The sequence below is a fragment of the Sus scrofa genome, chromosome 4 (genome assembly GCF_054392235.1).
Source record: "Sus scrofa isolate SSC_HxYL_T2T_F1_AM1 chromosome 4, Sscrofa_HxYL_maternal_Yorkshire_Landrace_v2.0, whole genome shotgun sequence".
Classification (NCBI taxonomy): domain Eukaryota; kingdom Metazoa; phylum Chordata; class Mammalia; order Artiodactyla; family Suidae; genus Sus; species Sus scrofa.
Genome location: NC_139386.1, coordinates 131071364 through 131215542, shown reverse-complemented (window position 1 = coordinate 131215542; position 144179 = coordinate 131071364). Strand labels below are relative to the sequence as shown.

General features: G+C 40.1%; 1 protein-coding gene and 1 long non-coding RNA gene across 51 annotated transcripts; both read right to left on the bottom strand.

The window, feature by feature from the left end:
- Positions 1-25190: 25190 nt before the first annotated feature.
- On the bottom strand, positions 25191-141461 carry ZNF644 (zinc finger protein 644). 50 transcript variants are annotated; one of them, XM_085024072.1, is made up of 13 exons: positions 141335-141461; positions 140523-140579; positions 139958-140034; positions 134642-134724; positions 132640-132691; positions 132119-132233; positions 97487-97547; positions 54334-54410; positions 46929-49966; positions 46140-46745; positions 44135-44257; positions 27637-27739; positions 25191-26893 (listed from the first exon to the last, which is right to left on the bottom strand). In XM_085024072.1, the coding sequence occupies exons 9-13, from the start codon at positions 49933-49935 to the stop codon at positions 26701-26703; spliced, it is 4032 nt and encodes a 1343-aa protein (XP_084880198.1). In that variant the 5' UTR covers positions 49936-49966; positions 54334-54410; positions 97487-97547; positions 132119-132233; positions 132640-132691; positions 134642-134724; positions 139958-140034; positions 140523-140579; positions 141335-141461; the 3' UTR covers positions 25191-26700. The 50 variants fall into 50 exon arrangements, with proteins under 50 accessions (XP_084880198.1, XP_084880194.1, XP_084880211.1 ...); XM_085024068.1 differs by lacking the exon at positions 54334-54410 and having other exon boundaries at positions 132628-132691; XM_085024085.1 differs by lacking the exons at positions 44135-44257; positions 54334-54410 and having other exon boundaries at positions 132628-132691.
- LOC146404272 (uncharacterized) lies at positions 125662-131021 on the bottom strand. The gene is made up of 2 exons (XR_014844835.1): positions 127181-131021; positions 125662-126787 (listed from the first exon to the last, which is right to left on the bottom strand). It is a non-coding gene; the product is annotated as an uncharacterized LOC146404272 (long non-coding RNA).
- Positions 141462-144179: the final 2718 nt, after the last annotated feature.

Sequence of the window (144179 nt, the reverse complement as noted above, 5' to 3'; positions counted from 1 at the left end):
CAAGGAATCTACACAGCTGCATCACCAACCATTTCTTATGTGCAAGGAAGGATTACTCTTATATTCAAGAAAATGCAAAACAAAACAAAGCCTGAAAAGCCAACAACTGGAGAATCGTTCCTAGGTAGTAGGACTAAGCTCTAATCAAGGAAACAGCAACATGTGCCCTGCTGTATTTCAAAATGGCCATGGAGCAGTAACTTTTGTGTGCCTTCCATTTTCACTTTCTTTTTAAACAGGAGGGTCCATAGCAGTTATCCTGCCCCATCATTATATGTTGATGGAAGCAGTAGAAGTTCACTTTCCTTTTCAGTCCACAGGTCTTCAGATTAAGAACTGTCCTCAAGGAGATGTATTAAAGGAACCACATCCAAGGAATCTCATCTGCCTCTGGATCTGGCTTAGATGATGAAATCCTGACCCTGAACCTGATCCTGATGTTGCAGTCAGATGAGAGTTTTGGGAAGGTCTGGGGAATGATGAAGGTGTTTTGTAAGTGGTAGGAATGTGAGTAATTTGTGACATATTGTGGTGGCTTAAACGTATTTCCAAATCCTTTGACACTTTTCCTCTTCCCTTGAATATGGGTCTTTAGTGACTCACTTCTAATGAACAGAAGACGAGAGAGTGCTGATGTACGACTTCAACTTCTGAGGCTAGGTTAGAAAAGACAGCACAATTTCTACTTGGGCCTCTCTTTGATGACACCTGCTCTTGCAATCTAGCCACACCATAAGGAATTCGAGGCTTATATGGAGAGGCTTTGTGCAAGTATTTGGCCAGTAGTCTTAGCAGTGATCCCAGCTTACAGTTAGCATTAACTGCCAGACAAGTGAATAAGAGGTAATTTGTATGTAGTGGCTTCTGCCATTAAAGAAGACACTGTTGCAAGTACTGAAAATAACCTGGTGGTGATTGGGGGGAGGAGTAGACAGGAATATTGAACTGAACATATTAGGAGGCCTGACTTCTTCACCTGGAAATGAAGGGTTTACATTCTAGATTTGGGTTACTTAGTGTGATGAAGAACTTTTTTTTTTTTTCCTTTTTGGCTGCCCTACAGCATATGGAGTTCCTGGAGCCAGGGAACAGATCTGAGCCAGCGTCGACCGAAGCCGTAACTGTGGTAATGCCAGATCCTTAACCCACTGTGCCGGAATGAGGGCTGGAACTGCATCCCAATGCTCCAAAGATGCTGCTGATCCCGTTGCACCACAGCAGGATTCTTGAAGAACCAACTTTTAACTTTTGATTTTAGGTTAAATTTAAATTATCATGTGTGGCTGATGGCTGTTATACTGGGTCCAAAACACTGTGTTTTTTTAAAGCAGTTTAGAAGTTCCTGCTGTGGTGCAGCAGAAATGAATCCGACTAGCAACCATGAGGTTGTGGGTTCAATCCCTGGCCTTGATCTGTGGGTTAAGGATCTGGTGTTGCCGTGAGCTGTGGTGTAGCTCACAGATGTGGCTTGGATCCTGCATTGCTATGACTGTGGTGTAGGCCAGCAGCTGTAGCTCTGCTTCGACCCCTAGCCTGGGAATCTTCATATGCCACAGGTGCGGCCCTAAAAAAAAAGGCAAAAAAAATAAAGTAGTTTAATTCTGTTATTATTAACAAGCTTTATGCTATTAAATTATGTTTCCGTCATTCCTTTTATTAATTTTGAAGCTCTACTAAAGAGGAAGAGTTTGCAGAATTTTATGATCATATTAGTGGGATGCCAAGAAAGCAGTTACCATTTTTTGAGTACCTGAAATAGTCTATGCACTTTTCTAGTTATTATCTTTAATCTTCACAATGCCTTTCTAAAGGATGGGTTATTATTGCCATTTTACAGATAATGAAACTGAAGGAGTTAACTTGAAAATAAGGTTAAGAAATGAGGTAACAGAAACAGTACTAGGGAGTTCCCACTGTGGTGCAGTGGGATAAGAATCCAACTGCAGCAGCTCAGGTCGCTGCAGAGGTGTGGGTTCAATTCCTGACCTGGAGCAGTGGTATAGGTCCCAGCTGTGGCTCAGATTCAACCCTCTGGCCTGGGAACTTCCATATGCCATAGGTATGGCCATAAAACTAAAAAAAACGCAAAAACCCAAAACCAAACAAACAAAGAAAGAAATGAAACAGTACCAGGGATGAAACCTGGTGGGTATGATGCCAAAGCACAGACTGCTTCCTGTCATCATGCACTAAACTTTGTTGAAACCTGCTTATCTGACATACTAATTATGACAGTGAAGTTACTAAACCTTTAGGAATATGCCTCCATTTCTGACTCTGTAGAATTAGGAGAACGATTCTGCGTCAGAAGAGCACCGTGAAGATAGTATTGTATGAAAGGGCACCATAGCGTGTTATGGATCTTATAAATACATATTTTAAATGAAACTCTTCTAAGGAACTGGTGTGTTTTCATAGTACTTTCTCATGATTTTGGAAAAATTTGTTTGTTTTTTTTTTTGCTTTTAACCCCGTAAAAATGTTATCAAAGTACTATTTTGCCTCTTCATTTATCATGAGATTATTCTCAATTTAATAAATACAGAAAATAGTATATTTTAATTTGATATTCCTTTCAAATACTAATAAGTCTACTTTCCTTCTGCGTTTACAACCAAAAAGTACTCTTCATTATTTTCTATGGCCTTTAAGATCTGTTAACAAACACAGAAAGCTGGTCTCAAATGACCCAGAAACCAGGGATGAGACATGGCAGGAGAAACATGCTAATGGCCCTGCTCAGACAGAACCCACACCCACACCCGTGCCCAGAGGCGGGTCAGGGCAAGGCTGGCGCAGCCAAGCCCAATACTGTTTTTTTTCTGTAGACACACGTGGACTCCCTTGCTGTCACGTGGCGGAGGACCTGAGAATGGCCCCTCAGGTCAAGGTCACATCATGGCCGGGAGGAGGTCTTGTACCACCCGTGCAGAAAGACTAATACTCACCTGCACGTGACCACTCGAGCTTTTCTACAGCCAGCCTCCTCCAGGTTCTTAAAAGTGAAAACACTGCTTGGTGTCCTATTTCTTTGGGGCTAATGGAAAATGCCTGCCTACCTAGACTTATTTTCATTTTCTCTCAAAAAAAAAAAAAAAAATCCTTGCACTTGCAGTTTTCTCAAATCATCCTAGGCACATAGAAAATATTTTCAATTAAAAGTATCTGATGTTAGAGGTTAGGGGACTACAGTGGGTTTTTAAAGAACTTTATTTTGGATTATTGTTTATCTACCATCCTGATTAGATCATGGAATAATTTAGTATGCTTTTACATATTTTACAAATTTACCGTTTCCAATAGTTTCTAGTTTTATTTAAGCTGAACCACATGCCATGATCATTTCTAGGTCAACGATGCTGAATATCAGCAATTTCATATGGCTCCATCTGGTTACACTGTGATTAAGACATAATGTTCTTGGAGTTCCCGTCATGGCTCAGTGGTTAACCAACCTGACCAGGATCCATGAGGATGCAGGACTGATCCCTGGCCTCGCTCAGTGGGTTAAGGATTTGGAGTTGCCCTGAGCTGTGGTGTAGGCTGCAGACACGTAGGTTGCTATGGCTGTGGCATAGGCCAGCGGCTACAGCTCCAATTCAACCCCTAGCCTGGGAACCTCCATATGCTGCGGGTGTGGCCCTAAAATAGCAGAAAAAAAGAAAAAATAAGAAAAAAGAACTCATGTTCTTTCCTTTGATGAATGGGTTAGGCTAGCATTTGGTTAAAACATCCACTGTACCTTTCTTATCTTCTGATGCTCTCCCTGGTCCCGTTCCAACTTAATATTTAATTTTTACTAAGATCTCCCTGCCTCTTTCTCCTTCTCATGCCGTATAATTCAACAATTATTTCAATCTCTCCTGAAAATACAGTTTATAAATAAATGGGTTTCAGGTAGCTTCAGAAACATTACCAAATCACAGTACTACAAGCTTGAAAAGGCTAGATCCGCCATTGGAAGTAAGCAGGTGTTTTGCCTTTTCCTTCCTGATCACTGAGCTTACAGGTTAAAGAAAGTCCTTTACAGACGAGAACAGTTTAAACCAGCATCCCTCTCCCAGGAGACAGAAACGCTCTCTCGTTCTCCACACTGCCACCTGGTGGTTCTCCACACGAACCACGCCTCTTGCTCTGGCTTCCATTCATAACCCACGAGAGAGAAACAGAGCCTGGGTCTTGGCTTTGGCTCGCCCGGCCTTTGGAAATCATGAGCCTACACCGGCACACCCTGCAGAAGCCCAGCCCTGACCACGCCTTCTGGAATTTGGGGGGGTCTGTCTTCCAAAAACTCCAGTGAGGGTGTTCTGGGCTGTGACACTATTCCATGGGGCAGATTTCTGTGGATATGTGATTCTTTGAAGAGCTTTTCACTTGCTAACAACATATCCTCTAGGGACCTGCAGGGGACAGGTCTCCCAGAGGAACAGCTAAGCTGTCAACGTATCCCTTGCCACCAAGGAGAGCCACTGCTTCACTGTGTTTCAAATGCAAAGTTTGTGGGTAACACCGTGATGGGAGTCAGGGAGCCCCAAGAGTGAAGCAACAAGATTTCTTCAACACATTTTCATCCATATGTGGAGCTTACAACTCTAGGTGTCAAAGGTAACTTAGCTGTTTTCTAGAACCGCCCAGTGGACTGGGCTGGAGGTCTGACTGTAAGATTGACAAAAAGCCTCTTTGCTGTGACGCTTCAGAACGTCACTCACACCTCACTTTCTGCCATCGATTTTTTTTAATAGTCGAGGATTACAAATCATAATATTAGGGCAAATGACCCAGAGGTGCTCTGTATGTTCTCATCACTGGGCCCATTTTCCTGGGACAAAGGCTGGGATGTTACGTTCGTGTGTCTTAGCGTGCTGACAAAAGTTTACGTCCCTCTTCATTCTTCCCTCTCCTTCCTGTCCTTCTCTACACTGTCACCTTGTCATGGACACGCTATGTCAGCCACGTAAGAATCTAATTCATTAGCCAAGAGCGATGCAGAAGAGCTGTGCAAACTTATAGCAATTAAGATGACTGGGTCACACTGTCACTAACTGCTACTGTCAGGGAAAAACTCGGGGAAGAAATAAGTCTTGAGAATGACCTCAGGCATGTGGTATATAAAACTCATTTACTTAGAGATGTGTTCATCAACTGGGATTATTATATACATTAAACCAACCAGCCAAGACAAGTTCCCGGGTGGCACAGCGGGTTAAGGATCTGGCATTGCTGCAGCTGTGGCACAGGCTGCAACCGTGGTGTGGGTTCGATCACTGGCCAGGGAACTTCTACATGGCTGCGAGTGCGGCCAAGAACCAACCAACCAACCAACCAACCAATAAAACTAGCCAAAAAGGAAAACCAACCAACCAGCCAACCAAACTTAACAAGAAAAAATTTTACTAGCACCATGGTGATGGCTTATTTGAACTTAAGTTCTCTTCCAGTGATAAAATGAAACTAAAAATTTCTTACAGTTTAAACATGTGTGAGCATCTCCAACCCCTAACCAGCTACAGTCAGATGATACTGGCTTCATCTTAATTCATGTGGACAGACTCCATCCATGATGCCTCATCGCAGAAAGCCCATCACCTACTTACTGAGTAAACACACACGACTCACTGGCAGAGGCGCTGAGAGCGGACGACGACGCTTCCATTGCCAGTGTTATTTGGTACCGTGCAGAGGGCAGCGCATCCACCAGGAGTGACACTGTTCCTGTGAACGTTACCCGTGACTCAGAACAAAAATGAGCCGTGTCATGACTGGAATGACGAGGGATCCGTCTGCTTTCTTCCCTGAGGTTCAGGGGAGGGACAAAGCAGGCGGTCCTCAGTTAATGCGAAAGGAACTGGTTTTTCCAAGCCTCGCCCATGGCATTGGTTCTATGTGCAGGAACCAAGCCACTTGGGCATTTTGGCATCGAGAACGGAATGCCCTTTTGCTTTACAAACAACCTTCTCCCCAGAGACTGAAGACAGGAGAAACGTGTATACCCAGGGGTTCAAAAGGCACGCACAGGTCTGGGCTACAGACAGGAGGTGGGCCGGGAGCTGACTTGTGAATATACTAGAGTTCTACTATCGCCACAAATAGGCAAGTGGAGACATTCTGGAACTGCCATGAGACCTTCGTTTCCACCAGGCTTTTATCTAACGGTAAGGAGTGTTTCTTGGCGTGTTTTCAGTTTTTGGAACAGCTCCAATACTAAAGTCCAAGACAAAACACGCCTCCAAACAACTTTCTACGCTGAAGGTTGTGCTTCCACTCCTACAAGTGAGTTCTGTTGACCCGTAACCATTTCATTTTCTGCTGAGAGCAACCAGGACATACAAGGGACTGGGTGATCTTTACTACAGAGAGTGGTATCGTGGGCGACTCTTCTTTTAAATAACAAAGTCTTTAGGATTTAAAAGTCAGAGCTCGCAGATGGAGGAGAAGCCACGTGTTAGGTCTGCTTCTAAAGCAGTTGTCACATGGTGGGAGGGAGAAGTTCCACTTGTAATGACAGTGGTGACTGTCATTAAATGACACAGACTGATGCTTCTGAACTTCGGCACGGGTGTGATGGAACAACGACAGGTGACTGGGTGCATCTCCGCCCAACTTGGTGGCTGGCAACTGGTCACTCTGTGGGCATGAAGATCATGGAAATGGGCAAAGGCTACAAATTAAGTACCCGTGCCTCTGGCAACACACACACACACACACACACACACACACACACACACACACACACACGCCCTGCATGGAAAGCCAGATATGAAACATTTACACACACCATCTGCAGGAGACTAAAACTTCTTGAACAAGGAGCTCCCATCGTGGCACAGTGGAAACAACTCCAACTAGGAACCATGAGGTTGCAGGTTCGATCCCTGGCCTTGCTCAGTGGGTTAAGGATTCAGCGTTGCTGTGAGCTGTGGTGTAGGTCGCAGACGTGGCTCAGATCCCGTGTTGCTGTGGCTCTGGTGTAGGCCGGTGGCTACAGCTCTGATTCGACCCCTAGCCTGGGAACCTCCATATGCCGCGGGTTCCCAAGAAACGACAAAAAGACAAAAAACAAACAAACAACAAAAAAACAAACAAACAACAAACCGAAAAAACCTTCTTGAACAGGTTATTCCTCCTTACACTGAATCTGTGACTCCACAGGTACAAGCCGGTGTATTGTTTTCAATGAGTTGGTTCAATGAAGTCTAACAATTCTAACCTCAAATTGCACAGATACCTGCCTGTGTCTATACCGGCAGAAACAGTTCCTTCTCAGTCATACATCCTGGTTCTCAGGGTTCTAGGTCTACAGGATCCAATCCACCTGGCGTTGGTCTAATGCCCTGGGAGTCTCAGAGTCTCTAAGACAGCTGGAATCTTCCAGAAGTCAATGGCCGTACTATGAAAAACATTGACAGTTGGGTTTAAAACATTCCAATGATGCCAAATGTTGGTTTGAAAATGTTCTCCAGGAGAAGACTGTTCCAGAAACTGGGTACAGATCATAGATGCCAATGAGAATCTGACTCAATTCAAATTGTGTTAACTGACAAAGCTAAAAACACTAACAGCAGTTAGAACATTTACAGAGTTTAAGCAGTTAAATGCTGTCATTATGTTTGATGGGTACCTATCTTGCTCTCATTTTTGTGGTTATGCACCTCCGTTCTTCTGTCTTAGGTTAGCCAGTGTTTTGCTCATTATCCCCCAGCTCAGGGATGTTCTAATTCTTGCGTAAGGCATCCCATCTCCTACGTCTACAGACGGACAGTAAAGGCTCTGGGTGAGAGCAGTAATTTTTTCAAAGTCTTCCACAGAAGAAGAGTCCATCAGCAACTCACCTCAATTGACAATACTCTTGCTCATTCTTTGCCCAAATCCTTTGCGATGAAGCTGGCGCCCGTTCCGTATTCTCTGGGACTCGGGGGAGAAAGGGAACGGTTGGTCAGCATCTTCCATGTCCTGGCCCTTCATGTTCAGCTGTGCTCCACATTCAGGGCAGAAGCTCAGGGCCTAGTACAAGGCTGTCTGAATAGACTTTATTTTTTAAAAAAATGTTAGAACTACTATTACCCAAGCCTACTGCTCTTTGAAGGTTTTTGTTTTCGTAGACTCGTTTCATCCGTTTTCCAGGCTAGAAAATCCAAGTGACTAGACATCTGCGATGCCGGCCCCACGAGGCTCTTCTCCAGGTTTTGGTCATCTGACCACCCTTCCCGACAGCAGCTACTTGGTACTTCGGGTCACCTCTTGAAACACGAAGTTTAAGAAGTCCAGCTAAAGCAGGCTTTCCCCAGGATTCAATTTCTTATCCTTTTAGTCACGTGCTCAATTTCCCCCGTAGTCCTAATTAACAGTTCCCACTAACTTCGCACGAACGGTACTATTTCCTGTGTCTTACGTCACTTTGAACTTTTTGCGTCTCATTTATGAGACTTTTCCTTCCTCTTTGAATTCGCTGTCTCAAGAATGCTCTATTTCCTTTTACTCCTATTCATTACAGCTCAGTGCTTAATAAGGTTTTCTCCTATTATTCCAACAAAGGGTTATCATTTTATATAACTTTGCAAAGAAAAATGGTTTTTAGTTTTAGTTACTTTAATAGTTTTAGTTCCAATTTCCTTGTAATGCTCTTGCTTTAGCATTTATCTTTATTAGAAAGGGCAACAAAGGCCCTCAAAAAGTCTTGCAAATTAACTAGGGATCTGTAGACGTGGGGTGCTTCTTAAATAATCGAAGAGGCTACTATGTATAGTCTCCTTCCCTCTCCAAAGCCAATAAAATCGTTGGCAGTCTGAGGAATGCCAAAGAGGTACTTAAAGGAAAAATGCTTTCTGTTTTGGCAAATCACACTATCCCTCCTGAAAAGTAAAACACTTCGGGAGTGACAGAGACTAAAAGAGGCCCCCGAAGCCACCTCAGAGACGGAAAAGGCTGCGTGGGAGTGCATGTCTTTCAGAACATGCCTCAAATCAGTGCTTAAGATAGAAACAAAAAAGTCAAAGTCTTCGAGTAATTTCTCTCGAGCAGCACTCATTTGGCACAGCTCCCAGGAGCCTGGGACAGAGGAGGGAGATGCTCGCTTTTGGAACTCTCTGCTCAAACTCCTGTATTCGGAGGCTCAGATTACTGAGTCACAGTTTGCTTCTTTTTTTGCTTGAGCTTTTACCACGTAGAGAATGACTTTGAAAAGCACGTCCAATTGGCTTCTCAGTTTAGGCTGAAATGTATACTACTTTTTGAAACTGTGGCTTTGACAAAGGAAACAAAAAAATCAGTAAATGTTGACAGGCCTACCCAGAAGACTTGTTTTAATAATTTCCACAACAGAGTTTACAGGATATAAAATTCGGGTCATCTCCAGCCCCTGTCACGAGGAGAGGATTGCTCATGTTTAAGCAAATTTGGTGCATCCCACTGGGTTACGTGTCATTCAGCAAGATGTGCTCCCTGAGTCCGGGGCCAGATGGCGGATGCAGAAGTCTTTTGCTGGAATACATCTCTATAGAGGATGGTGTCACAGACTTGGTGACCAGGCTGACACTGAATGCCACTCAGTCACGGTATTTAAATCACATTAAGACTCTCTTTTATTTATGGCTGTCCTTGTGGTCTTGTCTGGCTTCATGTCTAATTGCCAGCCTCCATGTGGCGATATGATGTGTTACCAGCTCTGCCTTTTATCTTTGCCAAGATGGGCTCTGTGACCCCTTCCGAGGTACAGGGGTTCCAGGGGGAACACTGTTACACGAACAGAGTATAATTAAGCATAAACTTAATTAAAAGGACACTTTATACACTATTTTTCACATTCAGGCCGTTAGTGTTAGGGTGGATGTGTTGTTATAATTACAGAATTTTAGAGGTAGAAGAACAAAACATCATAGAATCCACTCTGGTGACTAAAAACAATAGGAATTCAGGGTCTTGTGTTTGGCTAAAGCAGGGAACAACCCAGGCCTAGGAGACAAGTTGTCACACTTGGTGTAGCGTTTTTCCCACGGCTGCCAACTTCCCCCCGCGACAGCCACGCAGACGTCAGATAGGCCTTCATCATCTCATTTTCACCAAGGTCATCTTTTCACCACTGTCAGCTGACCCCAGGGGGGAAACATCACCCATTTCCTTCTTTTAAAACCACGGGAGAAGGCCCTCTCTCTGCATACTATTTTTCTTTATTATGGTCCGGGGACAACTGTATTCACTCCCTAGAGGAAAAGGTCAGCTGAAGTTACACTTGTCGTTTGGGTGTCTCTGATAGTGTCCCGTACCAAAGAATTGGGTGACAATCAGTGGCCGTGCGGAGCAGCAGAGCCGCTCTCGAAACAGAAGACCTCTTCCTTCTTGCATCAGTTTTAACACCCCCGCCCCCAGAACTGTTCCCTTTTCCTCAGTCTAGTCCCCAAGGAAGCAGTTGGTATTTTTCGCTTGTTGTTGTCTTTCTGGTTGGCTGAGTCTGAAACTGCTCTGAACACGTCTCTTTCCGAATACTCCCCAGTGCTAGTTTTATGCTCTGATCTTTATTTTCAGAAATTAAAACTCTTTGACCTGTTCAGCCTTCTCAAACCTCTCGTCATTTTTTTCTCCAGGTTCTAAATACATAATCCCTCTGGAGTATTTCTTAGTATAAATATGATTTTGTCCTCATGCACAGTATTGGCATCAACCTGAAGGATTAGTATTTTCATTGAACACACATAAAAAAAGCCCTTTCCTGCAGTAGGAAGTGGCAACATCCAACACAGACAAACTGATTCATCACAGTCAAAGCCTGGGCCAAAATAACTTTACTGAAAGTAATTAAGATAAAGCCCTAAGACAGATGTCTAGTAAAAAAGATAAACTCACCACAAAGTATACCGAATTTAAAACTCTAAGTCAAATCTTTACCAAATTATCTATTTTTTTTTTTTTTTTGAATTAAAGAGAGAAATGTTTCAGCTATTATTCTCAAAGGACCAAGGATGTTGGTTCATTAGGTCTGGGCCAGTTTGGCAAAATGATTCAGCTTTATGTTTTCTAAGAAGTAAAACTTCCGCAGTGAAAAGTAGGCCCTCGAGAAATGGTTGGGTTTTCCTCACTAGGGACTGTGGTTGAGTCCTCAGCTGCTTCATCCAGGAAAGGAAAAGGCTGATTGTGAGACTCCCTTCCCTCTGCCAGTAACTGTGTGTGAAGGGGCATGACGCCTCTGCCATGTGTGCCAGCAAGAATGGGATTAGTCAGCTGCAGTGATGCAGACGTTTCCTCGCTCTTAACTTAAAAACTTAACTCGTCTTGAGGACTTAGTATTTAAAAATTTCTAAATCAGTAATTATTTTCCAAATATTCATACTAAATACGCAACTAAATTCCTCCCTCCCCAAAGATGACATAAGATGACAAATGAATCACAGGTTAGAGGCAATTATCGGGGTGTGAAGTTCTGCAGCGGGCGGGGGCAATTCAGATGAAGAAATCAGGATCGGACCGTCTTTCCTAGAACTCTTTTTCCCCAGGCCTGACTCTGGTGGCTCTTTGGCACACTATGGGCTTCTACCAGAAAGAGGCAGCCTTGAGCCCTTACCAATGAACTTAGGTGATGACTCAGCGAGGAAGGCAAAACATTCCTAGAGTCTAAAGATTACGAGAGAGTCCTCAGCCGAGAAGCAGTTACCCTTCACCTTCAGGTTACAGGACAGGCTCCACAGACAATACGGCCGCCCAGCAGCCAGACCTATTCGCATCACGTGCTCTGAGTACTGGGGGAGGCTGGACACTGGCGTGTGCTAATATCTCTAAGATCTGAGATTTAGAACACACTTCGGTTTGGTCTTAAAAGTCAAGAGCATAGGCACTGGTCCCAGACTGCCTCGATGTGAATTCCAGCCTGCGATTTGCCAGCTGGAGGGCAAGGAAGCTCTCCGTGCCTTTTGCTCATTGTTAAAAGCTGGTATGTTCCACTTTCCTATGGTAATAAGATCAATGGATGTGAAACACCTGGAACAGTGCCTGGCACAGAGCAAGTGATCAATAAATGTTACCTACCGTCAGGAGTGTCAGCAAGATTAGTCTACCTGGCTCTGACAAAGAGTTTTGCTTTAAGAGGAAAAGCAGAAATGGGGTGGTAGCTGGAAGTGGGGGGGCGCCCAAAGGAGGTGTCTTGCTTTTTAAGGTAGGAGCGGAAACACCCTAAGTGTGGAGAGTTGGTTTAACGCGGTCTGGGACTTTGCCGAGAGAGCCCAGAAGGTGAGGGGGGCAGGGGTGGGGGTGACAACAGCGTGGTCTTGATAAAGGGCTGCTGCGTGCAATGTGGGCGCGTGGTCAGGGATGCCGACAGGGTGGATGGAGAGGCTGAGCGTCAAACAAAGAGATGGGAGAATCAACAGATTCTAGGCCCTGGCGGGGGTGAGCAATTACAGGAGATGGCGTAAGAAAGAATGAAATTGGAAGGACAAGAAAAACGGGAATTCAGAGCGGCGACATTACCACTGAGGGCAAACAAGAGGGCTGCCGTCGGGGACACGGGGTTCAGGGCATGGCCTTGGGCGCTGCGTGAGCGACTGCAACAGGCGAGCAGGGAGGTGTCACCGCGAGCCCGCGATCTCCAAGCCCTCCGGTGGCGGAGAGCGGCCAGATGTGACCCGGCCTTCCCGCGGCTTCGCTGCCACCACGGTGGCCTCCGTGCGCCCGTGCCCGCCGCCCGGGTCTCCCGGCCCGGCTCACCCTCCCCCGCCCCACCGTCCCCGGCAGCTTCCGCTCTCGGCGCTGTCGTCTTCCAGGTCTAGGACGCGGGAGTGTCCTCGAGACGGACCTGCAGCTCCCCGTGATCGAGGCTGGGACACGCAGGGGGACCGACAGATAACGCCGGAGAGGAGGCGTGAGCACAGCCTCAGAGTAGGAGGACTCTCAGGGAGGTGAGGGGGAAAAGTCTGGAGTAGCTATGAAGGAGGAGGAGGAGGAGGACAGCTTGCTTTCCGCTGGAGAGTTGGATAAAATAGGAAACTTATTAAGGTTATTGGGAGATCTTACATCCGGTGAGTCCTGGCTGCCTCTACTCACTTCCAGGTGCACATACGCTGTTTGGTTTGTGGTTTTAGTTCAGTGGACCATCCAGAAAGTGGGACCTGTGGTGCCGACGTGACCGTCTAGCACCTCTGACGTCCCCATGTGCGGAGCGGACTCGGGTACCGCCTGCCGCCCTGTGAGCTGTGTCCTCTACCAGGGCCCTGGTCGTCGACTCCAAGGCCACAGCAGCGTTAGTCCAGGGGGAAGGCGTCTGCCTGCTGTGTCAGGAGGCGAAATACCACAGCAGGTGACGTCTAGGAGGAAACAGCCGATGCTTAGAATTAATATGTAAGAGAAATAAATGTCTTCCGTCTTCCCGAATGGCCTCGAGTCCTTTTCTGTTGGCCTTCTGGGCGAGAAGAGGTCTCGTGAAGCCATGATCCGTGATCTATGGATCTCCAAAAAGGGCTGGGAAGAAGACACTGTATAAAATAATGGCCGGGGTTTTGAAAAGCCATGTTCCCATAATACCATTCACCTTTGCTAAGTAATGTTTCAGTTCTGAAATGGCACCAAGAGACATTTCAAATTAGTAGCTTGGTCACTTTTGAGCAAAGAGCAATGAATAATAAATAGTACATTCTAATACCAAATAACAAATAAGAAGAACACAAAATGTTAATCACAGGAAAAACCCTGTGCTCATTTGAGGTGGCGGGAAGTGTGCCCACAACATGTGGAAATTCCCAGGCCAGGGATCAAACCCGAACCACAGCAGGGACAACATCAAGCTGCTGCAGTGACAATGTCAGACCTTTAACCTGCCTGTGCCACAAGGGAACTCCACACTTTACTCATTTTAATCATCTGTGTTTTAATTTCTAAAAAAAAAAATCAAATACTTTCATCCCTTATTTCCATGAAATATCGTGTCTAGTGACTGCAGTGAGTAGAAAGCACTGTTCTGCTACTCATTTTTTTTTTTTTTTTTGTCTTTTTAGGGCTGCACCCTCAGCATAGGGAGGTTCCCAGACTAGCGGTCCAACTGGAGCTTTAGCCGCCAGCCTACGACACAGCCACAGCAACTCTGGATCCAAGCCACATCTGTGACCTACACCACAGCACACGACAATGCTGGATCCTTACTCCACTGAGCAAGGCCAGGGATTGAACCTGGAACCTCATGGATCCTAGTTGGGTTTGGTAACTGCTGAGCCATGACAGGAGTTCTGCTGTTCTAAAAGGACTGACTTATAAGTTACATGCCAAAAAAAGGGGAGACTTTAGGCAGCTAAAAAGAACAGTTTTTTGAAGCAGAAGTACCATATCTTATAACGTGATTTCATAATGGTTTGGGGGAGTAACATATTGGGTCAACTTGCATGAGCTGCTCCGTCAATCAAAAAAAAGGGTTTCAGGGAGTTCCCACTGTGGCCCAGTCGGTTAAGAACCCAAATAGTATACACAAGGATGCAGGTTCAGTCCTTGGCCCCGTTCAGGGGTTAAAGGATCCAGTGTTGCTACAAGCCGTGGCACAGGCTGGCGACTTCATCTCTGATTCGACCCCTAGCCTGGGAACCTCCATATGCTGTGGGTGTGGCCCCAAAAAGATAAAAAAAAAAAAAAAAAAAAAGGCTTTCATGTAAAACTCTCTCTTACAGACTGTGCAATATACTGAAAAGTTTACCAGTGATTAAGAAATTCCTGAGCAAGGTATCTAGGGCAATTAGGAAAGATATACACTCACAATCATTTATGGATTAACTTCTCAAGTTTAGATCAAACGTATTGCAGGATCCTGTCACCCCTAAAAACTGACATAATGAAAAAAATTAGAAGTCTGTGTCAGTGGCGTCAAAGAAGAAAGTATATTTTATTTAATCAGAAGTTACACGAAACCCCTGGGGGGGGGACCCAAAAAACAGAGGATAAATGGAATCCGACAGAAGAAATCTTAACCCAAACAATGCATGGGAATACAGTTACAAAAGGCGGGAAGGGGTCCGGGCGTTGGGTTGCTTTTAGTTCAGCCACGGCAGAGGCATGCTACAGCTCTACAAGACCAAGGGCGAAACCAAGTCCACACACTTCCGGTCTTGACATCAGTTGCATTCGTTCTCCTTAATCACCAGAAACAGGGTGAACTTCAGGACATTTGTGGAAAGGCCAACGAGATGTATGAAACACGAGACACGCAAACAAGCAAGAATCACCAAATACTTGAGAGAAACCAACAACATGAAAGGGCATCAAACTCAAGCAACACAACGAATTCCTGAGAAAACAATTAATAAGGCAAAAGGAGTCTTAAAAATATATACAATTAATACCTTCAGAAAGCCAGGAGGAAATCACATCTTTGAGACAAATAGGCCTTAAGAAGAACCATTAAAGACCTTAGAAAGAAAAAGTGAGTATACAAACAAATGCACCAAAATACCAAACCTCCCAACAACTCAAAAGACCGGCTGATTAGCTGAATTAACAATAGCTTTCGAGTTAATTTGTGTGTTGGAAGATCAAGCTGAGCAATTCTCCTAGGGCACGGGGAAAAAGACAAGGCTATAAAAAATGCTAAAGGAAAAGCAAGAGACATGAAATGCAGGAATTGTAACTCGCCCTAAAAAAGTTGAATCATTCAAAAAAATGTTCATGGCAGCTTTACTTACCACAGTCAAGGTCTCCATCAGCAGGGGAGTAAGTAAACGAACTGGGCACAGTTATGCGACAAAACACTCACCAGAAACAAAAAGGAACAGGCTGGAGACACACGCCACCTGAAGGGGTGTCAGACCTGCGAGCAAGGCCATCTGCGAGAGGGCTCACGGCATGCGCCTGCTTACACGAGATTCTAGTGTGACAGAAACCAGAGCAGTGCTTGGCTCGGTGGAAAAAGGCAGGAGGGAACTCAGTGAGATAATGGAATTAACAAGTTAGAGCGTAATAAAAAAAAATCTATGATAGACACACAAAAATTCTGTACCTCCAAACCCAGAGATTAGATACTGTTTTCAAACACATGCGGAGACGCTGTCAACTAGGAACTGTATTTTGGATTACATGGAAATTTCCAAAAATTCCCCAAAGGCAGAAAATAATTACAAAGAAATTCATAGTTGAAATGTAAGATCATAAATAAACAACAATAACAGCTCTCTATATCTAAATCCATAGGATACGGTCAAAGTGGTATGCACAGAAAAACACGTAGCCTTACAACTGCTTATTAACCAACCAAGTGGACTGAAATAAGCTTTAAGTTTGGGAAAGCAGAAAAGCAGGTGATGAATACCAAAAGAGCAGGTTCTCCAAAAGAGTAACAAGGTAAGACCTTCAGTAAGTCGAATTGAGGAAAAAAGACAAACTAGAAGTAAACATTAGCAATGTGAGTAAATGAAGACAGACATGGAGATCAAATAACTTGCACAAGTTATTCAAAATTTTCAGAAAATTTAGAAGAAATGGATACTCCTCTATCTAAAAACATAGCTAAAATTGGCTCAAAGGGAGGGAAAAAACTTATAAACCCAAGATTACAAAAGCAATAGTAAAAGTAGTCAAAAGATCTCTCTCTCAAAAGTTAACAGTTCAAGATCCTGCCGTACAGCACAGGGAACTGTATCTAGTCACTTGTGATGGAACATGATGGAGGATAATGTGAGAAAAAGAATACACAGGGGTGTGGGTGTGTGTGTGTGTGTGTGTGTGTGTGTGTGTGTGTGTGTGTGACTGGGTCACGTTGCTGTCCAGGAGAAACTTGACAGAACACTGTAAACCAACTATAATGGAAAGAATAAAGATCATTAAAAAAAAGTTAACAGTTCACATGGTTTTATAAATAAGTACTATCAAATTTAAGAAACCAACACTGTCTATGTTATAAAAACTCTTTCAGAGCATAGGCAAATTTAGACTCCCTAACCCATCTATCTCATGGGGACGCCAACTTGGATACCAAATCCAGACACACATCGCAGAAGAGAGTAAAGGCCAATGTCACTAATAGATACATATGAAAATAGTTTCAATGAAACAGAAGCAAATCAACTTCCTAGTATTAAGAAGCACATCATGATTAAAGAGAAATTTAAGGATGGTTCGATGTGTAAAATTCCTTTAATAGATCTTATTAACGTCAACAGATTAAAGGAGTCACATGACAATCTCAACAGAGGCAGGAGAAACATTCTGCTAAGATCAAGAATATTTTTTACTAAAAAAACTTATAACAACTCTTATCCAATAAGAAATAAACTGTTTCTATAAGAAACTTCCAGCAAAACTATATTTAATGATCAAATAAAAGTATCCCCGAATACAGTCAGGAGCAAGAGAGAAATGCCAACTATCACCACTAATGTTCAAGATTGAGCCGGAGATCTTGGACAACGTAAGAACGCAAGAAAAAGACTGGGATAAATACTTGAAAGCAAGAGATAAATTTCACAATTTGCAGATGCTACTGACTGGCTACTGAGAAATGTCAAGAGAACTGACAGAAGAACGTATTGGACGTCTATGATAGAGTTCAGCAATGCGAGAAGATGAAGGAGACTGCCGCACAGAGAGTCAGCACCCCTTTCTATCTGCCACGTGCACTGAGAAAAGCTGGCAAAACTCCATTCACAGTAGCAACCAAAACAAGCACACAGAAATTAAATTTTAAACGCCTAATTCTTTATAAAGAAACAGTAAGACTCTCCTGCAAGACATAAAAGATACATGGAAAACATACCGTGTTTCTAAAAAAGACTCATATTTTCCAACTTCCACAAATTACTTTCCTTTTTTTCTCCTTCTTTTGTCTTTTTAGGGCCACACCCATGGCATATGGAGGTTCCCACGCTAGGGGTCTAATCAGAGCTGTAGCTGTCAGCCTACGCCACAGCCACAGCAACGCCGGATCCTTAACCCACTGAGCGAGGCCAGGGATCGAACCCGCAGCCTCACGGTTCCTAGTCAGATTCGTTTCCACTGTGCCATGACGGGAACTCCCACAAATTACTTTCTAAATTCAGTGCAATTCTAAGTCAAATCTCAGGGTTCATATGGACTTTGGCAAACTAATTCTAAAATACATATGGAAGAGAAAAATGCTTAAGAACTGCCAAATTTTATTTTTAAGAACAAAAAGGGGACTGCACCCCATAAGGAAGTTAAATTTCCTTTAAAATACTAGCTTATTCACTGAGCCATTCAGTGAATACTGACTTGATGCTGTATCCCACAACTCTTCTAGGAAAACAAGGTGAACAAAACAAAATCCCTGCTCTCAGAAATTTACATAAGGACCTCTGATCTCGATAAGGGTAGACTAAACGAGCTGGATAAATTCTCCCTTGTGTCAGCTAAAAAAGCTGGATTAATAAAAACAAAAATATCATATAAACATCAAAGAAGTGACAGAGATAGTAAAGAATTACCAAGTCAAAGTCTAAGAGAAGACAAGAAACTCAGGAGGGCCACCCGATAAATGGAACCTTTTATTTTTGCCCTGAGGACACACCCTACCTGGAAGAAATAGTTATGAAACTAAGTCACACATGCGATGGCCTACTTGGGCTAGGAGAATAAAACTCCATTCACAGGGGAAAAGGCAAACCAGAGGGACAGGAGCCTTCCCACGCTATAGCTCCTTTCTTTGGTTGTGCCCGCAGTTATATGGAAACTACTGCTATGTGCAGTTCAAACCTGCACCCCTGGGCCACTGCAGTGACACCACTGGACCCTTAACCCACGGCGCTACATGGGAACTGTAACACAGCTCTTATAATCTGACTTTGGGTCGCCTGAACAGTCCAGGAAGTGCAAATCCTGAACTTGGATTAAGGTGTTCTACACTGGCAGTGCCCCCGAGGCATCGGACAGAAGTAAGTGAAAACCCTATGGGGGAAGATCCCATCCTAGGCCTCAACACAGTCCTATAATACTTTCCAAATACAATGCTCAGCATTATTGTGAAACATACAGGCACACAAGAAAACAAGACACCATGACGAAGAAACAGAAAAAGCAACTGTCAATAAACTCAGATCCACAATTATTTTAAATTCTGAAATGATCAGAGGCAGAATATAAAATTATGTAGACCATATTCAAAGAAATAACAATCAAGCAGGATACTAGAAACAATAAAAAGCATACCTGAAAAGAACAAACAGAAATCCTAGATCTGGAAAATATCATAACCCAAATTAAGATCTCAGTGGGAGTTCCCGTCGTGGCGCAGTAGTTAACGAATCCGACTAGGAACCATGAGCTTGCGGGTTCGGTCCCTGCCCTTGCTCAGTGGGTTAACGATCCGGCGTTGCCGTGAGCTGTGGTGTAGGTTGCAGACGCGGCTCGGATCCCGCGTTGCTGTGGCTACAGCTCCAATTGGACCCCTAGCCTGGGAACCTCCATGTGCTGCGGGAGCAGCCCAAGAAATGGCAAAAAGACAAAAAAAAAAAAAAAAAAAAAAAGAAAAAGAAAAAGAAAAAGATCTCAGTGGACCAGATTTAACAGTAACCAAGAAAATTACTAAACTGGAAGACGGGCCAAAAGACACTACCTAGAATACAACATCAAGAGACAAAGAGAGAGAAAACAGTGGTTGTGGTGAGGATTTATCACATATTTAACTGGAGTTCCAAGAGAACCAGGAGAGAGAAAACGAGACAGAAGAGGAGTTTACAGATAAAGGCTCCGAGAATTCCAGAAGCCCAGCAGAGATTCCAAACCTGACAATGACAAAAAAGACATCCCCATCAAGACATTTTATAGTAAAACTTCAGAAGACCAGAGATAAAGATAAATACCTTGAAAGCAGCCAGAAAACATCGGACAGCTTATTTTAAAATGAGCAACAGCTGAACTTGCGAAATGAGGCAGAACATGGTGGACAATAACTTCAATACGCAGGAGGAAAACAACCGCCAACTTAGAGAGACTTCCACGCCCAATGAAAACATCCTCCAAGAGTTACACGAATACAGGCATCTTTAGACAAAGCGCATTTGGGAAATTTAGAAGGAGGAATTGGGTTACATTTAAGAACTGTTCATCAACAGTCACTGTAGCATAAGCAGGAGAGCAGAATGACGAAGCCGAAGTTAACTTACAGCACCCTGGCCTAAGGATCAGTGGCATTCAGAAGAGGGAATATGAAAGACAGACACCCCGACAGAAAAAGATGGGCAACCGGTCAAGGCATTTCTCAAGACGGGAAATTTAAGTGGCCAAGAAACAAACGTAAGAAAAGACCACCAGCCTCACCAGGATCAGGGAAACAGGAAGTAAATTCACAGCGACACAGCATCAACACTCGCCAGCCAGCAAAAGTTTTCGGGTCCGATGATAGAATCAGTGAAGACAGGGAGGGAAAACTTCATGAACCACCTCCTTGTGGGAGTATCAGTGTACAGTCATCTTGGAAAACAGCTGGGCCTTGTCTGAGAAGCACACACTCTGGGACCAAGATATTCCATTCCTTGGCATGTACCCTGGAGAAACTTGCAGATGTTTTTTAAAAAGACACAGACAAGAATTGTTATAGATTCACAGCTCTTAAAATAACCCAAATGTTTATCAATAATAAAGATGAATAATTAAACAGTGTCATGTATAGACATATAACACTATACGAGGAAAATGAATCACCTATAGCTATACCCAAAATAGAGATGAAATTCAAAGACAACATTAACCCAAAGTGGCAAGTCACAAAAGAATACATGTGGTATAATTCCACTTCCGTAAAATACAAAACAGGCAAAACTAAGCTACATGCGTGCAGACGAGGTCAAGCTGTTAAAAAGAACAAACAAACGATTATTACAAAAGTCAGAATAGTGGTAATGGGAGAGAGCGAATTTAATTGGGGTGGAAAACCTGGAGCTTTCTGGGGGTGCCGGCAATGTTCTACATCTTATTCTTATAGTAATTAAAATATTTCTTTAAATGGCAATATGTTTATATACTTTATCTCAAAAAATAATCTGGCAGGAGGCAATTTGTGCAAACTTTAAAAACTGGGGGTATTTACAATACTTAAAGAAATCTGGCCTATTAGACTAACAATTCAGCTTTCTAAATTCATTTTAAAATGCATAGTTGAGTAATCAACTTTGACGTAATTTTTAAGTAAAATGTTACTAAGTTATAGGAGGCACTGAAATACTCAAGTGAACTCAAGGTTCTACATATTTATTAAGAGCTTAAGTTATTATATTTTTAGGAGAGATATTTAGTACTTGAGAAGGTTTTAAATCAGGGTACTTAGATTCTTGAAATGGTAACAATATATTGACTTTATAAATGAAGTCTAAAATATTTCTTGGTTTTAAGCTGTAAATGGGATTACTTATTATCTAAAAGCTTCTTACTTAAGGTATTTGCTAAAATTTGCCAAATTCATCAGTAGAAAAATAAAATTCCAGAGGTTGACTTGAATAGTTTAAGAAAGAACTAACTCTTTGGGTTTCTATCTTTAAGTCAAATACTAATTTTTAAAAGCTAATAATCTTTTTCTACCAACTTGTTTGTAAGATGCAAAACAATTCACACTATCTCTTTTCCCTACCATATAAAAACAACAACCAAAAAACCTATGCCGGAAGATTTTGGGGGTACGTTTCAATTAGAATTTGTCTAGGATTATAATAAAAAGTATAAACCACCTGATAGCTGATATAACAAAGAATACTCTCAAAGTAGGTATTCTTTACTTTGGGGGGTGGGGAAGTCACAGCCCAACCTGAGTACCTGACAAGTGCTATGGAACTCACAGAAGGATGCATCTTGATACACAAAGAAACTTCTGGAATAAATAAAATATTCAAAGATGTCTTGAAAAGACTACAAGAGTGTAAGGACCCACTCTCTCTCATACCACTGGCCAATTACAAAATCACAGTTGAAGTTATTTTAGGAACAGCATCTAGTAAAACGTTCATATGTGTTTTTATGTTTTCAAGTCAGACAGTTAATGCCTTTGTGGTAAAAAGTTTACTTATTTTGTTTTCATTTGTCACTTAGAGATGGATAAAGTATTACTTTTTACCTATTAAATAAGCAAAGTTTTTAAAAAATATATTGGCAGGGGTGAGAGGAATTGTAAGACATTATCATACACCACAGGCAGGAATACATAGTTCCATGGCCTTCCTGTGAAACAATCTGGAAGTTCATATAAAAACTACAACTAAAAACTTATCTTAACACCATCACCTTGGATGTGTACAATATATTGCAAGAATGTTCATCAAAAGTGTTTCTTCTAATACCTAATTAAAATGACCAGCAAATGGAGGGGTAAATAACACGTACTGCAATGGAACATGATGCCAGAAGTTAAAGTATATTTAAGAACAGTATTTAGTGGTATGAAAATGCTCGTGGATCTACTGCTAAGAGAATAAAGGATTACTTTCTCCATTGCGTGATCTCATTTTTTTTTAAGAAGGAAAAGCCTCTATACAACACAAAAAAGACTAGAATGGGTCTATGACAAATTTTTAATGTGGCGGAAGTCCATGTATTTCTCTTTTTCTAGTCTTAAAGTGTAATAACAAGGAAAAAACTCAGTAATTTATTAGATTACATCCCCTGTTTATCTTGACTTCTGACTTACTGTAAGAATGAAGTATCAATTCTCTGAGTTTTACTTATTACTGTTGTTACCTAAGCACTTAAAAGCATTATTCAGTTATGTGTGGTAATTAAGAAAAACCAAGATGTACCACGTCTATAATGTAGGGTAAAGAACCAAGAAACTCTAAGTTATGAGCTATCGACTGAACCTGACTGACTCTCAAAATAAGAAAACAAGTTCCCATGGCTGAAATAAATTTGACAGCTACTTTCTATACCAGGGGCGAATGCTGATTACAGCCCATGATTTGAAATATCACTGATGCTGACTAGTTTTGGTCACGTTAGAGGTGGTCTATCCAGTGGGAGATAATACAAAATAAATAGTTGGTCTTTGTCCCTGGTTCCTGGCACGCATCTCCTAAAACCCTTGAAATCTCCAAAGTGATGAGGAGATGACTGGGGCTGGGGGCCCTCGAAGCGTCAGGATGGGAGTGGCTCACCATAGAGACCAAGGCATGATTACAGGGTTCGAGCTTTCCGTCCCACCGACCTCACAAAACCTCCAGGGAGAGGAAAGGAGCTAGAGTTAATCACCAATGGCCAATTACTTAATCAGTTGTGCCTCCGTAACGAAAGCTCCAGAGTAACCCCCTACGGGTTGGGCTTCTGGGTGGGTGAGCACATCAAGCTGCTGGGAGGCTGGTGTACCCCGAGAGGGCACCAAAGCTCCGTGCCACCCCCTTTCCAGCATACCCTGCCCTAGGCATCTCTTCTATTTTCCTGAGTTAGAGGCTTTATAAACCTGGTGACGGCAAGTACTTTTTTGAGTTCTGTGAGCCATTCTAGCAAACTGCGGAACCTGAAGAGGAGGTCATGGGAGCCTCTGACTTACAGCCAGTTGGTCACAAGCAGGGGTGACCTGAGAGGTGTAACTGGCATCCGACGTGCCGGCAATCGTGTGGGACTGAGCCCTTTAACCTGCGGAGTCTGATGCTAACTCCTGGGAGTGAGTGTCAGAACTGAACTCAACTGTGCAACACCCAGTTAGTGTCTGGAGAATCAGAGAACTGCTTGGTTGTTGGTGAGGGAAAGTGCTTGAGATCGAGTATTCAAAGGTTAGTTTATACAATGCAGCATTTACACTGAAAATAAACGCGGGAAAATGGGATATGTTATAATACATTACATTCATAACCACATTGGAACAGTAAGATAAAGAAATGTAACAAGCTACTAAAAGCCTTTAAGTGTTGATAAACAACAAAGGGGATTCCCCCCATTTTCTACTTTTTCATTTTCTTAGCATGTTTAAAATAAGCATACATTACATTTTCGTAGTGAGGAAGAGAACATCAAAACTATGTTTTGGACTAGTATATGGTTGAACTTCTACAGTCCCTGAGAGGTTATGTGTATGTCCTTAAAAAAAAGTTTTCCCAGCTAAATTACTACTGAAAACACCTCATCTCCCTTACCCATAATGTATGTGAACTCTACAATGGAGACACTAGCTACGCCATGGTTCCCATATATTTTAAAGAAGGAGAGTGGAAAATACTATTTTTGAAGTCAACTTTTTGGTCTTGATGCTATTAAACAAAACCAATACTTACAACAAGATTTTTTTTTTTAATATAAAAAGTTTTCATACTAAAGAAGCTCAACTATCTCTGGCCAGGATAAAGGAACCATAGAGAAAAGGAAGCAATACTGAACACTGAATGAGCCTGTGTTTGGACATGAAAACCCATCATGCGACTTAAGACAACATTTTATAATTTTCTTCCAGTGGAAGCCAAATGAAAATACACCATCAACTTTCTCGTTGCCAAATCAAAGGCAAACTTTGCTCCCTAAGACGTCTTAAAAAGACGTTGTACCCTAAATAGCTCTGTGACGAACGGTGCTCTTTAGTTTACTCTTTAGGAATCCCTTGAGTTTACCGTTTCTCATTCCAATGACTGTATTTCGATGAATTAATTCTTTTTACATCTAGAAGGACAAATACGGTTTTAAAAAGAGGTGAACATAAAGAATTCCATGTAGCTTTGCTTGTGAAACGTGTGGCCACACTACCCCTTCTTCGCATACTCCTCCATCTTGACAGTTGGCTCAACAAAATCAAAGAGCTATAGCAGTTACAGCTGAAAGGAGCTCTAGCGACTGTGAGTCTTCCCGCCGGGACTCCCTTTTTCAAAAATTTCTGAACTCTAATTGCTATGTAGCAGTATGATTTCCAATGGGGAAAAAAAATATTCCATTTCAAAATAGAATATATTTGTATCAATGAAATTTAGTAAGAGACTACCAGTATACACAGATTTGGTACATTTTCCGTCAAAAGTAAAGACATTTGATGTTTTAGTTAGACTCATCTACTAGAGAGAAATACACAGTTTCTATTAGGCCTTTGGCAAAATGAAATTAACTTACAAGGACGCTCCCTTATCTAAGTACCCCAGGGATCAGGAGACCTTTGGTTGGGAACGATCCGTCCAGTCTCATTTCCTAGTTTTTCACCTAAGGTGTGCGCCTCAAGCAGCCTGCTAAGGATAAACAACAGAGATCCAAGGAAACACGACCTGGAGCGGGCCATTTCCACCAGCAATAAAAATAAGAAATGTTTCACACTATAGACATTATAATTTTCTTTAAGTCTTTTTTTTTATTTAGAGATTTTTCCGGTAAGGAGATATACCATAGGAAAGCAATTTCACTGGCAGTGAGGTATGTATATACTCTACCAAAATACTCCTTATTTTAACTGCTTTTAACTTTATTTACATACGAGAAAAGTATCAATGCATTATCCTTGTTTCAACTATATTATTAGCCATACTACATGAAATAAAATGAAATGGTGCTTGCATACAAAACTGTTATTTGTAAAGGAATCTGATTTCCGATTAATAAAAGAACGAATTTGCTTTTGGAAAACGTTCAAAAGAAGAATCACAATTTTTCATGACCAAGACATCTGCACCATGTTTTCCATTCCTCACAGCACATTTATTTCAGTAATTCCATTATGTCGGTTCCTAGCATGAGCATAGTGTTAACACGATTTTTGTACATATAGTCACATCCAAAACAAGTTCTAAAAATTTAAATTGTAAACATTCTCATCATATGTAGAAATTGGTGTATGAAGTTTTGCTAACTGATCGAATTTGGAAGAGAATATAAATGAGAAAGCCTATTCTAAACTGTGTAGTGAGCACTGCTTAATTATTAGTTACATTTCTACAATGTTAAATAAAGTAAGAGGCAAACGTGTCCTGTAAGCATGTCCAATTTTAGGTAAAACATTAAAAAGAAACAAATCTGTTAACAAAAGGATGTCTTGCAAGAAAGAACATTAGATTTTTTTAAAATCTATTATGGTACAAAAATGTAAAGGGTTACCAGCATCTTTGTTGACAAAGTAGGAGGTAGCATGGATGCACCACTTTATTGTCTGAGAAATGCAACTGGAGTAAAGAGTAGGTCCTTACCGCAAATAATTTCCAGGACTATGTACATATTTCTTTTAGAAATACTTGTTTAAACAAATCTCCCTCCACTTTTTAGTATAAAAAAAACCGTTCCGTGTGATCTTTAAAAAAACACTTACACATCTAGATAGAATAGTACTCTGCCCTATTTGAGTGAACAGTCTCCAACTATGAAGTACATGATATTTAATGCCCTAAGTTGAGTAAATTTAGTTAGCAGTTCCTGGTATTATACAAAACACTAAATATATACAAACAAAATATAATATCTTATTTTTCAATGCAAGTCTTGTGGGGAATAAACAGAACCTTGATTCTGGTAACACTGCAGAAAACATCATTTTCCAATAAGTCTGTCTTTAAATACCCACGTGCCACAGGTTATTAGCGACTGTGTACACGGACTGAGCTTTCGGTGAGTCAACAGCGAACCGACACAACTGAGTAAACCTTAAAGACACATCGCCCTCCTACACAAAATACAGAGGCTACTTACTGTTTGCAGCACTCAGTTTGCTCTGATGTCACTGTAATTCTCTTTCCCCCATTTTCCTGTTTTAGTAGTTACAAACGGATAATTTAACGTGGCTTTAAAAAAAACACAAAAGAATTTCAAATGTACATCCAATTCAAATTCGCTATTTAAAAGGTTTCCTTGTTTCTAGGAAGCTGCTTCTGCCATTAGTAGAGAAAATGAAGTTTCTGTAATGGAGGCAGGCTTTTTGAGTAGTGACGTGACTTCCACCATGCCAGCTCCAGTCCGTGGAAGATTAGCGTTTACAATGTGTCGTTGTAAGTGCTTAATCCAGTCTTCCTGAACAGACAATGGTCCACGAAAGACTAGGCCACAAAACCTACAGAAGTATAACAGTTCTCTTAACATGACCAATTCCCTTTGTGAAAAACCAACTCACATAAAACCCATAGATACAAGGAGTCATCCTGGAGACAGGACTTGACAATAGCTTCTAAAGACCTATAAAGTCCAAACGATTTCACACCATCTCCAGACTGCCCAATTCCTAACAACTCCAGTGATATTTGCAGAGGTGGGAACATTCTTATTAGATTAAAATTAATTAAGAGATCCTAACACCTGCACATCTTTCTTAATGGTTATAAAACCACCGTAATTCCAAAAGGCACTGTTCTTTTGGAAAGGCCCTTCCCCGATTCAGAATTCCTTAAACTGTGTGAGGGTGGATGTGGAAGGAAGTCTGAATGGGTTTGTCCAGCTACACTCAGAAGCATGAGCAGGGAGAGAACTGTTCCCAATAAGCAGGAACGCAAGACAATTAAAAAATGTCCAATTAAAGCAAACCAAGCACGTAAATAAAACACGACAAAAAGCTACTTCTGTACATCGAGTATCACAGAGGCTCTCCGTTAATATAAAATCCGTGATTCATGAGTTGCTGAAGGATATAGCGTATTAGGAGCCACATGAAATTTTAGGTCTGTCTCCCGAAGTTCACTTACAAACTCGGTTTTTGAGAACGCACCCTCTGCCACAAACTAAAGAGCCCAACACAGCAGCTAGAACGCCTTAGAGCAAAGCTGAGGAAGGAAGACCATCTGGCAACATAGGCACATATACCTGCATCGGAGAATGTAGACCTCGTCAGCACCGTGAGGTAACGTTAGCATTTTCTTCTTGCTTCCGGATCTTGACCTTGATTTCTTTTGCTTACAATCTAAGGCTAAAAAAGGGAAGAGAGAGACTTAACATTTCTCATATATCCCCAAACGCACAGACACACATTTCTTTCTAGGGAGGCCAGAGCGTCTAAGTCAAGTTCGACATGGCAAGCCTGCATGCGTCTGCACTCCCTTCGGCATGCACTGACCTGCAGCGGGCTGGCTAACAGCATCATCAGCATCATCAGCATCCATTCTCCCTATGCTGCCGTTTCAAATAATGCTTTACCGAACCACGCTACAACTGAGGAAAAACGTAACTCGCTAACTTGAAATGACTACATTTTCCAATTATTGCAGCGATGGTAGTCTTTCCTGATCCCATATACATTATTTTAATATCTGGTTAAATCTTCCTGATTTCCAGGAAAACTGTACCATTTGATGTAAAATCATTACGTGTGCACTGGATTTCTACTCCATTCATCAGGTCTCAAACGCTCAAAACCAGCAAAGGAACATCAGCAATGTAATCGAAGAGTTCAATGAAGAACCAATTCTATGGCAATTCACTCTGAATTCTATAATGACAAATAGCTCTTAAACGTGTAAGTTGGTCTTACATTTCAAAGGGCAAAGAAGGCCCAACTTTCTTTTTTTAAAGCTCAACCTGTATTGCACACACAAGCTTATCTTTTATTTTACTAGAAAATAAATATAAATCCAGATTATCTTACATTAGGTTTACAAATGGACCAGACGTTAAATGCTAGCTACTCTGTACATTTTAATATTTTAGATTTTGTCGAGCCTATTTTAGAAGTGTGATTAAAAAGGGAGAAATATTGTTTATATTAAAGTGGATCAATATTTTAGTGCTAACTGTTCCTGAAATTTTTCTGTTCCTTGACTTTTCCTTCCATTATTTATTATAAAAACCTTATTAATAAAGACAAAAAGACACTTTGTATAGGTAGGAATAGACAGGATACAACATTTTATTCTTTGGGTACAAGCACACCATTCCTCTGGACAAAGGGATGATAGCATTGCAGGGTGCTGCTGGTCGTGAGCAGGAAGAGATGGTTAAGAATTATCTCTAGGGATCCAAGTGGGAGGGGAACAATGTAACAGAAGTTACCAAAGTGGCTTTTCTTCTGCTATTCTGCCACGTGAAATCCCCTGGAAAAATTCTAGGTAAGAGAGAACAGGAACTGGCTATTCAATGATTGTGTGAAATGAACTGTTCAAAGTCCAGATTCCAAAAGAATAGATGCTATTATTACAAAACCAGTAAACACAGTTTTTCACAGTAGTCAAGTGGCAATGCTGACGGAAATGTCACATGGAAAATATAAAACCACGAGAAGCCTAAATCTCATTCAAGCCACAGTTTTTCTGCTTCTGGTCACCCGTCTCTTTAAAAGTAAAATCTAGGACTCACAGTCTCTGCTTATCCTCAGAAGAAGAATCTAATAAGAACTACAGGAAGTCAAGCCAAGTATTAAAGAATGGCTACTTCAAAGCTAAACAATCAAAATCTGGAATAGAAAAATCTCGTAAGGTGCTTCATTGGTTATCTCATTCAAGAGCCTGGCACATAGCAGGAATCAACAAATACTGTGGGAGTGAAAAATAAAGAAAACCCCAGCGATTTAACCTCTGACATTTAAACAACATCTGAATGGAAATTCATTCTACCACCACGTAATACACACTCTAGCTCCCGTGGAACACTTCGGCGTCATCTGTTTGAACAAATATGCTGTTAACACACTGAAATTCTTCCCTGGCTTACGTGTTGAAACTATGTTCTGGGCAACCAGTAGGAAGAAGGGGGCAACTACTCTGCAATCAGCACCTTCTTTTTCCTAGTTGCTCTGGAGAGGAATCCGAATGTAAGTGAACTTCAAAGCAATTGGTCCACCAGCAGTAAAGAGTTTAGGGAAGTCAAAGGGCTAAGTGCTACAAGATGTCAGCTCGCCTTTACCTCTAGGGTAAACCAGACACCATCTCTGCCTCTGTTAAATGGACCTGAGCATGTGTTTGCTGTATCATGAATTACAGAATCTTACTTTAATGAGCTTACCACACTCTACTGAAATTCCTTTTAAGATGTAAATAAACTCCTGCGAGATGCAAATAAAATACATTACAACAACCCTTTAAATCTCCATTCACAGCATGCTAAGGTTAGGTGTATAATGCAAACTGAGGGAGAAGGGCAGAGGGTGATGTAGAGATATGCAAAAGAACATTCCACCAGGAGTCCCCATCGTGGCTCAGTAGACAGGAACCGGACCAGTATCCTTGAAGATGCCAGTTCAATCCCTGGCCTCGCTCAGTGGGTTAAGGATTGCATGTTGCTGTGGCTGTGGCATAGGCCAGCAGCTGTGGCTCCGATTCAACCCCTAGCCTGGAACCTTCCGTATGTGCGGGTACAGCCCTAAAAAGCAAAAGAAGAATATTCTATCAGTTACAAAGCATTTAAGTTACATTTAGATGCCGTGATAGCCTAAAAAAGTGGAACTGGAAATGTTTATTCAGAGATGTAGTAATGTTTTTGGCTTTAGTAGAGGGGAAAAAGGAATTTTGCAGATACTTGATGCTCTATGAATTCTAGAAACTCTGAAGTTTAGGCTGTTTTATGAATGATCAAATCTAAATTTTAAAGCACAATGTCACAGTTTGGGTAGTAATTAATATGGGAAAGTATTATGACTTTGGAAAGTGGAACAACTCTGTCAGCATTTGATTGGGAATTTCTAGCACCCAGAGTTCCAAGTAAATTTAGGGAATTGCATATATTAGGAATCCTTGGAAGCCTGCCCACAAAGTGAAGACAATACAAACCAGGAACCTATGGTAATTATATCTAAATACATTTCAGTGTCTTAATAGCTTCATCATCACTTCAAAATTTCTTATCTCCTGCAACGTCACTTATTTATTTCAGAAAGTAAAATGTGAATATTTTACAGGAATAGTTTTTCTAATAGCAACATCCAACAACCAACCTGGCAATACTGCCCAAACATTTAAGAAGAAAAAAAAAATCTGTTAAAAAAAAACTTAATTATTAATATGCACACAAAGAGAACATCTATATGGTAATCTTTACATGAAAAAGATGATTTACACAAAATGTTCCACTAAATGAAAAAGATCACGTACAAACAGGTCCATTATACAAATGTTCTCATTCAACAGATTCTACCACATCTAGAGGGAAAGCAGTTTAATTCCAAACTGTACCAGGAATCATTAGAACATTAAAAGCAACATCACTAACACAATCGGTTTAGTATAAAAGGACTCATCAATATTTGCGATTAATAGCCTAAGGTTTAACGAAGTTGTTTATATGAATAATCTGCCAAAAATAGATAACTTTATACAAAACCTTTCTTTGTAACAGGATTTTATTCCCACTTATTTGTTACTGTCAAAAAACAAAACACACACAATTCTTTCCCAAAATATTTAAAATCTAACACTGTTGCTGTACTTGAAATGTATAAAACATACTAGATTAGTTTCAGAAATTCTTAATTTTCTTCTCCTTGAGCATATCTGATTCTTTGGAAAGGAATAAACTCAGTCACTCAAAGCTTTCTAAGCTTCCTATTTAGAGTGGCAGAAAATATTTAAAGTAATCAATTTTCATCAGAAGACTAAAAAACCCCAAACTGATCTATAAAGGTTCTAAGTTATTCCTGGTAGTAATACTGTAATACTGTACTTGCAAGAAGAATGAACTTAAGCTAAGCTATAAGGTCTTACTTTCTAAATTTTTTAGAATATAACTTTCAGTAAGACAGCTGTTTTGATCACATAGGAATGAAAAATACACCACACTTGTGAGCCCTCAAAAAAGGACACCACCATACTGCAGTGCTACCGAACACAGCAACACCAACCAACAACAACCATGACAACATACACGACTCAAGAACTAAACTGGGTCAGTGAAAACCAAACCAATAAAGAATACAACATACACAAATTCAAGTCTGTTTTCTGAGACATTATTTAGTTTTATACACAGAAGTATAATAATTTACTCTGGACTCTAACATTATTAAATAAGTCCTTTTGCCATGGGCACATTTTCTGCCCATTATACACAATAATTGCTTCAATAAATTTGATTTTCTTTTTAATTCACTACGCAAATGACCTCAAAGAATGAGGATTTATTTCCTAAAAGCACCTGAAGCCTCTACGGCAAAAGAACCAACAACGTGACAATTCACCACCAAGATACTGTTCCTGGCCATTTAGTCACTAGCCCTCTTTCAAGCCCTGTTTCGTTTCCCATTTGCTTGGTGGCATCTCTAAGGTAAAGTGCAACTGAACGTAACAGCCAGGCTACAGAAGGAGGTTTCTTCTCCATCCAGGCGGCCTGGGTGGGGCGGGCAGGCAACTGCTGGTAGCTGTGCCCTCGTTCAGGGAAACCATGGGGATACGAATGACACCAACAGACAAGCCAACCTTCCCATCGCCATTGACACGCCGGTGATGGACACGGTAGTGGCACCGGTGACGTGGGAAGAAGATGCTTACGTGTGAGATGGAGAAACAAACTCAATTCCACTTGCTGTCATTAATCCCTCCGGGTTCATGAGCCCCACGCATATAAAGACTGTGCAAACACCATTTTCTTTCCCTCAGCCCCAACTAAAGAGGCAGAGAGAAACACGTCGGCTTGTATGAAAACAGGGATGTGGGGTTGGGGAAGCCATTAGTTGAGAAGCTAAGTTCTGCTCCTCCAGTACACTCTTCTCTTTGCAAAAAGTGCCTATAAGGTGGACTTGACGGGGGTGTGACCTGTGCGATCACACGGCACCCCACACGTGGTTCAGTGCTCTCTCTGCTGCTGCAGTTCAAATGCTTCATGTTTAAACATGAGGTGCTATTGTTTTTATTTTGCACTGGAGCCTGAAAATTAAGTAGCCAGTTCCGGGTCCTGAGTAAGCGCTCCCCTAAAGGAGAAAGACGGCCCTCAGTTCCACCTCTTAATCTCTTGGCCCATAAAAACAGTAGCTATTAGGAGAAAAGTGGCTAAATCCCACTCTCTCCAGCCCACTCACAATGGAAGGACCTGGGCATTCCCTTGTGGTCCAGTGAGTTAAGCATCCAACACTGCCGATGCAGTGGCTCAGGCTGCTGCAGTGGCGTGGGTTTGATCCCTGGCCAGGGGACCTGCCACAGGCCTCACGCACAGCCATTAAAAAATAAAAAAATTCATGGAAGGACTTCTCGACTCCCAGCACGGATCCTTGGCTCCTAACTACACTGCTGTAACCAAACTAGTCATCACGCCCCAGGCAGCTGAGGGAGTGCACTGTTAGGAGAGCAAGAGTCCCTTCCGACCAGAATTAAACACACAGACACACACACAATTAGCAACCTCAGAAGCACATTTTCACCACCGTTTTCCCATGGCATTTTCACTCTAAAATTGGATTTTTTTTAGCACTCTACGTTACCTTCATCAGTTTTTAGAGTTTCCATTCTCAGTAACTAAAAACAATAACTAACCCAGAATCACAGAGCAAACGTGGCAAAGTTAATTAGCTACCACATGATTTAATATTTTATTTGAGAGAGGATGAGATACAAAATGTTTGAAAAGTAGGTTTCCTTGGCTTTAAGTGAGAGGTTTACGGCTTAACAATATTAGTTCAGAGGAGATGGGCCCGGGGCTCGCGTCTCCCCTACAAAGCAGGAGGCTGTGTTAAGAATAACAACAGCCTGTGAACTGGGATCAGAGAAAGAGCAAAAGCAAAGGAAGGCAGCTTTTTATTCTGAATTTAGGTCTACTTGGAATAAGAAAAAGTACACACACTACATGTGTAGAAACCTCTGCTATTTCAAAGCAGAGGGGATGAATAGTAAAAGAATATTTTGAGCAAGGTATTTTTAATGTGAAGGGAAAAGCTAAACATAAAAATGAAACTTTATCGCACATTTTTATAAACAGAGAAAGTGGAGGCAGGCTAGTTTTGCTAGGTTGCCAAAAGCTAAAAGCTAACAATACCTCAGCTACAAGGTGTTTGCTATTCAGTTAAGAGTTAATAGGACAGCAAATGTATTGCCTCTCTATGGTGACAGATAAGAAAAAAACACTTAAAATTTCTCCTTAAGCAAGGTTAGCACTGCATGTTCATTTACCAAGGACAACAGGCACTTAATAATACCCACTTTTCTAAGACCGAGACATATCTAAAATTAGAATAAACATTAAAACATCTAACAAATCTGCTTTCAATCACTTTTGTTGAGAAGTCCCTGAATAGTCATACTCTATGACCTCTAAACGTGTCAGTATTTCCAAATTCTCATTTCATATTTAGTTGAAGTAACAAAATCATAGTTCCTATACAAAATTAGTTAAGGAAGTAAGGAAATGATGTTACTTAAAATTCGTTAAATTAACTTGAGTATAATCACGGTCGATTTAAATTAGACAGGGGGAGTTCCCGTCGTGGCACAGTGGAAACGAATCCGACTAGGAACCATGAGGTTGCGGGTTCGATCTCTGGCCTTGTTCAGTGGGCTAAGGATCCCGCGTTGCCGTGAGCTGTGGTGTGGGTCACAGACGCGGCGCGGATCTGGCGCTGCTGTGGCTCTGGCGCTGGCCGGCAGCTACAGCTCTGATTAGACCCCTAGCCTGGGAACCTCCATATGCCACAGGGGCGGCCCTAAAAAGACAAAAAGACAATAAATAAATAAATAAATAAGACAGCACGCACAATAATTATAATAGCAAATAAAATGTCACAGATCTACACTCTCAAAAGATCTGATTTGGCTTTTTATCATTTTGAAGTGCTTTATACGTTCTAGCCAAAATCGGAACTATAATCAAACATGGCATTGACTAGGTAATTTCTGGTTTAGGTACTTCCAGGTAAGGCCACAATTAAAAACATATTTCCAACATGGACAGCAAGATTTAACCTTGTTCCTCAAACTCCAGACACAACAAAGAAATAATAAATCCTATGTTTCTACTTCTTACTTAAGTGAGGGACCGCCAGTTTCCAACAAGCCATCCTCCTGCACTCACCTCCAAGAGAGAAAATATACTATTTCTATAATGTCGCTTGAGGCAGATTATGTACAGTTTAAGTCTGGCCAGGAATACACCTTGCTATTGCAAAATCTATTAAATCTTAATCCAGATTATAAACAGGAGTCAATAAATTCCTCTTAGAACAGACATCACAGCAAACATAACACCACAACTGGGGATATAAAGATTTAGACAAGTTAAAAAAATCCAAACATAAAAATCCAAGTTAAGTCAATTGCTAAAAAAAAAATCAAGGAGTTCCCATCGTGGCTCAGTGGTTAACGAATCTGACTAGGAACCATGAGGTTGCGGGTTCGATCCGTGGCCTTGCTCAGTGGGTTCAGGATCCGGTGTTGCCGTGAGCTGTGGTGTAGGTTACAGACGCGGCTCAGATCCCGAGTTGCTGTGGCTGTGGCATAGGCCGGCGGCTACAGCTCCAATTGAACCCCTAGCCTGGGAACGTTCCATATGCCGAGGGAGCGGCCCAAGAAACGGCAAAAAGAAAAAAAAAAAAAGAAAAAAAATCAAAACAAGCAAACTTCAGAAAATTGGTAACAGAACCAATAGGAATGCTAGGGGTAGTAATTGCTAGGCTAAGTATGAATGAGCTAGGCTAAGCTAGGCTAAGTAGGTAGGAATGCTAGTCTAAGTAGTTAAGACTTCTATGAAAAATAAGATATTGGTCGAATATCAACCAAACAGAATTCCTAAATTTTATAACCAGTGATCATTATAAAATGTAAACATGTTATGCAATAATAGTACAGAACTCTTCTTTTTTTTTTTTTTTTTTTTTGTCTTTTTGCCTTTTTTAGGGCCGCTCCTGCGGCACATGGCGGTTCCCAGGCTAGGGGTTGAATCGGAGCTGTAGCCACCGGCCTACGCCAGAGCCACAGCAACTCGGGATTCGAGCCGCGTCTGCAACCTACACCCCAGCTCACGGCAATGCCGGATCCTGAACCCACTGAGCAAGGCCACGGATCGAACCCGAAACCTCATGGTTCCTAGTCGGATTCGTTAACCACTGCGCCACGACGGGAACTCCAGAACTCTTTTCCTTTTTAGGGTGCACCTTCGGCATATGGAAGTTCCCTGGCTAGGGGTCAGATCAGAGCTACAGCTGCCGGCCTTACGCCGCAGCCACAGCAACGCCGGATCCCAGTGACATCCAAGACCTGTGCTGCAGTTGGCAGCAATGCTGGATCTTTAACCCACTGAGTGAGGCCGTGGATCAAACCCGAATCCTCAGAGACACTATGCTGGGTTCTTAACCCGCTGAGCCACAGTGGGAGCTCCAAGAGTCCAAAACTCTTACATTCCAGTCTGCTAAAAACACACAGATTCTGTAAGTATGACTGTTTGTTAACAGCAGACAGATGGATGATGTGTTGCTAAATAAACGACAGCCAAAGAATGAATGAAGCCCACTCTTCTCTTACCAGACCACTTGGTGGCAGGTGTGTTAACTGGACCGGTATAACCATCCTCCCAACATCAAGGTTTGAAACCTTGCGCCACCATCTCTTTCCTTTTACTCTGCTCCCTCCAATGAACCTGCCAAGTTCCGCTCACTTTGCTCCCATGATATAATCTACACGCCTGCGACTCCGCCTCTACATCCCTCCTGCCACTGAAGCAGGACATCGACGTCTAAAACGACCTCACCTCCAACTGCTCTACCTCCCCATCAAATCCCTTAACTTTTATTTAACAGGCAGCTTTAAACGCGCCACGCAAATCCTTTTTTTTTTTTTTTTTTTTGTCTTTTTTTGCTATTTCTTGGGCCGCTCCTGCGGCATATGGAGGTTCCCAGGCTAGGGGTTGAATCGGAGCTGTAGCCGCCAGCCCAGGCCAGAGCCACAGCAACGAGGGATCCAAGCCGCGTCTGCCACCTACACCACAGCTCACGGCAACGCCGGATCGTTAACCCACTGAGCAAGGGCAGGGACCGAACCCGCCACCTCATGGTTCCTAGTCGGATTCGTTAACCACTGCGCCACGACGGGAACTCCGCAAATCCTTTTTTAAAACATTTTTACTGGCTCCTCTCTACAGAACTGATGCCGACATCGTGGGCTAGCATTCTAGCACTTTATGTCCTCTACCCGTCCAACCGCGCCCCTTCTCCTCCTAGTATTTCCAAGAAACTTCTCACATCCCCCCAGACCGCTCCTTCCTACCGGTACACTCCTTCCCCACCTGACCCCCACGTCCATTTCAAATAACTATCCCGCCAGGTCCAAATCAGATGCTACGCCCCAAAGCCTTGCTGGGTCCTGGTCTAAGTGAAAGCACCTACCTCTGCCTTGCAGCTTCCACTGCCATTTCATGCACTCTTACAACTCGGCACTTAAATCTGCTGTTTTACATTTATGCACAGATGCGCTTCTCCTACACTGTAAGATCCAACTGCTCTCTGAAGTACTTAGCACAATACATAAACCACCTAGAATCTGGAAAGGTTGCTGAATTAGTGAATGAATCAGCCAATCATGTTTTAGCGTCATGGGCAAACAGCCCAAATTTTGCTGGCATCATAAAACAATTTGCATCCGTAAGGGTGACTCTAAATACTCAAGCAATTAAATTATATCCAGTCTACTGTGTCACAAGGCAGAAGGAAGAATAACATTCCAGAAACACTACCATCAAAATGGTTAGGATGAAATCGGCTTTGACACTAGTCTTCCATGACCTAGAAAATTTACTCCGCTTGAACAATTCACTGGCTTGCTAATCCTGAATAAACTATAGGTAACTGTGCTGGTAAGTACATACAGACATACATTCTTAACAAAGAACACTACCGCATCAATTAAAAAAAAAAAAAGAACAGAACCACAGAGATAACTACAGAAACCCATCCCTCAGTGTATCCGAAACGCTGGGATAACATTCTCCCAACGACACGGTTTAAAACCTCGAGCCAGCTCCTTCTTTCCCCCTATTCTGCTACCTCCAATTATTTTTTTAAAATAAAATTTGACCATGTTACTTACTTTAAAAATTCTTCGGTGACTTCTTAAATTCTTTGGCAAGCCCTCAAGGCATCGGCCTGACCTTTCCAGCATCATCATCTTCCCAAACACCTAAGACTGATTCTCCCAACACCTCTGGACTCCCGACTCCATCCCTTTACCCCACCTTCTGCTGTTCTCTCTACTTGGAATGTCCTCCCTCACCGCTTCTTCCTGAAACTGCTCCACTGTCAAGGTCAGGGTCTAGCTGAAACCTTTCGGAGCTTTCTCTCACAGCACATTTGTACCTGTCCCGCCAGACTCCCGCCGTTAAGTGTATACAGCGCGAGGGCAAGGTCTCTACAGCCTCAGAGCGGGCACAGTCCCGGCCCAACTACTGATAACTAAACTAGTTGAATGAATGGAAATTCTCTGTGACTACTCTTTTTATTTTTCTCTCCCATTTTAAACATGACAAGAAACACAGCAGCATGAACTTTCTTTTTTCTTCCTTCTTTTTAAGGCTCTACTTAAGAATGAAACGAATAGTCAAGGCAGCAGGAAAAAAAGAAGCCCAATTTAATTCCTAGCTCCCCTAGAACGGAGGCCTGGACTAAACAAACACCTTGGTCTCCTACACTACCTATGGTCAAGTTGCATACTACCTTGCACAGTTCTCCAATTTTGACAGTTTTGTACGGGTCGTCAATAACGCCTTCCTAAGGTCTTTGATACAGGGTCACGTCTCATACTTCCTATGTCTCCCTCGACGACCGAGTCTGGAGAATTATCCAGGTATTTGGTTTAATTAGAAGCTGGTCTGCTCCTTTAGACCTTAATCAAAATAAGATCAAAACCCTCTTGTACTTTTTCAGGCTAAATAAATCACTATAAAAGGGTGTAGTTTCTTGAAGAGGCGGTATCATGATAATATTTAAAAAGACACCACAGAAGACACTCGTGAGAGGACAGGTGATTTATTCCACCCTGAAAGGCTTTCGCGGTATCATCGTTTTTCTTTCCTTCACAGAGGAGAGTATTCCTACAGCACGTTCTACAGCAAGAGAATCCCTTTTCTGGTGGCTGTACACCCACTCAGCACCTGGCGTGTGCTGTGTGTTCATCAGCACTTGTTGCTGCAGGGCCCTATGGCCAGTTACATCATCAAAGCTGAAAACAGGCAAAGAACCTACAAGGTAACACGCAATCCACTACTGGGCCACTTAAAAGTGGACGGTGTGGAAAACAAAACGACTTCACTAAAAAACAAGGTAGATTATACTGCACGAGAGGTGTCGACGGAAAGAATCCAGCACCAATTTTTTAAGTCTTTTTTTCCTCATTGGAAAGTCCTTCTTTAATTATAAGGGTGAGTCTGTCATTGCAGAATAGCAACAGTTGTGCTTTCCTTCCAAAATGTTATCATGGGTGTGTTCTGAATATAACGAAATGAAGCCCCTCATATGTTTGCATGTGTAAAATATTTTCACACATTAAGTAACTAGAAATTTCCAAATTACTTTAAATACCAAGGAAGGGCATTTGATTAAAATCGAGACCCGCAGACAAGCCTGAGAACCCAGTACGTAAAGCAAGGGCACCTGCTGCCACAGTGTTATGGTTTCTAAACTATCCCTTTGGTTGATTCCGGGCATGAACAGTTTTTAAGAGTCCCTTCAACCTGTGGAGAGTGCCTTCTCAGTGGGCAGTACCTCATGTTACTCGGTCAGGACCAGTGTTGATTTTCAATGAGAAAGAATACAACAGAAAATATTAGACGCATCACACTCAATTCAGGTGAGTGAATGAGTGAACAAGTGAGTGTGTATAGTATGAATGTGAGTTTGAATATGGGGTCAGGATGTAAAACGGGCTTCTACTAAAACTGCCGGATCCCTTTTTTATTTTTCCATCTTTTCGAAGATAACGGACTGCTCCATCACCACAGAAAAGCGCTGTGCAAATACGAGCTTCCATCGCTCTGATGTTACTTCCACAACATTCTCTCTACTTGAACTTCAATCATTCCCCTTCTTTACCTGTGAATTCACTGTTACTCTGACCTCAAAATAGTTTTTTTTGTTCCTGATTGCAGATTGAGCTGATGGAATGCACTTTGCCTTGAGCAATCTTATTTTAAAAATTTTAACATTTGGGGTGGCCCTGTAATTTACTGCACAACCCAAGACACGTACCCAGGCACTAACACATGGTCGCTCTATATTTAAAAACACAAAATAAAAGCCAGTAGTTAAAAAGCTCCCAACATTTCATGTAAATTATATGCAATTTCTGATTTTTAATGTATGCAATTTCTGATTTTTAATGGAGATTAAGGCTGTTCTTATTAGACTCTATAAAGAATCAACTGGGGCAGGGGACGGGGGGTGGGGGTGGGTGGGGGGCATGAACATGCAAAACAACCTAGAGAACAAAACCTGGAAGAGAAGTCTGCCAATACTGCAGTCTTGATTAACTGGAAAAAGTTCTTCAGTAAGAGGTATGCCTTGGATTTACAACGTAGGATAGAAAGTAAACCCTTTGGAACTAATCTCTTCAGATAAAAAGCCATTAAAAATTGCAGTTAAACAGCTTCATATATGATTATGCACAAATGAAGGCACACGGAAATTATTAAACAATTTATTTAAATTTACATCTGTGACATGGATTCTTTTTCGACAATTTAACTCGATTCCAAGAATGGCTACCTTTTCCATGTCTTTAATTCCAAAGCTTCCCTACTTTCTTCATAATCTCCTTTTACTTAAATGAGAATTTATATTTGCGACCATACAAATTAGTTGGGTGTTGCACAGTTCTGGTATTTTAAGCATCTTCTAACTCTTTAGAAAAAAAAAAAAAAAAGACGCCTTGGAGCTCCAGCTTTCCAGCTGGGTTTTTTCCACGTCACTCTTGTTTGGCATCCCACTTAGCTTTCCCCCACAGGAAGGGTCCATGGGTGACAGCGTTCACAGGGTGTGTACAGCGTGCACAGAGAAACATTTTAATCTATGGACAAATAAGTGCATGTTTCTAGCTTTTGTGAAAGTTTCGAAAAGGTCAATAACCCCCCAGAAGACTGAGAGCCATCACATCAGAAGTATCTGAGGCATTAGTAAATAAATATTTGGGAAGCAGGGAGCATCCTTTCATTCTGTCCAGGCTCCCCGGATTACTTCTCTCCTTCAAAAACCCCCGTTTCCCGAAAAGAAGGCAGGAGCTGGTAGCTTCTAAGGAGCCGTGGGAGTTTATTCTATCACAGGTAAGCAAGCAGGTCTTTAGCATTTGATTTAGGGCTTTCTAAGCTCTTTCCTCCAGAGGGGGCCACATAATTAAAAATTCACATGAATCAAGTCTGTTTGAACGGAGGAGCACAAATGTTAGACATTCTTATGGAGGCTTTAGTTCTACTCATTTTTTCTTTATATTGTTTCAGTTTTATGATATACTTGAGTTAAGGCAAGTTTTTAAAAAATGATTTTGCATTTTCTTCATCAAAACAGCATCTACACATTGCTGAAAAATAATGCCTTTTACTCATGTGAATTGAGGCATCCCTTACAATAACTCAGCGGAAGCCTCCAGGACCACAGGGTGGGACCATGGCTTTGCACCAGTGAAACTGACATGGGGAAGGGAATGGGTGTGTGCAGTTTGCAAATAGAGAATTACCCACCTGGAAAACAAATCATTAATAAAGCTGATTAAAAGAAACATTTCTTACTGGTGTGAGTAAGCAGCAAAGACATCTTCCAGCTCTACTGGTCAAAAAGATTTTTAAAATCAGGAAAAGTTTCAGAATTTCCAAGGGAACATGTGACTTTTATGTTTCTTAAAGGCGGGCAGGGGCTGCGCACGATGCCACCCTGGCCTTTCGTCAGCCTTCTGGTTCCCTTCTCTTGGCCTGAAGACCGCCTAACACACACCTTTTATTTTCTAACATTTCCGACATTTTGTTAGTATTTAATATTTTAAACATAGTAGCCCTTTTTTTGGATGCCCATAAAAATGTATCCCCATTTATCCTATACTACTTTTTTCTCAAATAATGAAACTTTTTTTACGTGATAAAGTGTTCATTAGAAAGCACCCTTGGTCAATGGAGTGTTACTATCAGCTATTTATAAGCAACTAATTCTATATTTTGAAGGCTTTTCAGATGGTAAAAGCATTTTTTAATGCACTTCAAAATCAGAGCGAGCCCCGCCTCGGGGTACGTAATGTGCCTGAAGAGTCAGAGTGGAACATTTTCTACAGTCCTCTGAAATCTACTCCAGGCCTAACCGGTTCTCGGGTGCCTGCTTTTTCCAATTAGACTCTTCGCCAGAACGCTCATCAGCTCGAGACCAACTTCACCTAACGATTTTCAACTGCTTTCATTCTGTATGTGGTGGATAACAGTGACTAAAAATAAAGGTCTAGGGAGTTCCCGTTGTGGCTCAGCGGAAACGAACCCGACGAGTACCCATGAGGTTGTGGGTTCGATCCCTGGCCTCGATCAGTGGGTTAAGGATCTGGCATTGCCCTGAGCTGTGGTGCAGGTTGCAGATGCGACTCGGATCCCGTGCTGCTGTGGCTCTGGTGGAGGCCTGAAGCTGTAGCTCCGATTAGACCCCTGGCCCGGGAACTTCCATGTGCTGAGGGTGCGGCCCTGAAAAGCAAAACACACAAACGAACAGACAAACAGAAAAGGTCTTGGGGTAGGACGGCCTTGATCTGAATGTCGAGTTTGCCATTATTAACTGAGTCAGTGTGGGCGACTTGCTTTAGCTCTCTAAGCCGCCAGCGTCCTGTGGACGGGAGAGAGCCACCGCGCCACCGCGCCAGGGGTGGCTGTGATGAAAAGGCACCGCGTGCAGGCTGCCCAGCTCGGCGCAGGGACCCTGTGCTCAGCGCACGGAGAGGCTGCGCTAACCGCAGGGACGCTCTCCTGCTTCGACCGTCTCTCCGTTTCACTGCCTCGCACCCCCCACGTCTGCAGCAGCCCCCGCGAGACTGATGAGGTAGGAGTAACACCCCAGAGCCTGAACCGGCCCGGTGGGAGGGCCGAGGTCATCGCAGTGGACCGCCCTCCTTTTTTTTTTTTTTGTCTTTTTGCTATTTCTTGGGCCGCTCCCGCGGCATATGGAGGTTCCCAGGCCAGGGGTCGAATCGGAGCTGTAGCCACAGGCCTACGCCAGAGCCACAGCAACGCGGGATCCGAGCCGCGTCTGCAACCTACACCACAGCTCACGGCAATGCCAGATCCTTAACCCACTGAGCAAGGGCAGGGACTGAACCCGCAACCTCAAGGTTCCTAGTCGGATTCGTTAACCACTGCGCCGCGACGGGAACTCCCGCCCTCCTTTTAATACACACGGTCAGGAGGCATCTCCGGTCATCTACATATTAGGTCAAAGGACAAAGCAAAGAAGCAGAAGAAGGAAAGACGCCGGTGTGAATAAAAGTGTTTCTTTGGTGGCAAGAACATCCTGGATGTGAGCCATAGGAGGACATGAGGAAGAGCAAAACAGCTGGATAAACAACGACTGGAAGAAAGCAGAAGGCAGCGACCTGCAAGAGCGAGAGAGAAAGGAAGACTCGGGGGAGAACTTCAGGCAAAAGGAGATCTATTTGGAAAAGAGAGACGACTTCAAGATGCGAGAGCAATGGGATTTGCTAAAGCAGGGTAGCTTGAAAGGCTACAAACAAAAAGAGCCAGGCATTTCGTAGGGGTAAGAAGCGGTGTCACGTCTCAGTAAGCTAATGAAGTTTTCACAAGCTAGCGCGATGAAAAGGTATCTGCAAGGCTGGGCTAACCAGCCAACAATAACACAGAAATGTGCATGTAACCATTTATGGGCACAGCTGCATTTATTAATCCTACATATAGTTTAGGGGCATTAAAAGAAAAATCTATTCCGTCATCGACACGGGCCACTGTGAAGGCTCTGCCCCTTCAAAGAGCTGATCTAGAGACTGTTAGGAAGACTCATTTGTTTGCTTGGTTTACTAATCTAGCGACGTATTTGATCTTTCACAATGATTGCTTTTCTCAATAAAGCACATCCCTAAGCTACAACTACAATCTTTTTTTTTTTTTTTAATCTAAAGAGAGGCATCTTACTGGAATCTACTAACAAAAATTTAAAAACCAAAAATTGTCTATTTTAAAAATTAATAGGAATAATGGAGACTCGAAAGTTCCACATCTCTACCGGGTTACCTTTCCCCCCCAGTCAAGAGCCAAATGAAAAAAATAGCTTGCTTAAAATTACATCCAACAGTTTACGAGTTGCTGAAATTTAATGTGTATTCAGACTCAACTGCCGTGTACCAAAGAAAGCTATAAATACCATCTGAACTAGCACCAGCCTGGGTGAGAAAAAAAGTGTATCGTATCAAACAGACTTGCTGTGTTATCTGTTCAAACATACCTGTACCAGTCAAAAGTCCAGCACTCTTCTTTCGTGCATAAGCGCGTAAGTGGTTGGACAGGCTAACAGCGCTTGTAAACGTCGTATTGCAATGCACACATGTTCTAAGCTTCACAGGCATACCTAGCATTCAAAAGAAAACTATAATCCGGTTCTCACTTCAAAAAGTGAAATTTTCTTAGCTGAAAGCGTGAAGAAAAGTACCACAATAAAGATGGCTTTAAAAAACGTTCAATGAATTAGCTTAAGCTACAGCGGAGAAATTCAGTTAATTGTTAGTAGGTTGGAGTTAGTATTTGGAGCCACACCATGCTCTCTGGAAAGGTGCGAGAGGGTGACGTGAACCCCGGAGCCCCTCGGGATTTAACACCTATTGTCGCTTTCCTGCAGATTTCTGTGTTGCGCAGATCACTTCCTAAACCTAGAGTGCGATCCTGTGACTTGGAGAGCACAGTTCTGTTGAGAAGTTTCAAAGTGTACAACATTACCAATTAAAAAAAAAAAATCCGAAAGTCTAGTTGACAAAGTGGTAATTAAGGTGTTTTGCCCACAAAACCGTAAGCGGCTCAATACTAAATCAGGCTTTCTGAGGAAGGCTTGGAGAAAACACACCACTGCACAGCTGTGAGACACAACATTTTATTCAGGGCATCTTACGTTCACTACTCTGAAAGCGCAATCAATAATGAAAGTTAATGATTTCAAGTTTTTTGCTCAAATCTTCGTGCTAAATAAATGATCCACAAGCTAACATCTTAGTCATCACGGTAAAGAAAACACAGGGAGACAATAAGAAACTCCTACCTTCTCAGACAACCCTCGTGCCCGCGACACGTTTCAATTGCTTTCCACACCACTGTCGTGAGAGCCACACCTACGGTTTCCCTCTCCGAGGCTTCCTGCACCTCGGCCAACACTGCTAACACATCGCCCCTGCGTTTCATCCCTCTGAAAGACGGTGAAAAGTCAGCTTTGAAAGACTCTTCGTACAAAAGAAGGAGCCCTATTAGCCAGAAGCCCGTACAAGAGAAATGGTTTTTCAGACCACTGAAGCGCAGTCATCTCTCCTCAAATCGAGAGTGCATTCATTACCAATACCTGCAACATCCCAATGACTGCCCACAGAAAACAAGCCAACATTACAGGAATTTTACTCATTACGAATCCACTGACCGGTTACACATTCACCCCGGGGCTAAACTTACGAGATCCTCTTAACGGATCCTCAACATTCTCTAACCTCCAAAAGACATCTGTCCAGACACAGCGTTTTTCCAGCCTAAAGTATAAACCGGACTTAGCTACACCAAATAAAGTTTGGTGACTTTATCTGCCACAACATTTGCCAATACATACAAAATATCCTTTTGCAAAGGAAAAACAACCGGTGCACAACCACTAAGCGAAACCATCTGTTCTGTTCCATGAGAACATGACAGTAAAACCTAAGATCTCGAACAAATGTCTTTAGAACTCACAACAGTTCTCCAAAATCAACTACCCCATGGTATCGCGAGGGACTGGAGAGGGCGAAGTTTCTTCAGGGTAGTCACGACACACAACAGAAGCAATCCCTTCCGTTTCAAGAGTCTGTCTTCTTTTCCCTAAGCAGTGGGAAAACCGACCACTAAAATCTGGGTAACAGGATCACTCTGGAGCACTGGCGAGCATACGACAGCTTCTCCAGTAACACTACGCCTCCGAACAACATCAACCTCCCAGCCAAAGAACCAGGCCCCGGCCACAGCAAATTTTATTTTTACAGATCAGCTTTTTGTCTGTCTGTTTTCGCTCTTGTCCTCACCTTGCACTGTGACCAGGAGACGAGGCAGAGAACTCAGAGCTGATGCACATCAACTGATGATTTATACAAGACATAACAGTGTAACCAATCTCTCAGCAGCTTAAATAAAAAGATTCTGAGGAAGTATCTTCTACAAAGATTCCACTAAGGTCAACATCGTTGTGTTTCAATTACGTAAGAGAGTCATAAATGTCCTCTTACCTGAGTGCATAGTGAAGTCCATTTTCTGTGGCTGATACATCAATGGACTATCTTCGTTCAATGGAAGAACACACTTCTGAACAAATCTCTTTCTTGCAGTCTGACTATGGATCTTTTGAGGAGAAACAGAAGTATTCCTCTCTTCTCCCATCCTTTTATTTTTAAGCAGTTCTATCAGTGTAAGAGACTGATTCTTTTTTCCACTGGGCAGTTCTGGTTTTGTTTCATCATATTCATTTAAGAAACTCAACCCTTCTTCCTCTGATGCAGACACTGATAAAGCTTCCGTCTTTAGGCCATTACGGTATGCTTCAAGAGGTATAACATTTTGAGACAGAAAGTCATCATTTGACGCGAGTTTTTGAGCTACAAATGGTCTAGGAATAATACGACGACTGTTCAATGCCTTTAAGATTTTTTCGTATTTTTCCTCATTTTGCATCATCTCATTCAGAACACAGATTGGAGATTTGTGAGCATCCCATTTGGTCTTCCCAAGTCTTTTCAGGTGGCCTCTAACATGATTTGATAATCCAATTTTAGTATCAAACCAACCACCACAGAGCTGACAAGTGTGTTCAGAAGTGGTTTCAGACTTCTCTATAGCTAAAAAAAATTTTTTAAGAGTAGGTGTCAGAATTTTTAATAAATTGACCACCTGAAAACAAATTAACTCTGAGATGTGAAATTATATGTGATTCTAGTAAAGATCAAATTTGAGCAAAGCCTTCAAATCCTTTGATTTCCAATACCGATACATGAGCTCAAATGAGCCATACGAAAACTTACCTTTTCTAACTCGCTTAACGGGTGTTCCTGTGCCGGTTCTTTTGAAATGCTGCATTTTGTCACTGGTGGCTATCTGCTCTGGCGATACGACGTGCCGGGCCTCATAGCTCAGGCCCGCTCGGTGAAGATGCCCTCGGACATGATTTGACAGCCCAACGCCTGTTTCAAATGTTGCTGGGCAGTAAGGACATGACTTCTTCTCCAGCGACAAATCCGTCCAATGAAAAACAGAGCTATGCTTGGACAGTGAAGTTTCTGCATTTTCTAAATGCTGAGGATCATGGATCTCATGCAAAAAGTTATTCGCTCCAGCGTCTTCGTAATATTCGAAATAAAAGCCATCATTCTGATCATAACTAAGGGTCGCATTTTCTCCAGGCTCCTGACCTTCCACCTTGTTTTTAAACAGAGGGAATAAGCTGACGTGTTCCCGATTGATATCATGGTAGGTTTCATCTTCTATAGTCTGTGTAGTGTAGTCGCCGAGCTCAACATTATCCCAGGAACTTTCATCTTCGGTTTCATAGCTGTCTTTCTTCTCAGCAGAATTGAGTTTTTGCAAAACAACCACGGTCATTTTGTGCAAGAAATCTGGATAGCTATCCAAGTCTTCTCCTCCAACAGAACTTTCCTTCTTAGATTCCTTAGCTACTCTCTTTACAGCTACACGTCTGTGGTCTTTGAAGCCTTCTGGCCTTTTGGTGTCAGAGTTATGAGGGTCTGAAATAAAACTATTGCGAGAATTATTTGATGATGAAAACAGATGTAGAGAATTCAATGAACTAGAGTCTTCTTTTTTGAAATGCAGAGGATATGATTCACCTGATTTTTTGATCATCCTGTAGTTTTCATATTTATGTCTGTATAAATAGTTGCTATTTGCCTTGGCATTAGATTTTTCCTTTGCTGCCTGATGGAAATACTTAGGTTTTTGGTCGATGCTGTTTCTAATCCTAACAGTCTCACGAGGAGAACTGTTCGGACTGCATACATTTACACCTGACTGGGCAATGCTTTTCCGAGCTTTCTGCACTCTGTGGGGCCGCTTATGGAATTTTGAAAAATTACTCGCCTGGGAGGATGTTCCGAATGTTGGCTTTACATCTTGTTTTAAAGCAGAATTCTTTGGAAAGGTTGTTGACTGGTGTTTAGTTAATGGTTTAGGACTATCAATATCTATCGGCTCTTCCAGGATGTCACTTTTTCTCTTATCAAGTCCAAGCGGGCTGCCCAATGAGTCACTGCATGATGACGAATGCAAGTACTCCGTGTGTTTTTTTAAAATACTTCTGGCTGAAGTAGTGAAAGGACACATCTTACACACGTAGGCAGCTGATTTTTTGGAGGATCCTATGACGGAGTCTTTCATGAAAGTCTTTTTTTGCGTCTTCCTCTGGGCTGCATCGGAGCTGACGATGGGGCATTTTACCACGGCTCCATGGGCGATTCCGCGATGGCATTCCAATTCATTTTCCGTCACTGCCATGAAGTTGCACTCCTCACAGCAGTAGTACCTTTTGTCTTTTTCGTGGGTTTTAGCATGCTGCACAAACGTTTTAGGGCAATTGGTACCAAACACACACTGCGGGCATTGCAACCGGGCACTTCTGCCTTCGTCCTGAAGTTCTTTCAGTTCACGAATTTCCTCCATCAGCTTCTGTCTTCTCTCTTGGTGAATAATCATATGCTTTAGTAGTGAGTTACGATCTCGAAACGTCCGCCCACATTCTCTACAAGCATATGGTCTCGGGACATTAAGGTGGCGAAAGTGACTATTCCCATCTAAATGATACATCATATGCCTGTGGAGGTGCTTTTTCTCCCTAAAATTCACATTGCACTTGGTACAGGGGTAGAACGATGGCTCTTCGGTGCTGAAAGTAGCAGGTGACTCAGAATCACTTTCTTCACATTTCTTCTTTAAGGAATTTGAAAGGAAAGTGCTAGTATGAACGGGTGAACTGTCTTCTCCACACTTATCTGGGCTATACATTAGATGTTGAAAAGCCTCCACGGATTCCAAGTCTTCATCAGCTGATTCGGGTTTCACTTTTGAGAACGCGTATTTCTGGGAGTCTATTGCTTGAAGCTCTTCATTCTGCTCCATGAAGTCTACTTCCGGCAGCTTTGATTTACCGGGGACACAGTTGGAATCACTAAAGCAGTCCTCAGTGTAACGAGTTATCTTACTCACATCCATTTTCCGTTTTCTCTTCTTTTCTAGACCTGCCTTAGAGTGAACCGGAGCTGTATCCACTGTGTCTTCATTAGTTATAAGAAACTGAATGAACTCTTTCTGGGGATCCCAGTTGGCATCATTTTCTGACCTAAATTCATCGGTACCTGAGGAAATGCCTGTTAACGCACTGACACAGTCATCTTTTACCAGTCCGTCTTCTCTGTCCTCACCGACCTCTACGTGATGCATTAAAGTGCTCTCCGACTTGACACTACTTCCTACTGAATTCTGAATGTCACAACCAACTGAGGCAGAGGTAGGTAGTTTTTTAATGGAATGGGTTGGATTCTTAGCATGTGCTACATCTGATAACAAAAACAGAACTTGGTGTTGACTTGCTTTCTGTGGTGGAGACAGCGGAAGATCAGCTGCCACCTTCAGAGTTGAACACGATTCTGTCGCTGGCTGATCCACAGGCTGTCCAGTGGTTAAGGAAACACTGCCTTTATTCACATGAGCAGTCTTAGTTAAGGAGGCATGGGAAACGGGTCCATTCACGGCAGCTCCTTTAGGCAAGACACAGTTTTCACTCGCAACAGTAGGAGCACCAGCGTGTATAAATCGAGTAGACGGGCCCCCACCTGAGGCCTTTTCAGATTTGCCCTTGGAGAGCTCTTCAGGCAGAGGGCGCGCGCTGCTCTTCTGAAATGACGCCTGGCAGTCTCTCGGTGCATGAGCTCCACTCTCCCCGTCGGAGAGGACACCGTCGTCACCTAGGAGTTCGTCCTTAGCACCAGGAACACCGGTGTCTGTCTTCAAGTCATCCATATTGTTGGCAAGCCCATTTAACACATCTAGTCTAGAAAATGGAAAGAGAAATTTAGGTTTGTATGAAAGAAAAAAATGAGACTGTACGGAGAGCTGAAAGTTTCATTCTACTCTTTATATTAAGATCCCAATAATGTTTCGAGAATGAGGAAATACTTTGAAAACTGGAAGACTTTAAAAGGGCAGCAGAGGTAAGTTTTCCCTTGGGGCTAGACAACCACCACCCAGTACTGCAGAGATACAAAATGTCTACAGAAAAGCAACACAAACACACACAGAGAGACACATATGATATAAATGAATATGCTACAGACTGAAAAAACAAGCCCCTAATCTCCCATATATAGACTGCCAATAAAAAAGAGTTATCTCAAGTAGATTTACTACGGAAATGCCACACCAGAGAAGAAGGTAAACTGTTAAATATTACAGAAAAGTGACAGTTTGGTCGCTTACAAGTCCCTTCTCAGAGGAGGGACAAGTGCCAATCGGTAAAATGTACATGGGGCCACCGACACCAATGGCTAGGGTACGGGGCAGTATTTTCTTATTTACAGTAAGGCTGCTCTCTCATTTCACATCCTCTACAATTCTATTAACTTAAAAAATGTCTCATCCACTGGGTTTCATTCATTCCTTATGCATATCATCCTTCATTCTAAATTAGTCAAGGTAAAATTAAGGGAGTTTTATGTTTCCTTAAACTCTCATAACCTGAGTCCCCACATTCTAGGCATTCCCTGAGGGCATTATCCCATTTACAATCTGACAGTCCACTGCAATGACCTAACCATTCTGACTCTACTCTCAAACCCCGTAAATATGCTTTTAGTTTACTTCATATAAAATGTAGATAATAGCTCTCTAGGCCTTTCTGATTATATAGTTAATCCTTATGAGAAGAGAATATTTTATCTTTAAAAGCTTATTACAGTTGATCTACTCAATGTCTACAGAATATTTTAAAAGAAAAGGAGACACACATACCATGGCTATAATTATTGCCCCTACTGAGAGTTTGTTTCCTTGTACCCTATTCTTATTTTGCTTTTAGAAACGGCCACACCGTACAGGAACTGCCCATCTTCTTGGAGGAACACAAGCTCTCTGAGGGCAAGGCCGGTTCCTGGTCACCTTCGTCTCTCTAGAACCCAGCACAATGCTTGGCATACGTGCTCAGGCAGGATTTGTGCTGAATGAGTAAAAACATAATTGCAGTATCAAAACAAAAGTTCCTAAAACATAAGAAGAAAAACGGTTTTCGTCCTATGAAATTTGGATAGCCCATTCAAGAAACGCAAATACCACCATGGTTCTGATTGCTTGACTGAGCAGTTAGAGCAAGGCCTTCGAAATATTCAATAACCCTCAAGAACAATTTAAAAAACCTGCTGTTTGGCAGCCCAAGTATTTAGTTACTTGAAGTACTGGCACAGAACTGCACATGTATTATCCTTTACATAGTGTTCAGCACACTTTTATTCATTCCCCAAATATTTACTGAGCCCTTCCTATGGGCCAGGCATTGCTCTCGGAACAGAGACTCGGTAGTGAACCAGACAGACCAGGCTCGGCTCTCAGATGTATAAAGCCTTCCACTTTTCTTTTGTAGGATTTTTAATCTGTATAATGACAAATCCTATTTTAGAACAGCAGGAACTTACAATTGTTATTTAGAAATTCAGACACTTTCAATAAAGTTCACGATTTCTAATATTTTTATGGTCCCAATTACATGCTTTGTAGCATTAAATCTAAAGAAGAAAACAGTTGTTGCTAATTACTTTTGTCTTAAGTCACAACTTAGAGCACCACTTATAAATATGACCTTATTCTTTCTACAAAATGTGTTCTTTAAAACAGCAAAGACTACAAATAACCTTCTTTGGCATTTTTATTTATACCAACAATCATTTCTCTGCCCCTTCTAGGTTTTAGAATTCTGTCTTGAGATTGGCAAATTTCCACAGTAATAAAAATAGCCTTCAAATAAGATCATATTCAATGATATCACTCCAAAATGGTGCTAATGCAGCACTCAGCAGGGGTCTCTACATCACACACACACAAGTTAAAAACGGGCAGCACATCAACATGTGTTAGGAAGGAGTGTGCAAATGTCAATGAAAAGAAAAGCCAACCGTGATGCTACACGATTACCCATTCCTCATGTTTCTTCTTAATTTAGGCAGAAAGAGGGAAAGGCCCAAAGAGGAACCACCTCATAAGTCTGGAATAGACGGCAGGATTTTCTAAGAACCAGCCCGAAAGGCACCTACTTTTTATTCCTACTTATTATAATCACAGAGGTAGACAAATACACGCTCAGTCAATCTGAAAGCCTGTATTAGCTTTTCTCAACAGGAAGCAACGTTGCTAACGAAGTGGTAAATTCAGTGTTAATGAGTGGCTTCACTGTTACCACCTCAGAGGTAAAACCTTCCAGGCTCCATGTTCCACCCATCTGTTCTGGTGTGAGAGGTTCAGAGATGGAACAGACGCTTCCCATTGAAAGCAACTTCATCGGTAGCCCCTGAACAGCAGGGTGACAAGCGATGAGAAGATCAAGCCGGTCTGGAGGCGGCATCCTCATTACCACAACGGCTTGCTAACAGCCCTCCCCAAGCCCCGGCTGTGAAGGTATCAAAGCATTTTGCTCAAAAGCACAGAGAAAAGTAGGCTATAAACACAGATTTTTTTTTTAATACACAAAACACATGGAGTAAAAAGAAAAACAGAAGATCAAATTAAATACTGCTAAACTAGAAAATGAGGGTTCACAGTCAAAGCTGTCCTTTACACCTACACAGTGAACTAGGCCTCACTTGCCTCCAAAACTGATTCTCTCTACTCAAAAATGGAGGAGTTATTCTTGTTCAGAAAACTGTTCTTATTAGTTAGTACGTTAATATTAAAGACCTACCACATCAGTTAAAGGATATAACAAATTGAATCAGTAAGCTAGTATTTTAGCAACAATGCAAATTTTTACTATTTTAATTTTCAGATATGTTCACGCTCTATTTTTTCTTAATGGTATTCGGGATTCATAACTACTGCACTGAGATACAACATAGAACAATGGATCATCAAAATGTGTTGCACGGAATAATGGACCCAGAATTGTGACATCAAAAATTATTTCCCTACATTCACAGATGCTTATGGGGCATCCAGGGAAGAAGCCCTTGACTTAAAAGCTAATTTCACACTGTTTCAAATAGTTTTTCCAACCACCTTTATATAGGTAAATTTATATGAGAGACATAAATATCAGTTTATGTTAACGTAACAAAGTAGGGGACATATCTGAAGGTAGGCGTTATTAAGTTAAGAAAAGAGAAACTAATAAATTAAAATAAAATAATATTGTTTAGCCTCTCTAAATTTCAATGAAATTATTCTATCAATTAGGATCTTTTTATTAAATGTTTAAACACTATTACTATGTCCTCCTCCATGTAATCAAAACCATATAATCTTTCTTTTAACTGAATTTTAAAATGGTCTTTAAAAAAATCACACACTTTATAAAAAGCTGCAAATGGAATTTGAAATCTACATAAAACATATTTCAGTGTCTAGAAAATCATAATGAGTTCTGCAGCTATGACTGCCTGTAGTTATATACTGTGAGCATTAAAAAAAAAGTACAAAGGTCAGATCTGTCTTCAAGATGACAGATCATCACTTATATGCCTCAAGCTAGACTTATTGTCTCAGAAATCTCAAACATCAGTATTTTTGCAAACTATCAGCACTTGCTATAACACCCTCACTACACTACATCTTGAGGTTACTACAGAAGAAATGAGGTGATAATTGCATATTAACATAATTATTCTGTAATCCCTCTGAGCAAGCTTCCTAGGTCACTCAGTGATTCCGACGAGATACAACCTTCCTGTCATCAAATCTATGCTGTCCACTTTCTGTTCATGAATAATTCTTTTTTGATAGAAAATTAGCTTAATTTCATTCTCTTATGTACATTATTAATTGTATTTATTGCAAGTAGGTTAATATTTTGTGAGTACTTATTACATAATGCCAACCTTTGTCATGTAGTAAGATTTCACACAAAAATATAGTACAGTTTGCCCTCATTCTACATTAGTTCATTAATGACTATATTGCATAGCTATAAATAAATTATAATGTTGCCCACTAGCTGAGTTACAGTTAGAATCTGTCAGATTTTCACAAACCCCATGTTCATTTAAATTATCCCTGTGAACACATGACAGCTTCGGTTAGTCATACATGAGATTGGGTCAAGAAAGAAAACCATTCACAACTGTCATTCTAATTGCAAAACAAATCTTAATTAACTGAAATATTACATCGAAAATTACGTCAATAGTTAAGCCCATATATACTATACAGAATCATACATACCCACATCTCACCACCTCGTGTACAACGCGAGTGAAGACAGGGGACACTGTGTGTGCCCGAACCGTCCCGGTACTACCCTGAGATGGACAGCACAATCAGAGGAAAAGCAAAAACACACTGAACATTCACAAGGGTATCCAGCACACAACGCAATGAACAGAGAGCCTGTTCTGTTGAACATAACAATTAGCCAGCACAATTAACAATTTTCAAATGCTTGAAGGTTTGGCATATAGAAGGAAGAACGTATAATCAATATGTTTCAATCATAAAGACGTGGGTTTTGTCTCAAGAATAAGAAAAACTAGAAACAGGAACCATTCAGCATCGCGAAGGGGTGTCTTACACAAGAGTAAAACAAACGGCTTGGTAGGTTGCACTACCGGTCAGGAATATTGTAGAAGGAAACACAGCATTGGAGACTGGGTAACAGGAGCCCTTATGGTCCTTTCTCACGTGCACTATATGTGTGCAAAGCTGGGTTACTGCATTATTAACATTTAACACTATTTGAAATAATGAGCTAAAAACAAATTAAATTTATACTGTTGAACTTCAAAAATATTCTCTAAATTTAAAATTACCTGAAATAATCCTTTAGTTAACCTGTAGTATATTGACAAGTTGATTCTTGAACAATGAAATATGGCACTAAATGACTAAAGCATTGAGGTCACAGAGGTATATGCACCATGAAAACTCTACGTGCAGAGATCTTTTCTACTGGCAACACCAAAAATAAAAAACAGTGGGTACATCCTGCCAGCAGCATGTGGCACTGCCATGACAAACTAATGATCTGTATGTGATAGTACTACCTACCACCAAATTACACTGAACTTGCTGAAGAGCTTTACGCCTAACGCCGTGCATCATCCTCACCATTTAATAGAAAAATGTTACAAATAGTAAGGTACTAGATCATAAACACCTACTAACACACAACGATTCTTACTGCAAAGCACACTAAGCACTACAGCTGGACCCATCTGCTATGCGGGAACCTGAAGCAGGTGACAATGCAAGGAGGAGAAGAGGAGGCCCACAGAGGCGTAACTTTCACAACCTGGCAAAATTACGTAATAATGAGAAGCAACAGGAGTAGAAAAACAAGTGGGCTGGACATTAATTCATCCAAGGTTAATCTCCTAATGAAGAATTTTGCAATGAGAAAAGGCAAGGTAAGCTGCAGCTGCAGCCACAGGCGAGCATTCTAAGTCACACCCAGCGTGGAGGCCTGACGACTGTGTCACCCATGCTGTGGTGTGGTCAGAGCAAGAAAAGCGACCATCTCAGTTTTGACAGAGTAAGTGACACACATAAGCATAGGGCTCCTACTACAACCATTCACGTCTTTTTAAAATTTGTAGCAAGCAATAACTTCCTTCATACAACTTTCTAACCAATCAAACTTTTGACCATAAGTGTATAATTGACACGAGTCAGAGGTACTGTGTCAACTCTGCCTTCTACCAACAGAGTATTAAACTGCCATAAATTATTATTTTACTTTGGGTCTTTTGGTGTTCCTCAATCTATGATATGTTTGCTGTTTCTGCTTATTTTGAGATAATTTATTAACCCACCACCATCCGGTAAGTGCAGAAGAAGTACATGTGTTAGAAGTCCTAGGAAGACAAAATACGTAATTATGTTAGAAGTGAAAAAAGAGATAATAAAAAATACTCAAAGTGGTAAGATCAATATTATATATGCATATGGAATGAGCTGCTGCAGAAAAGAAACAATTCTTGAGGGCAAAGAGAATTCCAGCATTAAAAATTACCGTACCTGTACATTTGACAATGATCAGTGGGAGAGAAGGAACTGTGAGAAAGGCAAGTTTTGAGTACAGAGTCAGTATCAACGTCAGGGGTCTATCTGCCTAGTGGTTATTCAGGAAAGGCTAGGAGAACGTTCAAGATCTAGAAAGTTGAAAATGTTCAAAATGCTGCTGCTAAAACTTCTGCCCCAGCCACGTATGATCCCACAAGGTCAAGGTCCACGAGAGTAGGCGCATCGAAGTCAGTGACATGACTGCAAACGCAAACAACTACAATAGTTGAAGAGACGATTTGTGCCTTAATACATTGCCTGGAACGTAAGAAAGGTTATGCTTGTTTCTTTCTAACACTCAAACAATTCCGATAACTCTTTCAAATTCAAAGCTTCACATACTCATCTGTATTTTAAAAAAAATCCAACTTCTGTAGACTTTAATGATTAAAATCAAACTCTTATTCTACAAGTTCCATTAAGTCATCTGCTAATCACATGTTCATCATATTTAAGAAACAAAGTTGTTCACTGTCTAATGGGAAATAAAAAAGAATATTCTCACATCCAGAGAATAAATTACTTCCCTGAATTACAGGTCAATTTTACTGAAAGGAGGGTTTAGAGAGTAAAAACAAACAAACAAACAAAAAAAAACAAAAGAAAACTGTAATCCTATAATAAGTACTAAACTTTCACCTACATTATAAGCATTTAAATGCTAGTAAGTTAATTCAGTGTATACATATTTAGATTGGTAAGTTTGACGCTTTCACAGAGAACTATAAGATAAAACAAAACTAGAAGTTTATTTTCTATAAAATCCTTTTCATTAAACATGAACTCTCTTACTGATGTTATCATATACTCAACTTGTCTTTTTTCCTCTAAAATCAGCCTCCAAAATTCCAATTATCTCCAAAAAATATTTGAAGGTAATCACTACTTTATAATTATTATTCAGGATGGTAAAAAATGCAAATAAGAAATTTGCTTTCCTTAAAACAAAGTAGGTACCTTTCACATATCACTGTCTCAAAACAAAAAAGAAAGTATATTTTTGTGATGGCAAATCACAAACCAGCTACTGCTTTTTTTCTGATTTTACATTTGAGCTGCTAACGGGTTTTTATTTGTTACATGCTCAATTCTGAAGTTTTAATTATAAAACCAGAGGCATTTATTTATTACGTAAAATTTAAGTAATTACAAAATTTCACCAAAATATTACAGAAAACAGGATGCTATATTTAAAAAACACAAGTGTGTGTTAATAATCAAATGCAGAGCTCTTTTTAAACAACTATGATTTAAAAGGGTTTCTTTCAGGATTAGTCACATGAAGAGGGACTGAAAGCATTGGTCAAGAGAAGACAGAACAAATGATTCCCAATTTACCCAATCCCAAACCCCAAAATGTTATCAACAGTATATTACTGTTGATCACTAAGGTATATTTAAAACTGAGATCAGGAGCTCCCACTGTGGTGCAGCAGAAATGAATCGAACTAGGAACCATGGGTTCCATCCCTGGCCTCGTTCATTGGCTTTGGATCCAGCGTTGCCATGAGCTGGGGTGTTGGTCGCAGATGTGCCTCGGATCCTGAATTGCCATGGCTGTGGCAGAGGCCAGCAGCCATAGCTCCGATTAGGCCCCTAGCCTGGGAACATCAATATGCCACGGGTGCAGGCCTAAAAAGAAAAAAAAAGAAAAAAACCACAAAAAAACGAGACCATTTCAGGAAAAAAATGTTAGTAATTTTAATAATTCTTAATACTAATCAAATGGTGTGTATCTTCAGTATATATTTTTTAATTGTACCTCTATCTAACAGAAGAGGAGTAAGACTACACAGAACACATATGAATAAAAAAAAGTTATCAATAAAAAGCAATACATTATTTCCCCAGTGAGTAATATGAATTATACAACCTGGAATTTAGAGAAAGTAGAAGGTCCTATAAAACACCATGGTTAAGAATATCCTCACAGAAAAGAGAGGGTTTTAGCTAAATGTCATAGTGCAATGTCAAGAGAATCACTCTTAGGAGGCAGACAGGTTGGGGTTTGAAAAACAGCTCTACAATGTCTAGTTTAGGGCAAAGTTACCACACTTTCTTTTAACTTCAAGGTGCCTAAAAAATAAGAGCAAAACATGGAGAAACAAGATGGTGAAACAGAAGGATTCAAGCTGACCTCTCACAAAAACACCAAAATCGCAACTAACTGCTCAACAACCATCAACAAAACAGACTGGAAGCTGCCAAAAAAGATATCCTACACCCAAAGACAAAGAAGAAGCCACATCCAGATGGTAGGAGGGGCAATTCTGTGATCTGAGCAATCCCATATGCACTGGGTGTATGAAACACAGACTGAAAAATAACCGTATCACAGGTTCCCCCGCTTGGGGGTCTGGCATTGGGAGGAGGAGGCACCAGAGCACTTAGTGCTGAAGGCCAGTGGAGCTTGAGCACAGGAGCATCACAGGACTCAGGGAAACAGAGACTCCATTCATGGAGAGTGCACACAGGGTTTCATGTGCACTGGGTCCCAGGGCAAAGAGAGACCACAAGAATCTGGGTCAGACCTACCTATGAGTCTTGGAGGGTCTCCTGGGAAAGCATGGAGCAGCTGCGGCTCAAATTAGGGCAGAACATTGGAAACTGAGAGGTTCCACAGAACAATCATGGCTGTGAGCTCCCCTAGAGGATGCCATTTAGGAAAAATCGGGCCCCTTCCACCAGGGCAAAGTCCCAGGCCAAGCAACAAACAGGTGGGAACACAGCCCCGCCCATCAGTAGATAGGCTGCCTAAAGTCCTCCCAGGCACACGGCCACCTCTAATTACACCCAGAGACAAAGTCCCACCCACCAGGGGGACAAAACTCAGCTCAACCTACCAACAGGCAGGTGCACCAGTCCCTCCCATCAGGAAGGAGGCCTCAAGCCTTTGTATTAACTTCACTCCCAAGGGAGCATACACCAGATGCAAGAGTGACTACAACCTTGCTGCTTGCCAAAAGGAGATCACACAGAAAGCTATACAAAATTAAAAGGCAGAGAAAAACACTCTGGATGAAGAAGACAAAACCACAGAAAAACAGTTAAGTGAAATGGAAACAAGCAACCTACATGGAAAAGAGACTCTAGAGTGATGATAGTAAGGATGGTCCAAGATCTCAGAAAAGGTCTAGCAGCAAAGATTGATCAGTTACGAGAAATGGCTAACAAAGCTATAGAAGGTCTGGAGATTAACCAAGTAGAGATGAAACACACAGTAACTGAGTGAGTTCCTGTTGGGGCACAGCAGAAACCAATCTCACTGGTATTCCAGAGGATGCAGAGTGGGTCGGGGATCCGGCATTGCTGTGAGCTGTGGTGTAGGCTGCAGGCACTGCTCAGATCTGGCACTGCTGTGGCTATGGTGTAAGCTGGCAGCTGTTGCTCCGATTTGACCCCAAACCTGGGAACTTCCATGTGCCACTGGAGCTGCCCTGAAAACAAAAAATAAAAAATAAAATTTAAAAAATCACAATAACTGAAATGAAAAATTCACTAGAAGGAACCTAGAGCAGAACACAGGAGGCAGAAGAACAGATATGTGAGATGGAAGACAGACAGGTGTAAATCAATAATGCAGAAATGGAATAAAGAAAAAAAGAATGAAAAGAAATGAGAAGCATCTAAGAGAACTCTGTGACAACATTAAATGCACCAACATTCTCATTATAGGGGTGCCATAAGGAGAAGAGAGGAAGGGCCAGAGAAAATATTTGAAGAGCTAATAGCCAAAAACTTTGCTAACACGGGAAAGGAATCACTTACTCAAATTCAGGAAGCACAATGAGTACCATATAGAATAAACCCATATTAATAAAGCTGACCAAAATTAAAGACAAAAAGAAAATATTGAAAGCAGCTAGGGAAAAGCAACAAATAACATACACAGGAACCCCAGTAAGGTTGTCAACTGATTTTTCAGCAGAAACTGCAGGCCAGAAGGAAGTGGCACCATATACTTAAAGTGATGAAAGGAAAACACTTCCAACCAAGAATACTCTAACCAGCAAGGCTCTCATTTAGATTTGAAGGAGAAATCAAAAGCTTTACAAACAAGCAGAAGTTAAGAGAATGCAGCACCACCAAACCAACTGTACAACAAAGGCTAAAGGAACTTCTTTAAGTGGAAAAGAAAAGGCCACAACCAGAAATAAGAAAACTACAAGTGAGAAGGCTTGCTAGTACAGCCAAACATAGTAAAGGCAGGAAATCACCTACACACAAACATGATACCAAACCAGCAATTGTGAGGAGGGTACAAATGCAGGATACTGGAGATGTATTTCCAATGAAGAGACCAGCAACTTAAAACAATCTTGTATATATATACAGACTCCTATATCCATACCTCCTGGTAATAAGAAACCAAAAATCTACAATAGATTCACACACAAATAAGAAAAAGCAATCCAAACACAACTAAAGATATTCATCAAACCACAAGAGAAGACAACAAAAGGAGGAGAAAAAAAAAATCAACAAAAACAAATTCAAAACAATTAACAAGATGACAATAAAAGCATACATATAAACAATTACCTTAAATGTAAATGGACTAACTGCTCCAGACAAAAGACACAGACTGGCTGAATGGATACAAAAACAAGACCCATATACACACTGTCTACAAGAGACCCAATTTAGTTCTAGGGACATGTACAACCTGAAAGTGAGAGAATGGCAGAGGATATTCCATGCAAATGGAAAACAAAAGAAAGCTGAAGTAGCAATACTTGTATCAGAAACAACAGACTTTAAAATGAAGATGGTTACAAGAGACAAAGACAGACATTACATAATGATCAAAGCGTCAATCCAAGAAGATATAACAATTGTAAATATACATGCATTCAACATAGAAACACTTCAATATATAAGCAACTGATAACAGACATAAAAGGAGAAACTGACAATAACACGGTAATAGTGGAGGACTTTAACACCCCACTTACAGCAATGGACAGATCATCTAGATAGAAAATCAACAAGGAATCATAGGCCTTAAATGACATATCAGATTAAATGAACTTAATAGACATTTATAGAACATTCATCAAAACAAAACAAAACAAAACACAGCATTCTTCTCAAATGCACGTGGAACATTCTCTAGGATAGATCACACTCCTGGCCAGAAATTAAGTGTTGGTAAATTTAAGAAAATTGAAATCATATCAAGCATCTTTTCTGATCATGATGCAGTAAGAGTAGACATCAACGACAATTTAAAAAGCTGCGAAAAACACAAACACATGAAGCCCAAACAATATGCTACTAAAGAACCAATGGATCACTGAAGAAATCAAAGAGGAAATATAAAAATATCTACAGACAAAAAAGACACAACAATCTAAAACCTATGGGATGCAGCAAAAGCAGTTTTAAGAGTGAAGTTTATAGCAAACAAGAATACTTCAGGAAACAAATTTCAAATAAACAATCTAACCTTACACCTAAAGCAACTAGAGAAAGAAAAACAAACAAAACCCCTAGTGAGTAGAAGGAAAGAAATCATAAAGATTAGGGCAAAGGCAAATGAAATAGAAAATGAAGAATACAATAGAAAAGATCTATGAAACAAAAACCTGGTACTTTGAAAAGATCAACAAAATTGATAAACCCTTAGCCATCAAGAAAAAAAAAGGGAGAGGCTCAAATCAATAATATTCAAAATAAAAAAGAAGTTAACAACAGACATCATAGAAATACAAAGGATCATGAGACTACCACAAACTACTATATGCCAATAAAATGGACAACCAGAAGAAATAGACAAATTCTTAGAAAGGTACAATCTTCCAAGAGTGAACGAGGAAGAAACAGAAAAGATGAGTGGACCCATCGCAAATACTGAAATTGAAACTGTGATTAAAAAATTTCGAACTAACAATAGTTCAGGATTGGCTGGCTTTTTAGGTGAATTCTATCTAACATTTAGGAAGAGTTAATATCTATCCTTCTGAAACTATTCCAAAAAGTTACAGAGGAAGGAACACTCCCAAATTCATTCCATGAGGCCACCATCACCCTGATATGAAAACCAGAAAAATGTACCACAAAAAAAGATAATTACAAGCCATTATCACTGATGAGCTCAGATGCAAAAATCCTCAACAAAATACTAGCAAACCGAATCCAGAAATACATTAAAAAAAAAACATACAACATGATCAAGTGGTGATTTATCCCAGGGATAGAAGGATTTTTCAATATCTGCAAATCAAGCAGTGTGAAACACCACATTACAAATTGCAAAATAAAAACCATATGATCATTTCAATAGATGTAGAAAAAGCTTTTGACAAAATCCAACACCCATTTCTGATAAAAATTCTCAAGAAAGTGGGCATTGAGGAATGTAACTCAACATAATAAAGGCCATATATGATAAACCCACAACTAACATCATTCCCAATGATGAAAAGCTGAAAGAATTCCTGCTAAGATCAAGAACAAAAGAAGGAGCAGGTCCACTCTTGTCACTTTTATTCAATATAGTTTTGGAAGTCCTGGCCAAGGCAATCAGAGGAGAAAAAGAAATGAAAGAATTCCAAATTGGAAAGGAAGAAGTAAAACTTTGCAGATGACATGATACTATACATAGAAAATTCTAAAGATGCCACCAGAACTTTGTTAGAGCTCATTAATGAATTTGGCAAAGTTGCAGGATGTGATATTAATACACAGAAATATACTGCATTTCTATATACTAACAATGAAAGATCAGGAAGAGAAATTAGGGAAACAATCTCACTTATTATCACATTAAAAAGAATAAAATATCTAGGAATAAACTTACTTAAAGACACAAAAGATCTATACTATAAAAAGTATAAGATGTTGATGAAAGAAATCAAAGATGACATGAACCGATGGGAAAATATACCATGCTCTTGGACTGGAAGAATCAATACTGTCAAAATGACTATACCACCCAAAGCAATCTACAGATTCAGTGCAATTCCTATCAAAGTAACAATGGTATTTTTCACAAAACCGAATAAAAATATTTTAAATTTGTATGGAAACACAAAAAGATCCCAAATAGCCAAAGCAATCCTGGGGGGGGGGGGGAGCTGGAAGAATCAGGCTCCCTGACTTCAGACTATATTATAAAGCTACAATCATCAAAACAATATGGTACTGGCACAAACACAGAAATATAGATCAGTGAAAAAATAGAAAGCCCAAGAATAAACCCATGCACCTACAATCAACTAATCTACAACAAAAAAGCAAGGATATACAATGGCTTCAATAAGTGGTGTTGGAAAAACTGAACAGATACCTGTAAATGAATGAAATCAAAACACTAACACCACACACAAAAATAAACTCAAAATAGATTTAAGACCTAAATATAAGACATGATACTATAAAAACCCTTAAAGGAAAACACAGACAGAACACTCTGACATAAACCACAGCTATATCTTTCCAAATCCATCTCCTAGAACAATGAAAATTAAGACAAAAATAAACTAATGCGACCTAAGTCATAAAGTTTTTGCACAGCAATGGAAGCCCTAAACAAAATGGGGGAAAAAAAAAAAACCCACTGAATGGGAGAAAATATTTGCAAATGAAGCAACTAACAAGGGATTGATCTCCAAAATACATAAAACGAAAAGACCACACACAGCATAGGAGAAATACTTGCAGATAATGTAACTGACAAGAAATTAATCTCCAAAATATACAAACAACTTGTGAAGCTGAGTATCAAAAACTCCAACAACCCAATAAAAACAAATGGGCAGAAGACCTAAACAGATATTTCTACAAAGATGACATACAGATGGCCAAAAAACACTTGAGAAGATACTCAATATTTCTAATTATTAGAGAAATTCAAATCAAAACTACAGTGAGGTACTACCTTACACCAGCCAGAAGGGGTATTATCAAGAAGTCTACAAACAATAAATGCTGGACAGGGTGCAGAGGAAAAGGCACCCTCTTACACTGTTGGTGGAATGTCAACTGGTACAACCACTATAGGAAATAGTATGGATAGTCTTCAAAAAACTAAAAATAGAACTACCATATGATCCAGCAATCCTACTCCTAGGCATACATCTGCAGAAAACTGTAATTCGAAAAGATACATGCACTCCAATGTTCATTGCAGCACTATTATAACAGCCAAGAAATAGAAGCAACTAAATGTCCATTAAAGGAGGAATGGATAAAACAGATATGGTACATGTATACAATGGAATACTACTCAGCCATAAAAAAATGAAATAATGCCACTTGCAGCAATATTGATGGACCTAGAAATTACCATACTAAATAAAGACAGTGAAAGACAAACATCATATGCTATCCTTATATGTGGAATCTAAAAATGGATACCAATGATCTTATTTGCAGAAGAGAAAGAGACTCACAGACTTTGAAACTTATGTTACCACAGGGGACAGGTAGTGGAGGAAGGGATGGACTGGGGGCTTGCAACTGGCATATCACACCGTGGTATATGAAAGGACTGGCCAATAGGAACCTTCTGTATAGGACAGGGAACTCTACCTAATATTCTCTAATGGTCTATGTGGGACAAGAATCTGAAAAAGAATGGATGTAGGTACATATATAACTGAGTCACTTTCGTACAGCAGAAATTAGCACGACACTGTAAATCAACTATACTTCAATAAAACTTAAAGAGTGAAACCTACTTAAATTGTGAGGATAAAATAAGATAATGTATATAAAACATACGTAGCAAAGAGCCTGGCATTTCGTAACTACTAATGAAATGTTCGTTCCCCATGAACCTTGACATTCACTTGGTTCATTTATGAAATGAAGACACTGAAGTTGTCCACTGCTCCTAATGAAAAAGGAGACCCTTACAAGCATATATTAATTCTGGGAGGAAATACTGGGGACCTTATAACACTCCCAGGGTATAATAAACAGGATAAATGAGCAGAAACTAAAGAGCCACGGGAAGAAGCATGTCTTAAGAGTTGCTGGGGCTAGAATAATATCATTCTTGTGGGAATAAGGAGAGCGTCAGCGAAATAATATTCAATGAGCAATAAAAGGGGAAATCGCAATCCTTGACTCAGCGCTCTAAAGAAAAAGGACTTAAAGTGGCCACTCAGGATCTAAGAGTTTCTGATTCCTTAGGGTCTATCAAGGATATAAATTTATCTTCTCTTTTTAACAAAATGCTAATGAAATGAAAGCAGATGAACTAGAAGAGAGAGGTATACCAAGGCAAATGAAACCATAAACCAGAAGTCATAAACAGGGCTCTGGAAAGAATGGAGACGACAATCTCAAAAGAACTATAAAAAGGTTTTATAGAAAAGATCAGGAATCAGAATAGCATCAGACTTTTCACTGTCAAGACTAAATACTACATCAATGGAGCAATAACTTCATGGGGTTAAAAATCATTTTGACTATGCAATCTGATACAAATTCCACAACATTCAGGTTGAGGGCACACAGTGCATAAGTTTACCACTCACTTAGGTTTTCAGAAAAATTTCCCCCAAAGGTTGAATGTGTGAAGGGATCTAAAAATGGCTTAAATTTGCATGCTAAAGAGTATTTTTACAACAATGAGGTTGTGTATACTTATTAATATTGACTGAAATATAAATGTAAATGTTAAAAGTTTAAGGTTAACCACTAGAAGAATAAAGGTGGAAAGTAAACATATATTCTTAACATATACTTAATATCCTCAGATTCTACAAACTATTTTGTTTTAAATAAAGAAGGACAATATGCTTTGAGCAGGGGGCCAATAAAGAACTCTGAAATGAAAAATTACTAAAAACAAAATAAAAACAAGAACAACTCTAAATAGATGAGGTGAAGACTAGAGTGAGATAGCTGATGAAATGTATTCTTCCAGTAGGGAGTTTTTGTTTGTTTGTTTGTTTTGTTTTTTTAAACGGAGTGGGAAGAACATTTTAAGAAATTTTAAAAAGTTAAGAGATGGAAAGTCTAGACTCACGAATTGTAATGAGTAGACATTAAAGATGAAAGAACCAAGGGAACAGGGAAGAAGACACAACAGAAAAAAATTACAGAGCTCAAGAAGCACAGAAGTCTTCAGATTAATATCGTTCAATGAGTGCTCAGCAGGTGAAGAAAAAGACATGCCACTTGAGATGTCCTGCAGGAAAATTCAGAACTCTAGGAATAAAAAGAAGAATTTTACTCATTTCTAGAAAACCAAACAAAACTAAGACTATCTACAAAGCAATAAGAACATACAATTTGTCATCAGTAGTGTTATCAGAACTTTAAGGGAAAAGTCTTAAAAAACCATTTTATCCAAAAAAATACGTAAGTAGAATGTATCTGTTGCAATCTCCTCTACATTTTCCATTATCCCATTTCAATTACCAATGTAATGGCCTACTCCTTCTTCTTATTCATACTCCTTCTTCTTATTCATACAAACACATACTTGTTTTGGGTTTATCTTCACAGGAATATATTTAACACATGCTACAACGAATATAATTGTATAGACAGCCCTACAGTAGTGTTTTTATTTCAATAATATAGATCCTTTAAAGTTGCATGTGCAATTTTTTTTAGTTTAATTATATACATTTTCAAATCATTTCCCTAAATCTCCATCAATATGCATGTTTACCTCCAAGGTATAAGAATGTCTGTTTCTCCACATTTTTACAATTTCTGCCAGTATCCTGGTGAAAAATGTGAAAATACTTTTCACCCCAGAATTCTACAACTAGCTAAACTAGCATTCAAGTATAACAATAAAATACAGACATTATTAAATAAATAAGGATTCCAAATGTTTACCACCCACAGATAAGAGAATTACTCATGGAGATATTCAGGTGTAGACAGAAAAGAATACGTGGAAAAGAAGACAGAAGAATCAATAAACATTAGTGAGCAATTAAAACACTAAAACATGTAACTGAATCTAACAGCCACTGACTATTGTTCAAAAAGGATTCCTTTGAAACGAGGAACGCATAGTACTTAACAATTAGGGAACTAAGACCCCCACAAGGTTTCAACATGAGAGTTCTGACTACTGGACAATGATCAAAAGAAAGTCTTTTTCAAGATGTGTCAAAATGTTAAGGGTAATAAAAAAAAAATACTGAAATAAGATATGTAGCTCCAAATCTATACAATTAAAAAATGGGAAAAAAAACTATCTAATATATAAAGTAACAATGGAACAAGGCAAAGAGGAAATAAAAGAAAACAAAAAGAAGTCCAAACCTATCAGTATTCACAATAAACGTGAAAAGTTCATCTATTAAGAAAAACGCATTCATAATTGCTTTGCTTTGAAGTATGCTATATGCTGTTTATAAAAGAAAAAATAAGGTGACGGAGTTTCCTGGTAGCTGCTGAAGGCTGAGGTAACTGTGGCAATTTATTAAAATAAGACAACAATAAAACCTGCCACACAGATTGACTCTTTCCTCCATGAGCAATTTTCTCTGCAGCAGGCAATGTTACTTGATAGCATTTTACTCACAATAAAACTTTTCAAAATTGGAGTCAATAAATCTTCTGTTGTCATTTCAACAATCTTTACAGCATCTTCACCAGAAGTAGAGTCTATCTCAAAAAACTTTTTCTTTTTTTATAAAAAGACTACTTTATTAGCTTATTCCTAAGAAGCAACTTCTTGTCCATTAAAGCTTTATATTTAAAACAGATATAATAATATGAAAAGGAATGAAATATTCCAAGAATTGCCCAAAGCTACAGAGACATCAAGTGAGCAAATACTAGAAAACTGGTGCATGAGGTTGCCACAAACCTTCAATGTGTAAAAACACAGTATGTGTAAAAGCACAGCACAGTGAAGCTCAATAAAATCATATGTGCCTGTATATAAAAGCCCACAGACTCCACACACAAAAATCTCTGAAGCTGGTATAATAAACAAATTCAGCAAACTTACAGGTATAAAATCAACAAAGATAAATTAGTAGTGTTTTTCTCCATGCCAGAAATGAATGATCCGAAAAAGACATTAAGAAAACCATCCCAGGACTTCCCGTCATGGCTCAGCAGTAACAAACCCGACTAGTATCCATCAGGATGCATATTCAATCCCTGGCCTCGATCAGTGGGTTAAGAATCCAGCACTGCCGTGAGCTATGGTGTAGGTCTCAGATGTGGCTCCGATCCCACGTTGGTGTGGCTGCGGTGTAAGCTGACAGCTGCGGTTCTGATTTGAGCCCTAGCCTGGGAACCTCCATGTGCCTCAGGTGTGGCCCTAAAAAGGAAAAAGAAAGAAAAAAGAAAACAATTCCATTTTAAAAAGTTTTCAAAATAATAAAATGTGTAGGAATAAATATTAACCACGGAGAAGACTCAAACCCTGAAGAATTACAAAACACCACTGAAAAGAAATTAAAGGTCTAGATGGACAGAAAGACATCCTATGCTCATGTATTATTTTTTTTTTGAAAACAAAATATTGTCAAGATGGCAATACTTCCTCAAGTGACCTGTATAATCTCCATCAAAATCTGAATAGCCGTTTTAAATCTGAAATAGCTGAGGTGATCCTCAAATTCATATGAAACTACAAGGGGCCATAAACAAAGAAATAATATTGAGAAAGAAATAAAGTAAAGGGACTCATCATGATTTATGAACTTATTACAAAGCTTTAGTAATCAGTGTGGTACTGGAATAAGGGAGTCATACAGACCAATGGAATAGATCTGAGAATCCAGAAACAAACCCAAGTTACCTATGGCCAATTGATTCCTAACAAAGGTGCCAAGACCATCAATGGGAAAGAACAGTCTTTCCAACAAATGATCCCGCGAAAACTGGACAGTCACCTGCAGAAGAATGAAACTGAAGCCTGCTTCACATCATGTAGAGAAATTAAATCAAAATGGAGCAACAGTACAAATACAAGAACTAAAACTGTTATGCTCTTAAACTAAGGCTTAGGAATAGATCTTTATGATGCTGGACTTGGCAATGGATTCTTAGACTTGACACCAAATGTATGACAAACAAAACATAAAAATAGATATCTGGACTTAAGCAAAATAAACATTCATGCAAAGGACATTATCAAGACATATTTCATAAGGGTTTAACAACAACGAAAGATACAAACAAAACAAAACAACCCTGACTTTTAAAATGGGCAAAGGATTTGAACAGACATTTCTCACATCAAGATACACAAATGACTAACGAGCCCATGAGAAGACGTTCCCCAGTCTTGGTCATTAAGAAACTGTGAATGAAAACCACAATAAGACACTACTTCACACCCATTAAGATAGCTTTAAAACAAAACTGGAAAATATCAAGTGCTGATGAGAATGTGGAGAAATAGAGACCCTAATACATTGCTGGTGAGAATGTAAAGTGGGGCACCTGCTGTGGAAAACAGTTTGATGTTCCTAAAAAAGGCAACGCAGAAGTACTACCTGACTCAGCTAGTCAACTAGATATACATTTAGGAAAAACGAAAACTCACGTACACACAGAAACTTGTACAAGAATGTTTCTAATAGCATCATTATTCAAAACAGACCCCCAAAAAGGAAGTACATGCTATAATTTGGCGGAATCTTAAAAATATGCTAAGTGAAAAAGTCAGACATAGAGGTCACATATTTTAGGATTCCTGTCATTTGAAATACGAGAACAGGCAAATTCAGAGACAGAAAGGAAAGGGTACCAGCTGACAGTGGAAGGGGGGAATTGGAAATGATTACTTAATGGATGTAGGGAGTTGAAACACCTTTGAAATGAGAGTGAGTGATTACTGTGAATATACTAAATGCAACTGAACTGTACACTTAAAATGATTAATTGTATGTTACACAGAACAAAAAAGATGGCAGTCATAAAATGTGCCCCTGTCCTGACAACATCTTAATTTAGAGCAAACTTCTATGTCCTTAGATCCCCTCTAAAATTACCCAACCGAAGGCCAATCCTATCCTAGGCTCTAATACCTTCCTAAAAAGACACCTCCAAAGTCCCTACAGTCTGAGGAATCTCTCACCTCAACAAGTAAAAACCACGTTCAACGACAGGTGTTTCTGGCTAGTCTTTTTGGCTGGAAGGTGTTGATAAAACTAATAACTAATTTTTCAACAGAAACAACAGAAGCCAGAACACAAAGGGATAATAGCTTAGTTAAAAGAAAATAATGGCTAACTCAGAATTGAAACCAGTTTAAAACAAAAAACAAAAAAAAACTACCATTCAAAAGTAAAGGTGAAATACAGAACATGACCAGACAACAAAAAATGAGAGAGTTTTTCATCACAAATCTACACCAAAGCATATACAGAAGGGTATTCTTCAAAAACAGGAAATGATCGCAGATCAAGAACTCAAGTTTCAGGAAGAAACAAAAAGAAATAAAAATAGTAATTTGGGTAAATCTAAAATACTGACATAGGAGTTCCCATTGTGGCTCAGTGGCTTAAGGACCCAATGTAGTCTCCGTGAGGATGCAGGTTTGAGTCCTTGCCCCACTAAGTTGGTTAAAGATCCGGTGTTGCCACAAGCTGCAGCATAGGTGGCAGATGTAGCTCAAATCCTGTGTTGCTGTGGCTGTGGTGTAGGCCGGCAGCTGCAGCTCCAATGTGACCCCTAGGCTGGGAACTTCCATATGCCACGGGTGCGGCCATAAAGAAAAAAAGAAAAGAAAAAAAACTGACATAATTTTTAGTCTCAGGGGGATTAAAAATATGAGTTAAAAACAGACCTATTATTGCAAATAAACTGAGCAAGGGGTGAGGTGGGATGATTAATGGAATTAAGTATTTTAGGTACTCTGCATTGTCTGGAAAGATATAAAATAAGTTAATTAGCCTCTCATAAGTCAAATTTGAATGTTGCAATTTCTAGGGGAGTAGCTCCCAAAAGTGTCATCTGCGGACCCTGGGGGACTCTGAGACCCTATCAGGGGAATTTCAAAAATCACGATGTTTTCATAATAACACTGATAAGATCTTATGCCTTTTGCACTCTCACTCTTTCATAGATGTCCATGGAGTTTTCCAGGGTCTGCATGACTTTGATATACCAACAGATTAAAGCAGAAAGAGGTGTGAGAATCCAGCTGTTATCTTCCATTAAGCTAGACGTGAAAGAAATTTGCAAAAAATACTACTACTCTTCTAAGTTTTGTTTTAAAAAGTATATTTTTCAAACTTTTTTTTTTTTTTTGCATTTTTTAGGGCCACACCCATGGCATATGGAGGTTCCCAGGCTAGGGATCTAATCGGAGCTGTAGCTGCTGGCCTACACCACAGCCACAGCAACGTGAGATCCGAGCCATATCTGCGACCTACATCACAGCTCGCAGCAATGCCGGATCCTTACCCCACTGAGCAAGGCCAGGGATCGAACCCACAACCTCATGGTTCCTGGCCAGATTTGTTTCAGCTGCGCCACGATGGGAACTCGATATTTTTGAAACATTTAAAAAGTATATTTTAATAGGATATTCTTATTCCCCCCCAAAAAAAAATTACCTGGTTCCAAATATCACCTGTGCCAAGGATGAGAAGCACTGATATAACCAGAACACAGAGTCTGAGACTCAATGACCTGAATAAATGAAAGGATAATATGATATCCACAGACTGGAAGATTTAATAACACAAAGATGTCACCTCCTTCTAAATTCGATTTTTCTAAAACTGACAATTTGACAGTAAAAATTATATGGAACTGCAAAGAATCAAGGAGAACAAGGTAGGAAAACTTGCCAGTTGAACATAAAAAACCTGTTAAAATGCCACATAAATTAAAATTGCCTGGTTTTGGTGCAAAAGTAGATAAAGTGGACCAATGGAAAAAAACAGAGCCCAGAAACAGACTCTTGGTCACTTGATTGATTGACTGATTGACTGACTGATTGATTTGTCTTTTTGTCCTTTTTAGGGCTGCACCCGCAGCATATGGAAGTTCCCAGGCTAGCAGTCTAATCAGAACTACAGCTGCCGGCCTACACCACAGCCACAGCCACAGCCATGCCAGATCCGAGCTGAGTCTGCGACCTACACCACAGCTCACAGCAACGCTGGATCCATAACCCACTGAGCGAGGCCAGGGATCGAACCCACAACCTCATGGGTCCTAGTCTGATTCATTTCTGCTGAGCCACAAGAGGAACTGCCTGGTCACTTGATTTATGACTAAGGTGATACTGCAGTGCAGCTGGGAAACACTTTCAACAAATGGTGTTGCATAAAATATATATTCATAAGGAAAAAGAAAAGGTGAACTCTAAATGTCACATACTACCCAGAATAAGTTCTAGGTAGAAGGTAAACCTAACTGTATCATAAACAAAAAGCAAAATAATATACAGTAATCGTTTCTAGGCAAAAATTAGAAAAAGCAAAATAATAAAGCCTCTAGGACAGTGTCTCTCAAGCTCAGCACTAGCGACATTTGGGGTCCACTGTTTTGTACACTGAGGGATGCTTAGCATTCTGCGCACTGTAGGATGTCCAGCAGCACCCCTGGCGAACCCACTCGATGCCAGGAGTACGCCACTCACCCAGCTGTGAAAACCATCAATATCTCCAAATACTGCCAAAGTCCCACCCAGAGGTGGAAGGTAGGGATGAGGGCAGGGGGAACTGCCTTTAGTGGAGAACTACCGTGCAGAAGATAACTACCTCTTCAGAGCAGAGGACTTTTTAAACCGGACACAAGAAGCTCAACTGTGAAGGAAAATAATGACAAATTGGACCACTTTAAAATTAAGAACTTTTTATCAAAAGGTAAGGTGAAGTGGATGAAAAGACAAAGTGGATATATTTTTCTAATTAAGTCACAACCAAAGGGCTTGCATCTAGCATATATAAAAACTAAAATCAAAAGGAAAATGACAGGAAATACAACAGAAAGAAAAGGGCTCATATCAATAAAACACGTAACTCCTAGAAATCAGTAATAATAATAATAATAAAAAAGAGGATTTCCAAACAGTGATAAATTTAAGAAAAAGTACTCAATCTCATTTGGGATTGGGGAAATGCAGCCTCAGAAGGGCTGAAATTAAAGAGGTTATTAGTGCCAAGTGTTGAGAGAATATAAGCAAAAGGAACCCTCATATTCTGTTGATGGGGGAGGTACGACGACTGAAAACAATTCTTTTTTTTTTTGGTTTGTTTTGTTTTTTGTCTTTCTGCCAATTTCTTGGGCAGATCCCGTGGCATATGGAGGTTCCCAGGCTAGGGGTCGAATCGGAGCTGTAGCTGCTGGCCTACACCAGAGCCACAGCAACGCGGGATCCAAGCCGCGCCTGCAACCTACACCACAGCTCACGGCAACGCCGGATCGTTAACCCACTGAGCAAGGCCAGGGATCGAACCCGCAACCTCATAGTTCCCAGTCGGATTCGTTAACCACTGCGCCACGAAGGGAACTCCTGAAAACAATTCTTGCACCGTGTGTAAATCTGAACACATACACACCAACGACCCAGCTATTCCGCTTCTGGCATATATGCCACATAAATGTCGCACATGTACCCCAAGAAACATGTACAAGAATCTTACGATAGCATCATTTACTCCAAATGCTCAACAGTAGAAAGATAGTAAAAACAGAGCACAGGTGAGCCAAAGGCATACCTGGTAACATACATACATCTCTCAAACACAACAGAGACAAAACAACACTACTACATAATTCTGTTTATATAAAAGTTCCCAAACAGGTTTTAAAATAAAACTACATTCTTTGAAGCTGGGCCATGATTATTCTAGGAAATAGGAAAGTGGGTGACGGGGAAAGGAAGCATATGGGGCTTCTGCTGCTGGCAGTATCCTCTGTTTCTTGATCTGTGGTGGTCACGGAGGGCTGACTTTGTGATGATTCACTGAGCTGTACACTTTGCACAGTTTCCTGAATGTATCATATTCCAATTTTTAAAAAAGACATGGAACATTAGCTTTTATATGCTTTATATGAAACCTAGAAAACAATAATGACAAATACTTCAGCTATTATGGTATTATACGTCAACTGTTTATAAGGAGTAAAAATCCTGTTTGGGGACATCATAACTTTCCACGTCTTGCACTTCAGGATGCTTTGCCCAACTAAGAGAAACAAATAAAGTCTATTAAAAAGAACTGCCTGAGTTCTCAGTATGTTGCAGGAAGACAGAAATACAGTTTAAATTTGTTCTCCTGTATGTCATTTATTTTGCTTACCTGAAAAATCCAATGTCTTGTTTTTACATAAGTCAAAATATACACCTTGAAAAATACTAATACTATATAGGAAAGCTGAAGATGTCTGTTTCGAATATTAAAAATATTTTTTGCAACATTTAGACACATAGAGGTTTAAGGCAGAATATAAATGATGCCTGAACTAAATGAGGTTTCTATTGAAAATGTGTATGCTTTCCTCCCCATCAAACTAAGGCTTAGTTTATGTTTTTATATTCCATATGACGTTTTAATAAAATGCAATTTTATATCACCAATTATTATTTTATTTTAAAATAAGAATCAAACATTTATAATATTAAGTTGCTTAATATCAAATTAACCCCCCCTGAATTTAATCATTTGTGTGGAATAGCATAGCGTTAACAGCAGACAAGCAGATTCATCTTTAAGCCAAGTAGTGCCACCAAGTGGTAGCAAATTCTTTTTCCAAAATACCACTCTGAAGCAACAGAAAAGGTGATACTGGTAAAATAGTGAAATGGAAAAAGGAAATCAATTTTACAATAAATTAAATAAGACTGTGAAATATCTTGGTATAAAAGTTCAAAAACAAAAAAAATGTATATATTTCTGTGATTGTCTTACTGCTTCAAAGTTAAATTTTTCATTCAAAGTAATGAACTATGAATATAGTGTTGTAGCCTTGCTTTTTGTTACTTGTCTTTTTTTTTTTTTTTTTTTTTTTAATGGCCACACCTGCAGCATGTGGAAATTTCTGGGCCAGGGACTGAATCTGAATCTGAGCTGCAGCTGCAACCAAGGCTGCGGCTGTGGCAATGCCGGATCCTTAACCCGCTGCGCCAGGCCAGGGATGGAACCTGCACCTCCGTAGTGACCCGAGCCACTGCAGTCGGATTCTTAGCCCACTGCGCCACAGCTGGAGCTCTGCTGTTTGTTTTTTTAATTCCGTATTTTCTTAAAGACTTAAATTGCTCTAGAATTAATGAAATGCACACACAATAAAAGCTCCCTGAAGGTTTCACCACAATCTGCTACTCCTGTTAAGTGAGGAGAGCTGGAATAGAGAAAAAAAGAAAACTTCTTTTTAGGGGATCCCTGTGTTAATTTGCTGGGAGTCCTGTAACAAGTACTACAGACGAGGTGACTTCCACATCTGAACTTCACGGTCTCAAAGACATGGAGGCGAGGATGCCAAAAGCAAGGCGTCCGTAGGACTGGCCCCTCCTGAGGCCGCGAGGAAAGGAGCTGGTCCCCGGCTTGTCCATCATCTTCCAGGTTCTTTCAGACTGTCTCCCTCTATACATGTCTCTGTGTCCAGGCTTCCCCTCTCTACAGAGGGATCGTAACTGGACGGGCTGCACCCTAACGGTCTACCGACAAGCTGACCACCTCTGTAACGACAAATGAGGTCCTGCTCTCAGGTACCGGGGATCAGGACGTCACCATGTCAACACGACAACACGACAATCTGAGGTTGCTACCGTGGGTACGAAATTCAAGCAGTAACACTCCTCCTCTGTATCTGCATATACTTTAATAAGATCATACTTTTCTTATTTAAAAAGTGGACAAAACAGCTCTTCAAAGTTGTTAAATGATAGAATGTCTGTGATACTGTGATTTTTAATAAGAACCATCTATGTGGTCTTCCTGTTTCTGGCATAGGCCTTCGAAAACCCTGGGAAGGTTCAAGGCGGTAAGAGCTACACAGGTGCATTCTGTTACGTTAATGAAGAACTGGAAAGCACCTGAGTCGCCAGAGAACACCTGTCTTCGTCAGGCGAGACGAGAATACAGACGGTGTGGAGAGAGAGAGAAGAGGGGGAACAGAAGGAAAAACTTCCTTTCCGTTCATATCGACATCCATTTGCTAGGAGTCCTGTAACAGCACACCCCTCCACACAGAGATATTAAAAATGCACACACAGAGAAAAAAGGCCAAGTAAGAGCACAGCACGAAAGCAGCCATCGGCAGGCCCAAGAGAAGCCTCAGGAGAAACTAGACCTGCCTGCAGAACTACAAGAAAAGAAATTTCCATTAAACCTCTCAGTCTGGTATTTTCTGAAGTGTTTTAAATCCTTCTGCGTGAAGGTTCTACTGTGATATACGTGTGTGGCTTGTAATCTCTGCCCTATAAATACAACAAACTTCCGCTCCATGATGCTTTATGCTAAATGCCGAAACTTAAAAAAAAAGTATCTGTTTGGGCCTATGAGCAGATCTGCTTCAGAAAAAATTTGGTCCTGTCAGCAAAGAAACAGACGTCCCCCTGAGTAGGTACCCATGTTCACGTCCTAATGGTCAAGAGAAAACACCTTCGCTACGTTTCCTGATGTATAAAACATACGGAGCTCCTTTCAGCCCATAACATTAAAAAAACCTTATATCCAATGCCCTTGCAAACGACCTTAATCAAAACAGTCTGCTAACAGTCCTTTCCTATGGCTGAGAAAATTCTGACCCAGTGGTCAGAAACCTAGCTGTCCTTCAGGGAAATCTGGGTCTTTTCAAAAACACAGACTATGTAACTTCTTCCCAGGAATTTCTGGCTCAGCTTTGCTAAAGTCCACACAATTTGTTTGTCTTCCTAAGTATCCGCAGACAACTCTACGAGGTAGTCAGGATCCTCTGAAATAAGTATGTCAGAGAAACAGAAATACTGTATGGTCTCACTTACAGGAGGAACCTAAAAACAAAACAAAAGCCAAACTCAGAGAAAAAGAGATCAGATTTTTGGTTACCAGAGGGAGGGGGTGGAAGGAAGGGGAACCGACTAACCTGGAAGCTTATGTCAGAATGTACATATTTCCATTTATAATAAGATAAATATGTATTAAGGTATAATGTACAACATGATAATGCTATAGTTAACACTGCTGTATAACATAAATATGAAAATTGTTAGAGAGAAACATGAGTTATCATCAGGACAAATTTTTTTCCTTTTTTCTCTTTTTTTAGTGTAATTATACGAGGTGATAGATATTAGTAAAACTTACCGTGGTTGTCATTTTATAGCACATGTAAGGCAAAATGCTATGCTGCATACCTAAACTTATACAGTGATGTATATCAACTGTATCTCAATAAAACTGGAAAATAAAAACAATCATATAGAAAAAAATTATGCAAAAATTAACTGCATTTCTGTACAATGATCAGTCCAAAAAAATTTGAGACAACAATCTCATTTTTAATAACATCAAAAAGAATACAACATATAGGAATAAACTTAACCAAGGAGGCCAAAGACTTAAAAACTATGAATATTGCCAAAAGAAAGTAAAGACAATAAAAACAAATGGAAAGACATTCACTGTTCATGAATCAGGAGACTTATTATTGTTAAAATGTCAATACTACCCAAAGCAGATTTAATATATCTTTATCAAAATCCCAATGGTGTTCATTGAAGACACAGAAAAATTCACCCTGAAATTCACACAGAATCTCAATTGACCCCAAAGAGCCAAAACAATCTTAATAAAGAAGAACAAAGAGGTGCAGGTTTTACGCCTCCTGACTTCAAAACTTACCACAAAGTCACAGTGATCAAAACAGTTTAGTATTGGCTTACAGACAGGCATATAAATTAATGGAACACAACAGAGTCCAGGAATACACTCTTCACATTTAGGGGTCAAATAACTTTTGACAAGATTGCCAGTGGACATAGCTTTCAACAAATGGTGCTAGGAAAACTGGATAAACACATGCAAAAGAATAAAGTTGGATTTTTTTACCTTACACTGTCTATAGTCTGAATGTTTGTGTCCCCCTTGTAAAATTTCTATGTTGAAATCCTAATACTCAATGTGATGGCATTAAGAAGCAGGGCTTTAGGGAAGTTCTAGAGTTTCCTTGCTCCTTCGGCCATCTGAGGGCACAATGAAAGGTCAATGACCCAAAAGAGGGCCCTCACTCTTAGCCCGAGTAGCCAAGTTGGACAGAGGTGCTAGGTAATCTGGGTACCCAATATTTGAGACCGGCATCTGAGATGGGAGCAATCGTCTGGGACTAAGCCCTTAATTGTGGGGTCTGCACTAACTCCAAGCAGTTAGTGTCACAACTAAATTGTGGGACATTCAGTTGGTATCTGGAGAGTTAGGTAAGTGTTTGGAGTTACAAACACGCCCATAAAAATTCAACAACAAAGAAGGAAACAAAGTAATCAGCTTTTGAAAACTAATAAAGAAGAAAAAAAATCTTAAAATTAACCTGAGAGAAATGACAAATTATCTATGGGGGAAAACCAATATAAATAAAAGCAGATTTCCCATCTGAAATAAGAAGGAAGTGACACAGTATTTTTCAGGCACTAAAAGAAAAGAACCATCAAGCACAGATACTATATCTAGTGAAATAATCCTGTAGGAATGAAAAGGAAATGAAAATATTCTTAGACAAAGAAAACCTAAATTAAAAAAAAATTTGTCATTAACAGACCTACCCTTAAAGACTGGCTAAAGGAAGTTCTTCAAACAAAAGAAATAAAAGAAAAAAATCTTGAAGTATAAAAGAAGAAAAAAACAATAAAAAGAAGTATGAATACCTAGAACAGACTACGTTTTTCATTAATTTTTAAAATTCCTTGGATAACTGAAAAATCATGCCATCAGATACTCAGGATAGGGATATTTACAGATGAGGAAAGTAAGGGGAAAGTAAATGGAACTGAGGTTTCTAGACTTCACTCTAACTGGTAAAGTGTTGAAACCAGTAGACAGTTAAGTCACATATACATATTTAAACAGCCAGAGGAACCACTATGAAAATCACACAAAGAGATTCAGGTGAAAAAAACCACTGTAAGTCAGTCATGATGGAATTCTTAAAAAACTGTTCAGTAACCCATAAAAAAGGAGACAAAAGAGAAAGAGGAAAAATAACCAGAGGAAAATATCAAGAATTACCTTAAATGTAAACGACGTAAATAAATCAGTCAAAAGAGAGAGTGGAGAGCGTTAAAGTCTGCAACAATGATGGCGTAACTGTCTTTCTGTTTCAGCCTTATCAGTTGTGTTTGGTGTATGTGCAGGTCTATTATTTGGTACACACACATTTAGGATCGTTGTGTCTTCCTGGTGGATTGCTCCTTTATCATTATTTAATGTCCTTCTTGATCACTAGTAATTTTCTTTGTATACCACTACTAGAAAGAAAATCAGCCAAGAATATAAAAAAATCTGAACATAATCAACCAAGAGAGTCTACCTGATATATTTAAAACACTCCTCCTAGTAATTAAGGAATACATACTTTACTCAAATGACTAAGAAGCACTCATGAAGACAGTATCTTCAGCAATAAAACAAACCTGAACAAATTTAAAAGAATGGTAATCACAGAGAATGTGATCCCTGATCATAATTATGGAATCAAACTAGAAATCAGTAACAAATAATAGGAAAATCTCTATCAACTAAAATCTAAACAACATACTTCTAAATAGCGTAGGGCTCAAAAATTCTCAAAGACAATTTTAAAAAATACAACTTATTGAAAATGAAAACATAACTTCTCAAAACATGAGAGATACTGCTAAAACAATGCTGACAAGGAAATTTAAATTTATACCATTAAATATTACATTCAAAAAGAGAAAGATTTCATATTAATAACAGAAAAAGAATAGCAAAATAAACCCAAAGCTAGCAAAAAGAAGGAAATAATAAATACAAAACAGAAATAAATGAAATTCAAAACAGAAAAATGCCTGAGGGAGTTCCCGTCATGGCTCAGTGGTTAACGAACCTGACTAGTAACCATGAGGTTGCAGGTTTGATCCCTGGCCTTGCTTAGTGGGTTAACAATCTGGCATTGCCATGAGCTGTGGTGTAGGTTACAGACGCAGCTCAGATCCCACGTTGCTGTGGCTCTGGTGTGGGCCGGCAGCTACAGCTCTGATTAGACCCCTAGCCTGGGAACCTCCATATGCTCCAGAAGTGGCCCTAGAAATGGAAAAATGACAAAAAAAAAAAAAAAAGAAAGAGAGAGAGAGAGAGAGAAAGAAAGAAAGAAAGAAAGAAAGAAAGAAAGGAGAAAAATGCTTGAAACAAAAACCTAGGGGTCATATACAATAGGTGCTTATTAAGATTACAAGGTAAATTCTCATCAGAGACCATGGAGGCTATAAAGTACTGGCATGATATTTATAAAGCACTGAAAGAAAACACTTGTCAACCAAGAATTCTATACCTAGTAAAATTATACTTCAAAAATGAAAGAGGAATTAAGATAGTCCCAGATAAACAAAAGCTGAGAACATTCATCACTAGCAGACCTACTCTAAGAAATGCTAAAGGGAGTCCTTCAGACTGCAAGGAAAGGATAGTATGAATAATGAAAGAAAACTCCACAGGTAAACATAAAAGGCAGTGTTAATATATAAAGACATAACATAGGACAGTAACAAAACAGACGACCGATGAAACTGAATAGAAACAGAGTTTTTACACTATGGAGACAAAGGTGGTATTAATTCAAACTAGATTATTATAAGCTTATGCTGTTAACTGTAATCACCAAGGTAAATACAATAAAATATTTGAGAAGTACACATAAAAGGAAATGAGAAGGAAGTCAAAATGATGCACAATACAAAGGTAAATTAAATGCAAAAGAAAGCAGTAATGGATAAAACAACCGCACAGATTATCAATAAGGAAATGGAGAGCAACATTCTAGACCAATAAGTCCTAAGTGACTTGCACAGAATCATCTACCCAATAACAGTATATATGTTCTTCTTAACTGCATGTACATGGAACATTCCCCAGGTCAGACCAAATGTCAGGCTATAAAACCAATCTTAACAAATTCAAGAAGATGCAAATGATACATATGTGGATAAAATGGAATGAAACTATAAATCAACAACACAAAGAAAACCAGAAAAAGCACAAATCTGGAAATTTAACAACACACTCTTAAATAGCCAATGAGTCAAGAAAAAAGACAAATAAAGGCAGTGCCAAGAGGTAAGTATATAGTATAGATATTTACAGTAAACAATGGAAAAGATCTTAAATAAATAACCTAAATTTATACCTCTAGAAATTAGAAAAGAAAAACACTAGCAGAAAGAAGGACATTATTGAAGATTAGCACAGAGATAAGTGAAACAGATAAGAGAAAAATAGAAACAACAAAACAGGAGTTCCCACGGCGGTGCAGAGATCAGTGGAATCTCTGCAGTGCCAGGACACAGGTTCAATCCCTAGTCTGGCACAGTGGGTTAAAGGCTCCAGTGTTGCTGCCACTGTGGCTCAGATCTGATCCCTGGCCTAGGAACTCCACATGCTGCAGGGCATTCAAAAAAGAAAGGGAAAACAACAACAGTAACAACAACAAAACAAAGATTGACTTCCATAAAAAAAAAAAAACAACAAAAAAAACCCAGCAGAACTAACAAGTTCTTAGCCAGATTAACTACGAAAAGGAAGATTCAAATAACTAAATCAGAAATGAAAGGGGACATCAAATGCCACAGAAATAAAGACGATTATAAGAGAAAGCTAGGATCAACCACACACCCCCAAACTGGATAACCAAAAAGAAACACAGTCCTAGAAACAATCAACTTCTGAACATGGAATCATAAACCAATAAAAAATTTAAACAGATCTATAATTAGTAAAGAGATTGGAGTTCCCATCATGGCGCAGTGGTTGACAAATCCGACTAGGAACCATGAGGTTGCAGGTTCGATCCCTGGCCTTGCTCAGAGGGTTAACGATCCGGCGTTGCCGTGAGCTGTGGTGTAGGTCGCAGACGCGGCTCCGATCCCACGTTGCTGTGGCTCTGGCGTAGGCCGGTGGCTACAACTCCGACTGGACCCCTAGCCTGGGAACCTCCATATGCCGTGGGAGCGGCCCAAGAAATGGCAAAAAGACAAAAAAAAAAAAAAAAATTAGTAAAGAGACTGAAGCAGTAATTAAAACCTTCCCAACAAAGAAAAACACAGGCTAGGATGGCTTCCCTGGCAAGTTCTACCAAATGTGTACAGAAGAATAAACACCTTTTATCTTGAAACCCTCCCCAAAACTTGAAGAGGAAGCCAGCACTGCCCTGACACCTAAGCCAAAGACACAAGAAAAGTAGAGCTCAATATCCTAACAGATTTTGATGTAAAAATCCACCACAAAATACTAGCAAACTGACTTCAACAGCACATTAAAAGGATTATTACATGACCAAGTGAGATTTACTCCTGGAACACAAGCATGGTTCAACACATGAAAATCAATCCATGTAACTGAGATACTCCAGTATCAATGTACAACAATGTAAGATACTATATTATCTCAGGTGATGCAGAAAAAACATCAGACAATGTAATACCATGAAGAAGAAAACTCCCTCAACATAGTAAAGTCCTTTTATGAAAAGCTACAGCTTAACATCATACTAAATAGTGAGAGACTGAGAGCTTTTCCTCCGCGATTAGGAACAAAACAAAGCTGTCTGCTCTTGCTGCTTCTATTCAACATAGTACTGGAAGTTTCTGCAAAGGAATTAAGCAAGAAGAGATAAAGACATTCGAATTGAAAAGGAAAACAAGAAATTACCTCTGGCCACAGATAACATGACCTTATGTAGAAAATAGAACAGATACCACAGAAAACTACAATAACTAATAAGCAAATTCAGCAATGTTGAAAGGTATAAAACCAACACACAAAAATCAGGTGTGCTTCTATACACTAACAATGAACAATCTGAAAAAAAATTAAGATGACAATGTCATGTATGATAGCATCAAAAAGAGTAAAATACTCAGGAATAAACTTAAACATGGAGAGGAAAGACTTGTACACTGAAAACTACAAATACTCTTTTTTTTTTTTTGGTCTTTTTGCCTTTTCTAGAGCCGCTCCCCTGGCATATGGAGGTTCCCAGGCTAGGAGTCAAATCAGAGCTGTAGCCGCTGGCCTACGCCAGAGCCACAGCAACTCCGGATTCGAGCTGCATCTGCGACCTACACCACAGCTCATGGCAACGCCAGATCCTTAACCCAGTAAGCAAGGCCAGAGATCAAACCCACCACCTCATGGTTGCTAGTCAGGTTCGTTAACCACTGCGCCACGACGGGAACTCCTACAAATACTGTTTTGAAAGGAATTCAAGAAAGAAAACAATAAACTGAATGATAGCCAGTGTTCATGAATTGAGAGACTTGCTTAAGATGTCCAAACTATCCAAAGCAATCAACATATTTAATTCAATTACCATCAAATTTCTAGTGGCATTTTTTTTTTGGAGGAGGAGATAAATTCACTCTAAAATTTATATTAAAGCTGAAGGGATTCCAAGTAGCCAAAATAATTTTGAAAAAGAAAAACAAAGTTGCAAGTCTTATATTTCTGATTTCTAAATACATCACAAAGCTGTGGTAATTAAAATATTCTGATACTAGCATAAAAACGGACAAAGAAACCAAAGGAATAGAAACAGACCGACATATATAGTTAAATGATCTTCAACAGGGAAGCCAAGAAGACTCAAGAACAGACAGTTTTTCCGAAAACTATAGCTGGGAAAACTGGATAAACATAAACAAAAGGATGAAACTGGATTCTTATGTTCAGTATTAACTCAGAAGGGGAGTTCCCATTGTGGCTCAGTGGGTCAAGAGACTGAACAGAATCCATGAGGATGCAGGGTTGATCCCTGATCCTGCTCAGTGGGTTAAGGAACTGGCACTGCCCCAAGCTACAGCTCCAATTCAACCCCTAGCCCAGGAACTTTGTTATGCCACACTGTGTGGCCCTAAAAAGAAAAAGCAACAAACAAAAAAAAAGGGAATAAATCAAAGACATAAACATAAGACCTAAAGCTATGAAACTCCCAGAAGAAAACATAATGGAAAAGCTTCATGACATTGAACTTGGCAATGATTTCCTAAGATATGACACCAAAAGCAGAGAAAACAAAAGCAAGAATAGGCAAATGGAAGTACATCAAACTTTAAAAGTTCTGTGCATCAAAGGAAACAATTGTCAGAGAAAACAATGCGATGTATGGAATGGGAGAAGATAATAGTTAATAATATATTTGATAAGAAGTTAATATTTAGAATATATAAATTATTCCCCAAACTCAACAGCAATAAAAACCAAATAATCTAATTACAAAACTGGACAAAGGACTTGAATAAACATTTCTCCAAACATGATCTACAAATGGTCAAAAACCACATGAAGATGCTCAATATCACTAAGTAACAGAGAAATGCAAATCAAAACCATAATGAGGTTCCACTAGATGGTTCTATCAAAATAACGTGTTGAAGATGTGACAAAATGGAAACGCTGTGCACTGTTGGGAATTTAAGTGGTAAAGAAGTTGTAAAAAAAAAAAAACTGTATCAAGGTTCCTCAAAAGATTAAAAATAGAACTACCATATGATCCAGTAGTCCCACTTCTACATAATATCTAAAAGAAATTTTAAAAGGTCTTTAAAGAGATATCTGTGCACCCATATTCAAAAGAGTCAAAGACACGGATGCAACCCCAATGCCCACTGACAAATGGGTGGATAAAGGAAATGCAGTATGTGCACAGAATGGAATACTACACAGACTGTAAAAAGGAAGAAAACGACATCACATGCTACAAAGCAGATGAACCTTAAGGACATTATGCTAAGTGAAAGAAGCCAGTCACAAAAGAGAAATATTGTGGGATTCCACTTGCATGAGGTATGTAAAGTAGTCAAATTCACACAAACAGAAAGCAGAATGTGCATACCAGGGCCTGAGGTGGGGGGGGGGCGCATTATGGTTTAATGGGTATGGAGTTTCAGACGGCCAAGATGAGTAAGCTCTGGATTTCTGCTTAATAACAACACAACTATACTAAACACTACTGAATTGTACACTTAAAAATGGTGACGCTGGTAAATTTCACATTATGTGGTGTTTTTTCAACCACGATTTTTAAAAGGGCAGTAATAAAGGAAATGAGGAATAAAAGAGATGTAAGATATACATACAGAAAATAGGAAAATAGCCAAAGTCCTTACTTATCAGTAATCACTTGAAATAAACTCACCAATGATAAGGCAGCAACGGGCATAATTTATTTAAAGAATGATCTAACTATATCAGTCCACAAGATTCACACTTACCGTGAGAAACATAACTGCTGTGAAAATCAAAGGATGGAAAAAGATATTCCACGTGAACATCAACCAAACAAGAGCTAGAGCTGCTGTACCAATATCAGGCAAGATAGACGTCAAGTGAAAACACTGTCACAAGAAACAAAGGCCATCATATACTGAGGTAAGTGAAGGAATATACACTGATTTTTGTTATGGAAAACAAGTATAAACATATATGCACCTAAAACCAAGCCCAAAAATATATGGAAATATTAAGAGAAATGAAAGAAGACAGTTCTACAATAACAAGTGGTGGACACATCATTACCTCATTTTCATAATAATGGGTGGGAAAACCCAATAGAAGATCCGTAAATAAATGAATATCCTGAACAACAGTATCAGCTGGACCTGACAGATGTATCCATAACGTTCCACTCAAAAAGCAGAGTATTTATCTTCTCAAGTGCACAAGAAACGCTTTCTAAGACAGACCATATGTTAGGTCATAAAGTAAGTCTCAATATATTTTAAGAGTGAAGTTATACAAAGTATCTTTTTTGACTACATGGAATAAAACTAGAAATTAATACCGGAAGGAATCCTGGAAAATTCCAAACATATGGAAATAAAAATACCCTCTTAAATTACTGATGCCCAAAGAAGATACCATGAAGGAAGTAAGAAAACACTTTGAGTTACAGGAAAATAAGAACACAACATATTGAAACGTGGGATGTAGGAAAAGCAGTATTCAAGGGGAAATTTATACTACAAAAGCCTACATTAAAAAAGAAATACGTCATGTCAATCACTAACTTTACATATTAACCAACAAAAAATTAAATACCTAGCGAAGTGACAGAAATAACAATTAGAGTGGAAAAAACACTTGAAAAATAACAGAATCAATGAAACCAAAAGTTCATTTCTTGATCAATAAAGCTGAAAAAAACTTTAGCTACAATGACCAAGAAAAAAGAGAGAAAACTCAAATAACTAAAATCACAAATGCACGAGGGCCACTACTACAAACTTTATGGAAATATGAGGGCTGCCAGTGTATATACTACAATGAATTAATTGTATACCAGCAAATTAATAACCTAGATGAAATGGACAAATTCCTAGAAAGTCGCTTTTGGTAGTTTATGTGTTAACAAGAAATAGAGAATCTGAAAAGATCTACAATAAAGGATTGATTCAGTAATAAAAAAAAAAAAAAAAAAATTCCCAAAAAGGAAAAGCCCAAGACTAGACGGTTTCACTAGTGAACTCTTCCAGTCATTTAAAGTGAAATTAATAATCAATCCTTCTCAAACTGTACCAAAAAAAAAAAAAAAAAAAAAAAAAAGGAAGGAAACACCAACAACTCCATGAGGCCAGCGTGAGACTGGCGTCAAAGACACTGAGAAAAACCAGGCCAACATCACCACTAACACAGACGCAAAGACCCTACTGAGATGCCAGCACAGGAAATCCAACACCTACTAAAATGATTATATATCACGACCACTTGAGGTTTATCCTAGGAATTCAATGCTAATTCAGGAAAAGAAAAGCAGGAGTTTGCGCCGCGGTGCAGTGGGTTAAGAATCACTAACGAGGTGCAGGTTCAATCCCTGCCCAGTGCAGTAAGTTAAAGGATCCGGTACTGCTGCAGCTATAGTGTAGGTCACAGATGCGGCTCAGATTCAATCCCTGGCTCAGGGACTTTCACATGCCACGGCTCAGATTTAATCCGGCCATTAAAAACATAAATAAAATCAATCCATGTACCATACCACATTAATAGAATGAAGACCAGAAACCAATGGAGTATCTAAAACACCTGACAAAATTCTACACCCTTTCATGACAAAAACACTCAATAACGTATGAATAGAAGGGAAGTTCCTCAACCTCATAAAGCGCATCGATGAAAAATTCATAGCCAACATCATACTTGACAGAGAAAGACTGAAAGCCTTCCTGCTGAATGCAGGAACAAGGCAAGGATGTCTGCTCTCCCCACTTCCATTCCACTCCCAAGTATCTATTCCAAAGAATGAAAAACAGACATTCAAACAAAAGTACACAAATGTGCATAGCAGCACTATTTACAATAGCCTAAAAGTGTAAGCGAACCAAACGTCCAAGCACAGATGAGTGGATAAAGAAATTCGCACAGCCGTGAAATCGAATATTGCTCAGGCATAAACAGCAATGAAGTACTCATATGCTACATAGTCGATAAGCCTAAAAACATGATGTGAAAGAACTATAGCCCAAAAGGTTGCATATTGTATGACCTTATTGATAGGAAACATACAAAGTAGGCAAAATCACAGCAATATAAAGCAGATTCATGTTTGCCAGGCATGGAAGGACAGAGGAACGAATGCAGACTGAACTCAGTGGGTCCCAAGGGCCTCCTCCTTGGGAGCAATGAAATATTTTGGAACTGGTTAGCAGTCACAGTTGCATAATATTGCAAATCTACTAAAAGGCCACTGAATTTTATACTTTTTCATTAATAATTTATTTTAGGTGAATTTTACCTCAAAGACAAAAAAAGTGACTGCACTTCTATACACTAACAATGAACACATAGAATCTGAAATTAAAATCGCAATACCACTTATAATCAATCCAAATAAAATGAAACACTCAGGCATAAACTTAACAAAGTATGTAAAACATCTGGATGCTTAAATTACACAGGCTCATGAAAAAAAATCACAGGGCTAAATAAATAGAAGATAAGAGTGAAGACCCAACATAGTGAAGATTTCATTGTTCTCAAAACAATCTGTGTTTAATGCACATCCCAGAAAAGATTCTGGCAGAGATAGGAAAGATTATTTTAAATTTTATATGAAAAGACACAGGTCTCTGGAGTTCCCGTGGTGGCTCAGGGGAAACGAATCTGACTACCATCCACAAGGACACAGGTTCAATCCCTGACCTCGCTGTGGGTTAAGGATCCAGCACTGCCGTGAGCTGTGGTGTAGGTTGTAGATGCAACTCAGATCTGGGGTTGCTGGGCTGTGGGGTAGGCCAGCAGCTACAGCTCCGACTGAACCCCTAGCCTGGGAACCTCCATATGCCCCAGGGGCAGCTCTGAAAAACAAAAACAAAAAAAGAAAAGATACAAGTCCTAGAATAGCTAAAACAATCTTGAAAAATAAAGTGAGACACATTCTATCCTAAATTAAGGCCTACTACACAGCTACAGTAGTCAGGCCAGCATGGTGCTGGACAGACATAAAGATCAAAGGAACAAAACCGAGAATCCAGAAATAGATCCACACAAATACAATCAATTGATTTTTGACAAAGATCCAAAAGCATTTCAACAGAGGAAAGACAGCCTTTGCAACGAAATGGTACTAGAGCAATTAGACAGTCACAGGCAAAAACAAAAACAAAATCCTTGAATTGAGCCTTACAATTCATTAAAAAAAAAATTATCTCAGAATGGATCACCATGGACTCAAATGTAAAATGCAAATCTATAAAAATCTTTTAGAAAATTAAACAAAAAACATCTTTGGGATTTCAGGTAAAGAGACTTGACACCAAACACACAATTCAAAAAGTAAAAACTGATGGACCTCTCAAAATTTAAAACGTTTGCTCGGCAAAAGACTGTTTTAAGAAGATACAAACACAAACTACAGAATGAGAGAAAGTATTTACCAACTCCATATCTGACCAAAGACTAATAGGCAGAATATATAACTCTCAAAACTCAACAGTAAAAAACCCAAAAACCCAATGAATGAATGGTAAAAAGCATGAATGGCTATTTTGCCTAAGAGGATATAAAAATGCAAATAAGCAGGCACAGGAGGGGATGTTGAGCATCATTAGTCATTAGGGAAACGCAAACTGAAAGCACACTGAGATATCACCAGACACCCTTCGAGATGGCTCAAGTTAAAGAAGGAAAATGACATCTACCGCCTAATACTGGCAAAGATGTGGACAAACCGGATCACTCACACGTTGCGGGAAAACAATGTGGCCATTTCTGAGAAAACTAAAAATGCAACCAGCATGCAACCAAACCACTGTACTCTGGGCATTTTTTCTAGAGAAATGAGGCCAATGTTTATACACAAACCTATACACAAATTTTCATGTTAGCTTTATTCATAATGGCCCCAAACTGGAATTGACCCAGACATCCTTCCATAGATGAATAATTAAACTGTGTGACAGTCACACCATGGAATACTACTTAGCAATAAAAACAAATGAACTAATCAGTGGATATATAGAAACTCGCATGAACTGTGAAGAAATTCCGCTGATTGAAAAAAAGCCAATACCAAAAGATTACATACTGAATGATTCCATTTATACAATACTCTTGAAATGACAAAATTATAAAAATGGCAAACAGATTACTATTACAAGAGATTAGGGATTAGGGGAAAGGAAGAAAGTTGGCTATAAAAAGGCATCCCGGGGAGGGTAAATTAGGAGTTTGGGATTAGCAAGCACAAACTATTTTATATAGAGGAAATAAACAACAAGGTCCTACTGAATAGCACACAGAACTTAACAATAACTGAAATGAAAAATTCACTAGAACGGAAGACAGAGAGGTGGAAATCAAGAAAGCAGAATGGAATAAAGAAAAAAGAATGAAAAGAAACGAGAAGCGTCTACAAGAACTCTGGGACAATATTAAAAGCACCAACATTCACATTATAGGGGTGCCAGAAGCAGAGAGAGTAAGGGCCAGAGAAAATATCTGAAGAGATAATAGCTGAAAACTTCTCTAACACGGGAAAGGAATCTCTCATTGAGAGTACCATATGGAATGAACCCACCAAGAAGGAACACCCCAAGACACATATTAAGCAAATCGACAAAAATTAAAGATAGAGAAAGTATTGAAAGCAGCTACAGAAAAGCAACAGATAACATACAGGGGAACCCTAGTAAGGTTATCAGCTGATTTATCAGCAGAAACTCTGCAGGCCAGAGGGGAGTGACACAATATTTTTAAAGTGATGAGTGGTAAGAACCTACTCTACCCAGCAAGGCTCTCATTCAGATTTGAAGGAGAAATCAAAAGCTTTACAGATAAGCAAAAGCTAAGAGAATTCAGCACCACCAAACCAGCTTTACAACAAAGGCTAAAGGAACTTTCTAAGCAGAAAAGAAAGGCCACAATTGCAACTACAAACGAGAAGGCTCCCTGGTGGAGGCGAACACAGTAAAGGGAGGAAACACCCACACAAAATACTTTACCAACACCAGCAACGGGGAGAAGAGGAAGGCACAAATGCAGCATCCTGGAGAAGCATTTGCAATCAAGAGACCAGCAACTTAAAACACTCACACACGGACTAACATTTCCACTCAGCTATCTTGAGCTACCTCAAGCTTAATGTAGCTAAAACGTAGCTCTTATTCTACATAAACCTGCTTCTTCTCTATGGTTCCCATCTCCTAAAACCGCAACGAACACCGGTATCATCCTCCACCCCTTCCTACTCTCCTACCACTGATTCCACTACAGTTAATCACCGAAGGTGATCTGTCTTGTTGTCTAATCTCTCTCAAATCCAACTGCGTCTTTTCCGTCACCACCATTCTCAAGTCAGGCCTCTTCCTACTAACGGGTCATCCTGATTCCAGTCCTGCTTCTCCACTCATCTGCTGTCCACATTTTAACTCCTCCACATTTCTAGAGCCCAGATTGATCACATCACTTCTTCACACTTAAACTCTTTCAGTGGTGTCTCATTACTCCGTTAATCCAAATTCCTTTAGGTTATATATAAGATCCTCAATAGCTCACGCCTCACTCCGTCTCATCTCCTGACACTAGCCACTCCTCGCATCCTCACCCCACGGAGAAGGCCACACTGCAGATGCATCACATTTCTTTCAGTTGCACCAATCTTCCTCTTCTCATCATGTCACATGCCATTTCCTCTAGCAGTAGCGGTCCTTCCTCAACTTTTTATCTAGATAAATCACCAAAAGTTCCTCCAAGTTTTAAGTGTCACTTCTTCTGAGAGGCCTCTCCACTCATTCCATAAATCTTAATCAAATGCCTACCATAAGTAAAGTACTGTCCTATGTGCTTATACCAATAAATAAGACAGACATAGTCCTGGAAATCCAGAACACAGACCAGCACAGCATTAATCACACTTGAGTGTAATTATACATTTACCCATCTCTCCTCCTCAGATAGTAACTAGTATCAAGTATAAGCTACAACCAATTCAACTATAATAACCAGTTCATAAAATCCTAAATGAATTAGTAAAACATTAAACAAATATTGATTGAGCACTATCATGAGACAAGCAGGCCCACAGTCCTCAGCCTAGCTAGAAGACCCTAAAAGATTTCAAATGTATGCTTTAATGGTCATCTCAAAAGAACAGGAAGATCAGAGGTCAGAAGACTTAGTTCTAACTCGGTCTTGGCAGTTACCTGCGTGACCTCGAGCTAGGTTTTAAATTATTAAACCTCATAACCTTAAGTGTAATACCGTAATATTTAAATTAATGACCAGTATAGAGACTTTCACAGTATAATTTATTTGCTGGCGGGTTCAAAATCAGGCTTGGTAAAAAAGTTTGAAAAACCAAACAAGGAAGTACTTCAAGCAATGAGTTCCTAGTCTGTAGTAAACTGCAAACTTGAAAACACTTAAGAAAATGCCAGTAACTCTGACAACATGGACATGCAGTGAAATGAAACTGTTTTACAAAATAATCTCCGGAAACTAAATTGAGAGCTTTAGTGTGCAGCCCCTCTGCCCATACTGCCCTAAGGTCATCCTATAATCAAGATTCTACTCTTTCTTCAGGCACAATTCAAACATCACCTTCCTTCTGTGAGGCCCTTCTCACTATCGTCCTGCAAAATTCCCTCCTTAGTCCCACTATACTCCCTACACAATCAGTCAGTAACCTGTTTATGACTTAAGAACTGATTTGCGATTCTAGTTACCGATGCATACTTAACAAATAATATAGTGCCTCCAACATTATGTTTCAATAAAGACTTACTGAACGTCTTGTTTTATTTAGCGCCTTTATTTACAGTTTAGACCTACTAGAGAAACTGCAGCAAGTGAAAATTGTTTGGTCTGATGGGGCAGCTTAAGGGTTCGCTGTTTACATATTTGAATGATATCTGCCCCTTTTTTTTACTGCTAAGGGCAGTAAAAAAATAACAACAAAGAAAAGTTTTCAAATGCTTGAGCTGCAAGAGACAACAGATTATGCTATTAATCTAGACTTAATTTACCTAATACTTAGTAATGACTTTTGTTTTCTTTTCATAGACTATGCTAACATTAGTTTCTAGCAAACTATAAAGAATCTCATTATGAGAAAATATTTATCATAAACAGTTTTATGAAGGAAACGAAGAACACAAGCAATTTGTTCATTCATTATTAAGTAAGTGAATGCAGTACATAAAACAGGAAGGAAGGTTAACTGATGGATTAACAATAAAGAAATAATCTTTTGCAAATTATAATGTTCTCAATAGAATTAAGTTATGATGAAGGTGACATTTCAAACCTCTGAGAATCTCCCAAAGAAATGCAGTCAAAGAAATACCACTTTACACTGACTATAGACTGGCAAAGATAAAAACACTGCTTAATACTTAGCAGAGCATGGGGAAACGAATATTCCCAAAACTGCTAATAAAAATATTAAGTGGTACAATCTCATCTGCAATATACATCAGAAATTAAAGTGCACACATATCTGACCCAGCTATCCACTGCTACAAAATTATCCTACACTCACACAATCGTAATGATATAGGTAAGCATATTTACTGCAGCACTGCGCACATAAGCAAAAGAACCTGAGATTTACCCAGTAACTATCGATAACAAAACAGTTTTATTACATGCACTGCATATACGAAAAAATGTCCACGATATATTGCAAATGGGGAAAGAATGACGGCAGAATACATACTCATAGGGAGTACAATGCCGAGTGAGAAGGAGAGTTTTACTTATTATTTTAAATATTTCAGGACTATTTGCGGATACATTTAAGTGTATGTGACCTTTATATTTTTTAAAAAAGCTTTGAAAACACTAAATGTTAGCAATATATTTGGACAAGGTTGAAGGTACACTGTAATCTTATCGAGAACAAAGAACAAATAATTTCATTAATGAAACAGTTCACAGTACAACAAAGAGCAGCACAACTACAGTACTAGTAACAAACAGAAGCACAGAAAGGCTAATTGGGAATTAAGAAAATTAAACCAATATAAAAATTCATGAAGAACTTTAAATCCTTGGATTCGGGAATTCTGCAAAGTGAAAAGGCTTATGAGCAGCAGCCGACTATGTTAAATACTGATGTGCAAAACAAGGAGAAAGAATCTGAAACTGAGGTATACCTAGCAGCCTCTGAGAAGAAAAACTCGTCTAAAAACACGTAAGAGACACGTAAGTTCAGCAATCACAAGGGTAAACATCTCTGAATACTCAAATTTTAGCCACAAGAAAACCAAGCACATTTCATATCCAGGATGAAATAAAAGAAATAACTGAGGTTCTGCATTCGCTAAGAATCTGTGCTTAAGAAAATCTTTGCAAGAAGATGGAAGGAACAGCATGAGACGGGGTCAACGCCTAACTCTGCGTTCAAGCTTTACGGCAGAAGCTGCAGAGAGGAAAAGTAACAAATTGATCCCAGTGGGAAGAACTTTCCCACGCTTTGGACTTGCTGCAAGGCAATACAGCGTCAGGCATAAAACCCCTCAGGTGGCTCAGAGTCAACCCGACTAACCCAGGTTCAAACATGGACGAAAACTAGCAAATGCCTTACAATTTTTCTCAAGTTTCGTTTCCTAAGAAAGTATACTGTTTATATACGTCACAGATCTATAACGATACAGCAAAATGTTTAAAAATAACTCTCCGCAAGCAGCAAGCTTCCTGAGCTCTATGAATCAAAGCCGTCATCACAACCCCGACGACGGCGCAGTTTCTTCCTCCACTCCAACAGCTGCTCAGCCTCAGGAAAGCGAGGAAAAGTCTTCTTCGCTTCTTAAAGGTGTGACGAGTTCCTCCTAACCTTCTACTTACACTAGTCGAACAACATCTTTTAAAATCTTTAAGGAAACAACTAGGAAAAGCTCGCGAAGGGAACACCATTAGTAGCAAACACTCCAATTCCCAAGACATGAATTAATGCCTTCACTTGGAAGAAGTAATCAAAATCAACAATGTCACTCAAGCTTCCTTCAGGTCTGGACTAAGAACAGTGTCAGCCGCTTTCTTCCAACGAGACTGAAAGAAGACCAGGAGGTTTTCTGATTTCTCTCCCCACAATGCCTGCAATGCTACCTCTGGACTGCCTTCCTGCTCCGTCCTACAGTCCAACAGCCCCTGACGGGCCGATGCCTTCATCCCATTTCAGCCAGTACTCTGAACCCCTGTTTGTCAGGGAGAGAACTCTGTGGGTCGTTCAAGGTTTAACAAAGCACTAACTCTACTCAGTACTCTGGCACTGTGCTAGATAAGTAGTAATGGATGGTATCTACCTTCGAAGAGCTCAGAGTCTAGTGAAGGAACAGAGAGCCGCAGTGTGGTGAGGCCTGGCTCCAAGGACAGGACAACACTAGCTGGAGATGGACTCTCTCAAGAGACAGATGACAACCAGAAGAAAGGACACTGGCAGCTGGGGAGGCAAGGGGCTGGGGAAGAAGGACAACACATACACAGAGCTAAAACTAAGAATATGAACAGCATACTTAGTTTGGTCAAATAATTCTAGGCACCCGGAATAGCTGCAGTGAGACCAATATATATCCCATTATGAGTTCACATTGTACGGCTCAGGTGACGGGGGACAATGAAGGAGAAACCGGGAGAAAGCAAAGCACTGCAGAAAGTTGGCAAATGTGCTCAGAGACACGGAGAATATACGAAACACAATTACAGAGGAAATACATTAAAAATCTGTATTACATCCATATAATGGAATATTACTCAGTAATTAAAAAAAAATAATGAACTACTGATACTCACGACAAGGAAGAAACTCAAAAACACCATGTTGATGGCAAAAGCCAGATGCCGAAGAGTACGTATTATAGAATTCTACATAAACAAAGTTCGAGAACAGGCAAAACGAAGCCAGGCAGGTGCGTACCTTGGGGGAAGGGCTATTAGACTGGAAATGAAAGAGTAGGAGGAACTTGCTGGGAAAATGACCACGTTGCGCATTTTGAATCACGTGGTCGTTGTGCATGTGAACACACGTGTAAAAACGTACTCACCTCCATACTTTAAACCGTACACGTTTTACCGCCCACACCCTAACAATAAACACGTAAATTACATCAACCAAAACCAAAAATGCGTATGTAATTGTGGTTGCATAAGATGACAAAGTTAAACCAGTGTCACCCCATGAACAATGTTAAACTTTAAGGAAATCAGAAAAACACTCTAAGAGACACTGCACTCAACTAGCAAACAAAACCACCAGAAAACGTATAGCTTCTTCTCCTCTTCGGAAAGATATATAAGCGTTTCTTATAATAAATGCTGTAAAAATAAAGTTGCTAAAGAAAAAGAAATAGCTCACTATCAACCAAGAAGTAAAAAGTTTCTAGATAGCGGTTCCTACTTTATAAGAAGTATAATAAAGATTAATAAGGCATGAGAAGCGCTTAACACGGTAAGTATTTTCCGAACTACCACGACTATTATTACTACATAATAAATACCAATAAACGGGAAACTTTGCTTCAAACTATGCCTAAACCACTTGTTGAAAATACATTCTTTAACTGCATATTACTCAACTATAGCACTTCTCATCCTGGGCTTTTTTTTTTTTTTTAAACATTGAGATCAGCAAGTTTTTTGACAGCTGAACATTGAGTTAGATTACAGAAAGACCCAACTTAGCTGCAATTTGATCAAAGCATTCTTGTTAATCTGCTTATATCCTGAAGCCATGTTCATTTACCGAGAGAGAGTAAAGTGCACCTTTTTAACACTTCAACAACTTATTAAAAAGCATTCTTTCACATATCAGTCTAAAAGTACATCATCACAATTCAAATCTCTGAGAGGCAACAGTCTTAAAAAACTAAAACAAATTAAAATATTAAATTAGAAGAGTCACTCAGTAGAAATACAAAAAATATTAAAATAATCACTTCCAATTCTGAACACTATATTAACATAAAGGAATCGCATTTTGGTAAATTTTAAAAACTGCAGAATTGCTGCGTTTTTGTTTTTTTCTTTTTTGTCTTTTTAGGGCTGCATCTGCAAGCATCTGGAAATTCCCAGGCTAGGGGTCGAATTAGAGCTGCAGCTGCTGGCCTACACCACAGCCACAGCAATGCAGGATCCTTAACTCACTGAGTGAGGCCAGGGATAGAACCCATATCCTCATGGATATGGGGTTCATTACTAGTCGGGTTCATTACTGCTGAGCCACTATGGGAACTCCCTGTTTTTGTTTCTCTTTTTGGCCACATTGCAGCATGCAGAAATTCCTGGACCAGGGATTGAAACCAAGCGACAGCAGTGACAACGCCTTAACCCACTGTACCACCAGAGAACTCTTGCAAGTGCTTTGTTAACGTAAATAAGAAAGTACAATTCACAAGAGCAAAGACTGCTCCAGTACTATAACCCAGTAAGAAGGAAACAAAGCAACCTAGCAATTCTCTCAACTGGTTTCCAAGTGGCTAAACCAAATACCAACTGGATCTTCTAACATGCTTAACAGTCACTAGAAACTGCATACTTAAGTTAATCGCAACATATAAGAAGGGAAACTAAGAATTTAGTTTCAGTTTGACAGCTGTACTTTTGCTTCCATCAAATCCACTCAACCAAGTGCATCAAAAAGTCGGCTCTTCAAAATTGCACATTTTTATTTCAAAACTGCGTTTGGATTTGGAAGCACACTTTTACAACACACATTTTTTATATTATTACTCTCTTGCATTACTTTGATATGTAATATTTAGCAGTCATTTTCTACTTACCTAGATTTTGTCTTATTAACATCTCGCTGCAAGAATAATCTCATTCGAAATTAAATCAAACCTGAAAGAATATAAGACAATCACTTAGTTTTTTGCTTGAGGTGTTCAGGTATGAATAAATACATCTATGATACACTATTCTTTTAAATTAAAAACCTGTAAAGTAAATTATTTTTGCAACATAACACCCATTTGAAAAAGTGTTCAACTAAAACATGATCATTTTAACATTCAGGAAACTATCTGCTAAGCACTTTTTTTTTTTTTTTTTTTTTTGTCTTTTTGCCTTTTCTAGGGCTGCTCCTGCGGCATATGGAGGTTCCCAGGCCAGGGGTCGAGTCGGAGCCGTAGCCGCGGGCCTGTGCCACAGCCACAGCAGCAAGTGATCCAAGCCTCATCTGTGACCTACACCACAGCTCACAGCAATGCTGGAACCCTCTGAACAAGGCCAGGTATCGAATCTGCAACTTCATGGTTCCTAGTTGGATTCGTTAACCACTGGGCCATGATGGAAACTCCTGCTAAGCACAATTTTTTGAGGAACAGTAATCTATTCAAATGAGAAACTTTCAGTTCTGTTTTCATTAATATTAATAACAGGGCAATAGCAATAATTAAAATCAGTATTTGTTAATAAAACACACACTTCTATCTATAATCAATGTTTATCTAATATTATTGCATACATACCAAAAAATACACCAAAAAGTTGAAAAGAAAACAAAACAAAGCAAAAAAAAAAAAAAAAAAAACAGCATGAACTGGCATAAAAGTACATGCTAATAGTAGCCATAATGATAAAATATTTATTAATGCCAGGGAAGATTATTCCAGAGAACATCGTGTATTAATTCTCTCCTGCTTCCTCATTTAATCTTCAATATAATACCTGTGATTCCACCTGAACACTCCATTGGAAATTTACTTGTCGAAAATCCACCCACCCTTAATTTTATCACATTCCACACGTTCTGAAACGCAGCACGTCCCACCCTGAACTCTAGAACCTCCCAGAAACCAGCTTGTCACTCTTCTGAAAGCACCAATTCTCAAAAGATGGCCCTGCCACACCAGCCACCACTCTCAACCCGAGGAGTGTAACTGTCCTATTGCCGGACTCACTATCGGCTCCAAGGCACCCTCCCCAGACGAGACTCCTCCGACGAGGGTCGCCCGGAGACGGCACTCCGGCGCCTCGGGGCCTCCGTGAGTCTCACCAGGGACCGGAGCCTCGTGTGTCCAGCCCCGGCTTGGCTCTGTTTCCTCCGCGCTTCCACGTATTCAGCCCGTCACCTCCCAGAAGAGCCCTGTGTCCCCGCGGCTTCCAGACCTTTTCACATGGAGACCCCCGCCCACGTTCTGTCCATCCTTAGCTTGGCGCACACCTTTCTGCTGGTTTTTCAATGTTTAGCTCAGTCACGGTGGAGCCCCTGCTTTAATTTCAGCCATGCAAAGCTGTGCCTCTCAATGGCTATAGCCTCTAGGGATAGTTCTACTTCAATTCTGTTTACAGGTCTCTTTTCTGAGCCACAATGTGGATACACTGAGGAAAAGAATTCATTTATCTCACTTGGGCACCTTCACTCAAGAGCACATAACAGTAAAAGCCTAACAATGTAGGAGGAGTGGAAGACTGGAAATTTCTGTGGCATCCCCAAGTGGACATGACGATACACAAGACAAGGAAGTAACATGCAGGCGAAGGAACTTAATCCACATTTTCAAGGGCTACAGAAAAAAACTCCCATCATTTCCAGATCCAGAGCAAAGTTACTTTATAAAATGTCTACATCTAAGTCAAAACAGAACTGACAAAAATTAGCCCAGTGAAAACCTGTATTAAGTAAATGAATAACTGGTACTGGTATCAGTGCCAAGACATCAGTACTAAATGTTTGTATCCCTATGGAAAACAGGTGCTATAGATGCTAAATCTTAGACTACTTTAAGCGTTAGCAGTAAGCGGAAAAACACGGGAAAGGAAGGCTAATGTGGTTTTAATACTAATAATGTCAGTAATCGAGAGACGTGCTTCTCAAACTTCAGGGTGCTTCAGCATCGCCCGGAGAGCTTGTTAGGCACAGGTGGCAAGGCCCTAGCCTCAAGAGTTCCTAATTCCGCAGGTCGAAGACTGATCATTTGCATCTCTACTAAGTTCCTAAGGTAAGGCTGATACTTCTAGGACCACCACTGTAAACCACAAACCTAGAGTTTTCTGCAGAAGGTCCCGAAGAGATGAGAATATTCTGCCACCCACTGCCACCAGCCTTTACCACCCAGAACTGGATACAAACGAAACCATAACTCAAAGTGAGAACATCCGAAGTCTACCGTAAGTTGCTCAGTGTAATAGGCTAAAAAAATGGTCCTGCAACGATATCCACATCCTAATCTCTTGGACCTGTGTGAATTTTACTTTATATGGCAAATTAAAAAAAAAAAAAAAAGAAAAGCATCTTTGCAGATAGAATTAAATTAAAGATTCTGAGAAGGAGAGATTATCCTGGGTCATCTGGATGAGCCCCAAATACAATCAGAACGTGTAAGAAGGGAAACATGCAGAAATTTAACTACTCAGAGGACAAGGGAAGACAAAGCAGAGAGAAATTTGAAACCACTGGCCTTGAAGACTGTAGCCACAGCCAGGAATGCCAGCAGCTACCAGAACTGGGACGAGGCAACGAACATTTTCCTCTTAGAGCCTCTGGAGAGAGCACATCACTGCTGACACCTTCATTTCTGCCCAGTGATACCGGTTTCAGACTTCCAGCTTTCAGAACTGTGAGAGAATTAAGTCTCTGTTATTATAAGCAACCCAATTTCTGGTAATTTGTTAGAGCAGCCTAGGAAGCTAATACACTGATGGTGGTAAGTTCTCTAGACAATAAATCAGAAGCTCTACATAGAAGACGTTATGAACTGAACTGTGTCCCCATAAAATTAATACGCTAACACTAACTCCCAGTGTAACTGTATTTGAAGATCGGGTCTGTAAGGAGGTAACGGAGGTTAAATCGGCTCATAAGGGTGGGGCCCTAATCCGCTAAGACTGCTGTCCTTACAAGAAGAAAAAGAGACATCGCGAACGGAGCACAGAGGCAAGGCCGCGTGAGGACAGCGAGCTGGCCACCGTCTACCAAGAGAAGGGCCTCAGAGGCGACCAGACCTAACTCCCAGATCTTGAATGTCCAGCCTCCAGCTCTGAGAGAAAAATGCATTTCTGTTGATTCAGCAGCCCTAGCAGACTAATATAAAAGGAAATACATATTTGCACCACAAAGTAAATGTACTTAATGCCACTGACCTGTACATGCTACAATGTTTAAAACACTAAACTTCATTATGTGTATATTTTAGAATGAATAAAAATAAAAGCATACACAAATGTCACACACAAAATAACTAACTTTGACTTCAGCTGTTTAATTGTTTTTACTTTGCTCTGTTCAGTTACACTTACAGTCTGGGGGGAAAACCCACTTTTAATTGTATTTGTTCCCCAAAGAAACAAACCAGGCCATTTAAAATACTATTAATTCTTTTAAGTGGGATTTTATAAGGAAGTTTGATAGAAAGCTCCTTTTAAATCCATACCTAAAAAGCACAGTCTATTTAGGATATTCTTCAGGTGAGTACCGGGAGGGAGATCCAGGAAAGAGAAAAACACTGAAAGCAACTGATGCAGCTGGTTTTGCCTCAAAAGGTACATTTTAAGAGAAAACTGCCAACTAGAATGTCAAATATACACTTCCAAAACCTATAATCCCAGCCTAAGCATAAGAAAAACATCAGACAAATTCCAATAGAAGAAAATCGTGCAATATCCCTAACTAACACTCCTCAACACCGTCAAGGTCATCAAAAGAAAAGTCCTGAAGAGCCTGCGGAGAAGTGACGGCCCAACGTAATGCAGTACCCTGGACGGGATCCCGCAAGAAGAAAAGAACATGCGGTAAACCAAGGAAACCCGCATAAACGATGCTCTTTAGTTAAGAGCAGTGTAATGATACCAGTCCATGAAAGGCAACAGCTGTATGCAGGAGGGAGGTACATACTGACAAGGCATGAGCATATTTTAGAAAAAGAAACATGGGCAGATCAGAAAAGCCTTCAGAATTAAAGTCAAGATGCAGCAAACACACAAAAATACGTACAGGGTAGACCACAAAACAAGTCTTCACAAATTTTAAGACTGAAACCACACAACTACGACTCCACAATGGAATGAAATTAGCAATCAATAGCAGACAAAAAACTGGATCCACAAACATAAGGAAATTAAACAACTAACTCCTTGGAGTTCCCGTTGTGGCTCAGCAGAAATGAATCTGACGAGTACCCATGAAGATGCAGGTTTGATCCCTGGCCTCACTCAGTGGGTTAAGGATCCGGTGTCACCGTGAGCTGTGGTGTAGCTTGCAGACGTGGTTTGGATTCACGTGGCTGTGGCTGTGGTGTAGGCCAGTGGCTATAGCTCCGATTCAACCCTTAGCCTGGGAATCTCCATGTGCTTTGGGTGTGGCCCTAAAAAGATGGAAAACAAACAAACAAACAAACAAAACGAACTCTTAGACAACCAATGGGTCTCAGAAAAAAATCACAAGAGATTTAGAAAATATTAGGAGACAAATAAATATGAAAACACAACATACCAAAACTAATGAGATGAAGTGATGGCAGTGCCAAAGAGGGAAGTTTATGTTTCTGTTCAAAAGGGAAGATCTTAAATCATCAACTTTATGCCTGAAGGAATTAGAAAAATAAAAACAAACTCAACCAAAAGTTAACAAAAGGAAGGAAATAATAAAGAACAAAGTAGAGATAACATAAAGAACAGAAAAATAACAGGAAAAAAATTCAACAAAAACCAAGAGTTAGTTTCTCTAAAGGATCAACATAATTAACAAATTCTTAGCTGGACTAAGAAAATCAGAGAGAAGATTCAAATAAAATTGCAAATGAGAGAGGGAACATTATAATGAATGCCAAAAGATTCTAAGAGATCTCTATGAACAGTTATATGCCAACAAATTGGATACCCTAAAAGAAATAGATAAATTATTAGAAACACACGACCTATGATGACAATCATAAAGCATTAAAAAATCCAAACGGACTTGTAACCAGGTAAGGAGACTGAAGCTGTAATCAAAACCCTTTCAATGAAGAAACGAAGAACCAGATGGCTTCAGTGGATAATTCAACCAAAGATTCAAAGCATTCTCCTCAAACTCTTCTAAAGAACTAAAGGTACGAGAACATGCACAAACTCATTCTACAGGTCAGCATTAACCTGATGCCAAAGCTAAAGACATAACAAGAAAGGAAAACTACAGACTATTTCTGATGAGTATTAGCAAAAATCTTCAACAAAATACTAGCAAACTGAACTCATTAACACATCCAAAAAATTATACTCACCATGATGAAATTGGATTTATTCCTGGAATGTAAGGACAGTTCACAAATAAAAAGCAATAGATGCAATATACCACACAACAAAAGGAAGGAGAGAAAGCAAATGACCATCTCAATTGATGCAAAAAAAAAAGCATCTGACAAACTCAACACCATTTCATGATAGACACTCTCAGTAAAGAAGGAAACTACTTCAAAATAGTAAAAGCCACGAAAAAAGCCAACAATTAACATCATACTCAACAGCTGAAAGACAGAAAGCTTTTCCTCTGGATGCCCACAACTGCTACTCCTATTCAGCAGAGTACTGGAAGTACAAGCCAGACCAACTAGAGAGGACAAGGAAATAAAAGGCACACAAGTTGCAAAAGAATATGTAAAACTACCTGTTTGCTGATACTATGATCTTATATGTAGAAAATCCTAAACATTCTTTTAAAAAATATGTAAAACTACCTGTTTGCTGATACTATGATCTTATATGTAGAAAATCCTAAACATTCTTTTAAAAACTAATAAATGGTTTCAGCAAAATTGCAGTATAAAAACCAATATACAAATGTCAGTTGTGTTTCTACAAACTAATAATGAACAATACGAAAAACAAAATTATCAAAACAATCCCATTTAAAATAGTATCAAAAGGAATGAGATACTAAGGAATAAATTTAACCAATGAGACAAACAAGCTGTACACAGGAAACCACAAAGTATTACAAAATGAAATTAAAGAAGGTACAAATAAACGCAAGGGCGCCCCATTTGCATAGATTGGAAGACTTAATATAGTTAAAATGTCCACACGACCCAAAGCAATCTACAGACTCAGTACAAGCCTTATCAAAATTCCAATTTTTTTTTTGCAAACGTGGGAAAAACCACTATAAAATTCATATAGTATCTCAAGGGATATTGAAGCCAAAACAATCTTGAAAAAAGTAAAACAAGGAGATCTCACACTTCCTCATTTCAAAATATATTACGAAGCAGCAGTAAACAAGACAGCACAGTACTGACATAAAGTCAAACATGAAAACCAATGGAACAGAAGACAGAGTCCAGAAATACGCTCATGCATGTATGGTCAAATGATTTTTGACGAGGATGCCAAGTCTATAAAATGGGGAAAAGACAGTCTCCAACAAACAGTGCCGGGAAAACTGGATCACAACATGCAAAAGAACGATCTTGGATCTTTACCTAACACCACATTAAAAAATTAACTTAAAATAGATCAAAGAGGTAAACATGAGAGATAAAACTATAAAACCCTGAGAAGAAAACAAGCAAAAAGCTTCATGATACTGAGTTTAGCACTGGTTTCTTGGAGATGACACTAAAAGCAGAGACAACAAAAACAAAAATAGACAAACTATACTACCTTAAACTTAAAAACTTCTCTGCATCAAGGAATCAAGAAAGTGAAAAGGCAATTTACTGAATGGGAGAAAAATTTAGCAAATCATATATCTGATAAGGGCATAAATATCCAAAATATGTAAGTAACATTTACAACTCAACAACAAAAAATAACCCAATTAAAAAATGGGCAAATGATGTGAAGAGACAAATATCCAAGAAGATATACAAATGCCCAACAAGTATGTGAAAAGATGTTCAGTATCGCTAATTTTAAGAAAAATGCAAATCAAAACCACAATGAGATACCAATGCACATCCCAAAAGAATAGCCACTACCAATAAAACAGAAAATAACAGGTGTGGGAAAGGACACAGAGACTGGCACTCTTATACAGTGTAGGCAGGAATGTAAACTGGTGCAACCACTACAAAAAAACAGTATGGCAGTTCCTCAAACCATTAAAAACACAATTACCATATGGTCCAATAATTGGATATATCTCAGTTCTGGGTATATATCCAAAATATTTCAAATTAAAACCTCAAAGACACATTTACATATCCACGTTCTTTGCAGCATTATTCATAATAGCCAAGAGAGAGAAGCAAATCGAATGCTCATGGACCGATGAATGGATAAAGAAAATGTGGTATATATACACAGTGGAATGTCATGTAGCCTTTAAAAAAGAAATCATTTACATGTTATATCATGAACTTGAGAACATTATGCTAAGTGAAATAAGCCAGTTACAAAACATAAGTATTGTATGATTCATACTACTCATATGAAGTAACTAAAATAGTCAAAATAAAAAAAAGAAAGTAGAAAGATGGTTGCCAAGAGTTAAGGAAGGGGAGAGAGAGAAAATTAGTGTTTAATGGTAGAGGTTAAGTTTCACAAAATAAAAAATTCTAGATCTCTACTGCACAATGCAAATATCCTTAAGACTACTGAACTGTACAACTCAAAAGGGTTAAGACTGTAAATTTAATGCTACATACTTTACATCTTATAAAAAAAAAAAAGAAATATCAAGAAAAAAAATACATACAAAGGCCAAGACAGAATAACAAGGACCAAGTCTGCCCTCCATCTGAAAAGCCGGAAAATATATATGAAATGATAGTTTTCAGATATCAGAGTCACTGATGTTAAACCCTAAAAGAAGAGAAACAAATGAAATGAGCTTTCTAACATCTCAACTTACTACCCGAAGAAAACACAGCCTCCCTCCCCCTGCCCATGCAGAGGTAACTGGGTAGGTCTCCCTGAATTAAGGCGAGTGAGCTGCAAGTCCCCTGAAGCCATGACAGCTACAGACTGCAGGACAGAATACCAGAGAGAAGACAACTGCAAAGAGCTCCAGCACCCTTAAGTATTCAGCTGCATAATGATTAGAACAAGCCTCGTCTCACACACAGTCAGAAATGATGGCTGTTTCCTTTAGAGTATAAAAAATCCTCTTAATCCAGGCAGCACCAGCTAGGGCATCCCTAGACTAAATGCTACTTGAAAGACAGCCCTAAAGGGGACTGTAGTTCAGGAGGAAGAATTACAAAGTGGCACAAGGAAATACACTACTGCAGGTGACAAATACATTCATTATGCTGTTCCTGGTGATGGCTTCTGAGAATAACACATATACATGATACATATATGTACATACACACATATGTATATCAAAACATAGTACACACTTTAAATATCTGTATGTCACTATATGCCAATTACATCCCAATAAATCTATTTTTAAAACCTCAATTATAACAAAACAACCCAAATATAAAATGGACAGAAGATGTGAAGCAGCACTCCACCAAAGACATATGAATGACAAGTACATGAAAATATGCTCGGTATAACTGTCAATAGAAACGTAAAATTAAAACCACAATGAGTTATTGCTACACAACTATAAGAAGGCTAAAATTAGGAAGATGGGCCACACCGAGGGTTGGGGAACATGTGAAGGTACTGAAACTCTGACACCCACACAAGGAAGATAAAAGATAGCGCACACACAGGAAGCTACCGTCTCTTCAGAAAAACAGTTCCGCCATTTATTTTAAAGGTCAAACCCACAACCACTCCTCGGTATTTACCCAAACAAATGAGGCTCACATACGATGATCATCTTTATCTGTGAGAGCCAAACGCTGAGGGGAAACATCCAACATATGGATCCTTAAATTGCATCTTTACAATGAAATAAGTAGAACTTAACAAATGTATCCATGCACCACAGACGAACCCGAAGATAACCATGCTGAGTGAAAAAAAGCAGACAAAAAGATTTCACACTACATGGCTTCACATACATAAAATTCTAGAAACGCCAGCCTACTCTAAATGACAAAAAGCAGAGTGGTCACTTCCTGGGTATGAGGGGAGCAGCAAAAATAGGCAAGGATTACCAAGGGGCACAAGGAAACCTTTGAAGATAAAGGCTATTTCCTTGCGATGATTTCATGGGTGTGTATAGATATTTCAGGGGTTATACAGCTACCAAATCTGTTCAAACTGCACACTCTAAACATGTGGTACATACTGTTTGTCAATCGTCCTTCAATAAATCTGTTTAAAATATCACAACATGTGGGGCAGGGTCAAGACGGCAAAGGAGTAGGAGGTGGTGCTCGCCCTCTCCCACAAACACGTCACAGGAAAAACCATCCACGGGTATAACGATTTGCACAGAACACCTCTTGAACACTGGCAGAAGACCTCCGACTTCCGAAACAGGCAAGAAAGCCTCCACCTAGGTGCGCAGAAGCAAAGGAGAGAGAGGGAGAGAGAGGGAAAAGAGAAAAGGAGGAATGAGGACGGGACCAGCTCTCCGGAGAAGGGGCCGTCAAAGAGGAGAGGAACCCGCAGCCTGGGAGGCACCTAACTGACCGGGCATCATCCGGGACAGACACGCAGCCGCAGAGCCTCGGAGAAAATGCAGCAGCCGGCCTGAGGAGGGCGCGGCAGAGAGAGCTGCGCAGACCACCGGCACCACGGCCCCGGACACCCCTGCCCCGGACACCAGAACCTGACACACCTGGGTGAAGGCTGGGCGCGGAGACGCGGGCTTTGGAGGTCCATCTGGAGGACTGAGGGGGCTGGGGGCAGAGCGCAACAGCCGCGGGAGCACACAGGGAGGCCTGGGCCTGCAGGAGCAGCAAGGCACCACTGCTGTGGAGGGGGAGAGGCGGGACCACCATAGGACCTTCGTTCGCTGCACACTCGGGGCTCTCAGAAGGCAGGGAGCCTCTCGTGTGGGTCACCAGGGCTGGTGTAAAACACTGCAGCCATTTCACACTCCTGCAGTGAGCATGGCCCACCACCACGAGGGGTCCTGCAAACAGGCACCACCTGCAGCACGAGTCACATCAAACATCACGGCCACAGAAGGCCCTATAACCGAGCGTCACCCATCGCCCTGTCTCCCTGGGAACTCACACCCCAACATTGCTGCTGCCAAAAGATCTGGGCACTGCCTCCACCTCGCTCAGGGTCACTGTTACTGCCCTAGGGACCAGGAGTAGCCTGCCATGCCCACCTCCCGGGGGGTCCTCACGACTGCGAAGGGCCCAGTGACCAGGTGCCGCCCACAGACACTGCCCATTGCCCCCACCTCCGTGGAAGCAAATGCAAGCAGTACATGGGCACACCCCCTCTCAAGGGGATAATGGCCCTCACATGCTAAGCAAAGACACAGCAAGCATCCAAACCAAAATTGGTCTTCATGCCAAAAAAATAGTAAGCCTCACAACCTGGCCAGAGATACTCCCACAAATGAACAGCCTGCAAAGACTGCAATAAATAACTGCTTTGCCTAAACTCACAAAATAAGAAAAACAAGCAAAATGAAGAAGCACAGGAACGACTCACAGTTAAACGCACAGAATTCCCCTGAAGGAGCAAACAATGAAACAGAGCTTTGCAGCCTAATAGACACCGAATTCAAAAAGGAGGTAAAGAAAACACTGAAGCGATTAAATAGAACAAATATCAACAATAACCCAGGTTACTTTCAAAAGGGCCTAGAAACTATAAGAAGCCAAGAAAAATGAGAACATTCATTTGCAAAGACAAAAACTGAGTCAAAGGCATTGAACAGCAGAATGAATAATGCAGAGGAACAAGCAGGTGACTTGGAAGACAGACACCACACAGTCAGAACAGCAGACAAAAAACCAAATTAAGAAAAAGCTGAAAGCAATATAAGAGAACTATAGGATAATATAACGTATGCCAATCTATTTTACAGGGATTCCAAAAGAAAAAAAAGAAAAAGGGATTGAAAATACACTTGGAAGAAATTACAGCTGAAAACTTTGCAAATTAAGGAAGCAAACAGATATCCAGATACAGGAAGAAAGCACAAAGGGCCTCAAATGAGTTGAATCCAAACGGACCTTCACCAAGACATGTTATAATAAAAATGGCCCAAGTTAAAGATAAGGAGAGAATTCTAAAGACAAAGAGAGAAAAATAGTTAATTATAAGGGATCCCACATAAGGCTATCAGCTGATTTCTCTACAGGAACACGACAGGCCAGAAGAGAGTGGCAAGATATATTCAAAGTTGTAAAAGGGAAAACTGTGCAGCCTAGAATACTCTACCCAGTAAGGTTATCATTTAAAATAGAAGAAATAAAGAATTTCTCCCACAGGAGTTCCCATCATGGCTCAGTGGAAACAAATCTGAGTAGCATCCATAAGAACACAGGCTTTTTGCTCAGTGGGTTGAGGATCCAGTGTGGCCATGAGCTGTGGTATAGGTTGCAGATACAGCTTGGATCCCGCATTGCTGTGGCTGTGGTGTAGGCTGGCAGCTACAGCTCTGATTCAACCTGTAGCCAGGGAACCTTCATATGCTGAGGGTGCAACCCTAAAAAAGAAAAGAAAAAAAAAAAAAAGAATTTCTCCAACGAACAAAAACTAAAAGAATACAGCAACACCAAATCCTTTCTAAAATAAATACCAAAAGGTCTCCTCTAAACGAGAAAGAAATAAGAAGCTACAGGAGTGAGATCACAATTGGAAAGGAATCACTTAAGTAAGCCAGTATACAGATCAAAAAGAAAACAACAACACCTGTTTGTGAAAGTGACAATGAACACAAGGAACAACAAAAGGACAAACATGAAGATGTACAAAAGACATCAGAATTATAAAATGTGGGGAAGACGTTCCCCTCATGGCTCAGTGGAAAAGAATCCGACTAGGAACCATGAGGTCGTTGGGATCGATCCCTGGCCTCGCTCAGTGGGTTAAGGACCTGGTGTTGCCATGAGCTGTGGTGTAGGTTGCAGATGTGGCTCGGATCCTGTGTTGCTGTGGCTGTATTGTAGGCTGGCAGCTGTAACTCCAATTTGACCCCTAGCCTGGGAACTTCCACATGCTGCAGGTTCAGCCCTAAAAAAAATAAAATGTGAGGAAGGAAAGTAAGAAAATCTACACTTTTTTTAAGAAGCCTATATAACTATCAGGCTAAAAAGCACATATAGCAAGGGGTTAACAAACTTGAAAAACAGGGCAACCATAAATCTAGAACAAACAATACATTCACAGAAAACAAAAAGAATAGAACACAAGCATAAAATAAAAGGAAATCATCCAACCAAAAAAAGAAAGGAACAAAGGAGAAACAGAATCAACTGGGAAACAAGGTCTAAAATGGAAACAAATACATATTATCAATAATTATGTTAAATGTCAATGGACTGAATGCTCCAATCAAATGACAGAGAGCAGCAGACTGGATTAAAAACAACAGCCTACAATTTGCTGCCTACAAGAAGCCATCTTAGGGCAAAGGACACGTAAACTAAAAGTGAGGGGATGGAAAAAGATATTTCATGCAAATGGAAATGACAGGAAAGTGAGGTCACAATATTCACATCAGACAAAACAGACTTTAAAATAAAGGCCATAAAGAAAGATAAAGGACACTATTTAATGATAAAAGGATCAATTCAAGCCAAGCATATTACACTTCTCAATATATATGCCCCTTATATAGAAGTACCCAAATACAGAGAACAAATACAAACAAACATAAAAGGAGAAATTGATAGGAATACAATAAAAGTAAGAGTCTTTAATACCCCACTCACATCAGTGGATGGATCCTCTAGACAGAAGATCAAGAAGGCAACTGAGATCCTAAATGACATAATAGAACAATTAGACTTAATTGATATTTTCAGGACATGACATTCAAAAAAAGTATGTGTGTGTGTGTGTGTGTGTAAATACATATGTATATATATGTGTGCATATACACACACACACACACACACATTCTTTTCAAGTGCACACGGAACATTCTCTAGGATTGACCACATACCAGGGCACAAAACTAACCTCAACAAATTTAAGAGTACAGAAATTATTTTAAGCATCTCTCTGATTACAATGGCATGAAACTAGAAATCAACCACAGGAAAAAAAAAATAAGAAAAAAACTGACTACATGGCAACTAAACAACATGCTACTAAAAAACCAATAGGTCAATGAAGAAATTAAAGAATAATGCAAGACAATAACAGTGAAAACAGAACCATACAAAAATCTATGGGATGCTGCAAAAGCAATTCTTAGAGGGAAGTTCATAGTGATACAGGCCTTCCTCAAAAAACAAGAAAAATCTCAAAATCAACAACCTATCACCTAAAAGAATTAGAAAAAGAAAAGCAAATAAAACCTAAACTCAGCAGAAGTAAAGAAACCATAAAGATCAGAGAAAATCAATAGAGATTAAACAGAAACAATAGAAAATATCAGTAAAAATAAAAGCTGGTTCTTTGAAAAGGTAAACAAAATTGACAAACCTCTGGCAAAACTCACCAAGACAAGAGAGAGAGAAACCAAAAAACAAACTAACAAAAGGAGAAGTCTCAACTGACACTGCAGAAATGCAAACAAGCAAACAAACACAAGAGAATACTATGAACCATTATATGCCAATGAATTGGACAACCTAGAAGAAATAGACAACTTTCTACAGACACAGAGCCCACCAAAAATGAATCAAGAAGAAATAAACTATTTTAACAGACCCATCATTAGAAATGAAACTCAAGATGTAATATGAAACACTCCATACAAACAAAAGTCTAGGACCAGATGGCTTCAAAGGCAAATTCTACCAAACATACAAAGAACTTATACCCATTTTTCCTGAACTTTTCCAAAAGATGAAAGAAGGAGGAACACTCTCAAAGACAGTCTATAGGAAACCACCATTACCCTAATACCAAAGCCAGACAAAGATACTATCAAAAAAGAAAATTACAGACCAATACCTTTGATGAATAGACACAAAAATTCTCAAATTTTAGCCAACTGAACCCAAAACACATAAAAAAAGATCATACACCATGACCAAGTGGTATTCATCCCAAGTTCGCAAGGATGGTTCAACACAAGCAAATCAATGTAACACACCACTTTAACAAAAGAAAAGTCAAAAACCACATGATCATCTCAACAGATGCAGAAACAGCTTTGGACAAAATCCAGCATCCATTCATGATAAAACTCTTACCAAAGTGGGTATAGAGGGAACATATCTCAACATAATAAAAGCCATTTATGACCAACTCACGGCCAATATAATACTCAATGGAGAAAATCTGAAAGCCTTCCCATTAAAATGTGGAATAAGACAAGGATGCCCACTCTCAGCACTTTTATTCAATACAGCATTGGAAGTCCTATCCACGGTAATCAGACAAACAAAAGAAATAAAAAGTATCCAAATTGGAAGAGAAGAGGTAAAACTGTCACTCTATGCAGATGAAGTAATACTATATACAGAAAACCCTAACAAGGACTCCACACAAAAACAACTCAAACTGATCAAGGAATTCAGCAAAGTAGTAGGATACAAGATTAATATTCAGAAATTGGTTGCACTGCTCTATACTAAAGTGAACTATTAGAAAAGGAATATAAGGAAAACAATACCTTTTAAAAATGCACCCAAAAGACCCACCTAGCAATAAACCTGACCAAGGAGGTAAAAGATTTATATACTGAGAACTATAAAATACTAATAAAGGAAATTAAAGAGGAGTCAAAGAAAGGGAAAGATATCCCATGCTCCCAGATTAGAAGAATTAATTTGTTAAAATGGCCCTATTATTCAAAGCATCTACAGATTGAATGCAATCCCTACTGAATGACATTTTTCACAGAATTGGAACAAATAATCCAAAAACTTACATAGAAGCATAAAAGACCCAGAATTGCCAAAGCAATCCTGAGGGGAAAAAAAAAGCAGGAGGCATAACTTTCTCAGACTTCAGACACTATAACAAAGGTACAGTAATCAAAACATTGTAGTATTGGTACAAAAAGACATACAGATCAGTGGAACAGAATAGAGAGCCAAGCAATAAACACAGACACCTACAGACAAACTTCGACAAAGGAAGCAAGAATATAAAACGGGAATAAAAGGGTCTCCTCAGAAAGTGGTGCTGGGAAAACTGGATAGCTGCATTTAAATCAATGAAACTAGAACACACACGCATACCAGGCACAAAAATAAATTCAAAATGGCTTAAAGACTTAAATATGGTTTAAGACGAGACAGCACAGAATTTCTACAAGAGAACACAGGCAAAACATTCTCTGACATAAACTGTACAAATGCTTTCTTAGGTCAGTTTCCCAAGGCAATAGAAGTAAAAAAAATAAATAAATAAATAAATGAGACCAAATAAAACTTACAGGCTCTTGCACAGCAAAATAAATGGCTCTTGCACAGTAAAATAAAAAAAAAAGAAAAGAAAAGACAACCTATGGGATGAGGGAAAATGGCTGCAAATGATACCACCGACAAGGGCTTAATCACCAAAATATATAAACAACTCATACAACTCAACAACAAAAAAACCAAACAACCCAATTGAAAAATGGGCAGAAGGCCTAAATAGACATTTCTCCAAAGGAGACAAAATGGATGGCCAGTAGGCACATGAAAAAATGCTCAACATCACTAATTATTACAGAAATGTATATCAAAACTACAATGAGATACCACCTCACGCCGGTCAGAATGGCCATGATATATAAGTCTACAAATCACAAATGCTGGAGAGGGTATGGAGAAAGGGGAACCCTACTACACTGTTGGTGGGAATGTAAAATGGTACAACCAGGAGGGAAAACAGTGTGGAGGTTCTTCAGAAGACTAAATATAGAATTACCACATGACCCAGCAATCCCACTCCTGGGGATATATCTGGACAAAACTACATCTAAAAAGATACATGCACCCCTATGTTCATAGCAGGCCTATTCACAATAGCCAAGACATGGAAATAAACTAAATGTCCATCAACAGATGAATGGATTAAGACGTGGCATATATACATAATGGAATACTACTCAGCCATTAAAAAAAAAAAAGAAATAATGGCATTTGCAGCAACATAGATGCAATTAGAGATTCTCATATTAAGTGAAGTAAGTCAGAAAGAAAAAGACACCAGAGGATATTACTTACGTGTGCAATCTAAAATATGGCACAAATGAACCTATCTACAAAACAGAAACAGACTCTGAGATATAGGTATCAGACTTGGTTGCCAAACAGGAAGGGGGAGTGAGGTAGCGTGGGAGTTTGGGGTTAGTAGATGCAAACTGTTACATTCAGAATGGACAAGCTGGAGTTCCCCTCTTGCCTCAGCAGAAACAAATCTGACTAGTATCCATGAGGATGCAGGTTCAACCCCTGGCCTCACTCAGTGGGTTAAGGATCTGGGCTTGCTGTGAGCTGTGGTGTAGGGTCGTAGATGTGGCTCAGATCTGTCATTGCTGTGGCTGTGGTGTAGGCCAATGGCTACAGGTCTGATTTGACTCTAGCCTGGGAACCTCCATATGCTGTGGGTACAGCCCTGAAAAAAAAAAAAAGAATGGATAAGCAATAAAGTCCTACTTATATAGCACTGGGAACTATATCCAATCTTGGGATAGAACACGATGGAAAATAATATGAGAAAAAGAATGTATACATATGTATGACTGGATCACTTTGCTGTACATCAGAAATTGGCATATCGTAAAATCAACTATAAAAGTAATAATAGTTTTAAAAATATTAGTAATAAAAATCAAAATATGAAAATAAGTGGGAAAAAATAAAGCCAAATCTCAAGATGGTTAGAATAAACAATAAAGGCACAAAAATTTGTCATTTATAACCAAAGTAGTGAAAGGTACAAATTAATCATCCATCAACACCTAAAACTGATACAGCAAGCACTACAATTACCCTAAAACTGCTAACTCAATGAATAAACAATCCTTCCAAAATCTCAGCAGACAAATCCCGTAAAACAAGTATAACAAGGAATTCCTGTTGTGGCTCAGCGGGTTAAGAACCCAACTAATATCCATGAGGATGCAGGTTCGATTCCTAGCCTCATTCAGTGGGTTAAGGATCCAGCACTGCTGCAAGCCACAGTGTAGGATGCAGATGCAGCTTGGATCTGGCATTGCTGCAGCTGTGGTATAGGCCTGCAGCTGCAGCTCTGATTCAACCCCTAGCCTGGCAACTTTCATATGCCACAGGTGTAGCCCTAAAAAGAAAAAAAAAAAAGAAAGAAAAGAAATTATAAAATTAAAGAAAACTAGTATAACAAGTCATCTAGACTACTGGACAGATCAATGTATTTAATTTGTACTTGTTATAACTTCTATGCTAAAACACAGTTCCTACTGAAATATAACGAGGCTCAACCTTGAACAAAATAACACTGAAAATTAATTTTATACCATGAATCAAAAATGTCTATCTGCAAAAATTATCCTAATTCTGCACCCTGCCTGAGGCTTGGCAGTTTCTGCTATCAAGTAGTCTTTTCTCAGCCCTTTTAACTCTGGGCTTGACCTCATAGGGAAAATCAAAAGAATGAACTAGTTTGCTAGTTCTGAGCTATATTTCAAGAGACCATGTATGCTTTCGCTGTCTTGGAATCCTGCTGTTACCATAAGAACAAGCCCACTCTAATCTGTCGGAAGACAAAAGCACAGCCCAGTTGTCCTATGCCAGACCACCCTAGTGAACCTACCCTAGAGTAGCAGAATTTCCTTTTGCGAAATTTGTGAACAAGCCCAGCCAAGACTACAAATACTGCCTGACTCATAAACTTGTTCTAATAATAAGTATTTGTTTTAAACCAAACTTTAGAGTAATTTATTACACAGCAGTAGCTAACTGATACAGCAATTCTATCTTAAAGATATCATTCTTATCCCCAGAAGGAGCTATTTTTGGTTAACAATTGATCTAGATCTCTTAACTTTTGAAGGCAAGGGTAAAAAAAAGACCTAAGAGTCTTTTTTTTTTTTTTTGACAGTGACTCTAGAAAACATCTGTCACAGTCAATTTCAGAGAGATATAAACCAGGCAAAGTCATTTTAACAAGTCGAGATACGAGGCACCTTCACTCTTTCATGAAATTCTGTTGCTAGATGGCTTTACTGGATTCAGTAATACAGTGAAAATTTTCAGGATACACCAGCAAATCTATGAAAACTGTTACGGAGCAATGTGCTACCTTGCCTAACATTCTTTCTCCTATTTATGTTAATGGCATTTTCATGTAAGGAAATGCACTCAACTGCTAAAGTGGCATCAATCATCAGCCCCTGGACCAAGGAATGAACAAGTGATACCCAGGCTGATGAGCGCATATTGTTCTCCTAGCTTTCATATTCTATTATGGATGGGAATGTAGCCCCAAACGGGAAATTTGGAATCCTCTTCAGGATGTTTGCAAGGACCACTGGGAAAAGTATACTCTTCAGTAGAATTAACAGCTATGACAACGATGTAGACCACAGCAGACAGCGATCCTCTGCCACCTTGCACTGATAACATATTTAGCAATGAGGCCACCACAAGAAAAAAAGCAAAGCCAAGAGACAAAGACATTAACCTAATGCTACCATATGCACCCACTGATTCAAACATGTCTGAAATAACTGCAGTAATAGCAGGAGAGGTAATATTTATCAACCCACCCACTGAGACCTAATAAAAAATGAATAAAATATTAAAAACCATCCATTTGAAGACATCAAAAAGCTAGCACAACAGTAAAGAATGACCAGGCCGAGATCCAAGACAAGATGTCTACAGACACAAACCCAGCACCTGAGAAAGCTTTCTTGCCTTGAGGGTAACTGCCAATCCAAACGAGTTAGCTGAAAAACGGGCCGTTATTTCTGACACTGTTGTGGGGCCAGAGGGACCAAGTGGAGAATGCCAGTTTCAGACCTTGTGAGAACCATACTACTGCCATCCACGAGCTCTTCCACATAGCGCAGCCCTACCGAAAGACACCTAGGTGGCCAAATGAAAAAAAAAAGTCTCAATCCCTAAAGTTTAATAAGGTGATCTCAGCCAGCTGGAGACCCCAGGTGTGGTATAAACAAACAAAATTTATCTCCGGAGAAATACAGCATCACCACAGGGCTCAGTGTTTCGGTACACGGAAAAGCAGCTGGAAATATAAGCGGAGAGAGAACGGCAGTGAGAGAACCAAAAACGGAATATAACAAAAACTGAGCATCAACTCTGCCTAAATCACTGGATGACTAAGAAACTATTTACGCACAGAGGAGAACCGAAAGAGCTGAGGGGAAAAAAGGTGACAGAGGCCAGAGAGAAAGCTACACTTGAAAAACAGAGCTTTACTGTTGAGCTTAATGCTTTTTCAACAAGGTACGTTCAAACGTGCACAGTCTGGGCAGCAGGAAGCTTAAGTCCCACAAGTCTCAAGTATCTGAGGACAGAATCCAAGCCCAGCAGAAGAGCTGGAAATTAGTGGAATGCCTAGAAGCAAGGAAAACACAGTGAGAGCTCTGAAATCTGACTATGAACTGTACCCAAGAATTCTCAGATTAATAGAATCCAGTACTAAAACATATACATAACGTCCAATTGTCAAGCAAAAACTACATGACATGCAAAGAAACAGAAAACCGTGATCCACACTGAGGAAAAAAGAAGGGTCAACAGATAAAACTGAGTACCCTGAATGTAAGCATTAGCATATAAAGAATTAAAAGCAGCTATTTTAAGTATACTGAGAGAATTATAAGAAAATATAGCATTAGTTCATTCTTCTCCAGAGCCCAGAGCCTCTGTGTTTGGAGTTGGCTAGGCTGTGGAGACTTTGGAAAGTTCCTGCTGCCAGGAGTTGAGCATGAAATCCTTGAACTGAATTTTACAGACTTACTTCTGAACAGGTGTGAAGCATTTTATGAACTGTACACAAATGTACAATTTCTGCAATTTTCATTAAAAATGAAATTTTAATGGTAATCTTGGACAATAAAAAAATATATATAGCAATGAGATCCTGCTTTGTAGCACTGGGAACTATGTCTAGTCATTTATGATGTAGCATGATAATGTGAGAAAAAAGAACGTATACATGTATGTGTAACTGGGTCACCATGCTGTACAGTAGGAAAAAAAATCGTATTGGGGAAATAACAATTTAAAAAAAATAAAAATAATAAAATAAAAAAACAAAAATAAATTAAAAAAAGAAAATACATTCAAAGGGTTGACAGAAATTATGAAAAAGGAAAACCTGATAATTAAAATAACTAGAATAAAAATTCACCAAGAGGAGGTGATTAGAGATGGCAGAAGAAAGAACTGGTGAGCCTAAAGATGCGGCAATAGATCTGTCCAGCCCAAAGAAAAGAAAGTGACGTAACTGAAGAAAAAGTAGGGGTCTCAGACACCAGTAGGACATTATCAAGTACTTCAAAGCAGAGGTAACCCAACTCAACACAAACATACAAGATGTAACAGAAGGAGAGAGAGTAAAAAAAGGTACAACAATTTTGCTGAAAAAACAACGAACAAACACCTCAAATTTGGCATAAAAACATTAACTTACAGATGTAAGAATTTCAACAAACCCAAGCAGGGTAAACACAAAGAACCACTTCTATGTGCACATCACAGTCAAGCTACTAAAGGCCAAAGGAAAACCCTCAAGCAAGTGCAGTCACAGAGCACTGGCTGGTTACAGATGGGAAATGACACCACAGGGAAAGGCTCACCTCTCACCAGAAAAAAGCACATACGGGGACATCTTCGACATCCACGGATATTATTCTTCGAACATATTTTCAGATAAACAGAAATGAGACTTGTGCCCAACAGAAAAAAACAGCGGAGTTGCTGGTTTCTTTTTCTTTTTTTTAATGTGGGGGAAGGATGGAAATAATGGGGGGAAAAAAACAATGAAATACCATATACACCCTCTAGTATGGCTAAAATTAAATATTAACAATACAAAATGTTGGTGAAGTGCAAATAGAACTCCGTTCATGATTATGAACTGCTATAAGCACTTTGGGAAAAAAATTTTAATATCTTCCCTGGCCGAACATAAATATACTCTAAAACCAAGCTATTATAACTCCTAGGTATTTGCTAAGTAAAAATGAGTGCCTGTGTGCACTAGAAGACATGCACATGTAAATGTACAGCATTATTTACAACAACCTAAAAATGGAAACAACTCAAATTTCCATAAAAAGTAGAATGAATAAGCTTTTCTTTTCTCATGTACTTTACAGCAATGAAAATGAATGAACTATAGTTATATGAAACAATAGAAATAAATCTCACAAACAATGCTGGACAGTCAGGATCCATTTTTATAATTTCATCAACAGAAAAAAAATTCCAAAATGTCTTTTTTATGGTAAAAATATAAAGCAAAAAGTGACTACCAGGAAAGGTAGGATGGGAGTGTCCTCAACAAGGAAAGGCCTGGTTGATAAGAAGCCAAGTGGAGGATCTGGCTGGCAATGCTGTAATTTTCGACAAAGGGGTGATTAAGCAAATATGCACTCTGAAAACTTAAGTTGTACGTTTTTCCCAGGCACTATTCTAAGTATTTTTCCAGAGTAAAAATGTTTCACAACTAAAAATACAGACATTTAAGTCTCTGAATGTTCCCCTAGGGAAGGCACTGGCATTATCCTATAGTATTTTGTTTTTAATTAATCAAAGCAATGCAAATACATATTTGAAAAATCAAATAAAGCTTGTTATGCAAAACAAACTAGTGAGGTTCCTCCTACCCAATTTCTAAACAATACAGTTAAAGCTTGAATTTTCATTGGCGTTGATTACTTCCTATGTAAGAAAATGACTTACCCTCTTATATCTCTTATGTAACCTCTCTAAATTATACCACAGCTCTACATCAAGATGAAAACTGATCTTTGTGTGTGTGTGTGTGTGTGTCTTTGTCTTTTTTTTTTTAGGGCCGCACCTGCAGCATATGGAGGTTCCCAGGCTAAGGGTCAAACCGGAGCTGTTGCTGCCAGCCTATGCCACAGCCGCAGCAATGCCAGATCCGAGCCATGTATGCAACCTACCCCACAGCTCAGAGCAATGCTGGATCCCTAACCCACTGAACAAGGCCAGGGACTGAACCCGCAACTTCATGGTTCCTAATCTGATTCATTTCCTCTGCACCACAACCGGAACTCCAGTAACTGATTTTTTGAAAAAAAGCACAAAAGCAATTCAATGGAGAAAAAAAAATCTTTTCAACAAATGGTGCAGGAAAAACTGGATATTTGTGGAAAGAAAACACTGACTTAAATCTCACTCTATACCAATGTTAATCTAGGTTTACATGGAAGATACAATACTACTAATCTTGTAGAAAATAGAAAAATTATCAGGATCTAAAGAAAACTGTTCTTAGAAATAACAAATGCGTGATCCTTACAAGGAAAAATCAGACAAACTGGACTTCATCAAAATGAAAATCCTTTACTTTGCGACAGATTTAGAGAAAGTTGGTGCAAACTACATACCTGACAGAGATTCATATCTAAAATATAAAAGAAATTGGAAAACTCAACAGAAAGACATCAGCAAAAACATCAAAATGATATTCGAAAATCACGTCCCTAAAACCAACAAGAATACTGACAAAAACAGAGTCAACATTTTCGAAAATCTAGAAATTAACCAAAGGCACGCGGCAATCCGGGGGAAGTTTATTCAAGAAAGACAGCTGAATCTCAAGGAGACTAGTAAACTTTCCGGCATTTACTCTGCCCTGTTCCCACCCTCTCACCCTGGTTCCACCGTAGATTTAAAAGCCAACAGTCCCCAAGCCCCCAAAACCAGCAGCTTGGCGATTACCTGAGGGCGGGAGAGGAGGGCGAGCCCCTTCACTACCACAGTCCCAGAGGGCTGTCTTTATTTAACACGTCTGTGGTTTCCTGAAAGACCCCGTTCCCAAAGCTATTTTACATCTGCTCTAAGAGCTTACCTAATGCGAAAAATAAAGCCTCTTCCCCAAGGGCATATGGCAAAAATAACTAGATGCAATCATATCATTTTATAGCTGACTGAGGCAGCGGGTAACAAATGAGACGAAAAGCAGGCTAACTGCAAAGCTTAAAAAGAAAAGGCGGGATTTAGAAAAGCTCCAATATATTTTGAGAATCTGGATAGTCAAATGTATGCCCAGAGCCACACACATGCCCTAGGTTGTGGGTATCACAGGAAAGGCCAGAGAAGGCCCTAGGCACTCACCTCTGGCTAACTTGGAAGCTCTGCACAAATGGGAAATGAAGGGTAAGGTACAGTTAAAAATTTCCTGGCTGAGGGCTGAAGGTGTGCTCTGACTCACACACACACACAGACTAGGAGACTTACTGGTTCCAGACATTTAAGGAAATCACTGTCCAATTATTGACTGACCACTAAGCTGAGTAGAGAATTCAGTGGCCACACATGACAAGGAAATGTATTTTACAGAATCAGGTATCCAAAAAAACCCCACTAAACAAACAACAAACAGTAACAACAGATACTGGGGAGGCGAGAATATCTAATCATCAGAGATGCCACATTATTGAAAATATATTCTCAACAAAAAATGACAAGATTATTTTCATAAAAAATCAAGTTATGGCTCGTACAAATAAAAAAAAAGGCATGTCTCTGAGGAGACTCAGACATTGGACTTAGGAGACAGAGAAGTAAATCAGCTATTTTAAACATTTTCTAAGAACTAAAGGAAGATGATGTCAAAAGAACTACAGGAAAGTATGAGAGGGATGTCTAACAAGCAGAAAATATCCATGAGGATATGAAACAAATCCTGGAGTTGAAAAGTTCAATACCAAAAGTGAAAAATTCACTCCAAGTTTTCAGCATCAGATGGGAGCAGACAGAAGAATGAATCAGTGAATCTGAAGAAACACCAATTGAGACTATCTACTCCGAGGAGCAGGGAAAAAAAGTGTGTGTCATACAACTGAGGATATCATTAAGAATACCAGTATTCAACATCCAGAAGAAGAGAGGAGAAAGAAGAGTGTGGAAAGACTATTTGAATAAAAAATGTCTTAAAATTACCCATATTTAATGGAAAACAACCTAAACACCCCCAAAGCTATGAAAACACAGGTAGGACACACACACAAAAAGACCCACACCTAGGTACAGTACATCATACACAATGTCCAAAAAAAACAAAGAGAATCCTGGAATTCCCACTGTGGTACAGTAGGTTAAGAATCCAACTGAAATGGCTTGGGTCACTGTGGAGTTGCAGCTTCAATCTCCAGCCTGGCACAGTAGGTGAAAGGATTTGTCGCGAGTTCCAATTGTGGCTCAATCTCCAGCCTGGCACAGTGGGTGAAAGGATTTGTTGGGAGTTCCAATTGTGGCTCAGTGGTGGTAACAAACCCGATTAGTATCCATGAGGACGCAGGTTTGATCCCTGGCCTTGCTCAGTGGGTTAAGATCCAGCGGTGCTGTGAGCTGTGGTATAGGTATCAGATGCAGCTCAGATCCTGCATTGCTGTGGCTGTGGTATAGGCTGGTAGCTCAGCTCTGATTCAGCCCCTAACCTGGGGACATCCATATGCCATGAGTGTGGCCCTAAAAAGACCAAAAAAAAAAAAGGATCTGACATTGCCATGGCTGTGGCATAGGTCACAGCTGTGCCTCCGATTCAATCCTTAGCCTGGGAACTTCCATATGCCGAGGGTGTGGCCATTTAAAAAAAAAAAAAAGGAAGGAAGAAAGAAAGAAAAAGAGTCCTGAAAGAAGCTAAGAGATAAGCAACTTGTCACATAAAGATCCTCAATAAAATTAACAGCTAATTTCACATTGGAATCCATGAAAGCCATAAAACAATGGGAGGACATATTCAAAGTCCTGAAAATAAAAAGACTGTCAACCAAAAATTCTGTAACTACCTTTCATAAATGAAGGAGAAATTGACATACTCAACAGATAAACAAAAACTGAGAGAACTGGCTGCTGGCAGACCTGCTGTACAATACTAAAGGATGGAAGGACAGTAGCCAGTAACACAAATACTCCTGAAGAAATGAAGAGCACAGTAAAGGTCACTTGGTAAGTAAATATAAAAGACAGCGACGTTTTAAAGCTTATGACTCTTCCTTTTTCCTGGATTTAGAAGACATATAAAGGAGTTCCTGTCGTGGCTCAGTGGAAACAAATCTGACTAGTCCATGAAGACACAGGTTTGATCCCTGGCCTTGCTCACAGGGTTAGGATCTGGCATTGCCATGAGCTTTGGTGTAGGTCACAGACACAGTTCGGACCTGGTGCGGCTGTGGCTGTGGTGTAGGCCAGCGGCCTCAGCTCCAATTCAGCCCTAGCCTGGGAACCACCATGTGCCGTGGTTATAAAGACATAATTTGAATGACAGTAGTAGCACATCCTTCTTTGTCTCTAGCAGTGATTTTTTTTTCTTACTATCTTGTATCTGATAAGGATATAGCCACTCCAGCTGTTTTTTTGGCTACTGTTTGCATTGTATATCTTCTTCTATGCTTTTACTGAATCTAAATTGTCTTTCAATCAGAAGAGTCTCTCTTCTAAGCGTATAGTTGGATTGTGTTTTTTTATCCATTCTGCCAAATCTCTGCTTTTTTATTGGAATATGTGATTAATTTGCATTTAATGTAATTAGTGATAAGGAAGAATTTATGTTTTCCATATGATTTTTGCAGTTGTTTTCCAACAGATTTTTTTCTGTTGTTGTTCCTTTATGCCTCTATTATTGCTTTCCTTTTTTTTTTTTTTTTTTTTGCTTTTTAGGGCTGCACTGTGGCACACGGAGGTTCCCAGCCTAAGGGTCAAATCAGAGCTTCAACCACAGCCACAGCAATGTCCGATTCCAGCCACGTCTACAACCTACAGCACAGCTCATGGCCAGATCCTTAACCCATTAAGCAAGGCCAGCGATCAAACCCACGACCTCATGGTTACTAGTCGGACTCGTTTCCACTGCGCCACAACGGGAACTCCTTAAGTGCATGTGGAACATTCTACAGTACAGATCATAAGTTAGGCCATTTAAAAAGTCTCAGTAAGTTCAAAAGGAATAAAATCATATGAAGTACGTTCTCCGACTACAATGGAATGGAACCAGAAATCAATAAGGAATTTTGGAAAATTAACAAATATGTGGAAATTAAGCAACAGACTTCTAAATATTCAAGAGAACAAAGAAGAAATCACGTGGGAAATTATAAAAATATGTTGAGATGAAAACAAAAACACAACACACTAAAACTGATGGGATCAGTGAAAGCAGGGTTAAAGGGAAATTTATAGTTATACATGCCTACACTAAGAGATATGAAATCAATAACCAAACCATCCATCATAAGAAACCAGAAACAAAGCCAATCAAACTCAAATAAGACAGAAGAAAATAATTAATGTTACAGCAGAAATGAAACAGAAAATAAAAAAATTAAAAATCACAATAAAGAATATCAATGAAATCAAGTTTGTTCTTTGAAAATATCAACAAAATTAACAAAATTCTAAGCTACAGGCTGACCCCAGCCCCCCCAAAAAAGACAAACTACAGGCATATGTTGTTTTATTGGGCTTCAGAGATGTGTATTTAACAAACTGAAGGTTTGTAGTGACCCTGCAGTGAGCAAATCAGCACCATTTTTCCAACAGCATTTGCTCACTCATGTCTGTGTCACATTTTACTAATTTTTCCAACATTTCAACTTTTTTCATTATCATTCTGTTTGTTATGGTGACCTGTGACAAGCCATCTTTGATATTACCATTCTGGGTCACCACCAACCATGCCCACATAAGATGGCAAACTTCATCAATAAACATTGTGTGTTCTGATAGCACCACTGACTGAATGTTCTACCTCTCCTCAGGTCTCCCAGTTCCCTGAGAACTATATTGAAACTAGGCCAATTAATAATCCTACAATGGCCTCTAGGTGTTCAAGTGAAAGGAAGAGTCAACTGATGTGGCAAGCTTCATCGATACTTTTTTTTTTTTTTTTTTGTCTTTTTTTAGGGCTGCACGAGCGGCATATGGAGGTTCCCAGGCTAGGGGTCTAATCAGAGCTGCAGCTTCCAGCCTACGCCAGAGCCAGAGCAACGCAGGATCCGAGCCGCATCTGCGACCTACACCACAGCTCACGGCAATGCCAGATCGTTAACCCACTGAGCAAGGCCAGGGATCGAACCCGTGACCTCATGGTTCCTAGTCGGATTCGTTAACCACTGCGCCACGACGGGAACTCCACCCCATCATTCTGATTGAACCCATGACCTTAGTAACGTCCCTGAGATACAGTGCATTTGAAGTAAATACTCTAACAACCTCATGTTTCATATTTTTAGCCTACTCCCCACACTTGACAGCTTGGGAAGGTACAGAATTAGTACTTGGGAAATAACCTGCCTTCAGGATTATTATTATTATTATTTTTTTGTCTTTTGTCTTTTTAGGGCCACATCCAAGGCACATGGAGGTTCCCAGGCTAGGGGTCAAATCGGAGCTGTAGCCACCAGCCTACACCACAGCCACAGCAACGCCAGATCTGACCTGCGCCTGCAACCTACACCACAGCTCATGGCAACACCGGATCCTTAACCCACTGAGCGAGGCCAGGGATCGAACCAGCAAACCCATGGTTCCTAGTCGGATTCCTTTTCGCTGCGCCATGACGGGAACTCCACCTTCAGGATTTTCAGGCATTATTTCATTACCAATTATTTTCCAATGTTACTGATTCCTCATTTCTCTTATATGCTCCACAACCAAAAGCTTTTAGGATCTTCCCTTTATTTCTCAAGTCTGAAATTCCATCACGATGTACTTTTTCTGATGTTTTCTTCCAGTCACTTATGCTGTGCCTGCTGAGTTCTTCCCATTTGTAAATGCGAGATCTTCGTTCAAGTATTCTTAAATAATTTCCTGCATCCATTTCCTCCCCTGCTGTAATTCTGACTTTTCATGTTGAACTTAATCAAGAGTGATTCTCTAATTTTCTTATTTTCTCCTACTTTACATTTCTTTTTGGCCTACTTTGTGAAAAGATTTTCTCAATTTTATCTTCTAACCTTCTACGAGAAGTTTAATATCCTAAATTTTTAACTCTTCTATTATTTCACATTCTAAATGTCTGAGCTCATCTCTGTTTTCTGAGGATTGCTTTTTTTTAAACTAGCATCCTTTCATGGTCAAAGATAAAATTATCCCTTCTTCCAGAGACATATAACTTTCAAAAGAAGTTTTCTTCTTGAATTGTTCATATTTCCTTCTTCCCTTTCTTATTATGGTTATCCTAAAATGTTTGATCCTTAGCTTCATATTTTAAAATGAGGGGAGGGAACGGGATGGATGGGCTGCTTGGGGTTCACAGATGCAGACTGTTGCCTTTGGAGTGGATTAGCAATGAGATCCTGCTGTGTAGTTCTGGGAACTACGTTTGGTCATTTGTGATGGAGCCTGATGATGTGAGAAAAAAGAATGCATACATGGTGTAACTGGGTCACCATGCTGTACGGCAGAAAACTGACAGAACACTGTCAACCAGCTATAATGGAAAAAAATAAAAATCAATGTATTAAAACAAATTTTTTAATCTTAAAAAAATAAAAAATGAAACACTTAAAAGTTGCCTAGTTGATGAACCTAGAGATTATCATACTAGGTGACGTCAGAGAAAGGCAAGTATAATATCCCTTACATATGGAATCTACAAAATGATACAAATGAACTTATTTACAAAACAGAAACAGACACATGGACACAGAAAACAGATAGGGTTGGGGGGGGCAGACTGAGGGTCTGGGATTGGCAGATGCAGTTGCTGTGGATGGAATAAACAGTGGGGTCCTACTGTGTGGCATGGGGACTATATTCAGTATCTTGCGATAAACTTTAATGGAAAAGAATTTAAAGTTGCCTAGAAATTGTGTTAATGGGCAGGTATGGGCATGAGATGATCAGTCTGATGATTTCTCTGGGGGACCCCCCCATCGGTTATTAGATGTTGGTCTTTCTTCCCCATCATCAGCTTGCTGGTCTTTCTTCCCCGTCATCAGCTTCCTGGTCTTTCTGCCCCCTCGTCAGCTTGCTGGTCTTTCTTCCCCGTCATCAGCTTGCTGGTCTTTCTTCCCCCTCGTCAGCTTGCTGGTCTTTCTTCCCCATCATCAGCTTGCTGGTCTTTCTTCCCCGTCATCAGCTTGCTGGTCTTTCTTCCCCCTCGTCAGCTTGCTGGTCTTTCTTCCCCGTCATCAGCTTGCTGGTCTTTCTTCCCCGTCGTCAGCTTGCTGGTCTTTCTTCCCCATCATCAGCTTGCTGGTCTTTCTTCCCCGTCATCAGCTTGCTGGTCTTTCTGCCCCGTCATCAGCTTGCTGGTCTTTCTTCCCCCTCGTCAGCTTGCTGGTCTTTCTTCCCCGTCGTCAGCTTGCTGGTCTTTCTTCCCCATCATCAGCTTGCTGGTCTTTCTTCCCCGTCATCAGCTTGCTGGTCTTTCTGCCCCGTCATCAGCTTGCTGGTCTTTCTTCCCCCTCGTCAGCTTGCTGGTCTTTCTTCCCCGTCGTCAGCTTGCTGGTCTTTCTTCCCCATCATCAGCTTGCTACAGCAGGAAGAACCACCCCACCTCCTATCAGGGGGTAGGAGCCTGACATCCAGTATCCTTAGCACCCGGAGGAGAAAAGGTACTGGGCGTGATTCCCGGTTCAACACGTAAGTTTCCACCCAATCCTCTCTGGTTTCGAGCATAACATCGTTAACCAGAGCTTCCCTCTGAATGTCAGAGCAGAAACTTGGATGAAGGTTAAGAAACCTCTTCTTTGGCACCATGAATATTAACCTGCTATTAACCCTCAGACAACTGTGTCAAGGTATCTGCAGCCACTAATTCCTGAAGCACCCGGGTGTTCAACGGCACAATTCCAGACCAATTCTAGGCCTTCCCCACTCAAAGTGCAAAGGTGAGTTTTCTCAACTCTACGAAGTCAGTTACCACTTGCTGCTTTCCAGCTTCCAACATTTTACCTCTGTGACCAACTGTCCAGTTTTGTCCTTAAAAAACAAAGTTACTATAATTCCAGTAAGGGTGTGACATCAAAGCAAATGGTAATTTAATTCACCATGTTTAAAAGGAGAGTCCTCAGTTTTGGTGTGTCATGTCTTCACTGTTGTTCAATTTTCGGTATGAAATTTAGGCTCAAGTTCTGGTAGGTCATAAGAGTTTTGTCAAAGTGGTTGTAATCATTTTGGCTTTAATATCTACTTTTTCTATACTATAATCAAGAAATATAGACACAATGCCAAGTAGTTATGCTGTGAGCCACATGGGACACTTATGATGGAGCATGATCATGTGAGAAAAAGGAATGTGTGTGTGTATGTGTGACTGGGTCACCTTGCTGTACAGTAGAAAATGACAGAACACTGTAAACCAGCTATAATGGAAAAAAAATAAAAATAATTAAGCTAAAAAAATAAATTTTTCTGCAAAAAAAAAAATACTGAACCATCCAATTTCTCTAATTTCAAATTTCAAATTCCTTTTCAAGCCTAAAACACATTTTTCTTTAATTCACGGAAATTTGAAAAAAAAATCTGTACTTCTTTATTGCGAACAAAGTTTGACATACATCTATTAAACAAAGCATACTGCTATTCAAATCTTATAGCCCTAATTTTTGTTTACTTGATCTATTAAATTCTGACAGGTGAAGTCTCCTGAAAAGACTGATGCTATTAATTTCTCTAAAGAAACTATCTCATGCTTCAGTGCCACCTGAGTTTATCACACAGAAGTTCAAGCCTTATAGTTTAGTGGTCCTAACTTTTTACTAATTAAAAATGTTCTTTTATTCAATCAAAGATTTTGGCCTAGAAAGGTTTTAGCCTTTGCTTGAAATGAAAGAAACTTGCAAGTTTTAACACTATTTTTGCTATTCCTTTATTTTCAATGTTTGTGTCATTTTACTTCAATGTAAACTCTTCTAAAACCAAATAACAAGAATTTTAAATTCAATTTGTAAAGGGGAGGAGGGGGGGGAATTAATTCCAATTAAGAAAAAGCTGTTGGAAAGATATTGGGTCAAAGTCCTAAGAAAGCTGGTGCATAAGGCTTAGAAAATGAGACGAACCAGGAGATGATCAGGCAGGCAATGTCACACCAAAGGACATCTATTTAGCATACCTTTGCATCACTGTTCCTGGCAAGGCCACCATTAAGTCATTCACTGCCAGGCATAAGACTTCTGATTCCTCCTCTACCTCTTTCTTGTATGAGCTGTTTCAGTAGCATCAGCTGAACTGGCAATAGTTGACTTGGCTTCCTAGTTTCCATCCCTTTTAAACTGCTGCCTCTCCTCACTGATGTAATGATTTTTCATTGCTTTTTAGCATGCAGAGAATACAGGTAAGGATGGGTCTATTTTCAGTAAGGCTGCAACCATACAAAAGTATAAATAAGGAATTATTTAAGGAAGAGGTTCAGGGCAGGGCTTTCAGGCAAGCTTCCTATTCCCACGCCACTAGCTCATCCAATCATCAGGGAACAGTAAAGAGTTCTGCTCTCATCCATCTATCTACACAGAAACCCCAAACTTCAGAGATGTGGATGAACTCTTTTCCCCATTGATAGGGGACAACCTATCCTTTTTGCTTTAGCTGATTTGCTTCAACATGTAACTGGGATGGAGTCAAATGCATTTCCCTATTTTACCATGTGCCAGAAACCTCACTAACTTCTTTACTGAGAGAGGTTAAGCTTATATTAACTGTGAGAACGTTTAAAATATCCACTTTCGATATTTTATATATATACTTTTTTTTTTCCTTTTTATGGCCGCACTTGTCGCACATGTAAGTTCCCAGCCAGGGGTCAAACTGGAGTTGCAGCCATGGCAACTTCAACACCAGATCTGAGCCACATCTGCAGCCTACGCAGAAGCTTGTGGCAACAGTGGATCCTTAACCCACCGAGCGAGGCAGGGACTGAACCCACATCCTCACAGAAATAATGGCAGGTCCCTTGACCCACTGAGCCACAATGGGAATTCCTAAACTTTTTATAAGACTGATGTAATATCTTAAAACTGGAAGACTCTATTAACTCCTAAACTTGGTTGTATTTACTTAACTCTTAAAAAGACAGATTTTTAAAATTATATCACTTTCATATTTTTTCATATTTTGCTTTTTTTTTAGGGCCACGTCCACAGCACATGAACTTCCCAGGCTAGGGGTCCAATCGGAGCTGCAGCTGCTGGCCTACACCACAGCCACAGCAACACCAGATCTAAGCCATGGTCTGCAGCCTACACCACAGCTCATGGCAACACCAAATCCCCAACCCACTGAGCGAGGCCAGGGACTGAACCTGCATCCTCATGAATACTAGTCGGATTCACTTCCACTGCGCCACAACAGGAACTCCCCATATTTTTCTAATTCTAAGGATAATCATACTCACTGTGGGACCACAGTATACATTCAAGTTAAGAACTCTTAAAAACTCCAGTAAGGACAAACATGTTACATCTTACATATCAAAAACTACTACTGCCCAGAGGGAACTATATTTTAGGGATTTCTCCCCTAAAAAAGGAGTTTTTCCTCAACTGTTCCTAAATTTTAATACAAGTACCTATTTCTTAAAAATTTAAACATTGGTAATCCAGATTATTTGTTTTTATTATGCTGTTTTCACACCAAGTCCTACACCAATTAGAATGTCTCTTAAACCATGGCTTAAATATACTATTATAATTCAAAAGTTAGTAATAAAATTACAGGCTCTTCTTAGTAGTCAATCTCAAATATTTTTAGTTGAAAGTACTAGCAATTTAAAAAAAATATCACTATGGCCTAATTTTCTTGGGTTTTAGTGTTCGAAGTTTGTTCAATATGTTTAAGAAGGCAGATGTCCCTCAATCATTGTTAACAACTTACTTGCAAGCCATGTCTCCGGGTAAGTTTGTTTTCAACACCAGATAATAAAATCGTTCCATTCTTATTTTGACTTGGCATCACAAACTTAGGAGCCACGTACTTCACCTGCTTTGTTTTAAAACTACCGGGTCTTATTCTTAAGACCCCCTCCCTGCCCCGTCCACCAAGATGACAAACGGCTCTAATCGGCCGTTTCCTCACTTCCGTCTCTTGAATCCGCTGCATCTGGCTGCTGATCTCCTCGGTTTCCTTCATGCAGTTATGTTCAATGGCCTTCAGCAGAACTCCCTACTTCTAATTTCTAATCCAAACTTTTTCAGATTCCTCCAGCTCAGGCCACAACCTTATAAACCTTATTTTCATGACGTTCATTTAAATTAGTCTCTACTTCCCACAAGGAAAGTACCTGCATCCCCCAGGTGCCAGCTCTGTGCTAACACTCCTGCCCCCGCCCAAACTCCCTTCCCCTCCACCAGTCTATGCCTGCCACTTCTTCAAACCCTAGATAAAAACTTAGTAGATAAAAGCCAAGCAGCTTTTCCAGTCTTACTATACACCACTCATTTGATTTTGTGTCAGCTCAGTAATTCAAGCTTTCATTATTAAGCATATTCTTTCCGTCATATCTTAGATAATGACCTCTTTGAAGCAGGAACCATACCACTTGCTCTGCATATCTGCATTCTTACCCCTAGGGTGGTACTACCTGAATTTTATATAATAGTTAATCTAATTAAAACAAGTGAAGGTTGGAAGAAATACAACCCTGCAAACAGGGTTTTTATGAATACAAAAAAATTAAATCTCCTAAAACCAAATTCAAATATAACATTCATTTTTTAAAACAACCCAAAGAGAACACCCCTAAATATTTTTTTCTTCACATAGAAGTCAGGTAGTAAAGCTGTAATTAACAACATGCTAATCGTTTTGTTTGTAATTTTCTAAATCTAGCCCCCAAAAGCTATTATATAAAGCTTTAATATTTTATAAACCATAACCATGCTTTTTCAATGTCTAACCAGTTTTGCTTTGGCCTTCTATACTTCACAAATACAAAACCTACATAATAAAAGTTCACAGATGAGGTTTTATTTCTTCAGGACAACAATTAAAATTCTTAGAGCAAGAGTGTGTTAAGCAAACTTCATACAAATTCCAAAAAACAAAATTTTATATAAATATTTTCATTCATAAGCTCAAAAACATTTATAGTTCAAACATCAATGAGAAAATATTTTCATGTCCATTTGGCACAATTTACAAAACATATCTATTTCTCAAAACTAGGCATACTAGAGTGTAAAGATACATATTTTCATTGTTATGTACTTTTTACAACTTTATTATAATACATCTCAAGGGAAAAAAAAAAAAAAAACTTTCTCCCAAAGGCACAAATTGTTACACTGCAAGGGGTTTCCAGTGCTGAACATTTATGAAAAACAATGCTGTAACCATTAATCCCATTTGGGGAAAAAAAAAATTATTCAAGCACCGCAAGTAAAAATCATGATCCATTCATTCCACTGCAGATCCACTTACAAAGTGTCTTTCACGGGTTTTAACCATCCCAACCTTTGGGCAACTGTCCTTAAGGTAACATTCTCCCTCTTTACACATCATGTCAAACTCTTTCTGGTTGAGAGTGGATGCTTACCTGTAAACCAAAGTACACAAAGTTATCCTACCCCTAAATCACAATCAGACACACTCACATACCTTGGGAAGTGACCTGCAATGCATGCCTGAAAGCTGACTTACACAATGCCCAGAAACCCTTATATAAGGAGGCAGTCCCAGTCCTCCTCTACTCACTCCTGGGCTGTACGCCTAGAGAGCACTGTGGAGAGAGCAAGCCAGGCAGTTATGTTACCCATGGAAGCAGTTCACGTCTCTGCGTTCTAAACAAAATTTCTGGTCATAAAATTAACCTCTAAAGAGTTACCGTTAATGAAAACCACCAAACATCTCCCTGATGCTGATATATATCACACTGGGGGAAAAAAAAAAAAAGAAGGGCCATAGTACCAACCAGCTATCATCTGATTTACCTCCAGACTCACCCAACAGTGCCCAACAGAAAGGAGACAGATTCAGGCATCAGCTCTCCACACCCTGGAAATGGATAAATATGTTCTAAGTTCAAAAATAAGCCAAACTTGCTTATGATGATGGATGTCAGAACAGCGGTTACGTCTGTGAGGGGAAATCAATAAGAAGGGGCAGAGGGCATCTTTTTCAGGGCAGAAAATGTTATATATCTTGATCCGGGGAGAAGTTACCTGAGAGTATTTATTTGCGGAATTTCATTGAGTTGCACTTATGAGACTTCTGCACTTCACTACATGTAAGTTATATATAAATAAAACATTTAAAAGTCACCAGTAATAGTTTAAAAAAAAATCTAAAACCTTTTTCTCAATTTGCATCCTTTTTCATCATTTTTCCATCACTTTTTTTTTTTTTTTTTTTTTGCTATTTCTTGGGCCACTTTTGCCGCATATGGAGGTTCCCAGGCTAGGGGTCGAATCGGAGCTGTAGCCGCTGGCCTACGTCAGAGCCACAGCAACGCGGGATCCGAGCCGCGTCTGCAACCTACACCACAGCTCACGGCAACGCCGGATTGTTAACCCACTGAGCAAGGGCAGGGACTGAACCCGCAACCTCATGGATCCTAGTCGGATTCGTTAACCACTGCGCCACGACGGGAACTCCCTTCCATCACATTTCTAATCACAGAATACCAATACTCCCTAAATGCAACTCTTTCCCCTTAGAAAAACCACAAGGCTTTATAATATTCTTCCAGCATTTTTCTTATTCTGCCTCATATTAAGTCACTTATATACTAATTCAGTACTCATCAAGCGTTCATGTGCAAGACATGTGCTCCCTCCAACATCTACCCAACACCCCCCCCAAGAAACCAAGTTAGTTAGTTCCCTGAGCGGGATTCCAGACGCTCTCTCAGCTGGTTTCTAACAGTGTCTCCTTATTTACTCCCCTCACTTCTCTATGGGAATGTCCTCCCCCCCCGCACACTTTTCCCAACCATCCTTTGAGACGCCGTTCAATTTCTCTTGCATCCTTCGCCTTACTTGTACAGACCCTGCTGTCTGTGTCTGCACTGTCCAGTACAATAACCATGTATGACTACTCAGCACTTGAGGTCTGGCTGGTCTGAACTGAGATATGCTTCAGGTATGTCACATCCACTGGATTAGGAAGACGTGGCGTGGGAAAAAAGAATATAAAGTATCTCATTTGCATGTACACGGAGACATGATAGTACTCTGAATATACTGGGTTAAATAAAATGCATTAACAATGCTCATTTTAATTATTACTTTTTAATGTGGCTACAGAAAAATTTAGGTCATACTGTGGTTCAATGTACTTCCACTAGGCAGTGCTGACCTATGCAATCTACTTATAAATGCCCCACAAATTACCTCTTAATATATACATCACGCACCCCATGAGTATAAGAAATTCAATATTAAGCTTTTCTCCTTTTATAAGTTAAAGATTATTACAGTAAGAATTATTAATAGTAACTAAATGGGATCTGAGTGCCCATTTAATTTTAATATCACTTTTTAAAGACGTTTAACAAAAAAGCTTAAGACATTTCAAAGTATAAAATCACTTTAAAAGTTGTTTTCATATGGCTATAAACTAAAAATGTCACCGACATTTTATATGTATCAGTTTTGATTAAACCTGTAGAACTGCTAATCCTAGAGCGTATTAGCTCTAATTAAGCTAGATTATTTATCATCTAGTCACTTAGTAAAGAAAAAGAGCAGCTTCCATTTTGACCAATGTCATTGTACCAATGCCCAGCAGCCAAGACAAAGAATCTTTATATAATGGTATGAATAAACAACATGGGCAATAAGACATCACTTGAAATAAAGGTGGGCAGAAAAACACTTTTATGATGATAAGTTTTATAAGTAGGAGATAAAACTTACAAATGCATAAGAATGTAAAAGGACAGACGTGCAGAAAGGACAGGGAGGCTCCCCTGTCCCCAAAGCTCACCTGTAGAATTAAGCTCACCTGTAGAATTAAGATGTGCCTAGGCTCAAAGCCGGCTGCCCTGCTGTTCGCTCTCTATGTGACCCAAGTCAGACCTTGGTGCCCTGCGTACGAAATCACAGCACTACGGTAAGGACCACGCTGCAGAGGCTTATCACTGTCAGTCTCACCTCCTTTTCCTTTAAAACTAATGACTATACAATGGTGGTAAGATTATGGGTGACTTATGAGTGACTCCCCCCACTTCATTTTCCACACTCCTGAAAATACTTTTTAGATATTGAACTTCTAATAGTTTATACTCTCACTCCTCTTCATGTGAACATAAAAGTACTTTTACTAGCTGCCTTTCATCATTTTTTTTCTTTTTTTTTTTGTCTTTTTGCCATTTCTTGGGCCACTCCCGCGGCATGTGGAGGTTCCCAGGCTAGAGGTCCAATCAGAGATGTAGCCGCCGGCCTACGCCAGAGCCACAGCAACGCGGGATCCGAGCCGCATCTGCAACCTACACCACAGCTCACAGCAACACCGGATCCTTAACCCACTGAGCAAGGCCGGGGATCAAACCCGCAACCGCATGGTTCCTAGTCAGATTCGTTAACCACTGAGCCACGACGGGAACTCCTCACCATTTTTTTTAAGGTTAAAATTTGTGTGTGTGGCAGGGGAGGTAGGTGGTAGAAAAACAAACTCAAGTGGGAAATAAGTTTAAGACCGCACCAGCATAAGCATGTATCAAACAAAGGGCAACGTGGAGAGGAAAATGGCAAAGGGAAATATGCTGTTGGAGGAAGTTCTCAGCCCAGAGTAAGCAATGAAAAGATAACATTCATTCTTCTACTGAGGCCACTCCTCCCTCGCAGCTGGGGTCTGCATATGGACCTACGGTACAAACACACACAGCAACGCGCCCGCTTCTCTCTTTAATGGTCACTGCCAGGCTCCCGGTCAAAACCCGAAGGGCGAGTGAAGGAATCAAAGACGTCCCCTAACAAGGCAGACCAGCCCGCCGGCTGGGAAGTAACTCTCGGAAGTTTGAGCCCTCATGCCCAAGCGCATTACTCATCAGCTGACGGTCAGAAAAGGGAACGTGCTCCTGGAATACTGAACCTGGTTATACCGTCTGCTGCTGGAACCAGAGACGGCGCGCTCCGGTGATCAACTCTGACCGCCTTTGCAGAGCTGGGCCGAAAAGTGGAACACTACAGAGAGGATACAACTTCGGATCACTCACAGGCCAAGAGCTCCAGTTACCGCAGAAAACACATGGGCGGCAATTATCGCAGCAGCGCACGTGTACTCAACATTCATTCACACCTGAAAGCTAAGGGCTTCACCACGTGAATTCCGTAATGTAAACCTTAAAACTCCATGAAGATAGTTATTACTGTCAAATCCACCCGCGCAGTGCTCACACAGGTGGATTTTAACCCCACCAGTTTCACCTCAAGGCTCACACTTTTTAAACCTTATCCTCCCATCCTGCTTCCATATATACATATATATGTGGTGTGTGTGCATACAGGTACATATATACACACACACAGATGCAAGTATGATTTCTTGTGTGTGTACACACATACATGTGTGTGTTTACGTGTGTGTATAATTGTAAGGCAAGAGACAGCAAGAGGCAATTAATTCCAACTTGGGCAAGGTTCTTATCCACCTTCGCAAACCATTCAACAATAATCAGGAATCACCTCCCTCGCCAGGAACCGGTGTTTTGAAAGTACTAGTTATAGTTAACCTTTCCCTCAAGAAACTGATGAAAAAGATATGTATTATGCTTTCAGTAAAAGGATAAACACCCCGGAAGAAAGGATAAAAAATGTCAATCTCTTATAAAAATTAGGTAAATAGAAAAAATACAGGTAAATACATTCTGTACTCTGCACTTTAATCTCGACAATTTATTAAGCACCTTTTACCTTTCAATTATACTTCTGGCTCATAACATAGTTTCTAGACTTTGCACAAAGTCTTTGAAAAGCCGTCTTTTCCACAGAAAACAAACAGGGTGGCTGCCAGAGACGGGAGGGGAATGGGCAAAACAGGTGAAGGAAACCAAGAGGTACAAATATCCGTTTTTAAAATAAGTAAATCACGAGGATATAAAATTTAGCCTAAGAAGTATGGTCAATGATACTGTAATAACTGCGTACGGACTTAGCAAGGTGGTCATTCGCAATGTTTTTCAAAGTGGATCCCTACGTTGTACACCTGCAACTAACATAATACTGTATGTCAACTATATTTCAATTTAAAAAAAGCTGTACTTCCAACTTCAATGCATGCTATACATACGGAAAAAAGCTTAATACCTAAAACCTTGTGTTTATCACTCTAACTTCACTTGTACCAAAATTTAGACACGCAGAATTAAATTTCAAGAAACAAATCACTCACCTATGCTTTTCACAAGTTACTGACAAGATTACAGTTCCAAGCATCCCAAATGAAACGGGAAGGCTACAGCTTGCAGACAGATGAGGCCGGGCAGAGACGAGCAGAGGGCGAGTGCCAGAGAGATCCCCTGGAATACGCCTCTTAACTCCCAGAGAGGCTCACGGGGGGGCTGCTTCTGCCCTGCCACATTTCTCCTCCTCTTCCTCCTGAAATCCTCAGCTTTTCTCCTCCTGGACCTCACAGGATTTTTTTGTTTTCCCTGCTAACATCTTTCAAATGTCAAAGGATCCTTTATCTTGAATTTAAAGGTACAAAAACATACGAGCTCCTCCTAAACACCAAAGAGTTCCCAGTAAATCCAAAGAGGATAGTAATGTCAGCTCAACTTCGGCAGACCCAAGAGAAAATGAAACCGCACAGGAGCAGAGGCTCGAGAGATGAGAATACACCTGTTTTCAGGGCGACACCACAGCGCTGAAGAAAGGCCACAAATTGAATTTGGTGTTCTACCTTCTAGGTCTCAAGAGATCTTTGTTTTTTTAAGGGGGGAAGAAGAGAAATACTGTAGCCAGCCAGCAGGGTGAGCTAGTGCTGGAATCAGTTCACTTAGTCTCAGTTCTCTCCAAATTCAATGGTGTCAAGGATTTGCACTATTAAAAGCAGCTATTCTCTCTGAATAAACCTGAATTAAAAGGCACTTTTTCTAGAGCGGCTTCTGTCACTGCTACATAATTGTTCATTAGTTACAGATTCTCCATCTACAAAGCAGACATTCTCTATGCCACGCGGATTAATGTGAGGAAAGAAATGTTAAAAAAAACCCAGAGCTTATTTGAATATCTATCCAAAATATTACAGTATCCCTCCCTTATCCTCATGTTTTATTTTATAGTTAATGCTAAAAAATTTTTAAATATTTTTTTAAAGAACTGCTAAAACTAGAGGTCTAAAAACTTAGAGCTGGATAATTCAACACTCCAATTTCTGCATGCAGTGCAAGCTACAGCTGCCTTATGATATGCCTGAAAAGCAGTGTGAGAAAAGCAGTCCCACCAGAGTAAGACCCCTTGTTTTCCTTTTGAGTCACATTCCGAGAAGAAACGCTAACCAGGAGTTTGGGAAGAGAAAAAAGATGAGCCTGATCTCTCCTAAACAAGCAACTTCTTGGAAAAGATCTTAAATTGGAGGTAACTCCATCACTTCGTCCTTGAGCCTTCCTTTTCCCCTCCTGTTACCCAGCATAGTCTCAACTCAACCACAACCAAACTCTCCCTCTTTTATAACTTGAATGGCAAATTAAACCTGCAAAGGTTAAGGGGTGCAGGTAACAGATTCACTTTATAATCACAAATAATCTGAAGTAATCCTAATGCTCACACCACTAGAGTAGAATTCAATCCGCTTCCACAGCGTTCAAACGAAGAAATACACCGACCTTTCCAGGAGAAAATCAACTACTTAAATGTACCTTAAATGACCCACAACAGCTTTAAACCCTCAAGACAATTTACCTGTTTTCGTTAAATGTGATATCCAAGGACGTTAAAGGTAATTGTGGGATCCCATCACGAACAGTTTAACCACTTGCTGAATTTCCTACTAGACCTTACAGATCTACCCTCAGCAACAGTACTAGTCAGTCCTAATGAGCCGCCTTGAACAGGGGGCAAAGAGGCATGTCCATTAACCAACTAAAATGCTATTACAAAATGAAAGGCGCTAGCATCATTCTTTTCAGCATCTATCTCATTTCTTACGTAATAATTGGAAGTAATGGCAATTACCTCAAACATGCCAAGAAGCTTATCAAACTACCTGTTTTTTCAAATTACTGCGTCAAGATTGTTTTCTGAAAACCTCAAAATTCAAAAGCAACATCGCTTTGAAATTACCTGAAATGTCTGCATTTTGTATCTGCATTTGTTTCCCCGGAAATCACTTTAAAAACTAAGTCACCATATCAAGGTAAATGTAAGTTTTTAATTGTTTTCACAGAATTTACCATTAATGTAACAGTACCGAATTAACAAGTATTCTCAAACACATGCCTTTGTTTCTGTTTTATAACCAGTTGCAGGTGGTCACCTCCTTATCCCAGCAACGTGACCAATGAAAAGACCACTGAGGTGTAAGTTGAGAGACAATTTTCCACTATAACATTAATCATTCCTGGCCCTAAATATACTGTAAAAGAGAAGACACGACTAGCTGTTCTCTAAGAGTCCCTCTACGCTAAAGCTAAATGATTCAATAATAATTTTGCTGATATTAATATATCATCTATTTGTTGATACAAGATTGTTCTCTTAGGAGAAAAGCTGAAAGGTGGGGGAACATAAATCTGGGGGGGGGGGAAACAAGGAAAACCAAAGTTTTAAGGAATGCAGAAAAGTTCAAATTTCAATTGGAACCCAGATCTAAAGTTAGTAACACTGATGTGTTTAAACATCCCTTCCTTGGAAGTTCCCCTGAGATGCAGCAGCTTAAGGATTCCTCGCTGCTGCAGCAGTGGCACAGGTTCGATTCCTGGCCGGGGCATTTCCACATACCATGGGTGTGGCCAAAAAAAAAAAAAAGGAGTTAATATTCCTTCAAGCAAATAATTTAACTTGTTACTGTGACCTGGCCAAAACAAAACGATAGTTGTTTGCAATTCTTATACTTCGAATATTACAAATATACAAAGTATGATGTAGATGTGAGCGCAGTGTAACTTTTAAATTATGTTAGAAATTCTAAAACTTACACTACCATATTTTTACCAGCAAAATATATATATATATATGTATACCACTGAAGTAACAGTGGTCAAGTCTTCATGTTTCACCTATTAAAAAGTCTAAGTTGCAACTTCTTTATATAAACTAATTTTTTGTTACCAAACCTATCCATGCAATATGGCTGCCCTCATGTTCCCTGGATACTTACACATGGCACTGAAGGCAAACAGCAGGTTTCCTTTCTTTGAGTAATGTGAGTTGTCTATTTTTGGAAAAACTCTTTTTCTTGTGGGACCAAAAAAAAAAAAAAAAAAAAAAAATTGTAACTACACTACTGCGGAGAAGCAATAAAACCATTAGCACAAATCTAATCTATCATCCGGATGCAACGAGCCTGGCATTAGTTAGGACTGGCCCGGATCGATGACGGTGTTTGGGTTATTTCTGTTGAAATTATTAACGTGTATACAGCACAGGCCCATCATTCAGGCCCGCCAACTGCGTTGACCTTCTCGTTGAGGACTTCTTAAATGACCACACGAAAATCTGAATTTACAAGTTTGATAACAACTAAGCGTGCATCAACGATACTTAAAACAGTTCCAAAAAAAAGTTTTCCACTAATGTCGCTAAACCATGGATGGATCCCACCACGAGAGTCGTCTGTGGAAGTCTCGTAACAAGAAACCGTTAGCTCCACCACCTAAGTTTCCAATCACTGAGAAGGGTCTGGGGCAACTCATCTTCAGGTTCACGGGAGAAGTGGAGCACACCTGCTTTCCTCTGGCAGAGATTAAGCTCCCAGGGACCCAAAGGCCAGGGAATCAGACCTGGAGAAGCAAAAAGCTTTAGCTGGACACCCACCGAGCCCCTGGCCACCCAAACGCTTCGAGCGATTTACCTCTTGCGCCTACTGCCCGGGCACCGGGCGGCTGAGGAGCTCGCGGGGCAGGGGGCGGGAGCGCCCCGCGGCCCCGAGCCCCCGGTAGGGGCGGGGTGTGGACCCTCCTCGCCGGAGCCTGCGCCGCCGGCCAGCGCCGGGCCGCCCCGCGGCTCGGGCATCGCAATGGCGCCCGCCCGGCGCCCCGGGCCGCCCGGCCTCGGCCCCTTCCCCCCGCCGCTCACTGGCTGCTCGGCTGCATGTGACTAAACAAAACCCCCGAGCCCCGTGCCCGGCTCAGCCCCTTTGTGTCCGCTCCCAGGTCCGCCGCCGCCGCCGCCGCCGAGGAGCCTCCCCCGCCCCCCGGCCCCGGCGAGGCCCGCCCCGCGGCGGCGGCCGCCGCTCACCTCGGGCTCCGCCGCCCCCCGCGGCCGCCGCGGCCGCCGCCTCCCCGAACCCGGGGCCCGGGCTCCTTGTGCGGCACCAACTCCGCCTCCTCGGCCGCCGCCGCCATCTTAGCCTGTGCGGCAAGACGCGTCCTGCGGAGGCTGGGGACCGGCCCGGGGCGGCGCTGCCCGGGCCCGCGCGCCGCGGCCCGGCGCCCCCGCGTCCTGCCGCCCCCCCAGGCCCGCCGCCGCCGCGGCCCGCGCGCCCGGAGCCCACGCGGGGCCCGGCGAGCCCGACCGAAGGAGCCCCGAAACTCACAGTTTGGTGCCGTGTGCGTCAAACCGGGGCGACGTTGGGAGCGCGCGGCGTCCCCGCGTCACGCGCCGCTCTGTACGCTCGGCGGCTCCGACGGCCCCCCTGCGCGCCCCGCTTCTGCCGCCGGCCCGGGGCCCACGGCGCACGCGCGCCGCTTTCCCGCCTCGCCCCGAGCCGCGGGCCCGGGGGCGGCCGGCGACGAGCTCGCGGGCGGCTTCGCGCGGCCGCGGCGCCTGGGCCGCGGGCACCGACGGGGGCGGCGGCAACAGTGCACCACTGTTCTCGGGTGCCAGGAGCCCAACAAGGTCACCTCCCCCTGCGCTGACCTCATCGCTCTCAAGGAGGTCCCCGCCCCAAAGTAGGCACGCTCCAAATATGGTGGTGCCCAAACTCTGCAAGACCCAAGCACTCAGGCAGGCCGAGGCCCTTTAAGGTGGAGCAGGCCCGGGTCTGAGTTCCACCGCCACGAGCGTGCCGCCCTTCCGTCTCTTTCCCTGCTGTGGGGGAGAACAGCTGAGGACCTCCAGAGCGCCCGTCACAGCCGTAGAGTGACGGCAGAGCAGGGTTTCTGGCTCTCAAGGGCCCCGTTACTGGGAGATGCTGGATGGACAAGCGGAGCATCCAGGGTAGCATCTCAGGTCACGGGACAGCCCCTCCAAAAAAGGCGCCCTGGGTTTGGTCCAGCTCCATTCTGGGAGGATCCTTTCTCCTTGCATTACTGACTGTGCTGTGCATCTCCAAGTTAGTTATGTAAGAAGCACCTGAGATACTGGTTAATCCCTCAAAGAATTCGTAGGGCCTGGGAGAGTTCTAGAAAACTTTTTAAACACGTATCCACCGGAGAGTCTGAGGCCAGCGTTTCGTGGACCACTTTGAGAAACACTGATGAGGCGCTATTGGCTTTGCTTTTAAACTGGCAAACAGGAAGTTGCTAACATGTTTGACATGAACCCAAAGTTCCTGAGGACTCTGCTAATCCTGCCCTAATAAATTCTTTGTCTATTCTGAATCTCTGTTTTCTTATCCAAAAAAAGGTCTTCGGTTATTTTGCAGCTATCATGAAACCTTCAAGACATGATTGGCCTTCCGAGGCATACACGGTAATTGCAGTCATTTGTCAAGAATGAGATGGGGACTTCATCATTATCAGCAAACAGATTCCCGAATGACAAGTATTTATTCTTGCTGCATTAGTTAAAAATAATAGTTTCCAGTGCTTACCATGCACCAGGCATTGTTCTGACACATTCAACTTCATTACAGCCTAATGAGGCAGAGAGAAGTTAAGGAATTTTCTCAACGTCACACAGTTCTTTGGACTCTTTCAAAATACCGATTTTTCTTTTTCATTTACACAAATGGGTAAACGATTTTTTTAAAAAAGTATGTTTTCAGCCACTTTGGGGGGGTTCCATCTGCAGAATCCATGAAAATCGTTCACTGTTGGACTTCAATTACTATGTAGCATGGAAATTCTTCTATCACTACAAAAGTAGTTACCAACAACAACAAAATGTACACTACTGACTGACCAATGTGTATCAGATGCATACCACCAGCAGAAAGAACCACTTCGAACTCAACCATGATCAGGAACTTGTTTATACAGGACTGTTTGTGGATACTAGAATTAAGCAGCTAAACTGTAATACGATAGCAGTGGTTTCAGTAGTAAAAAGTAGTAGTAATAATTGTTAAAGTAAAACGTAATGGTTGATGAACTTCTTTATAAACAGAATTGATGGCAAAAACTATGAGTGGGAGAAAACGTGATAAGAGCAGAAAGCTTGAGTAAGTTATTATTAAAAAAATACAATTTTAAAAATCCAAGGACCAATTATGTGGCTCAAGGCCAAAGTATTTAAAGACATTAAAGGAAATTATGGTTGAGAATGAAAATCAAGATGTGGAAAACCGTTTGACCCTGGAAAAAATTCACAAAGCACATCTATCCACTGCAATAAAAGAATCCTCTGATGAATACACCTGGTGAAGAAGCTTTGAAAACAAAAAAGAAAAGGAAAGCAAGGCTGGCTATTGTTACTGTGTTAAAACCTAACAATATTAGCACCATTTACCAATCTATTAGTTCTTCCAGTGAATGGGATCTCCCAATAAAAGATGCAAAGAAAGCCGTGCTGTCAAATGACCTAAACAAAAAGAAAATGTAATTCATTTAAAAATGTTTGAAACATAAAACACGAGTGTCCACATTCCAATAAAAACATGAGTTTCCACATTCCGATCCTTCTGAATCGCAGGCAAAAAAAAAAAAAAAAAAATGGAACATTCGATTCATCTACTAGCCTAGCCGTAAAGTCAAGTCAAAGTTTGGCTTATCTTCGGGCCTCACCCTAAGACAATCCACCTCTAGGTATCGAAACTGCAAGTCAGTCTCACTTGTGGAATTGCGGGTATTAGAACGCGTGTGTTAATTGGCGCAGAGGAGCCAACACTGACTCCTCCGACTCCTCAGCTCATCAGAAGTAGCCCATGAGAGTATGTGAGCTTCTTCCCAGAACGTATGTGGAAAAAGAAAACGGGGCCATGGCAATGTAGATAAAGACATATTTAAGGAATAAGCAGAGAAGTGTGAGAAAATGAGAAATGAAAGGACAGAGGGATGTGTGGAGATTCAGGCAGGAGGTACCATCACAGAAGCCAGGAAGGATGGAAACATCTTTCTAACCGTGACAAATAGACTCCAATCTCAATGGCTATCACAGTAAAGTTTCTTTTCGTAATCACATCACACTCCACGGCAGTTAGTGGGCCCAGGAGGGGACACCTCGCGGCAGCTATTCAGGCACCTAGGGTCCTTGCATCATCTGGCCGTGCCATCCCCTAA

What these genes read in the sequence shown, in the direction of transcription:
- ZNF644 (XM_085024057.1), bottom strand. Translation starts at nt 140,106, where the DNA reads ATGGTTTTATTGCTTCTCCGCAGTAGTGTAGTTACAATTTTTTTTTTT. An exon ending in CGTTAAGCGAGTTAGAAAAG is followed by an intron (nt 46,746 to 46,928) that starts GTAAGTTTTCGT and finishes AATTTTTTTTAG; the next exon opens with CTATAGAGAAGTCTGAAACC. An exon ending in GTCTACATTCTCCGATGCAG is followed by an intron (nt 26,894 to 27,636) that starts GTATATGTGCCT and finishes ATACTTCTGTAG; the next exon opens with GTTTTGTGGCCTAGTCTTTC.